The sequence below is a fragment of the Neovison vison genome, chromosome 13 (genome assembly GCF_020171115.1).
Source record: "Neovison vison isolate M4711 chromosome 13, ASM_NN_V1, whole genome shotgun sequence".
NCBI classification, from domain to species: domain Eukaryota; kingdom Metazoa; phylum Chordata; class Mammalia; order Carnivora; family Mustelidae; genus Neogale; species Neogale vison.
The window spans coordinates 13,803,105-13,940,257 of NC_058103.1; the positions used below are offsets into that span (position 1 = coordinate 13,803,105).

Consider the following 137,153-nt stretch of genomic DNA (forward strand, 5'->3'; position numbering starts at 1 on the left):
TATGGTGGGTTTGTCGGGACATAACCCCACCATAAGTGTAGGGAGATCTGTATACTATATTACAGCACAGTTTTAAATTCACTTGTGGGGTGCCTGGGTGGCTCAGTGGGTTAAAGCCTCTGCCTTCAGCTCGGGTCATGATCCCAGGGTCCTGGGATCGAGCTCCACATCGGGCTTTCTGCTCATCAAGGAGCCTGCTTTCCCTTCCTCTCTCTCTGCCTGCCTCTCTGCCTACTTGTGATCTCTGTCTGTCAAATAAATAAATAAAATCTTAAAAAAAAAAAAAAAGAAAGAAATGTTTAAATTCACTTGTGTCGTTTGGCTAAGGCTGTTTGCACTCCAGTGGCTACGGCACGAGAAAGCCATGTCCCACATGGAGGCTGCTCCCTCCTTCCTGAATCCCAGAATAAAAAGATACAGAAAAGAGACCTGAAACTAGCCTACGGCTTGGAGCAGAGCAGCAAAAGAGACAACAGGAACATGAAAGAGAAATAAATGTGCTGTGAGTCAAGGAGGGATGGAGGTTGTTTGCACGATAACCTAACTAAAGCTGACTAACACAATTTGGAGATGTAAGGGGATTTGTTTTCTATTATCTCTTTGTTATTGATTTCTGGTGTAATTGCATGGTGGTCACAAAGCACACACCCTATTATTCCAATCATTTGAAGTTTGTCAAGAATTCCTTTATAGCCAAATACATATCCAGGTTTTAAAAAATATTATCTGGCCCTAAAAAGAATACATATTCTGCAGTCATTGGATATACTTTTATCTACTAATATGTCCGTTAAATCAAGTTTGCTCATCACATTGTTCAAATCTTCCATGTGCTTACCAGTGTATGTCCTCTTATCCTATCACTTATCAAGAGCCATAGGCTAAACCAGCTTGTTATTAAGATTTTGTCCATTTCTCTTTGTAGTTTCATCAATTTTTGTTCTATACATTGTAAGCCTTCATTATCAGATGATTCAAAGGTAGATCCTCGAGGTGCCTGGGTGGCTCAGTTGGTTAAGTGCCCAGTTCTTGATTCTGGCTCAGGTCATAATCTCAGGGTTGTGGGATCAAGTCCTGTGTCGGGCACCATGCTCAGCAAGGAATCTGCTCGAGATTCTTTCCCTCACCCTCTGCCCTTCTCCTTGCTCACATCCACACTCTCTGTCTCAAATAAATAAATAAAACCTTTTAAACAAAAAGAGCAAAGGTAGATTCTTCGCATGACTCCAGGAAACTGAACACGTAATCATTATGAAGTGACTATTTTATTTCTAGTTATGGTTTTGCCTTAAAATCCATGCTGTTTAATACAAACACAGCCACACAACTGTCTCTCCTAGCTCACATAAGGTTTTATTCTCCTTTGACCCTCAAAATTTTTATATCCTTATGTTTTTAGATGTGTCTATTAGAAGTAACTGATAGTTGGGTTTTGTTTTGTTTTTTTATACAGTCTAATAATCATTGTCTTTAACTGAAGCATTTAATCCAGATACCGTTAATGTAAATTCTGATATATTTGGATTAAAATCAATTGTATTAATATTATGGGCTTTGTTCTTTTTTATTTTAACTCCAGTCTAATTAACATACAGGGTTATATTAATTTTAGGTGTCAAATATAGTGATTTAGCAATTCTATACTTTAGTCAGTGCTCATCATAATATGTGTACTTCTAATTCCCACATCTATTTCACCCATTTCCCTACCCACCTCCCCTCTGTTAACCACCGGTTCGCTATAATTAAAAGTCTGTTTTGGGGGTTTTCTTTTTATTCTTTGCTTGTTTGTTTTGTTTCTTAAATTCCACGTATGAGTGAAATCATATGGTATCTTTCTCTAACTTATTTCACTTAGCATTATAGTCCCTAGATCCATCCATGTTGTTGCAAATGACAAGAGGTCATTCTTTATCATGGCTGAATAATATTCCATTATTTCTGTACACCACATCTTCTGTATCCATTCATCTATCCATGGACACTTGGGCGCCTTCTATAATTTGGCTATTGTAAATAATACTGCAGTAAACATAGGGGTGGGGTACCTGGGGGGCTCAGTTGGTTAAGCGTCTGCCTTCAGTTCAGGTCATCGTCTGGAGTCCTGGGATGGAGACCCTTATCAAGCTCCCTGCTCAGCAGTGAGCCTGCTTCTCCCTCTCCTTTTGCCCCTCCCCCAGTCGTGCACTCCCTCACTCTCGCTCACTCTTGCTCTCCAATAAACAAACAAAATCTTTTAAAAAATAATAAGTAAATAAACATAGCGGTGCATGTATCCCTTTCAATTAGTGTTTTTGTATATTTTTAGTAAATCCCCAGTAGTACAATTCCTGGATTGTAGGGTAATTTTATTTTTAATTTGTTGAGGAACCTCTATATTGTTTTCCACAATGGCTGCACCAGTTTGCATTTTCCCCAACAGTTACGTGCTTTACTCTTGCTCCATGTGTTTTATGCTCCTTTTTCTCTCCTTTTTGCCTTCTTCTGGATTGACTGAGCATTTTTTATCATTTTATTTTCTTACATTCTTTAGAGTGATATTATCTTATTCTTTTAGCATGTTGCACATTAAAAATTACAACATGCATCTTTTCAATCAGTACATCTAATTCAATCAGTACATCTACATTCTTCCCAGAAAATTATATATATCCCCCTCCCAACTTACATGTCATTATAGACATGTATTTTATTGTAAGACTCTAGAGTTTCTAATCTTCTAGATTACCAATTTATTTGCCCCTTTCTTTATTCCTTCCTTTATATCTAACCTTTCATGTGAGATCATTTTCATTTTGCCTGGAAAAAAACGCACTTTAAAATTTCCTTTAGTGAGTCTACTGATAGTAAACTCTCTCCATTTTTGACTGTCAAATATATATATATATATGTTTTAATTTTATCCCCATTTTTTGTCTAGATAATTCTGTAACTTAGAAATAATTTTAGGGGCCCCTGGGTGGGTGGCTCAGTTAGTTAAGCTCTGACTTTGGCTCAGGTCATGATCTCAGGGTCCTGGGTCAAGTCCCACAGGTGGCTCTCCACTCAGCAAGGAGTCTGCTTGTCCCGCTGCCTCTCCCCCTGCTCATATTCTGTCTCTCTCTGGCTCTCTCTCAAATAAATAAATAAAACCTTTTTAAAAAAAGAAAGAAAGAAAGAAAGATTTATAAACATAACCTCTTTTTTGCCTGAATCATTTGGAGATAAGTAGCCAATGTGATGCCCCATCACATTTAAACACTTTAATGTGTAATCCCTACCCAACAAGGACATTCTCCTACATAATCAAAATACAAACATCAAAATCAGAAAATTAACATTATACACTACCACTATCAAATCTAGAAACCCACTCAAGTTTTGCCAATTGTTCCAATAATACCCTCTGGAAAACTAGTAGATTCCAATCGGATAACATGTTGCATTAAATTGTCATGTCTCTCTAAACTTCTTCAATCTGGAAGAGTTCTTCAGACCTTCCTTGTCTTTCATGACCCTGAAATTTTTGAAGATTACAGGACAGTTATTTTGGAGATACGGGTTTGCCTGATTTCCCTCATGGTTAGAGTCACATTCTGTGTTTTTGGCAAGAATACGACAAAAGTGATGGTGGGTTCTTCTCGTTGCATCTATCAGATGGTGTCCAATCAAGATCTGTATCATTACTGGTGATATTAATTTTGGTTCCTTGATCAATCTGATGTCTTCCAGACCTCTCCACTGTGTAATTACTCTTTCCCTCCTTGTCATTAATAAGCATTTTTAGGAGTTTTTTGAAATTGCATCTATCTCCATACCTCATCAAACACTTGCCCCCTGTTTCATCATCCATTGACGTTTCTTTACTGAGTTAACTATGACGGTGATGGTTGCCAAATCATGACTTTCTAACTCCATCATCTCTATTCATTGGCATTCTTCGAGAAGAAAAGTTTTTCTTCATTTCCTCATTCATTTAGTTTGTTGCATCAGTATGGACACAACAACTCCTACTTATTCGGTGGGCTAGAATCCATTAATATTGTCATTCATTTAGGTGCTTAGATAGTCCCAGATTGGGCCAACTTTCTCTGTCCTACCCTAGAGTCAGCCATTTCTCAAAAAATAAAAAAAAATAAAAAATTTAAATTAAAAAAAAATTTGGTTCCTTTTACTAGAAAATAGTATTTAGCATCCAAGATGTGAACATTAGGTAAGCTTATCGTCATTACAGTGTTGCTGCTCCCGGGCCCTCTCAGGGGCCCAAGGGAGAGAATTAGGTGGACATATACACATTTATGTCTGTATTTGTTTTCTTTCTATTGAAAATCATGGTTCATTTTAGTACCTCAATTCCAATCTGGCTTTTTTTTTTTTTAATATTTATTTATTTATTTATTTATTTGACAGAGAGAGATCACAAGTGGGCAGAGAGTCAGGCAGAGAGAGAGGAGGAAGCAGGCTCCCCACAGAGCAGAGATCCCAATGTAGGTCTCGATCCCAGGACCCTGAGACCATTACCTGAGGGCAGAGGCTTAACCCACTGAGCCACCCAGGCACCCCTCCAATCTAGCTTTCTCTCTTCCTGTATTGCTAGCTCCCTTCTTTGACAGTCTCAATATATTTATTTACTGGATCATGTTATGGACTGAACTGTCTCCCCAGAATCCATATGTTAAAGCCCTAAGCACCCCCCTCCCCACTACCACCATAGCTCAGAATGTGGCTGTATTTGGAGACAGAGAGTCTTTAAAGAGGTGATTAATTTAAAATGAGGCCATTAGATTGGGCCCCAATCCAGTCTGACTGGGGTCCCCATAAGAAGAGGAGAAACTCCAGGAATGCGCACACAGAGGAAAGACCTAGGAGCACACCATTGAGCTGGCAGCAATCTGCAAGCTAAGGAGAGAGGCCTCAGGAGAAATTAACCTAGCCAACACTTGACCTTGGACTTCCAGACTCTGGAACTGTGAGAAATAAATTTCTGTTGTTTAAAGCCACCCTATATGGGGTGCCTGGATGGCTCAGTGGGTTAAGCCTCTGCCTTCAGCTCGGGTCATAATCTCAGCATCCTGGGATCAAGGCCTGCATCGGCCTCTCTGCTCAGCTGGGATCCTGCTTCCTCCTTCTCTCTGCCTGCCTCTCTGCCTACTTGTGATCTCTCTCTGTCAAATAGATAAACAAAATCTTCATAAAAATAAGGAAAAAGAAAAAAATACACTGGGTGTGGTGAAAAAATAATGAATACTGTTTTTCTGAAAATAAATAAATTGGAAAAAAAGAAAAAAATAAAGCCACCCTGTCTATAGCATTTTGTTTCAGCAGTCGTAGTAAACTAATACAAATCAATCTCCCTTCCTCCCTCCCTCCGTCCATCACCCAATATGGAACGAGTCTCCCATCATGGCTCCTCACATCCTCCCAGCCCGCCCCTTAGCTGAGTGGGTACCCTCCTTACCCCACTAGGCTCCAACCCTGCCGCTACTAACATCACTAACATCACTCCCCTGTGTACTTGCCCACCTCACCCAACCCCTGCTCCGATTCCCCATAACAGACCCCCACAGCCCTTGATGTACTCCCTCCCCTGTGCCACCAACCCCCCTTGCTCGACTCAGCCCTTGACATCTGGTGCCAGGCCACAGACGTCATCGCATGGATGTTTGCCCTGCTTAGCCTTACTCACTGAGTATTAGGCTAAATCTCACCTTCATTCTTCTAACATATTTTCACCTTTTCCAGGCCAGCTTTCTCTGGGCATCGATGCCAACTAAAAGAACCAATGAGGGTGCACGGATGTGTCCCATTTATTACACATGTTGCTTAGACCTGAGTCAGCAGGACTGACCTGTAGAAATCAAGTTCTCGAGCACACAAATCTGGTTTGATACTTTTATGATATAAAAGCCTCTCTCCTTTTCTGTCTCGTGACTCAACCCAGGTTCCTACCTGGTACCTCACTCAGGGTCCTGACAGTCCTGGTCCCCTCCATTGTGGTGCCAGATGTTTCCTCTCTATCAGGTGCTGGTGATGCCAACTGATGTTGAAGACATCTGAACCTTTTTTCATTTTCCTTAAACTCTGGGATTTACTATTTTGGGGCAAAGGGCTCTTTTCCTTGGATTTTTTTTAAATGACATCTATTCATTTCTAAAATGTTATTTCACCTTTTCTATTTTATCTTACAGCTCATCAGAGTGGGCATGAGGCTACAGAGATCTGTGTCAAGAGCAAAGAGATTGCAGGGGCATGTGCGTGGCTCAGTGCTTTGGGAGATCAACTTTCGTTTTGGCTGGAGTCATCTCGGGGTCATGGGATCAAGCCCCGCATTGGGCCCCACTCTCAGCAGGGAGTCTGCTTGAGATTCTCTCTCTCTCCACCTGGCTCTCCCCACTTACTCCCCCTGCACACTCTCTCTCTCTCTCTCAATAAGATAAATAAATCAATTTTAGGAGATGAAAAAAGAACAAGAACAATCAGATTGCAGAGAGTAGCAGAGCTAAGAGATGACGTAACTCTCGGGGGGGGGGGGTGGGCAGAGAAAAAAATCACCTGGGTTCCTGACATTCTAGTTTCTAATTCCAGTGCCTCCTCCTCAGAGATACAACATACCCCCAGAATCCTTCCACGAAACTCTACTTCAGCTTGTGCGAGCCTGATCGGGATTCCGAGGCTTTGCATAGAGAGGTGTGTCTTGGACATTCATTCTTGTGCAAATCTCAGTCCATCCAGCCAAAAACCTCGTCATCTAAAACCAGCGCCTACAAATGCTTCGTCATCTAAAACCAGTGCCTACAAATGCTTTGTGCTGAATGGTCTGGCCTGCTTTCAGTGAATTCTGAGCAGCACCTATTTCCGTCGCGATCTCTCATTCATGTAAGTTCCGTATTCTCTGCCAACCAACAAGCCGTGCAGTCTCAATGTAGAAGCTGGTTTAGTGAAGGAGCCAGTGGATTTTGTCACAACATGTATTCTGTGCATATCGCAGTGCGATGGACCCTATTCATTCCAAAGACCTCCCTGATGATGGCTCAGCCAATCACCCACCATGCATATTTACAGAGCACGGGCAAGTGCATCCTCTGACAAGGAAACCAACTCGGAGCTTGTACTTAATAGGGCACAGCTCAGACTGCTACCCCCTTAGGCACTGTCCTTTCCCTTGCACTACCATATTACCTTAACTGACTCAAAATTTCAGAAACCTGAAAGATGACTCTAAATCACAGACCCCAGTTCCCTTATCTCACTCATTTTTACTCCTCTTGGAATTTATGTCCTGACTTCACAAGTCTAAGAATGATCACTCTGGCTGCCCGCGCTGCACGACCTGCTGGGGACTGGGACCCCCAGCTGTGCTTTCTGACTGCCTCGCACACTTCCCCTGGCAATAAACAGAACTCTATTAGGGCTTCCCTAATGGCTCTGGAAGCAATGGGCAACACTGCCGCTCATTAATAGTGGCACTATCACCGTGGGACTAGAAGGAACAAATGTTTATTTGGCTCCAGAAAATGAGCCAACCCCACCATTAGACAATGCCCATGGAGGTGAGGTGGGAAGAAGCCATTTATAGACACAGAAACTTATTTTGCGGAAACCTCCACTGTTAGATAAAGCCCTTGCAGCAAAAGCCCACTGTGGCGAACACTGAGCCTTGCAGGAAGGAGCGATCTCTCCAGGGGGAGGTAGGAAATCACATCCATGCCTCAGATTGGGAAGAAAGAGGCCTGGAAAACCTCCCTCTGCAATTCTCCCGTGCCTTCCCAGTTCTTCCTCAAGAAGGTCCAGCAAAGCAGTTGGGGCTCCCACTATTCAGAAGGGTTTGTTTTTTGGTTCAGGGGTGGCAGGGGGCGGGGGGTAGAGGTTTGCATTCAGTTTCCCTGAGTTCTCAAGTGCTCACAGGGGGTCAGGCCCTGTTCTAAGTGCTTTGTAGAATCCAAGCACATTTAACCCTTATGTTGAAGTAGATATCCTTGGTAGCCCCATTTTTTTCCATTGGGGAAACTGAGGCTCAGAGAGGCCAATTAACATGGCCAGGGGCCCACAGCTAAACTGTATAGGAACAGAGTATGATGGGTTCCAGAGCACACACTCTAACTAACTCTAGCTTGTATTTCAAGTGATAATCAACAATAACGGGCAATACTAGGTGTCTTCCTTCCAATACACAAAACACCTTCAAATATGTCGTCACAGTTGTCCATAATGAAATACTTTCCTGATCTGGAAAAGTAGAGTCTAGGTAATGAAATTTGGGACAGAACAAGGAAGAAATTTATTTTGTGAAAGTATCTGGCTTTCAGTATGGATTCATCTGAGAAATGAGGGCTAAAGAGGTCCCTTACATTAGCCTTCTTGAGTTATCTGATTTTCTACATACGTGATCCCAGAAAAGCGTATTAATCCAGTCTCTTATGTCCTCTCCTGAGGTCAGGAACAACACGCCCATCTGATTTTTTAAAAGCCTCCCCAGACACGTGCTTCCACTGCTATCTGGATAAAGCAGGTTCTGCTTGAAGTCTTTCACTGTCTCTTAAGGCTAAGCTGAAGCCAGTGCTTCCCTGCTCTCTTCTGCATGTTCCCTAAAGACCATCCCCTCCCCCATCAGTGTTAAATACAAAACCAAGTACAGAAGAAATCAGGGAGGCAGTAAGATTTGGAACAATTATATGCCTCAATTTTTTCTTTCCCCTGCTCTTAATTTGCAGGATTTTTCCACCTTCTCTCAATCTATCCCTTCTCTCAATCTATACCTTCTTATGTCTATAAGGCTGTTGTCACTGATAAAGCCAGTCTCCAGGAACAAGCACATCCTTTTAAATTCTTCTAGCTTGCCGAGAAAGTGAGTGATGCTCCCTGAAGCTATGAAAAAGTACTCTTCCTTCTCATTCTCAAATCCAGGCCACCCTGGGAAGACCTCAGTCTTGCAAATGCTTAGCAGAGGGGAAGAAAAGTTTTAGAAATTATTTGAAGAATTCCCCAAATGGAAGCACAATTCTTGGCACCAAGTAGACAGGGTAATATATAAGAAGGTGGGAAAAGTAGGCTCCTGCAGTGACCTGTGTTTCCAAGAGAGGCCTCCACTGACTCCTAATGACAGAGATCCCTCTCTAGGGGGGCAGAGAATAGAGAAATGCATAGCTGAGGATGAAGCCTCATGAAGGAATTACAGTCTGTAGCATAAAGAAGCCCAAAATGGAATTATCTGGAGAAACTGGATACCTAGAATCAAGACAGCATGCATTACTCCCCCAATAAAGCACAGTGTAAACCACTCAGCCCTCGGGTCAGGGCCAGGACAAGAAGGCAATCCATTACGCACTCAATTCCAGAAAGACAAACCTGGCTAATGTTTTCCTTTTTTAACTGATCAGACTGGGTTTTTGAAAATCATATTGTGTAAGAATATATATTGACCTAAAAAAAAAATGGTTCACAAAGATTGTTTAAACAAAACAATGGTGGCAGAGACTCTTATAGGTATGGCTACACCCAGAAGGAATGATCAAATAAGTAAATACATTAAAGATAATTCACTGTTGGGGCGCCGGGTGACTCAATTAGGCGGCTGGCTTTGGCTCAAGTCGTGAACTCGGGGTCCTGGGATTGAGCCCCATGTCGGGCTCCCTACTTAGTGGGAAGTCTGCTTCTCTCTCTCCCTCTGATCCTCCCCCTCCCTATGCTCTCTCTGTCTCTCTCTCTCTCAAATAAATAAATAAAATCTTTTTTTTTTAAGTATAATTCACTGTTAGAGAAGATACAAATATGGAAAGAGAGAAAACTTGAATGAGCCCTATGGTGATGGACTGGAATTAGAGGTATTGGTACAAAGTCATAGTTTTCAAGATAATAGAAAATCGCTTCTTGGACTTTTGGCTAAGATCAAGTGAAGATAGATAGATGTAGATGTACAAGTAAATATAGATGTAAATGTGTGTGTGTGTGTGTGTTTACACTGTGTGTGGAAATGTATGGGTGTATATTAGCAACTGTGACCTGAGTGGGCCTTGCAAGAGGGACACCCTAATAGCAATGAGTATGCTTAGCACTCAGATCTTGGTTTCAAAATACCACTGTCCACTAAATGATACTAGGACTCCTTAGAGAACTAATTCATTCACACCTGGGGCTGGGGAAGTAAAAGATGAGCCTACAACGTCTTTTGCTAGAAAAGAATGACCAGAGAATAATGAGGACATGTCAAAACGACACAGAAGTCAGTTTGAAAAGCTTCTACTAGCCAAAATGGGACCATTTTAGCATAAAAAGAAAGAATGATGAGACTGGATTTAACCTACCAAATAAGGTAGGAAACTCTGAGCATATTAATAAATTGATTAAATGAAAGCTTGTAAAGAATAGGATATTTACATAGACTCACAAATACCAATTACCAAAAAAAGTAATGTTGTACTATGGTTATGTAAAATGTTACCATGGGGGAAATAATATGAAGGGTACAGGGACTTCTTTATATTATTTTTACAACTTCCTGTGAGTCTACAATTATTTCAAAATTTAAAATAAATTTTAATTTTTTAAAAAGAGTAACTTTACATTAGAGAAGGCTGTCTGACCATTACCTTAATCAAGAAATGAAAGTTGGGATGCTTGGGTGGCTCAGTCGTTAAGTGTCTGTCTTCAACTCAGGTCATGATCCCAGGGTCCTGGGATCAAGGCCCACATTGGGCTCCCTGCTAGGCAGGAAGCCTGTTTCTCCCTCTCCCACTCCCCCTGCTTGTGTTCCCTCTCTCGCTGTGTCTCTCTCTGTCAAATAAATAAATAAAATCTTAAATTTTTTTTTTAAATGAAACATCATCCATAATGGGACAAATCCAAATTCTGTGCTGCCTAATAGGATGTGATGAGAAGAATGCAATGTCTTCTCTGTGACTTCCTTGTTGAAGACAGTCTGAATCTAATCCTGGAAAACAGCAGACAAATCTAAAACGAGGGCCCCAACTGAGGGACATTCTACAGATTAACTGGCTTGTAATCTTCAGAAGTGTTAAGGCCATGAAAATTTTAAAAAGATTGAGGAACTGTTTTATAGTGAAGGAGATTTGAGACATAACTAAACACAGCATGTGACTCTGATTCTTTTGCCATAAAGAAAATTATTGGGACAATGGGTGATTCTTGAGATGGGCCAAGGATTGGATTGTAGAAAAATGCTGATTTCCTGATTCTGATGGTTATATCGTGGAGATAGATAGATAGATAGATAGACAGTTATACTGTAGAAAATACAGAGTATTCCAGTGGGAAATTCTTCTGTATTACAGTTGAAAGTTTCTATTAGTTTGTGATTATTTCAAAAAGAAGTTTTTTAATTACTAAAAAAAACTATACAACTAATCTCCAGTAGGTAGAGCAGGCATGGCAATCCAATTGCTCAATAAATAACTGAACAAATTAATGAACTATATAAACAACAAACATGTGCTTAGAAATAAAGACATCCAAACATGAACAGTGGTTTTTTTCAAGGCATGGATTCATCATAGGTAATTTGGATTTTTTTTTTTAATTTGTGCTTTTCTGTTTCATACATTTTTGCATCAAGCATGAATTATTAATTGTTGAATTGGTCAAGCTGCTCCCTAGCTAAGGTTCAGAAGTACCCCAAGTCTTGTCCTTGAGTTTGGGGGTTCCAACATTTAATGTTATCATTTACTTGGACTAGATCCTTAGAAAGTGCTCCAGTCCAGGGGCACTTGGGTGGCTCAGTCGGTTAAGTGTCAGACTCTTGACCTCAGCTGAGGTCTTGATCTCAGGATTGTCACTTCAAGACCTGTGTTGGACTGGAGTCCATGCTAGGCATGGAGCCTACTTGAAAGGAAAAAAGAGAGAGGGAGAGAGGGAGGGAGGGAGGAAGAAACTGCTTCAGTCCATCTAAGTGCATAGAATACTAATTATTTATTACTAGAATATCTAAATTCCTAGTATCTAGAATATTCTTGCCCATCACCCAAAGCTCCCTTCTTTCTAGATTCATGTTTCCTGGATAGTAGAGTTTGGCGAACATGTAATCACACAAAGCGGGTCAGAGAGTCTTGTATGATATGAAAAAGGATTGAAGAATTATTCTGGATGCAGAGTTCCAGTGACCAAGACACTGGACACTACTGAATAAACACTGATAAATTCTGATTAAAAGGATACTTTTTCTGGGTTTGGAGCAGACTATTAACTATCAGTTAATAGACATGTTAATTTCTATTTCTCTTTTGTAACGATTATATTTTGCATTAGTGTCTCCAAGATGGGATTTGACAGGCATTCTAGTTCCTTTAGCAACACATTTATATGTCACCTCTTAAAATGAGTAACTTCTGTTGTTGCTTGCTGTACATGGTGTTCATTTGCTTTAATTAACTCTTAAACTTTCTATTTTATAAGCAATATATTCACATGGCCAAAATTCAAAAGGCACAATAAGACATAAAATCATCCCTGCCTCCTAATCATCCAGATCCCCTCCCTAGAGGTAACTGATATTATCAGTTTCCTGTGTAATTCCAGGGACATGTACATGCGTGCATACACACACACACACACACACACACAGACACTTTTCACCCTATGTAATACTTTCCATACTGTTCTTCACCTTTTTTCAGCAAGAATCTAACTTTGTATCAGTATACAAAGAGCCTCCTCGTTCTCCCTCTTTTTCCTTCTTTTTTAGTGCACAGTATTCCACTGAATGAATGTACCATCATTTTTTTAATAGTCTCCTACTAATGGACATTAAGATGGCTTCAAAACTTTCACTATTACACAATGTTCCATTTACCCAAGTCATTTTGCAAACATATTTCTTTGATCAATTCATAGCAGGGCAATTGCTGGGTCAAAGGTATAGGCATTTTTTATTTGGTAATACTATTCTGCAGCCAAACTGTCTCCTGTAGAGGTTGTATGAGAGCCTCACTGAGCATTAACAAATTTCTGGAGTTTGCCGATCTGGTTATGAAAAAGCATACATCAGGGTCACCTGAGTGGCTCAGTGGGTTAAGCCTCTGCCTTTGGCTCAGGTCATGACCTCAGGGTCCTGGGATCGAGCCCCTCATCGGGCTCTCTGCTCTGCAGGGAGCCTGCTTCCCCAGCTCTCACTGCCTGCCTCTCTGCCTACTTGTGATCTATCTCTCTCTCTCTCTCTCTGTGTCAAATAAATAAATAAATAAATCTTTAAATAAAAGAAAAAGCATACATCAGAGGAGTTGTTTTGTTTTGTTTTTAAAATTTTATCTATTTATTATTTATTGTTTATTTATTTGAGAGAGGGGGCACCTGGGTGGCTCAGTCAGTAATGCAACTGCTTTCTGCTCAGGTCATGATCCTGGAATCCCAGGATCGAGTCCCACATTGGGTTCCCTGCTCTGCGGGGAGTCTGCTTCTCCCTCTGACCCTCCCCCATCTTGTGCTCTCCCCCCCAATAAATAAAATCTTGTTTATTATTTCTATTATCTATTTTATGTATAACGTATATATGTTATACATATTATATATTTATTTCTTACATATTTTATTATTGCTTATTACTTATTATTAAATAAATAAAAACTTATTTATTTGAGAGAGGGAGAACAGGGGAGGAACAGAACAGGGGAGAAGCAGAGGGAGAGGGACAAACAGACTCTGCACTGAGCATAAAGCCCAGTGTAGGGCTCACTCTCTCGACCGAGACCCTGATCTGAGGCAGAATCAAGACTGAGCCACCCAGGCAACTCCTCAGAGGAGTTTTAAACTACATTTTCCTTATATTGAGGGACAGTGAGGATCCTTTCATGTTTATTTCTTTTTCTGTCTAGTTGGTAGAGACACTTCATTTTTGTTTTAAGATTTTTATTTATGTATTTGACAGACAGAGATCACAAGTGGGCAGAGAGGCAGGCGGTGGGGGGGGAGCGGGGAAGCAGGCTCCCTGCTGAGCAGAGAGCCCCATGCGGGGCTGGATCCCAGGACCCTGAGATCATGACCTGAGCCAAAGGCAGAGGCTTAACCCACTGAGCCACACAGACGCCCTGAGACACTTCATTTTTCTACTGTGTTTACTTGCAGTACTTTATATATTAAGAAAATCGCTTTTCTGTGATAGGAGTTAAAGGTATTTTATACCAAACTGAGTGTCTTTTAACTTTCAATTGTTCTTGCCTTGAGAGTACAAACTCTGGAACCAGACTGCCTGAGTTTAAATCCTGGCTCTGCCAATCACCAGCTGTGTGACTCTGCACAAGTTACTTAACCTATGACTCAACTGACCCGTGAAGTAGTGATAGGAGAAGCACCTACTTCACACAGTTGTTGTAATTAAAAGAATGAACATATGGAAAGAGGTTAGAAAATATGTGGCACATGATAAGAACCATATATCTTTTTCTTTTTAATGTAGCCAAATTTAATGTTATTCATTTTAGATGCCATTTCAGAGGAAAAGTTTTATTTGCCTTGGCTTCAAATTCTGAAGATTTTTTTTTAAAGGAAATTATTTTTTTGTTAAAGAATTATTTATGTTAAAGAGAGAGCATGAGTGAGGAGAGGAACAGAGGGAAAGGAAGAGAGAGAATCGGAAGCAGACTCCACGCTAAGTGTGGAGCCCAGGGGGGACTTGATCTCACAACCTTGAGATCATGACCTGAGCTGAAATCAAGAGACCTTCCACCAACTGAACCACGTAGTTTTTCTTTTCTTTTTTTTTTTTTTAAGATTTCATTTATTTATTTTTCAGAGGGAAAAGAAAAAGAGCACAAGTGGGGGAGGGGGTGACAGGCAGAGGGAGAAGTAGGCTCCCCTCTGAGCAGGGAGCCCAATGTGGGACTTGATCCCAGGACCCTAGGATCATGACCTGAGCTGAAGGCAGCTGCTTAACCAACTGAGCCACCCAGGCATCACCCTACTTTTACTTTTGTTGGTAACTACACTGTCCAGATATCCAGTCTTCCTCATAACGGCAGGTGCTCAATCCACAGGCACGCAGACGCAGCAGTGAGGGCTCTAGAGCCGCCACATCAACTCCTCACAATAACCCTCTTCAGTACATCTCATCATCCTCATCTTATCTATGAGGAAACCGAGGCTCACAGACAGCAAATGACTCTCGCCTGAGACCAAGCTGCCTTTGTGCCTTGATTTGCAAATGTTCTTTCATCTTTTTTCTCTGGTGTGCCTACTGCAGACCACCAAGGCCTAACCTGCATCTGAGCCCTCTGCCTGGCTGGTGGCCATCCTTCCTGACTTCCTCCAGCGGCCCAAGCTCTCCAGCTTGGCAATCCCCTTCACTCCTCCCATAGGGTTCACCAAAACTTGCAGATCCTCCATCCTCTCGAGCGTGTCCCCCATCTGCCCTCTCTTCCATCCCAGCGACCACCACTCGGCTTCAGCCCTCACTACCTTTCACAGGGGCTGTGGCTTCAATAAAGCTCCTGAGGAGGCTCCCCAATTGCAGATTTCCACAGTCTGTCCTCTCCAGTCTCTCCTACTGTGCCGCCTGGCTGATCTCTCTTCAAGAGCTCTAGTCCTGCATTCCCCAACTCTCGAACCTTCCAGGTCCCCTCTGCCTGCTCCTTTCCCTGACATCTGACCCAACCTACCCTGCCAGTTTTGCTTCCAACACTCCCCTCCCATGCAGCCAAAATGAACGTCTCACTATTCCTCAACCAGGCTTCCAGTGTTTGTTCGGCTTAGAATGTCTGTCTCTGCCTTCTCTTCTGGGCCACTCAAGCTTCACAAAGCGTCCTTTATTCTGATTCTACTCACTTCTCATTCCCCTTACCACCTCTCCGTGCTGCACACCCTGCATTTGTGTGTAAACTCTTTGAGAGCGGAAATTCTACCTTATTATTGATTGAAATGCTTTCCCACTGAGATACAACTGATAAACTATATGACCTACTTTCTAACTGGTCCAGTCACTCACAAGGATCCGGGTCAAAAGGCACATGGTGTGCCAGGTCTGCTAGTGGCAACAACCAAGCTTGGCATATTTGTTTAATTTTCTTTTTTTTCTTTCTTCCCTCTCCCCTCCACCCCACCCCCACCCCGGCCAAGTCTGGTCTATTTGAACCCAGATCTTCTCGCAAACTGTCACTTGTGCCAAGTGCCCATCACAGGCTTCTAGAAGTTCTGATAGCTGATATATGGAACACCCACAGCACAAAGAGAACATTCGGGAAATATCAGTCGTACAAACAATCTTCGAACTGGAGAGAATATCAGATTAACTTCATTGATCAACAGAAGAAATGAAAGCACAAAAGAGAGAAAAAACTCGGCCTAGGTCACACTGCAAGGCAGGAAAACAGAACTAAACCTAGAAGACCCTCCGTGACAGCCCTTCAGGCCACGCTCCTCTGCACCTTGGAGCTATACAGACCTAGGGTCAGCAGACCGGCCACCTGAGGTCACTGCCCAAGACGTCACCAGCTGTTTTCTCTCTCTTATCTCAGAGACTCCGTTGTCCTGCCCAGAGTACAATCTTTCCTCCTCCTAAGTCTCAGGTTTAAAAGCATAGTAGCCCAGGGCGGCGAGAGGACGACACCGGGGTGGATCAGTTGGCTGCCGACTGAAAAGGGACCCGTTGCTGGGTGAGGTGCCCACTTCTTCAAACGAGCCCGCACACGTCCTGGAGCTTCCGGGATCGGAACTCAGCCTCCGACCCAGCCCGGCCCCGCCTCCAATGCGCCGGGCCCCGCCCCCAACGCTCTTAGCCCCACCCCAAACGTGCTCGGCCCCGCCCCAGACTCCCTAGCCGACACGCGGCCTCCTAGCCTGGCCTGGGCGGAGCCGCGCTCCAATCTCCGCCCTCCTCCTAAGATCCATCCTATTGGCGTAGACAGTCAGACGCCACATCCAATGAGAAGGAACGGGCGGACGTCTGGTCCTATCCGCGGCGACTACACAAAAAACGGACGTAACTAACTGGCAGATGTTACACCGTGGTCTTTCCGGGTCCTTCCACTCTCAGCTCGTACTCCTGCGGGTCCCGGCCCTGAGGGGAGCCGGAGAGGACACTCTCCTAAGTAAGTGTCTGCTGACGGCGGTGGCCGTTGGCATCGGTCCGGGGACTGCTGCCGCTCCCCGCTCAGAGCTCGGCGTGGGATGGGCCGTGAGGGGAAGGCCCGAAAAAGGGGCGGGGAGCGGCGAAGCACGTGGAACGCCGGCCTGACCGCGGCGTGGGTGGGGGGCTGGGCGGGCGAGCTGCGGGTGCGCCGGCTGCGTGGGCGTGGGCAGCCGGGCTCGTCCTGTCGGGTCGGTTGTGCGGCCGTGAACGGTGGAACGTGGGGGGACCCCGAGTGTCGCCGCTCTGTGTCGGACCCGAAAGAGTGTGGTTTTTTTTAAGCCCTGTTGCAGAAGGTGGCACCCGACACCTGCCTCTGGCTGGACGGCGGACCCTTGGTGGCCGTTTCCCGGAACTGCTAACGCACCCTGGGCGCGTGCTGAGTGCCCCGCGCCGTGCTCACTGCTTTACGAGCCTTAACTCGGTTCCCCCCGCCAGCAGCCCCGTGAGGGAGGGGGGAGGAGTACCTCTGTCAGACGCCGGAAGAGGCCGGGTGAGGTTTCGCTTGCCCAGGTAACTGCTGAACTGGTCCGTGGCAGAGCCCCGGTTTGAACCCAGGCGTTCGGGTTGACCTCCACACCGAGGTGTGCCTTAGCGAGAAGGCCCCTTTCCGTCCTCGGGCGCTGAGAGTCCTGGAAGCCTCGTCGCGCCCCGCCCCCGCTGACCTCGGAAACCCTGATACCACCCCCACCCCCCGCAGTGGGCATGGGGTAGTCTGCTGGCCTTGCCTTGTGGCTGGAACAGCAAGGAGGAAGGAAACAAATGAAAATTCCCAAACCTCAAAGTCTGGTTTTAAATAACAATGGATATTACAGTGGAGGTGGTGGTCTGTGGGTAAACAACCCCCCACCCCCCATGGGGCCTGACCAGCAGGGGTGAAATTCCTTTTCCACCACTCTGTGTGTCCTGCTGGGTAGGATACTGAGTCTTGGAAGCCTCAGTTTCCTCATTTGTTAAAATAGAAAAACCAACTCAAGGTGGATATGGGAAGCTCCATGTAGAGGCATTTTGTATTCGGCTTTACAGATCATTCAGCGTTGGCATTTTCCATAATACAATCCACTGGTCTCTGTAATCGGAATTACCCTGTTGAATTTTTAGGATGTTCTCACTTTTTTTTTTTTTTTAAGATTTTGTTTATTTATTTGACAGCAAGATCACAAGTGGGGGGAGGGGCCGCAGGCTCCCCGTGGAGCAGAGAGTCTGGTGTGGGGCTCAGCTAGATCCCAGGACCCCTGAGACCATGACCTGAGCTGAAGGCAGAGGCTTTAACCCATTGGGCCACCCAGGTGCCCCATGTTCTCACTTTTAAATATTATAGTTCTGCCGTAATAGATCTTTTTTTGTTTTTGAGATATAATACACACACCGTAATATCCACCATTTTAAAGGGTGGAGTTTGGTGGAGTTTGTAATGTATTCACAAGGCTATGTGACAGTCACCACGATTTTATTCCAAAACATTTCATCACCCCAAAAAGAAACCTTATGGCCCAGGCCACTCAGAGGAGCTTTGTTGGGCTCAAGCCCAGATGTTGAGGCCCAGCTAACAGGGCCTCCCAACCTGAGGTCTTGGGTGGGAGAGATGGAGCCTCCTCCCACCCTGAATTTCAGCCCTGGGCTGAAGGGAGGAGAGCCCAAGGCCATTAGGCTCCCATCGCACCTGCTGAGCAGAGGCCCAGGTGGAGGCTGCCCCACAGTCCCCTGACCTAGGGTACCAGGGGAGGTGTCTTGGGGGAGAGGGAGGGCCAGTTATTCAAAAAACTGTGGGATGTTCTAACCACAAGCCTTTGGGAGAACTGTGCCAAATCTTGGCTGTTCCCATGGGGACAACTGCCCAACTTCCAGGCCACGCCGACTTCCAGGTGACATCGCACAACTGGGCCTTCACAGAGACTGTAGATTTGAAGCAGGGCCTGAAAAACACAGGAATTTGCCAAACTTCAGGATTATGCATAAGCGGAGGTTCAGACTTAGAGCCAAAGGAAGTGAACCTTTGAAAGCTTTTGCAACCAAGGTAAAAATGAAACGGAATGACTTCACAGCCACCATAACAGCAAGGAATGGAGAAGCTAAACTGAATTAGGAAGGGCAAGTCTGCAAACCCATCTGATGGGCATGTTATTTCACTGGCAGAACCCAATTACAGGCAGCTACAGTGGATGCTGTCCAGCTTGTATCAGGAGAAAGATGTTGACGGTTCTGAAATGCAAAAAGTAAAAGATACCAATACTGTATTTCAGTTTTATCACTATTGAAATTCTATTTCACAGCACAGCATTAGAGGTATACACTTGCCTACCAAAATGCACCAAAGATTGATAAGGAAAATTTATAGGTTTTTCAGAAGCTCTAGGTATCCACCAGATTATCCACCTCATTTAGATAATATAAAAATGATACCCAATGATCAATCTCAGCCAGTAACTCCAGAAACTGACAGGAAAACTTTCGTGCACCGTAAGGCCAAGTGTTCCATCCCCAGGAATACCAAGGGAGCTGGACGAAGCAAAACACAACTCCTGGTTAGGTTTGCCAACACTGTTGCCGAACAAACTTGGATAAACTTGTCCCAAGAGAAGCCAGTCTCAAAAGACGCAGGCTTTGGAAAAGAGAGAAATTTATTTCAGGTGGCAGACTCAAGCCTTAACTGACCTCTCAGCCCGCAAGTTGGACACCTGGAGTTTTATAGGGAGAGGTTCAGAGGGGTGTGAGCCAAAGAACAGACAGTGTTCGATCACAGGCTGGGGGGCGGGTGGTATGTGCGCATCATGTGCTCATGGGCAGGGAGGGGATGTGTGGGATGTGGTCTTTCTAGGCATTCTGTTGCTTTTGGGGCTTTTCTGGCCTGGCAGTTACAATGTTCTGGTCATTGCAAAGCCTCTTCATCAGTGCCTCAAAAAAGTATGATAAGAAATAAGAACAATAGGTTTCAGTTAGGAGCTTGAGTTAGGCAGTCTTCCTATTTCTGGTTTTAACTGTTGGGATCTGTAGTTAAGCAAGAGGGCTCACTGACAAGGACAAATTCAAAGTCAGAGTTTTCCAGAGATCACTGTCAGCTAAGTGTGTTTCTGCAACAGGACGGGTAGCCACCTGTCTACTAAAAAAGAGTCAACGAGCAGATGATTGAGATGTTAGAAAGAAAATTAATTTTCTTGTACTTTTTTCTTTAAAGATTTCATTTATTTATTTGACAGAGAGAGATTACATGTAGGCAGAGAGGCAGGCAGAGAGAGAGAAGAGGAAGCAGGTTCCCCGCCAAGCAGAGAGCCCGATGTGGGACTCGATCCCAGGACTCTGGGATCATGACCTGAGCCGAAGGCAGCGGCTTAACCCACTGAGCCACCCAGGCGCCCCTTCTTGTACTTTTTTCTATTTTCATCTTAAAATGACTTTAAAAATGACTCAGAATCCAGGATTACAGTGGTACCCCTTTTTCAGGGGGACACATTCCAGAACCCCCCACTGGATGCCTAAAATCACGGATAGTATTGAAACGTGTATTTTCTGGTTTTTTTCCTATACAGACATACCTGTGATAAAGTTTTATTTATAAATTAGGCACAGTAAGAGATGAACAACAGTAACTGATAATAAAATAGGGCAATTACAACAATATACTGTGATAAAAGTTATGTGAATGTGTCCGTCTCAAAATCACTGTACTGTCCTCACCCTTTTTGCAACAATGTGAGATGATAAAATGCCTGTGCGATGAGACAACCTGTAGACGTGACACAGCATTAGGCTCTTACTGATCTCCTGAGGATACATCTGGAGGAGGATAACTGAACCCAGGGAAAGTGAAACTGTGGGTCAAGGGATCTGCTGGACTGAACTGTAAACCTTTATACTGGCTTGCTATGTTAAACCTCAAAATGAAATGCTACTAAAAATAGGGGGAAAATATGAAGTTTGTGCTGACCTAAAATGAAGGCTTTAAAAAGTATTACATACTCAGTCATTTTAACCTCTTGTGATACGTGATCTTTTGTATAATCCTGTTTTCCAAAGTGGCTGCAGCATTTTCCCTTCACCAGCAAGAAGTTGAAGTTTCCCCACATCCTTACCAATATTGTTGTTACCTGCTTTTTTTTTTTTATTGTAGCCACCCTAGTAGGTATGAAGTATCTTATTGTGGTTTTGATTTGCAGCTGCTCAGTGACTAATGGCATTGAGCATCTTTGTACATTCTAAGTGGCCACTTGTAGGTCTTTGAAAAAATGTCTTTAAGTTTTATTATTATTACTGGGTTAAAATTTTTTCTGTAGTCTGGATACTTAATCCTTATCAAATACATGGTTTAAAAATAATTTTCTTGGGGCGCTTGGGTGGCTCAGTGGGTTAAGCCGCTGCCTTCGGCTCAGGTCATGATCTCAGGGTCCTGGGATCAAGCCCCACATCGGGCTCTCTGCTCAGCGGGGAGCATGCTTCCTCCTCTCTCTCTCTCTCTCTCTCTCTCTCTCTCTCTCCCTGCCTCTCTGCCTGCTTGTGTTCTCTCTCTGTCAAATAAATAATAAAATCTTAAAAAAAAAAAAATTTTTTTTCTTGTGGTGCCAGGGTGGCTCAGTCAGTTAAGAGCCTGACTCTTAATTTCGGCTCAGGTCATAATCTTGGTATCATAAGATCAAACCCTTTGTTGGGCTCTGCACTCAGCAGTGAGTCTTCTGGAGATTCTTTTTCTCCCTCACCTCTCCCCCGACTTGTACACATGCTGTCTCTCTCTCAAATAAATCCTTAAAACATATATAAATAACTTTCTTTGATTTTGTGAGTTGTCTTTCTTTTTTTTGTTTGTTTTTGTTTTTCCCTTTTTTATTAGAGCCCTTTGATGCACACAAGTTTTTAATTTTGATGAAGTCCCAATTTATTTTTTTCTTGTGCTTCAGGTGTCCTATCTAAGGAACCATTACTTAATCTGTGATCATGATTTATATCTTTATTTTCTTCTAAGAGTTTTATAGTTTTAGGGGCTCCTGGGTGGCACAGTCAGTTAAGCGTCCAGCTCTTGGTTTCAGCTCGGGTTGTGATCTCAGGGTTGTGGGATCGAGCCCCATGTGGAGCTCTGCACTCAGTGTGGAGTCTCTGAGATACTCTCTTCCTCTCCCTCTATCCCTCCTGCTTGTGCTCACTGTTGCTCTTTCTCTCTACAATAAATCTTCTTTTTAAGATTATAGTTTTAGATACAAGATCCATTAGAGTTCCATTTTTATGTATGATGTAAAGTAGGGATCCAAATTCGTTCTTTTGCAGGTGGATAGCCAATTGTCCTGGCAGTTGAAAATATTCTTCTTTCCCCCACTGAACAGTTTTGGCACCTTTTTCAAAAATCAGCTGGGGGGCACCTGGCTGGCTTAGTCAGTAGAGCATGTGACTCTTAATCTCAGGGATTCGAGTTCAAGCCCCATATTTGGTATAGAGCCCACTTAACGTAAAATTTTTTAAAACAGTTGGCCAGTGATATTGTTGGTTTATTTCAGGACTCTCAGTTCGACTCCAGTGCTCTGTATTTCTGTCCTTGTGCCACTACCATGTTGTCTTGATTACTGTAGCTTTGTAATAAGTTTTGAAATTGGGAAGTGTGAGTCCTCCAACTTTGCTCTTTCCCAAGACTTTTTTTTTTTTAACTATTCTGGGCCCCTGGGCTCCTTGCCATTTCCATATGAATTTTAGGATCAGCTTGCCCATTTCTCGAAAAATAGCGGTTAGAATTGGAATGGGGGAGGAGAATTAGAATTTTGGTAAGGATTGCATTAAATCTGTAGATCAATTTAGAGGACATCTTAAGTCTTCTAGCATGTTTTTCATTTATTTAGGTCCTCTTTAATTTCTCTCATATGTTTTATAATTTATTTTATAGCTTCAATCTATAAGTTACCCATTTACCTTATTATATGTATTCCTGAGTAATTTATTATTTTTGATGTTACTGTAAAATAGAATTTTTTTCTTTAATTTCATTTTCAGATTATATCCTGCAACTTTGTTTAACGCACATATCACTCTAATAGTTATACTGGGGATTCTTTAGGATTTTCCGTATATAAGATCATGCCATCTACAAACAGAAGTAGTTTAAAAAAAAAAAATAGTTTTACTTTTTCTTTTTCTGTTTGTCTTTTATTTCTTTTTCTTGACTAATCACCTCTGGCTTGTACAATGTTGAACAGAAGTGGTGAGAACAGATATCCTTGGCTTGTTCCTGGCCTTGTGCAGGGGAGGCGAGGGAGGGATATACTTATACTTTTTCATCATTAAGTATGATGTTAGCTTTGGGTTTCTTGTAGATGCCCTTTATCAAGTTGAGAAAGTTACCTTCTATTCCTAATTTTTAATCATGAGAGGCCATTGGATTTTACCCAGTGCTTTTTCTGTATCTATTGAGATAAGCACATGGGGTTTTCGCCTACATTTATTCTATTCATGTGCCGTATTACATTGATCTTCCTATGTTGAATCAGCCTTATATTCCTGGGATAAATCCTGCTTGCTCCTCATGTATAATCCTTTTATATGCTTCTGGATTTGGTTTACTAGCACTTTGTGTGTTTGTGTCATAGGTATATTGAGAAATAGTTTTCTTGTGATGTCTTTGCTTTTGGTAACAGGGTGATACTAGCCTCATAAAGTGATTGGAAAGTTGTAGTGATTTTTATAATCCTTTGGATTACTTTTTTTAACATCAATTCCCAAAAGAAGGCTTGTACATTTTTAAGTTACTTGATAAGTAGTATTACCCATTCATTTTCCAAAAAGTTAAATCATGTTTATTTGTTTGAGATTAACATGTCTTTTCAGAATAATGGTCTCTTATTTTTCTTTGTCCTTCAAGTACTTAAAAAGGTTCTCTGAAAGGCAAAGCCAATCTCAGCCTTTCACAGCACATCTTACTTAATACCTCCCTTAATACCTGCCTGGCAGAGCAGCTCCAAAGGAGCTGGGATTCAGCATATCATCCAGCAAATTGTTAGCACTTCTATCAAGAATAGAGTTTCTCAGGCGCCTGGGTAGTTCCATGGGTTAAGCACTGCCTTCAGCTCAGGTTCCTGGAATTAAGCTCCCCCCACTCTGTGGGGCGCCTGCTTCTCCCTCTCCTCTGCCTGCTACTCCCCCTGCTTATGCTCTCTCTGAGTGTGTCAAATAAATAAATAAAATATTTTTTAAAAGTTAAAAAATAAATAAAAATTAAAAGAATAGAGTTTATCCACCTCACCACTATTTGGGGCTGGATTAATTCATTTTACAGGACTATCCTGTGTATTGTACGATGGTTAACATCAGTGGCTTCTTACTCAATGGCAATAGCAGCCACCACCAGCTTCACACACCCCCCATGTTATGACAAACAAAAATGTCTCCAGACATTGCCAAACTGTCCCCATTAAGAAACACTGATCTAGTCATGATCCCAGGGTCCTGGGATGGAGCCCCGTGTTGGACTCTCTGCTCAGCAGGGAGCCTGCTCCCCCCCCCCCGCCCTCTGCCTGCCTCTCTGCCTACTTGTGATCTCCGTCTGTCAAATAAATAAAATCTTTTATTTAAAAAAAAAAAAAAACTTTAAAAAAAATAAGAAACACTCATCTAAAAACTGACACATACTGGATTTCCTATTACTATCCAGGAAAATCCTCTCCAATTCTGGATTCAAAGCCTCATTAATATATTTGGCTTTGGATCTACATTTGTCTGAGTCTTTGTCACCATGTGTTGATGACTTTCTTGTGTGTGTGTGTGTGTGTGTGTGTGTGTTTTGATGACTTTCTAGATCTATATCCTGTTTCCTCCCCGGATTCCCAGAGCTTGTTTACAGTTGCCTGCCTTGGTGTTCTACAGGCATCTTGAGATTGGTTTGTTCAAAACGAGACTGATTCTCTTCTCTCCCCCAATTGCTCTTCATCCTTAATCTTGGTCTCCCAGGTCAGGACCCTACCAGTCAGTCATGTACTGGTTCTTCACTTTTGTTGTCTCCACCTCTCCCATGAAATTCACCTCCTGACTCTTTCTGAATTCAAGATCCTCACTTCCACAGTGGGCAGCCTCATCTCCTTAACTTCAGAGATCCTTAACTTCTAGCTTAATTTCTCTGCTGCCTGTAAAGTTTCCAACATGCATGTCTGATCTTGTCAGAGCCCTCATGGGCTGGCCCTGCCTGCCTTTCCAGCTTCATCCCCCAACGCCTTGTACTTAAGGCTCTGGCCACACAGAACTGCTTGCCAGGCCCCTCACTCTTCCAGCTGCTATTCAAACTCTGTCTCTCCTCCAGCCCCTCCACTCAAAGAATGACTCTCCTCTTTTGCTACACCTGGAGAGACCTGGGTCTTCACTCATGAGCCACTGTAGGAATTGGTTCATTCACGTCTGTGTTCCTGGTGATTGGCAAGTGTCTTGAGAATGGGGACAACAGTTTATCTCTGCCTAGGGCTCCCTAGGGCCCAATGGGCCCTCTGTAAATCTGTGTTGAATAGCAAATGAAAATGCCTAGAGCAGAAAGGGGCTATTTGGGATTTTATTTTATTTTATTTTATTAAAGGTTTTATTTATTTATTTGACAGAGAGAGGGAACACAAGCAGGGGAGTGGGAGAGGGAGAAGCAGGCTTCCCTCGGAGCAGGGAGCCTGATGCAGGGATTGATCCCAGGATCCCGAGATCATGACCTGAGCCAAAGGTAGACGTTTAACAACTGAGCCACCCAGGTGCCCCTACCTGGGATTTTAAAGCAGCTGCAGGGTTGTTTTGGTTTGTTTTTTTGTTTAGTTCAGGGAACATTTACTGAGAACCAACTAGGCCACGGGTGCTAGGAACAGGAAGAACAGGGCAAGATCTTAGCTTAGAAAATTCACATTACATCTAATACGAGGTGGGAGTACACAGTTTAGTACAGAGTGATAAGGGCAAGCATAATGCATACAGTGGATACTGAGAGTGAACTATGCTGCATTCGAGGAAGATACTCTCTGCACCCCTGAAATAGGCTTCTTGAAAGTATGAAAAGATATCATTTCATCCCACTGTAACCCTTTCTGTGTTCAGCCAACTTCTCTTTATCATGACTTTTTTAAATGACTTTGGCTTGATCATGCTCATTAAATCAGTTAATGTTGTCAGCCTCTCCTTGTGCTACAGTACCTGACCCAGTGCTTGTGTGAGTTAGTGGTTTAGAAATGTTCCACAATCAGTGCTCACCACTTATTTCATGGTTTACTATGTCCTTGATTTTGCGCCCTCTCTGGAGGATAATGGTGCAGACGTGCCATGCTCCTGCCTCCTCTCCTGAAGCCTTTGACTTCCCGTTACATGTGTTCTTCACTGTAGTCCTGCATTATCTCATAGTTAAAGCAAACTGCAGTCGTATGTACAGAATGTGCAATTTAGAGGAATTTTTATCTTTTGATAGAGTTGCTATTGGTAATCCTTAGGTCAGTATGACTTCTTTTTCTTACCAGTTTTCTTTTTTTTTTTTTTTAAAGATTTTATTTATTTATTTGACAGAGAGAAATCACAAGTAGACAGGCAGGCAGGGAGAGAGAGAGGGAAGCAGGCCCCCCGCTGAGCAGAGAGCCCGATGCGGGGCTCAATCCCAGGACCCTGAGATCATGACCTGAGCCGAAGGCAGCGGCTTAACCCACTGAGCCATCCAGGCGCCCCTCTTACCAGTTTTCTTAACACTGGGCCTATTTCCCTTCCTCTGCATAGTGCCTCTTAGCTTGTAACTTAACTAGTTAGTAAATACAGTTTTATTCTTTAAAATAAAGGTTAAGGTAATTGATCCTTAGGGAGACCCATGCATGTGGTGTCCAGGAGCTATGAACATGGGTTGCTTAGGAAAATGAATAAAGCTACTATACGATTGGACAGGGGTGAGGGCGGCAGTGGTATTTATAGAAGAGGGAAATATGGACAGGTAAAAGAGCAGACAGGGAACTAGGGAGAAATGGGCTCTGAACGTGCTAAGTCTGTTGTCACTGTGGAAGTAAGAGGTGGCAGTAGAAGTCGATACCCAGGAGAGATTCTAGGGGTTGGAGATAAACTTGTGTTGGCAGGTGAGACGGAATAAGTATAAAAAGAAGAGGATCTAGGACAGAACAAAAGGGCAGGTGACCCAAGAGAAGCCAGAAAAGGATGAGTTTGACAAGTAAGAGGAAAACCAAGAGAAAGATATTCCAGAAGCCAAAGGAAGAATGAAGCTTGGTGGCATCACTTGATTTAGGAATAAGGGCTAAATAAAGAGAGACCACTGACTTTGGCAGGCAGGGGGATCATTAGTTAAATATGTCACGAGGCTTTTAGCAGACAGGCAAGGAAGGAGGCGGGATGCAGTGGGTTGAGGAGTGACTGGGAAACAAGCTGTGGGATGTGTGCACACTGACCACGTGCGCAGGATATCCTCCTTTTGGGTCAGAGCTGGAATCATACAAATGATAAGGCTGGGGAAATTGGTTAAACGATTGTCTGAACAAGTGTTTGCACTTGAACAAGTGTCTGCAGGGTCTGAGAAGGAATGAGAGGTGGGATGGGTTTGCCAGGAAAAGGCAAGGACACCTGTTTCTCCAAGACAAGAGGGCAGACCCCCTTGGAAATATTAAAGGCAGATGTTTGTGGGAGGGAGGGGAGAGAAGCTGGGAGTGTTCATACCTGGCAGCCTCTCTGTTCTCTGTGCGGTCGGGAGCTATGCTAGCAAGAAAGGAGGACTGGAAGAAAGTGGGAAGGGATGTTAGGACAGAGATGACAGCCTGAGCTGTCAGGAGTGACTCAGACTAGGAATAATTAAAGTAGTTTAAGACATCAGAGGATGAAAATAAGACCTTTATCATGGCTCCCCCCTGAGCGCAGCTACACGCTCTGCTTCAGCAGCACTTGCTCCTTCTGGCGCAGGACTGGAGAGCATCAGGAGCCGGCAGTCCGGGCTGTGGAGCCGCCCCATGGGGGAGGCCGACTGACCGAAGCAAGCACACTGAGGACTCCGTTACAGAATTCGCAGAATGTTTGGGTAAGCACCGACCAGCAGTCCAGACCTGTCGTGCTCTGCTGCGAGCAGGCATTCCGCACTCCGATGGAGAAGCTGGGAAATAAAAGCAAATAGTTTTCTAATCTGTTCTTTGGTTTCATTCAGCCCTAAAGACTTTTTTTTTTCTGATTCTGTTATGGGATTTGAATGTGGTTTTAAAGTATATTCAGTAAAAAATAAATAGAAGCACATTCAGTAAAATGGCCTCAACTCTCTCCTGTGAGTTGGGGGGAAAATCAGGTGTTGGGAAGGCGTGGAGCTCACAGCAGCTGGGCCAGGTACCACAGTCTGCTCTTGTTAAGAACTCTTCATGTGACCCCAATGTTGAAACTTGGCAGTTAAGTGACAGATTCAGGCTCCACAAGATAAGACTTGAAAAAGCCTCCTGAAAATTATGGCAATATCAGTAAGAAGTGTTTTTACCTCATTCCTTCTTCAAAAAAAAAAAAAAAATGCATGTTCACATCCGTCCCTTTGACAGCTTGCATACAGGAAGCTAAAACCTTTATAAAGCATGTCGAGAAGTCCTACACACTGGCCCTTGTTTAACCGTGTTCACAGTTTTCCTTGCTCAGTGCTGGAATTGTGTAGGAGAAAGTGTTCACTGTCAACTGTTCTCTGTGAATAGGGATGTGTGTGGATTGAAAGAAAAATTATATGCTCTGGTGTCATCTGGTAAAGAAAAGAAAGAAGAATAACCTGCATGCTCGTGCCAGCCTCAACCGCCACCTAAAGTAATTGCAAGACCCTGTCATCACCTCACACAGTGACCAAAAGAACCAGAGGTCGGCAGGTTGGCAGGCCAGGTGTCAGCTGTGAGGTAAGAACCGCAGCTGGAGAAGTGGCTCCCGAAGCGTGGTGCTTCATCGCTGTCTCTGCCTGGAGGCAGCTCTTACAGGCGAGGCTTGGTGTGGCGGCTCTGGTGAGAAGCCAGGTTGGGCCATTGCCTTGCCTAGCTCCCAGCATGAAGGAGCTGTCGAGAAGCAAACAGGAAAACGTGCATGCGCGTGCCATGCGTTTGTATGCAGACTTGACATGTTTGTATGTGGACTTTTTCTCTTTCAGGAGTAGAAATGCATAAAAACAGCTTGCAGAATAGAAGACGTAGGAGAAGGAGTCACCAGCAGAACCCTTGGTTCAGACAACAGGGTTCTGATGAGAGGCAAGTGCTGCTGCTTGGGGCCACTTGAGCTCTGTGGTGGCCTCAGATGCTTGGGAGTCACCAGGGTTGTCACCGCAATGCAGGGTCTGGGGGGGGGCCACTGCTGCAAGTCAGCCTGCCTGTCGCTCTTGGAGGAGTAAGGAGATAGGGCCTCACTTTTCCTTCTTTTCAGAGCAACGACCTCTGGCCAGAGCGTTAGCTAGAGGCTTAGAAGCAGACAGTATCAGATAGGACTGGAGAGCTGTTTTTCTACTTTGCAGAGTAGAAATACTTTCTCTCTCTCTTCCTTTTTTCCCAGCCAATGAAAATACCTTTCTGGAGACCTAATTTCATTAATTCAGCCTAATCCTTACAAAGGCTAAATATATATAATGAGTTTAATAAATACAAAAGGTATACAGAATAGTACAGTGAACATCACATACCCAGTACCAGCTTAGAAAGTAAAACCTAGTCTATGCTGAGTTGAAGTCCCCAGTGCAAACATTTTCCACTCTCAATTTACTGTTCTTATGGCCAGAAGTCCTGCTGGCCCTAAACTGTGAAGAGGTGTCCTCGCCTGGTGTGGGCGGGTTGTCCTGTGCTGGGACTAGATTGTATTTCCTTAGTGCAGAAGTCTCTGCACCAGAAGAGGCCTGCATGCCAATTTTAAAACTTTTCCACACTTCAGACCTCCTCCGAAAATGGACAGATTTCTAGCAACAGGGTCAGATGGTGACAAAGACCAAGATGCTTCTCTAGAACAGATGAACCTGAACAGTAACAAAAACCATCCAAATGTCATGGAAAGAATCAGGGCCAAGGAATCAGGAGGTCCAGATTTCACATTCTGCCTTCTCCTGTGTGAATTTGGGCAAGTTACTTAGTCACTTTGAGTCACTTTTGAACAAAAGAGACGTAATACTTCCAAGGTTTGCAGTGCTGAATGGAAAGCCTCAGATGGGCTGCTTGGCTCTGAGTAGCCCCTTCGTACATGGTGGGCCTCATTAGGTGCAGGATAAAATCTATTATTCTAAGCCAGAGTCACAGGTTTGACCCATATTGTAGAACAATCAGGACGGTGCCCAGTGTTTGTATGTTTTGTAAAGAGAACCATGGATATTTTTGGGGCCTTCCCACAAGAGTACAACGTGTAGCAAAATGTGACCTGGGCAAGAAGAGAGTCTCAACTCAGCCTTGGCAGAGTCATGTGGAAACACGCTGGGCAGTCGCCTTCCCGGCTCTGTGTGGGAAGAATGGAGGAGTCGTCCTTGGACTAGAAATGTAGACCTTTGTCGTGAGGAAGCTTAGTCCTTCCTCCTCTTGCTGCCTGGTCACTCATGAGCTGCCTCAGAAAGCTCCAAGCTATAAAAAAGGGAAAACAAATAATTTTCTCTGAAACTGCATAGTTAGTATTTACAGACAAAAGAGAAAGTTCTTTCATTCCTTCAGCCTGGATATTCAATTTGTACTCCTTTGGGGGATGGGGAGGAAGTTCTTGATTTTAAAACAGATTTTGTCAGGATTCTAAAATTAGGTGTTTTTCTCTGTCATTATATCCTTCAGCCTGTAATTGCCACAGAAACTGCTTGTAGCTTTGCAAATCAAGTGCTTAAGCCATAGCTGTATCTGAGTATTACCTGAGCAAATCACCTCCGTGCCTTGAACCCCAGTTTCTCCATCTATAAGGTGATATGGCCAAGTAAAATTTGAACCCTTTGTACTACTGAATCCAGTAAAGAATAAACTGCACCTGGCCTTGTAGCTGCTGTTGAATTGACAAATGAGCCCAGCTGGTAATATTCTGATTGGCAAAGATTATTCCTCTTTCATCTGGAAATTTCTGAAAGACTTCAGAAAATGCTCAAGTGAGGAGATAAGGAAAGGGACTTTAATGTGACATACATCCTCTTAAGGGTGAGGAACCAAAACTTTGCTTGTCCTAACTTTAGTGTATTTGTGGTAGGTAAATTCCTTTAAGGAGAAGGGAGAGGTGAGGGCTCTCCAGGTAATCAGAAGGGTCAGAGGGCTGGAGTGAGGGCCATGGAACTGCCTGAACTGACCCCTTCAGGACCCCCCAGTCAGAGAATGACAGACTCAAGCCCTTCACTGTGAGTCACTATGACTGTGTGTCAACAGGGGCAGCTTAGTGGCACAGCAAAGTTCACAGGATTCTGGCCACGTCGGCGATGACGAGGCCCCATCGACCTCATCTGGCGCAGCGGGGAGTTCTTCCGTGCCAGGTGAGGCCGTCTGTGGGACGGTGGACCTGCTGTGGCCCTGCCTGTGGGGAAAGATGAAACCTTGTCCTGCTCCATCATCTGGTCACGTCTGCTTGGGCTGCCCTTCTTAGCCCTGTGTGTCTTTGCTTGCGTGTGGGGACACTTCATGGGTGTCACCAGCCCTTTCCTGGCTTGGGGGAAATTCTGGAGCACATTGAAACGCTAACTAAACATCCTGGCTGCGTCAGGAACAGGGCTGGAAGGGAGGTGAGGCCGATGTCTCCCTGCATGGGCACAGGAGGGCTGCGTTAGCCTACCTGCTGCCCCTCCGGACAGATGGACATCTGTGAGGGGTGGTGTGGACAGGTCCCTGGGTTCTTTCGTAGGTGGGTCCGTGCCGTGTTCTAAGTTGAAGTGGATTTTCCTCTCTTTTGACTTAAGATCTGCCGGGGTATTACTTTGACCCTGAAAAGAAACGCTATTTCCGCTTGCTCCCTGGCCATAATAACTGCAACCCCCTCACAAAGGAGGGCATCCGGCAGAAGGAGATGGAAAGCAAAAGGCTGCAGCTGCTGGAGGAAGAAGACAAGCAGAAAAAGGTGGGCTCTGCCCTCCTGCTGGCTGCCCTGTCCCCTCCACTGCTGATAGGAGGTGCCATTGAGACGCCCCTGTAACACAGCATGGGGCACTTTGTGGCATTAAGCTCCCCCCATAGGAATCTGATGAAGAGAGTGAGAATAGGCAGGAAATCTCCCGCTGCCCCTTTTCTTATCTGCGAAGTTCCATCCGTGAGCCTCCCATCTTGTCCTTCCCCGGAGGAATCGGGAAATGGCATGACACAGTTCCAGTAACTGTGTATCTTTAATAGAAAGCCCAGGTGTGTGGTTTGGATACGAGGATTTCCTGCATCCCTTCTGGGGATTAGATGCCAAGACCTTTCTGTGGTTTATGGGAGCCCCGGGGTCACCAGGTTGAACGGAAAGCAGGGTGAAGACCTGAGCGAGCAGGACCATTCTTCTGCTCCCTAGCGGGGTGGCCTCGTGTCCTCACCTGGCTCCGCAGGTAAATTGATGGAGAGCTTAGACGTGGGCACCAGGCCAGCTTTCCAGCTCAACGTGTGCTTTCTTGTGACGGACTTTTCCTCTTGCCCAGGAGAGGAGTCTGTCAGATCTCTGTACATATAATTTCTGCCAACTTAGTACACCAGCTTCTTCGTTAGATCCTATGAAACTAAAAGCATTCTCCAGTATCCCATAACCTAAAACTTCATTGAATCTGGTTTTGTTTTTTGTTTTTTGTTTTTTTTAGAAAATAGCCAGGATGGGTTTTAATGCGTCGTCATTGCTACAGAAAAGCAAGCTGGGTTTTCTCAATGTCACCAGTTACTGCCGGTAAGACAACGCCTCATTAAGCTTTTTACCTCTTCCTGTTTCTTATATCCGTGGTCCAAGAAGCCAATGGGGATAGAACCACTCTGAGGAGTCCTCACAGTTGGGGGCGAAGTGGGGGTGGGGAGGAGCACAGCCTGCCTTCTGCCAAAACCAGCCCTGAGAAAATCATTTTCCCTATAGAACAAGGGGAGAAGCTTCTGCAGGAGGCCAAGGAGAGAGAAGGGATCTAGGCAGAGAAACTCAGCAGAAATTTCTCAAAACGTTTCTTCTGTGTTACTTGAAATCATTTTCAGTGCAGTGAAGCTCCTAGAACTTCATTCCCATGAGATTTCTGCCTCCTCCCCTTCCATGAGTTGTCATCTAAAATAGAGCAATTAAAGGGATGTATGTGTACTAAACCTCATATACTTGTGATGTCTGATATTCTGACTAAAACCCTGGGAGCTGGGTTGGTACTTGCCCATTTTCAGAAGAGACTGAGGCTCAGAGCGGAACGACTGGCTCAAGGTAAGGCTAGAGAGGACGGGGTCCGTCTGATCTGGTGCCTGAGCTCCTCGGCCCTGTGTTCTGCTGCCTCCTGAGCACGGGCCAGTAACGGAACATCGGAGGGGGGCCCCCTTCAGGGAAGGCCAGCCCCGCCAGGGTAGATGGGGCAGGCCACTCCCCTATCATCTTCCTGAGAAGGAAAAGTGTTAAGGTCTAGTTAGATCTCTCTTCACCTTAAAACCTGCTTTGTTCTCAGTGGGGTACGGCCTTGATGTGGAGAGGGAGCTGGGCGCCCTAGTCTAGTTTTTTCTTCGACCCTATAGAGGAGCCACCCATTTCTTGGCCTTAGTTTTCCTCCGAGTTCTGTAACTGAGATGATTTGGGATCCTGCTCAGCTCCGTGGCTGACACTTACTTGGGAGAGGCGGCTGACGGGGGCGGGGTGCGGGGAGGTCTCCAGGGTGGGCGCCAGGGCGGAGCCTCTGAGTCGGCTTCACAGGTGTCTGGGTCCAGTGGCCATGCCCTCCCCGTCCCTCTTTCCCTCTGCAGTTTAGCTCATGAGCTGCGAGTGAGCTGCATGCAGAGGAAAAAGGTCCAGATTCAGAGCTCGGATCCCTCCGCTTTGGCAAGCGACCGATTTAACCTCATACTGGTGAGTGGGAGGGAGCTCCCTGTGGGTGCCAGGGGTACAGCTTTAAACCCTGACCCTGCGTGGCTTAACCTTGGCTTTCATGAGGCCTAGTTGTGAGACGGCCTGTGCCACGAGAGCAGGGGGCGTCCCCTTGGCGTCACTGTTCTGACGTGTGCCCGCTGGCAGGTGCTGAGCCGGCAGGGCCGGCGGTGCTGACCAGGCTCGCCCTGACTCCAGCTCTGTCATTCGGTCTGACAGCCGGGGCCCAGCACACATCTAGAACGATCACAGAGTAGTTTTCCCTTGGGTGTGTTGGGTACAGACAAAAAGGCATGCAGCGGGCCAGGGGCTTCTAATTCCTCCTGTACTGAGGCGTCCTCCCGCCGCCCTGAAGCTCCCGCACCCTTCGGTAGCAGCCGTGCGCCGCTCCCTTGCTCGTGGACTCCTACCTGGGTGGCACCGCTGGGCCTGCGCGTCCGACACACCTTTATCACATCATTTACACGGAGCAGAGTCTTCTCTGCGTTAGGTTAGACTGGGGCTAATCTAGCCAAAGCTAAATAAAGCCAGAGCCAACTGCCTGAAACCAGCGTTCAGAGAAATGTCGGCAGAGGACCCCGGGGTCCCCGGAATTAGACTAGAAGCTTGAGGCTACCGGAGATCATGGCCTCCCGGCAAGCCCTGTCCTTCCTGGAGGCCGGGGGAAGACTGAGGAGAATGAAAGAAGGATGGGAAAATGGAGAGCCTCAGCCTGCTGGACAGGACTGGAATCTGAAGCCACAGAGCTGACCCTTGAGGACTCCCATTCTCTCCTGTGGCTTTACTCCCCCAAGGGCCTAGGGGTACGATTTGACCTGAATCAGTAGAAAACTTGCGGTACATACTCGGGAGCCGCTTCCCGGGGTCTCCTCGGTAAAACTGGGTGAGTATGCATATGCTGCTTAGTATGGCCCCCGTCCCCAGGCCTCATGCTCCGTCTCACAACAACTCCCATGGACGTGGAGATCTCCCCAGTCATCCGGAGTTAGAGGTGGTTGGCTAGCTGTGTGGACTAGAATTGCCACCCAGAGATCAGTTCTTCCATTTTGATTCTAGTCACTGTAATGATTCTTCAGGAAATGTGGTTTCTGAGTAAACTTGCAAAGTGAATACATTTTCACCAGCATCCAAACCCATGTTATGTGTGTATGTCATATTTATAAATATATATAAAACACATAACTATATAAGGTTTTTGTTTTGAAGTAATTATTAACCACATTTTTTAAAATTGTATTTGTTTATTTGACAGAGAGAGGACACAGTGAGGGAGGGAGCACAAGCAGGGGGAGTGGGAGAGGGAGAAGCAGGCTTCCCGCTGAGCAGGGATCCTGATGCCGGGCTCGAACCCAGGACTCTGGGATCATGACCTGAGGTGAAGGCAGATGCTTAACAACTGAGCCACCAGGCACCCCAACCACATTTTTTTTTTAAGATTTTATTTATTTGACAGACAAAGATCACAAGTAGGCGGGGCCGGGGGGGAGTAGGCTCCCTGCTGAGCAGAGAGCCCAATGCGGGGCTCGAACCCAGGACCCTGAGATCATGACCCGAGCAGAAGGCAGAGGCTTTAACTACTAAGCCACCCAGGTGCCCCATCCAGCCACATTTTTTACACACTTGATCTTAGCCACATTTTTTAAATGGGAAAAAAACATATCCCAATGTAGTGTTTTTTATTGTAATTTTTTTTTTCAGTGCAGTAGGCTTGCTTCCTTTTTTGTTGTTGTTTTTTCTTTTACTCAGTGGGGAGAAAAGTGCCTGTGTAATAGGAATCCAATTTTGTATTCTCCTTTCACCCCCTTCACAGGGGTGTAACTAGCATTTTCCACATTGTGTGTGGCCTTTGCGATAGCTGCATGTCACCATGTGGCCCATCTAAACAGCTTACCTGGGTGGACACTGGGACTCTTCGAAATACAGTTCTGAGTGGAGCTGCTGTACGGACCTCAGACTCCCTGACTCCGCCCCCCTCACTGCCCTTATCCGTGTTCCTGACTGTGAGACCACATAGCTGTTCGCCTTGCCCGTGGACGGCTGGGCTGAGTAGGGACAAGGTGGGTTACCCCCATGCTCCACACTCCCTCGTGGGTTGGAGCGCTCACCAGGTGAAAATGCACAGAGCATGGGATCCTAGAAAGAGGGGCAGATAGATCGCCTTGGGCAGCTCGCCTGGGCTCAGCCAGGGAGGTGACCTGTAGTCTCTTTTCCCTCCAGGCGGATACCAACAGTGACCGGCTCTTCACAGTGAATGATGTCAAAGTCGGAGGCTCCAAGTATGGCATCATCAGCCTGCGAGGTCTGAAGACCCCCTCGCTCAAGGTGCATATGCACGAAAACCTGTACTTCACCAACCGGAAGGTACGTGGCCTTTCCCATCAATTAGCCTTGCAGCTCCCTGTGCACTTTGGATCGAAGGGCCCTGCTTTAGTTGGCCCAATTCAGAGGAGAGGAGAGAACTTTAAGAAGAAGGTGGGGCTTGAGTACCTATTTTCCCAAGGGAAAGGGGAGTCAGAGATCTTGAGAACCCATAGGGGAAGAAAGTGGCCTCAGGAGTTTCTTTTCTTGGAAGAGAAGTAACTGTCAGTACTTGGGAAAAGGTGTGAAACTTCTTTAGGCTTGGAAAGGCTTCGTTAGCTGGTGGTGCAGACCTTCCCTCTGGGAGGATCGCAGTAGCCCGAAGGAGCCCTTGCCCAGCACAGAGTTCCTGGGCTGTGGGCGGAGGGGGCCTGAGTGGACAGTCTAGGGTGCATCCGTCACTCAGTCAGTCTGTGGCCTACACAGAGGTTATGGAAATAAAAAGAGATTACATAAATACAATACAGCACAGCTTGCCATTGAGGGAGCAACCTTTAAATTCCACTGGGGCGATGAGTGCATGTGTAAGAAGCGGTGACATTTTGTCCATTTGGGACCTGAGCCACAGCATGGACACGGGTCGAACCTGGTCTCTGGGGAAAGGGAAGATGCAGTTCGCCTCTCGGCTAGGTTGGTCCCCTCCTATTGCAGGGACTCCGTCCCCAGACCACAGGGTATGCCACAGGTCTCACTGTGAGGTCCATGCTGATGACAAAGGACCAAAGTCTGGGGGTAACTTCCTCCCTGTTACCCTCAAGGCCCTACATGGTGGAGCAGGGGACTTGCCTGTCCTGGTGACTGTTCCAGCCCCCTTAAAAGAAGTGAGACCTGAAGAAAGCAGTCCCGTGTCGGTCTCCCCAGTAGTTACTCAGTAGGAAAGCATCTGTCTGTCTCCGCAGTTGGCAGTCAGACCAGCCTTGCTGTGTGCTTCCTCCCCAGGTGAACTCTGTGTGCTGGGCCTCGCTGAATCACTTGGATTCCCACATTCTGTATCTTTTGGCAGACGAAGAGGTTTGGTGGACAGCCCATGCTGCTGTGTAGAGCCGGGCGTCTGTGGGGTGTGTGAGGTGGCATCATCGTGGCCAGGTCTACTCCGTTTTGTATGCACATCTCACCCGTCAGGAAAGAAGAGTGCAGCTCGGTAGAGAACAAGGCTTGCCGTGCGTGGAGCGCAGAAAAGTAGCAGAGTTCCCAGGGTGACACTGATGTCACTGTGTGCCAGACACTGTTAGGAACAGTAAAGCCTTAGACAGGAACCCCACATGCTCCTGAGGTGAAGGAGGACCAGCTCAGAGCTATAGCAGTCTGAGGGTGGGCCGGGACTCTTGTTGGGGGAAGGAGAGGGCAGGCATCAGTAAAGGGGAAAGGGGAATTCTTCAGCATTGGACGGAAGTGTGTGGGCTCAGTGCCTAGGGTTCCTACCAGAGACCACCTTTTTTCTTTTTTTTTTTATTTTATGTATTTATTTTTGGGGTGTGGGGGGGCTCATGAGCGGGGGATGGGGAGACAAAGGCAGAAGGAGAAGCGACTCCTAGCTAAGCAGGGAGCCCAATGCAGGGCTTGATCCCAGGACCCCAGGATCACAACCTGAGCTGAAGGGAGACACTTAACTGACTGGGCCCCCCTGGTGCCTCCAGAGAAGCCGCCTTTAGAGCACTCTTCACTCTGGTCTGCCCTCTCAGGGAACAGTCAGGGCTCTTTTACTAAGAGCACAGGAGCACAGTGTCAGGTTGGCTAGACCCTTCCTCTGGTGTCCCTGGGGGCTGTTGATGATGGACAGAACAGCGTCTGTCCCGTGCTTCTGGGAGTAATTCAGTTTGAGCCATGAGTCTTGTCCTTGGTCCAGTTTTATAACCAGTGAATTCTTAAAACTCTGACCACTCACTGTACCTAACACGTACTTCAAGAGTTGTAACGGGGCTAACATCAGTTAACATCGGTGAATGCACTTAGCACAGTGCTTGGCATATCTTGGTCCTCCTTACATAATGCCTGAATCGGAACCTGTTGGGGTTATAACTTTTACATAAGATAAACACAAAACTGTGTGTTCTGTAAATTGAAAACTTTATGTGGCTTTCATTTGGTAGGATTTTGTGGGGGATAGGACCACCTGTCACTGATGCTCTTACCAGATGACAGAAGAGACCAGATCTTAAAGGAGAGAAAACAACCTCGCTCTCATTTCTGATCTTAAAACAGGATGACGTTTTCCCAGGTTTCTCTCCTTACACTAAGGAGAGATTAAAAGCCCGTAGAATTGAGTTTAAAGAGCATGGTCTGTGGTAGCTTCGTTAGCCGCTTGCCCTCTGGTGGTCACTTCAGGTAATCTTTTCTTTGTACCTGCTGCCTCCGCTGAAGGCCATGGAACTTTCTCCCTTTACCAAAACGGCACGTTGTTGAGCCTGGTCCTCTGCATTTCCCCCCTAAGAATGGGGAGCAGTTAGACGGAGACTGCCCTCCCTGGGCTCTTGGATACCTGCGGCCTCTGAAAGGACCAGATCTGATACTGGCCCCGTGAGTACCACATGAAGTTTAAGAGTAAACTTCATCCTAGGAACTAAAAGCGCATCTAGGTAGGGACTCCCTCCCCACATGCTCGCCCTCTAAAGCCAGAAGCAAAAGAGGTTTCTTCAGGAAGGCCTTGGGCTGCCCAGCCGTGGGGTTATCGTTTTCAGCTTCGGCCTCTCTCTGACTAGAGATACGTAACACGGGGCCTGCCGCCCGAGGCAGCGTGATGTGCACACGTCACAGTTCAGACAGCCGGACTCGTTGCCCGATTGCTTTCAGATGCTGACAGTTCTCCGTGAAGGGTGCGTGTGTTCGTTCCACAGAGTCCATTGAGCGGATTCATCCCTGTGCGAGTGCTGGAAAGGGCAGTGGTGGGCTGCAGGCGCTCAGTCTCCGCAGTGACGTCGCTGGGGCAGTGGGATGCTAGCAGGATGGAGGGATCGGGTGGCCTTCCTGGAGGTGACTCCCACATGGGAAGGAGGGGACGGAGCTCCCAGTGGAAGGAAGAGGCAGGAGAGATCCCGGCTCCTGGGGCAGTGGTAAGGGGTCTAGTGTCTGTGAGGTATCTGGTGAGGTGGGGCCCCTGGTGCTAGGATGTTCTGGAGGACTGTGGCCCTGGAGGCATATCTTAGGAGAGGCTGGCAAGGGTGAGACCTCAGATTGGGGGTGTTGGGGGTTTGCTGCAAGACTGCGGGCAAGGGAGAGGGTGTGGTGGGTAAGCAGGGGTGGAGGAGAAGCACAAGTGGAAGAGGCTCAGGATCTAGGCCAGGCCATGGAGGTGACAGAAGGTCTGAGGGGGGCCTCCCAGAGGGTAGTCTGGAGGTCACCACCAAGCATGTCGTTGGAAACAGTGCTGCGTGGCCACAGGCAAGACTGGAAAGTGTCGCTCGGTGTGAAAGATGGAGTCCACTGGAGACCTTGGGGAGACTTGCCTGGGAGATGACTGGGTTTCAGTGGGCTGAGGAGTGAGAAGAAGGCAAGGGAGTGGGAGAAACAGACTCCTCTGAGAGAAGTTCGGCTGTGAAGGGAGCGGAAGTGGATCAGTGGGAAGGCCGCCCTGGAGACCCACAGATAAGGCCCAGACAGAGGTGGTTCAGAGAAAGGAAACGCAAGTGACTGTGGTATGATGCGGCAGCACACACAGCTAGTCGGGAGACTAAAGCTACAATGTGGACATGTCGGTTTATACGCGCTCAGATGAGCACAGATCAGGCTGTTTCTGGACTGCATAGCATGACTGCCATCCATGGGCCGTTACGTACGTTTGTGAGCGGCATTTTTTTTAATGAAGTAGACTAGAAAATAACGAGTATCCTATTTAGTAAGAGCAAGTGTTTTATGAACTTTTGTTGCAGTTCTTTGTGTGTATGTAGTGCGTGGTAGCAAAATTAAACTCGTACCATGGGTCTAAGAAAACACTGCCTTGGGGCGCCTGGGTGGCTCAGCCGTTAAATGTCTGCCTTCAGCTTAGGTCATGATCCCAGGGTCCTGGGATCGAGCCCCACATCGGGCTGTCTGCTCAGCGGGGAGCCTGCTTCCTCCTCTCTCTCTCTCTGCCTACCTGTGATCTCTATCTGTCAAACAAATAAAAAAAAAAAAAAAACTTTAAAAAAAAAAAAAACCTGCCTTAAAGCAGCCTCCCACGAGTGGAGTATAAGACAGGAGAACGGAAGGGGATGCTCCTTCCAGCAGCAGAGCAAAAAACCCCTGAAACAACGTTAAGTGCCCATCAGCAAGAGACGAGACAGGGGAGTTGTACATTCATACAAAGGTCTGCTCCACTGTGAATGTGAAGAGATGGGAGCTACAAAATCAAGCCAGATCAATCTAGAAGAGAGTGGAGGTGGAACAGTGGTACGAGATGCTCTGTGGAAAGAACAGAGCACGGCCCAGAAGCCTGACCAGTTTTAGAGTGTGATTTTGGGTGAGGGAGAGGGAAGACTTGGACTGGGGAGAGGTCAGAGAGGCCTTCAGCGTGTTTGTGACATTTTTTTCCTTTTAGAAAATCTGGAACTAAATATGGAATATGTAAACGTGTTAAATGTGGCTCGTGGTGGTATTTTCTGGAAGGATACTACCGCCCATTCTCTTCCCGGAGGAGCCCCTTGTACTTGACTGTCCTTAACAGCTTCTCCAGGCTCTGCCTCATGGGCATCGCAGAGACTCCCGGCTGCGCCACCCTGCTCCCAGCGTCCCTGTTCGTCAGTAGTCACCCAGGTACCAGGTCCTTTCCCTTCGGAGGAGGAGGTGCTCCGAAGGAGACAGTCTCAGTCCGTGCCTCCAGGAGCTGCAGCCTACAACGGTGTCAACTCCGTGGCGAGGGCTTGGACAGGAGGGGTGGGAGCCACAGGCTGCACAAGCCCATGTCAGCCTGCAGAAGCACTTGCAGGAGAGTTCCCGAAACCTGACCCAGGATTGGTACTAGAAGTGATGTATGGCCTTACATACTCCTCCTCTGGGGTCATTTCAGCAGCCAGAACAATTAGGAGTACAAGAGATCAAAATATTTCTTTGGGCCACCCATACAGATCCCGCAGCCTGGCACCCCTGTGGCCATGCTTCCAGTCTGTGCGCCTGAAGCAGTCGGGCTTCTTCCTGGCAGCATATTCTGGGCATTAAGTTTTCAGTCTGTCAGAGACTTAGGATCCATCAGACGATGGTCAAGCCTCTGGCATGAACCCCGGCTCTGCCCGTTACCAGCGTGAACAGCTTGCTTACCTTCTGTGAAGAGAAGCCCCGCCCCTTCAGGTTACAGGGTGGGTGAGGGGGGCGCCCACTCCGCCAGTGCCTGACTTGTCCTCGTGCAGCAGGCCCATGTGGCGGGAGTATGTGTTACCCCCATTGCCACAGATGAGGAAGCGGAGGCAAAGAGAGGTTCAGAACCCGCCTTACAAACTGACCCGGGTCGTGGTTCCCTCTCGGGAAGAGCAGGGAGGTCGTAATTGGGAGGGTATCGGGCTGCTGCAGTGTTTTGCTTCTTAACCTGAGTGGTGGGCACGTGACTACATCCCCTTTGTGATCACTCGTGGCCCTCTATTTGGGGTGTGTGCCCTTTATGTATTGTGAATTAAAAGGCTTATTTTAAAAATGTTTTGGGGACACCTGGGTGGCTCAGTCCGGTTAAGCTGCTGCCTTTGGCTTAGGTCATGATCCCAGGGTTTGGGGATCAAGTCCCACATTGGGCTCCCTGCTCACTGAGAAGCCTGCTGCTCTCTCTGCCTCTGCTTGCCACTCTGCCTGCTGGTGCGTGCACGCGCGCGCTCTCTCTCTGACAAAATCTTTCAAAAAAAAACGTTTTGCTTGGGATCCCACATCAGATAGTGTGATGTGGGATTGAAACCCTCTTATAAAGAACCACACCGTCTCCCTGACGGCAGTCAGTAGTTCTGGCACTCTTCCTGGGAAGGCAGGAGTCACGTGCTTGTTCCCGGAATAACCCCTTTTGAGCCAGATAGCCCAGCTGAGTGTCTCTTTTTTGTCACCATAAAGGCCAAAATGGGGCCAAGGTATAGACAGATCTCTGAGCAGCCATTCCTCCCAGATCAGGTGGTCACTGACCAGGCAGCATGGAGGGAAGGCCGCCCCCCCACCCCCCCCAAGCAGCCACCTTTCACCTTTCACTGTTGCCATCTGCAGGAGACCGGCCCGGCATGCTCTGCAGTTTCCGGATCCCCGGGGCCTGGTCCTGTGCGTGGTCCCTCAACATTCAGGCAAATAACTGCTTCAGCACAGGTGAGCCGCAGCTGCCCCCGCACGTGCCCAGAGGAAACTTTCACAGGCTCCAAACCCCCTGTCCAGACTGTGAGTGATGATTGTCCGTCTGCCCCTTCTGTCTCTCAGGCTTGTCTCGGCGGGTCCTCGTGACCAATGTGGTGACGGGACATCGGCAGTCCTTTGGGACCAACAGTGATGTCTTGGCCCAACAGTTTGCTCTCATGGTTGGTTGAACTGGGGGCGGGGAGCGATGTAAAGTGTCCCGAGGGTGGAAATTTTGCTGGACTGAAAACGGATTCCTGTGTGTGGCATCTGGTCGTCTCTCTTTTTCAGGGAAGAAAAGGAGGGCATCAGAAAGGTTTAGTGGGTTACTTGGTGATTATATCTGCACTGGATGAAAGCTGGCTGATTGAGAAAGACCTGGCTAACCTGACTTTCAACAACTTCCTATTTAAATGAGCCGTTAGCAGTTCTGGAGTACTTGGATTAGCCAGTAGGACAAATAATTTTTTTTTTTACGTATAAATTAAGTCCCAATTCATGATACTTACTAGGTCCATACACAGTTTTCAAACTACATATTTGAGAAAGTTAAAAAAATCATACTGCTAGGTAATACTGCATTTCAGAGACTTGTTCATTGAAAAGGCCATCTTTCTTTAAAAGTGTGGAGGAGAGAGTGAGCCGATCTGCTTTCGGCAGTAAGCCCAGTGTGTTTTACTCAGGGTTCTTCAGCCATCTGCCCTCCTGGACCTCTGATCTCTCCTACTCCATACTCCTCCCCCTCATTTCTCACCAAGGATCTTGGGGAGATAAGGCACCATCACTTGGGCTTCACAGAATGAAGCCTAAGGGGCCAATGCAGCCAGTTGGGGGGACACTGGAAGACCCCTGGGGTCCCGTTCTTTTATCCTTTCCTAAGGAACCCTTCCAGCTACACTGAGGCTCAAGTTCTGACCACGCCTTCACCCCCACCACTAACCCAGGGACTGGGAAAGGGGAGGCGAGGCAGGAGTTGTGTTCTGGAGGGAACACCCTTCCCAGCCTTAGAGGAGGTGGTGCCAACAACCATTCTGTCTCTCTTTCCATAGGCTCCTTTGCTATTTAACGGCTGCCGTTCTGGGGAGATCTTTGCCATAGATCTGCGTTGTCGAAACCAGGGCAAGGGCTGGAAGGCCACCCGCCTTTTCCATGACTCAGCAGTGACTTCTGTGCAGATCCTCCAAGAAGAGCAAAACCTGATGGCGTCTGACATGGCGGGAACGGTAGGGGTAGCACTGATGACTCGGGCCACTGGTGCCACTGGCCTACCACTCTGCCAGGTGATGGGCTCTTCAGAAAAGACCTTCGTGTTGGGGCGCCTGGCTAGCTTATTCAGATGAATGTGTGACTCTTGATCTCGGGATCGTATGTTTAGGCCCCATGTTAGGTGTAGAGATTAAATTCTTCTGAGAGAGACCCTGGTGCCAGACCATAGCAGGGAAAGGGCAGAAGGAGACCAGGCAAGTCGTTTTCTCCACCTGGGAGCCCAGTCTGGTCTAGACTGACATGAAACTGGTTTTGTTGCTTTAGAAATTTAGATTTTTCAAACCCTAAGAGGTGTTTGGCGACCACCTTGTCCTGCCTGGGTTCACTAGCGTACCTGCCGGACCCTCTCTAACGGCCCCTTGTGCTTTCCACAGATCAAGCTGTGGGACCTGAGGACCACTAAGTGTATAAGGCAGTATGAAGGTCATGTGAACGAGTACGCCTACCTGCCCCTGCATGTGCACGAGGAAGAAGGCATTGTGGTAGCAGGTACCTGGGGAAGGGAAGGTCTTTCCGTCCCATCAAATAAAATGGCAGAGGGAGAAATTACTCCAGATCAGAACCTCGTACGTGGGACTTGCTGGTAGGAGACACGAGGTGGGACATAGAGTAGGACAGTCCTACTGGTAAGCCGCAGTTAAGCAGCCGCCAGCTGGGACAGCCCTGTGCCCTCATGTTAGTGGGAGAACATCACCTCAGTAACAGGCAAGTTACGTGCAATAAAACAGAGACCTGGGTGTTCACCTGGTCAGCATTCAGGATGACCTTCACCCAACCCTGTTTAAAACCTTGGCCTCCCTTTTCTTTGTGCTCACTTTCCAGCCAAGGATGCTGCAAAAAGAAATTAAGGTCACTGTAAAGGAACTGGTTCTTGGGGATCCGTATCTGCAGAACAGGAGCAGAGGTGTTGAGCCACTGAACTCCCTTGAGAAGGGCTACAAAACTGTAGCCTCACAGATTTTGCTGTTTCTAGGGCAACAGAATATTGTGATAGCATGAAAGTTCAGTAGTTTGGCACATGAAATAGTAAGCCCTTGACATTCAGGAATATGTTCTTGGTCCTGACATGTCCTCAGATTTGCAGATGTGCCTACAGAATGTACTTGTTCTCTGTGAAATCTTTTTCTGTGCCACAGAAGCATCTCTGAGAACTTCCTCAGGCTGTTTACTACTCTCCACCCCCAGCAGCACTTAGCTTCCTGGTTAAGCCTAGTTTCCATCTCAGGAGAGCCGCTGTGCTCTGGGGAATAGGAGAGCGAGGAGCCCACTGCGCAGCAGACGTGGGGGGTGGCCTCGTGCAGTCCTCGGCGAGCCGGGCCGTGAGACCCTGAGGTCTGCCCTTCCTTTTCCTCTAATGAGCTCCAGGAGCGCATCTAGGCTGCTGCAGCCAGTGCCACATCCCTCACAGCTATGAGTCCCGAAGACTCACCCGGTCTTAGGAACTAAGCCATTAAACCGGAACCAGCTCTGGTGAGAGTTGTCACTCGTGTGTCCCAGGATGTACTGAAGGGAAGACATCTTCCCGGTTACTCTTCTCACAGAAATCCGCTGCATGTCCTCTAGACTGGGGGTGCTGGGCTCCCCCCTGAGCAGCCCTTGACACAAGGGAAGCAGAGTGGCCACCCGTTAGCCAGGATGCCTGGTGACCAGCCACTGTGTCACAGCCAGCCAGTGCGTCTTGTCACTTGGAGCACCTGCAACTGGTTGTGATTCTGGAACACCAGGGAGACCTTGACTTTGATTTTCCAGAAGTACATGTTACCAGCAGAAATAATTTCCATTGAGTTTGTGTTCTGGCTCCAGTGGGTTCCCTTCAGAGTCCTACGTGTCCTAACCTGGCACGTGTTTTCCCTCTTTCTTAGTGGGCCAGGACTGCTACACGAGAATCTGGAGCTTCCACGATGCCTGCCTGCTCAGAACCATACCCTCCCCACACCCTACCTCCAAGGCTGACATCCCCAGTGTGGCCTTCTCTTCTCGGCTTGGGGGTTTCCGGGGAGCCCCAGGGCTGCTCATGGCTGTCCAGCAGGACCTTTACTGTTTCTCCTACTCCTAATTCCACAGGGTGCGGCCGGGAGGGATGTGGATTTGACACAGGGAGTATGAAGCAGCCATACTTCTGCCACGACTGCTGTTTGCACTGAGGGCATTTTAATCGGATGCTCTGTGTACACAGATCCCATCCAGCCAGCTGCCAGGAAGCAGGTGCTGTTTTATGTGGAGACACTTCAGTAAAGTTATTTCAGTTTAAGTTGTGAGCTCAGAGAGCTCAAAAGTCCTTTTCATAAAAGGTACTTATTTCCTTATTGAACTCCTCAGACTGGTCTGTGGCCCCCCTCCCTCTTTTTTTTTTTTTTTTCTTTAAACAAGAAATACTTATTCTAAGGGCTGAAGATTGGCAGTAACTAAATTAAAGCTGTTGCTTCCACGAAAAGCCCTTTAAAGAAGCCTAATAAGGAGCCTGGACGAGGCTGTTAATGCAGTCGGTGCCTGGGTCCCAGAAAGCCATGCACATGGACTGGAGAAACCCAGCTGGGGAGACGGGGAAGGGGTCTGGGGTCATTTCTCTGAGTCTCCAGAGATAAATGATTGAAGCCTGGTTTCTGAAGTCATTAAAAAGCCTTCTCAGACTCAGTCAACATCAGTAGCAGACTTCCTTTCTCCTTTTATCACCATTCATAGGCACTGGGAGGAAAGGTGGATCTTCCTAGATGCTATAGGTTTTAAACAGGTCCTAGAATGCCTTTGTTGAGACGCCTTCCAGAATGTTACGTACAACAGCTTCTGTTGCTATTACGGTGACCTGAATGTCAGATTTAAGGGCCCCATCTCAAAGAAAATTGGCATTGACTTTCTGTAATCGACCAGAAGCACTTTGCGAGATGTTTATACAGCGTCCAAGAGCCTGTCTTTCTACCACACAATAAACTAGAAAGAACCATACGTGTTGCATTGCTTCTGTTAATGATTCAGAAGATCACGATTTGATCCTTGCCTGCTACAGCAACAAAACCAGCTGCAGTGACGTCTACTCAGATCCTGGGTGCGGGGTAACACAGACAGACCAGTTTTAATGGCTCTACTAGAGAGCTTCACCTGCCCTCCACCCTTTCCTGCCTGCTGCTCTATGCACGCCCCAAGCAGCTGACCTGTACGGACCACAGTGAACTCCCCGGCCCCCCTCCTGCTGGCTCCTCCACCCAAGGCCACAGACCCCACTGGACCAGCGTGCACTCTCTAGGTTCCAGAAGCTTCTTTAGTCCCTTCAGATCTCCTAGTAACTGCATCTCACTGTTGCTAGCCCAGGAACTTTGCCAGTTCAACTACTTGAGTTACCCCCTTGGGTGGCAGTTACTAGTTTTCCTGCTAGAACCCTAGTGACTTGATGTACAGAGAACCAAATTCAAAAAAATGATGAGACCATCAGACTGGTCATCTGATAGATGAGCTACACATTCTAGCAAATATTTTTAACACCTCACATTTTATAAAGAACTTCCCCCCATCTCACTGGATCTTTGTAACAACCCACAAAGGTGGCCCAGCAGGAGTAATGTAAAAATTAGCATCGCCTTACAGGGAAGGCTGGGCACATCGACTTGTGTCAGATCACAGACCTGTTCAGCATAGAGACCTGAGACCACGTTCCCAGGGGCTCCTGCTCCTCCGGTCCCTATCCGAGCAAGCTAGCCCATCGAGTGCTGTAGAGAAGTCAGGAAGTAGCTTGGTGGTGCGCAGTGCTAACGGCCACTGGTGGTGAATCACCAGGTTAAGTGCACTTTCTGGTCCTCAGTGATGCTAAGAAGCTTGCTTAACCAGGATCTGTAGGCGTTTAGTCCTTCGGATTCAGCTCCTGTTATCTCTGCAGCCCCAGCATCCTGGCCTGTGCAGAAGTCTCAGGAAATGCCCATATACTCAAAGGGGCAAGGGGACCACTGTCACTGCATGGTCTTTTGGATCAGTTCTGGTGGCATGCACCTGCTCAAGACACAAGCAGAACTGCTGATCCATGAACCTAATATCCACTCACTTTTGTCTCCACACGTTCTAGGTGATCACGATGTACAAGTTCATTACAGAATGTGCAATTTTAAATTGCCAGTCTTGACCACCTAATGCAGTTTCCCTCACGGTTCTGTATTGTTTCTATGAAGCTAAGCGCCCATGGGTGGCTTCCTCGTGCAATTCTGATCCCTCCCCAAACAGTGGAGGCAAAAGGACTACTCAGGAGAATAGTGGTGAGTTCTGCTGTGATGGCCCTGTCCCCACACACCCTCTAACCTCAACACCTCTGTCCTCACCCAAGCTCCTTGTTAGGCAGATACAATTTCCCCTAGGCTTTTTAAAAAGAGAGTGGTTCTTTAAAACCTCTAAACAGCAAAATTCTTGATCTCTGCTTAGCAGTCACTTCTAACATCTGGTCTAGGTTGTAAGAAAAGTCAAACTTAGAAGCTAAGTTTGCTTTTTAACACAGTGTCCCAAAGATGAGTATGTTACACAGTCTGGGTGAAGCCTTTTTCACCTGCCCATCTGTTAGGGCATTTCGCCCTGTTCACAGGTGACCACAAAATGCGAATCAGCAGGCGATGGGAAGCAGCGCTGACCTATGACGAAGTCCTCCCTAAGTGGCCTGGTGTTTGCTGGCTTGTAGCCTTGTAAACGGCTGAGAGGACAGCAGCACTGGTTATCACTGGTTATCACAGATGCCCACAAGATAAACACCCGCTTCACACCATCGCGCTGCGTAACCACCTTAGAAATCAGCCAGCCTGACCTACAGGGGCCTCCGGAAGTGTCGTCCCACCAAGTTAACCCCACTTATCTGTGAGCTCTAGATCTGTCCTGGTCAAAATTTCCCACAACCGTCTCTGAAAACACCTGCAGGCCAAATTCCATCTCTCCTTCCTTCTGTATCCGCTAATGCATCCGGGCCCATTCTTGTCTGTCTCTCGAGGCTGCCCATCGCATGGCCACTGCCAAGACAGAGATCTTCCTGGGTCCCTGTGTTCAGTGGATTGTGCATCAGGATAACATGTGTGGGCTCTTGAGATTGGATCATCTGTGCCTTGCCCCTTTGGGGCCATTTCCTCCTCCTGCCTAGTCTCAGGACACAAATGTTTCAAGAGCCTTCCTCACCCGGGCCTCAAAGCAAGCCAGACTCCCCTCCTTACCATCTCTCAAAGTCCCACTATTAAGTCTCAGAACACTCCCGAAAGCTTAGCTTTGCCAGCATCATTGCCTTTTCATTCTTACTACCCTGTGAAGTATGTGATGGTCACTCCAATATACTGAAGAAGAAAAAAGGGACGGGACTGGCCCAGGTCGGCTAGTAAGTGGAAAAGCCAGCAGACTCTCCTGTTCAACTCTGAGATGGTAGGCCTTTTGTGCTTGACAGAATGGGACTTATTTCACTCTGAAATAACTTGGGTTCGGTTCGACGTTAATTCTCCCTTCTGTCCTCTTGACACTAGCCAACTCTGTGTTCTACAAGTGACCTCCGGACTGGCTGGCCTGTCTTTGCCTCCACCTCCCGGCTTGTTCCTGCCACCCACCCACTTGCACTCTTGGCTTCACTTGAATTAAAAGCAGCTATAGCAAAAAGGACTTTCTCTGCAGAGCCTGTAATATGAGCAAAGGCACCCAGATATAAACACTGCCAAGAGTGCGGGGCTGCCTGAACCCAGGTGACAGGGCGTCTTGGAAATGGAAGCAGGATGTCCAGGGACGGAGGAGCCAGAGACTTAAGCGCGATTCAGGCTGGAGTTAAGGGTAAGATCGGGCGGCTGAACCCACAGCAGTGCATGAAGTCCCCCAGGACTGGCATTACAGACTGGTGGGCTCCATTAAAGTCCACCAGACCCAGAAAGATATGCTCGTGGTCTATAAATGGCAGCTTCAAAGATGACGTTGGTCATATGAGCAGATCCCTAAACTGCAGCTTCTCGAACCCCATGTACCCCCACACCATCTGTGCTTCAGTGCTCCTAAGTCTGAGTTTCCCAGGTATAAAAAAAGGAAAAGTTGCACTAGGTGTAATTTAACAGGCGGCCATATGGGTTCAGTCTTCTCCCCCCGTGATGGCAGTTCTGAAACTGAAAATGCAAACATGGTGGAAAACATTACCGTTTTTTAACAACCAGAAGGTGAGCTCCAGTGGTACAGGGGAAATCAGCTTGCTTCATCTGTAAGCAGTTCTGTTTGTGACGTTTTAATGAAAGGGAAGTAGTACTCTACAAGGAGGAGCAGGTATAAAAGCTAAGCCCTCCTGATGTAACAGAGCAGGTACCTTTTTCTCTTAGGGTAAGGTCAGTGCCATATCTGGAAATGCAGAATTCACAACCCACAGAAATTTATGAGAAGTGCTACCTTGCACTGTCTGGGCAGGGGACAGTGCGGCTTTCAGGCTCAGCTGGAGTCAAACCCCAGCTTCGAGTCTCACTGGCCAGGCAGCCCTGGGCTTCCAGAACTTCTCTGAGCCAGGATCTTCAGCTGTAAAACATGGACACCACTCTCTCCCTTCCAGCGTGACTGTGAGTATACCAAACATATTCGGTCCCAGCACTGTACCTGGCACCCATGTGTTGGAAGTCAATCCAGCAGAGCGAAATCCAACAGATACGGGAGGGTCCCTCTGGGTCCCATTACTCAGGAGACCACTTGGTTCTCAGCCAGCTGAAACCTTCTGTCCTAGCTCCCTGAGCACTTCACCACTGACCTCCACCACCTCCGCGTAAGTCTTTCAAACTGCAATTTTTTTTTTTTTTAAAGTAATCTCTGTGCCCAACATGGGGCTCAAACTCATGGCCCCAAGATCAAGAGTTGCACACTCTTCTGAGCCAGCCAGGCGACTTATTAAAGCCTTTATGCAGCCACCCCGTTAATTGGGGAGGGAATTAATCTGCACTATTAGATGTCAGGAGAGAGGGCTCTCCGGGTGGAGGCCTGCAGGGCGGGCAGTTTCTGGGGTTGCAATCATATTCTGTTTCTTCATCTGGGCACTGGTTGATTATACGTTCAATTTCAGAAGATCCATCAAATGGAAATGTGTATTATCACTGTTCAATAGCTTAAGCCATTGTTCTCATCCTGAGTTTAGCTGGTTTTTAGCCCTTGAGTTGAGGCTGGGATTGGATGTGTAGGGCAAGAAAAGCGAACTTTGTTACTTCCACCCTGGGTCTCTTCTCTTCCTTTACTCTCTTGGTCTGTGTAGGGTCAAGGAAGGGCGTGCAGAAGACTGTTCCGCACCATTCCTACGCGGCCCGGCCGACTCCTGCTCGGGGGTGCTGCCACACGACAATGGGACAGACGACCAGGTCTGACACAGGCCACCACCACGCATGCACCCCCCTGCTCCACTCACCCGAAGAGCAGTTGATAAAGATGAAAGGGAGGGGAGCAGGACAGGAAAAGTCAGGGGGAAAAACAGAGCAAAGAGGTAGGGAAAGGACGAAGACGAGTGTCTGTGCCCACGAGGAGGAGGAGACCCTGGAGGGCGGTCAAACAGAGAAGGGGGTCAAACAGAAGGCAGAGCAAGGGAATGAAGAGGGAACCAACAGATAAAAAAGTAGAGAACAGTTTTTCCAATGGTTCCTCTAGGTCAGTAGAAACACTTAACCCTTCTGTGAGGACTCCCCGTGGACTGAGGCACCACAGCTACCCCAGTGACACCCAAGCACCAAGTCCCCAGGCAGCGGCCGTCTGACACAAGGCAGCCCTACTCAGGGCCAGGCTGACACGGCTCCCCCGCCCCACAGCCAGTGGCCACACCTGCTGGGGAAAGCTCGGATGACGAGCCCAGGGGCAGGACCACAGCATGGCCAGGTCCCTCTCCACGCATGGAGCCCTCACCACCAGAAAGTTCTATGAGCATCTGTTAGTACCCTCTAAAGGAACAGCCTCCAAGTTCCCAGTTAGCAAACAGCTGGAATAGGCAATCTAAGAGCGGGGGAAACAGCCCAACATCGTGAGATGAAAACCCCATCACAGCTGCTTTTTTCCAAGCTCTTGTTAGGCTAACAGACTGAGGTATTAAAGGTCAAATATTACCACCCCAGAAACATCCCTCTTGCTTGGCTTCTGCTCTGAAAGCCACCAGCTACTTTCCTATTGACTAGAAAGAGGCAAGGTCTACTGGGGAAGTTAAAGGAAAGAGCACAGTCTGTATTCAGCAGGAAGATTCCTTTATAATGGCGAATTTGAGAATACACAGTACTGGAGTAGGGCCTGAGTCCCTGGGCCACAGGAGGCAATACGGACGCAGGTCTGCGAGGGACCAACGAGAGCCAGGGCTCCCGACGCACAGACTCTCATGCCGGGACTGACTGCCACACCCCTCCCTGAAGCTCAGCCCAGCCCCCAGTTCTGCCAAGACCTAGGTCGCATTGAATTCTTCGCGTTTGGCCACTGAAGATAAAATCCGCCCCGATGACAGGATCAGCACAACAGTCTTTCCAGTCACGAGAGATGGATGTCCCAGCTCTTGGTGAGAAACCCAAGTTCACTTGACTTCTCTTGCAAGAACCAGAGAGAATTTTTTCTTAATGATCCGTTGAAATATTTATACGCACTTGAAACAACTAACAGTCCATTCGATGCGCTGTTTCCCTGGAAGATTCTCATATTGCCCCTCCGACGGCCAGAGGGGGCGTGTATCAGGGAACAAAGAATTAAGACACTTCAAAATAAGCAATAAAAATCCTAGTGCAACACTCAGAAGCAGATGGTGGGCTCGCAAGGGCAGAGAGGAAGGAAGCAGGTGCTCTACTTGGGGGCAGGGGGCGGCCTCCGGGAAAGCCAAGCGGACACAGAAGCATCAAGAAATAGGAAACCCAGCTGGGGAAGGCTGGTTTCCTCCTGCGCGCTCCCCAGTACTCGGGGCCAAGGACCCTACCCCTCACCCTCCACCCACTCTGGTGACCTGCACGCTAAGTTGGGTAGTCTCTGACATCGGCCTAGGCCTAGGATAGGGACCCTGCCCCAGGGGGCCCCCGGAGGTTCCTTTCCGGCCCTTCCAAGCAAGAAGTACCTGGGAAAAGGCAAGGAAAGGAGAGGCTTCAAAGGCTCACAGAGAAGAAGCAAAAGGTGACTAGCAACACAGTGGCTCTGTGCCTGGCTCTGTTCTGTGGGGAAGACCTGCGGCCAAGGCCACCTTGTCCCTGTGCTAGGGATAGACTGTGCTAAGTCGTCGGAGCCAGCAGCAGCCTGAATATGCTCCACGTTCCCTTCAGATGTATCTACACATATATTTAGATCTTTATTATTTCTAACTGAAATAAATGCACGGATTCAGCTTCATTCCCCTTTACTAGAAGCTGCTCAGTTCCCCTGCCCTGAGGGGTTCACACCTCTGGCTGCCAGGCTCACACCCCAGCTCACCACCTGCCCCACCCCTCACGCCAGGAAGAGCAGAGGACACACGCCGTGACAGGTGCCCGAGAGGAGGGCCAACCTCAACGAGACTTCTGTTTCTAACCCTGAGAACCTAAGGAATTGTGAAGGACGCGGAGAGGGAGCTGGGGTTAAAGGTCACCGGGCTTTTTATTGCAGTTAAAGCAGACTCGGACAGGATGGTCCCAGCCTCGAGAAGGGACAGCCCGGCGGTCATGGGAGCACTCGTCACAGAAGCCCTGTCCGCAGGCCCGGCAGTGGTGCTTGGAAAGCTTGATGCTGAACTCCTTCCGGCAGCTGTGGCAGTGCAGGATCTCATGGTCAGGCACCCAGTACGCTGGCCTGGCTGCGTCCTTCACCAGCCCTGTGGTGGAGACAACACCAATGGGCACGCCGCAGGGAGCTGTGCGCCCTGAGCCCCCAACCCCCACTCCTCGGGCCAAGAAGACGCCCTCAGACTCTTCATGGGCTCGTGGTCCTACTGCACAAACGACTGCCTAAAGGGCTGGTTGGTTTGTGAAGATTCGAGAGCACGCGAGGGGGAGAGAGGCAAAGGGAGAGGGAGAAAAGTCTTAAGGAGACGGCATCACTCAGGCACCCCTCACCTACAGAACTTTTAAAACGTGCATACACCTGGCCTGCACCCCACGCCATGCAGGTCAGGAGATCTGGAGCCGGGGCCTATGCACTGAGATCTGCGTGTCTATCGAGTTCACAGGCGATCCCGCAGCCCAGCTGCATAAATACCACTGGAGTCGGGCCACCTGGCTGGCTCAGTCGGTGAAGCAGCTGCCTGTGGCTCAGGTCGAGATCCCAGGGGCCTGGGCTCCCAGCTCCACGGAGGATATGCTTCTCCCTCTCCCTCTGCCACTCCCCCTGCTTGTGCTCACATTCTCTCTCAAATAAACAAAATCTTAAATAAAAAAAAAAAAAAAAACACTAGAATAATGATAAAGCAGCCCAGACTCTGGGAGTCAGGACATCTCTTCACGCAAATCACAGTTCCACTGAGTACACGCTGATTAGTGGCTACAGGATCGAGAGAGGTTACCTAACTTCTCTGGGCCCAGGCTTCCTCCTCTTCAACAGCTCACGTTCAAGAGCAGTTACAGGGATTACAAGAAATAGCGTGACAAGTCTAACACACTGACCTGGGACCCAACAGAAGGGAGCGTGCAGCAGGTGAACCCTTGGTGAGCCCAGGAATTAGGCACCCCCGAGAGCAGATGCAACCTGCGCTTCAAGCCTGGCCAAATCTATTCCTGTGCCCTTGAGTCCAAAGTTCATCATCTGCTCACCCTTAAGCCACAAGGATGGTAAATCGGATCCAAGTGATTTTTACCACCAGCCACCCGGGAGCCTCTGGTTGCTCCCTTGTAATGGGCAGAAACACCCCAGGCCCAGCCAACAGTGCCCAAGCCTTCCACACACTGGTGGGTCTCCCCTCCCCCTTCACATCTAGAGGTGAGTAAGGGTCAGTGAGCCACAGATTCTGACACTCCCGGCCCCTCCTCCAAATGCCGTCTTTGTGTCTCCAGGAGGCTATAGCATTAGTGCCATTTCCAGGCCCAGATCTTCAAGACACTGGTGGCTTCTACTTCCTGTCTCCTGGGATATTAGCTTTTAAGAGCCCTGAGCCCCATGTAACAGGTCCAACGACCCCTGGAGAAACCATGTAGAGAGGCCTGGAGAACACACGGAAGGGTGCCCAGCATGTAAGCGAGGTTGGCTTGGCTCCTCGACACAGGTCAGGCTGCCATACCGGAGTATCAGGTGGTAACTCCAGCAAGGCCCCCTAGGCCGGAATAATTGCCCTTCCTGACTCGCAGTTGTGAGACATGATAAAATGGCGCTGTGTCAAGCCTTTCCATTTTTAGGAAGCTCCTTATGCAGCAATGGATAGTGTAACAGATGGCCTCCAGGATTAAACGTGAAACCGCTAAGGTTTCCAGCAAAAGCAAGCAAATATAAATTTCCGGTCAGCAAGGCTCTGACATAGGGGCAGCCCAGGGTACTGCGAAACCCCTCATCCCACATACGCTACACCCACCTAGCGGTATGTCAATGGCTGTCACCACGGCTCCCAGAGTGCTCTGTACGGCCTCGCCCACCTTCCGGGCGATCAGCGTCCCGCCTTCATCATCAGCCTGTGCCTCAGTCACATCTGCAGACAGTGCGAAAGGAAAAGCCGTCACCTCTTAGTCATTTCCCAAATGGAATACTGAGGCGCCGACAGCAGAGTGCTTCTGGATTCTTCTCCCAGGATAACCCGGTGCTTGCTTCCCTACAATGACGGCTAGGGTCTAGGCTGGAGTCAGGTCAGACCCTGACCCCGAGTAAGCTCTGTCAGTCCTTGACCTCAACCCTCTGGAGCTGTTTTATAATGTTCCTTTCAAGGTAAGCCAGAAAGGTTCTAGGAGCGTGACCAAGAACCTTCTCCAGAAAAAAGACCCAGTCTAAGCCATGTCTGCTAAGACAGGACAGGGTAAACCCCTGCCCACGACTCGCACACCCTAGGACTCTGTTAACAAAGAGCTTAGAGGATGCCAAGGACCAGGGTAGCAGCTGCCCTCATTAGAGTGACTGGTGAGGAACAGGGTGAGGCTTGTGGGAGTCCCACTTCCCAGGACCCCAGGCCAAGGAGAGAGCGTGCCCTCCACCCCTGCAGGCTCCTGGGCCCCACGTTACCTAACTGAACATTCCTGGCTTCGTAGCAGTTGTCACACACCCGCACGGGTGCAGGGCCCCAGCCCCGCTCGGGCACTGGCCGCGTCTTGGACGAGCAGCTGTCACAGAAGCCCTCCCCACAGGCCCGGCAGTGATGCTTGGTGTCGTTATCTTTAAAGGATGTGGCGCATTTGTTGCAGCTCTGTTCCAAGCCCAAAACAAACAGAAAGGCAGATGTTAATTCGTTTCTATGGACTGAGAAAGCCAGCAAGACCCAGGGGGAGGAACCCCCACCCCGGCCAATGCTACTGAGAACGGCAGGACCCCAACAGCAGTCATGGAGAGAACCTGAGGCCTGCCCTCATGAAGAGTACACCCACTGAAGCCCAGCTGTGACCCATTTCTTCCGAGAAGTCTCTGGAAAGCCCCCTCAAGTCTATCTGGCTAAGTCACAGTGTTCTCAGAGAAGACTACGCTAAGTCTAGCCAGAAGACCAATGAGAATTCACTTTTTTCCAAGGCTTCTCAAAAGAGCCTTTGGGAAGTTGGTGAGGTGCAAGCTTCCTGTCACAAAGCGTGTGGGCCCAAGCTGGGGGCTCCCTTGCTGTAGGTACTGCAGAGATTCATGTACCAAGACACATGCCCTCTAAATGCTCCTTTTCCTCCAGATTCTGTGAATCTACAACCTCAGACATCTGACCAATAAAGAACTAGCCTCGGAGGCAAGGGAACTATATAACCCACCAAAAAGAGATTAACCACAAAGTAACACAGAGACATCAATGGGCAAGAGAACACTGGCTGCCTCTCCGTGCCCCGCCCTTTCTAACGTGCTGGGAGCTAACCTGACTGAAAGAGAACTCCCGGCCTCCCTCACAGACCAAGCTTAAGACACAGCAAAATGGTACCAGCAGAATAGGCCATGCCAGGGAGGCAGCGGCATCCTGCTGCACCGTACCAGGATCTGGGAGTTGGGCCTCCAGTACGCAGGGGCAATCTGGTCGGTCAGCCAGGAAGTCACGGCCTTGGTGGGCCCAAGGCTAAGCTCAGACACCGACTGGGCCATGAAGTTCATCCCATCCAACAGGCGCTGGGCAGCATTGTTGTTGTCCTTCAGAAATCCATCAGTCTGAAAGGAGAATGCAGGCTCCCATCATGCTCTGAGCGAAGGGAGTAAAGGGGCGGGGAGAGGTGGTCTCATTCAGGTGAGTTGTACGCTCGTCAATGGCCAACTCAGAACCACAAACTCCCTGGCAGAGAAGAAGGGGTACAGACCAAGAATCCCTCTGGCTTCTAGACAGAATCACACCCAACCACACATTACTGACTCATTCCTTTTGAGGCAACCATAAGACCTGGTGCACAACTTTTCAATTCAGGCCTTACCTGTCCATAAATGAGATGTACAATCTAAGAGATACTCGAGTGAAATGGCAGCACCTTCAGGAAGATACCCCCCACCCCAAGCTGGGTTAGGAGCCCTCCCTCTTGGGTTCCTCTAATACCTATACGTTGTCAGGAATCCTGTTTCCATGTGTAAAGACAGTTCCTATTTATGTATTCGACTTGCTATTAGACCAAGCTCTCTAAATATAATAACCTACCTTTTTCGACCCTGTATTTTTAAAGCATCAGGTTCAATTCTGGGCACATAGTAATCAACCAATACTTGGGTTGACATAATGACTGAGTGAACGAGCAGAAGGAGAGGGGCCTGCATCCCCTAATCCCAAGGACCACAAGGAATGTGGCCTAAAAGGGGTCTAGGATATCACTGCTTTCTTAGACTACACGTATCTAACCACAGAGATAACAGCATTCACAAGAAAGAAAACAGACCCAAAATCAAATGACATAGTCAGAAAAAGTGTAAAGAGAAAATTACACTAGTCAAGGCCACATTAAGTCCTGGGGACAGGATGGCCTGGCCCACTGTGCCAGCAGGGTGGGCTCCAGAGTAAGACTATAGCACAGAAGCACATTTTGGTGGGACTGGAAACCGGAGAGAAGAACAAAACAATAAGGAATTCTTCAATTTATCCAATTTTTAGTTGAGAGAAAAACAAAGCATGAAAAGGGAAAAAGAGAGTCCCCGTGGCGCTGGGAGCCCAATGCAGTACTCGATCCCGGAACTCTGGGATCATGACCTGAGCAGAAGAGCCACCCACGTGCCCGAAACTCTTCAGTTTTATGGGAATTAGTAGCCCCAGAAAAGCCCAAGATGGTTCTGCAGGTAGGCCTGTTGGGCTGACTGCTACCTTTAGGAGTCACCCAGCAAGGGGAACAGCACCAAATAAGACAAGTCCCTTCAAGAAAATCCCTCCTCTTTTTTCTACAAAGAGAAAAGGTTTGGGGTGTGTTGGAATTACCAGTAAGAATGAGAGCACCACACTGTGCCTCCAAACAGATTTGTTTTTCCAGTATCTTGAATTCAAGAGTCAAATTAAAAAATTGTAAGGGTTGACAAAATCCCACTTCTTAAATATACGGCAAGAGAATTTTCTGGAACAGAGGATTTCTCACATAAAGAATGTCACTGTAGCATTTTGATAATAAAAAACTGAAGCAATGTGGAAACTGGAAAAATCTGCATGTGGAAATGAGAATATGAAAAAATCCTATTTGCTAAGGCAGTATAACAATAGGTCAACTTTTAGTTTTATTTAAAGTTGTGCTTCTATGGGGCGCCTGGGTGGTTCAGTGGGTTAAGCCTCTGCCTTCAGCTCAGGCTGTGATCTCAGGGGTCCTGGGATCCAGCCCTGCATAGGGCTCTCTGCTCAGCAGGGGGCCTGCTTCCTCCTCCCCCTTTGCCTGCCTCTCTGACTACTTGTGATTTCTCTGTTAAATAAATAAACAATCTTTAAAAAATAAAAAATTTTTTTAATTAAAAATAAATAAAGTTGTGCTTCTAGTATTTAGGCAAGAAGAATTAATTAAGAGTCTAGAACAAGAAAAGGCTCTCCAGATCCTGCCTCCCTAAATCACCAAGATATTTTAAAATTCAAGGTTAACCTGAATTCTACACAAGCTCCACTCCTCCACACACACGAATAACTGAATGATACAAGAAGAAAAATGGAGCAGCTCTTACTCCAGGCCACACGTGCACAATCTCCGTCCGGACCACTGTATCCACAGGATCCTGGTTCCCAAACCAGTACTGCCGGCTACGGTAGACCACGCCACAGTTGGGACACTCGATCACGTACCTACAAGGAAAGTAAACAGATAATGTTACCCGGCCAGGTGCCTGGCAGACCAACACACCAACAACCCTCAGCTACATCGACGCCATTGAAACTCACCCAGACCAGGCATATTTTGCGAGACCCATCCAGGGGGAGTCAGTGGAAGCGGATGTCTTGGGCACTACGCTGACCTCCTTGCCTCTCTCATAGCAGGCCTGAAACATGGAGCACTCTGCCAGCTTCTTCTCTGTGCACCAGACCCCCTGACCCCTTCATTACCCTGGCCAGCCCCCTCCCCACAAAGCATAGCAAGGTTTGCAGACCCTGAGTTCACATTAGAGGAAGGGTCATTTCCCTAAAAAAGCCAGTGCCCTAAAAGATCATGAATTGAATGTGGACCCATCCTGAGACTCAAAACAGAGCTGTAATTTACACCCGCCACCAAAAATCCGTTACACAGGGTTCCCGCAGAGCACTCCTGCTCTGGAGAAGAACGAACAGTCAGTGTACATGCCCCTGGCATACAGGCTCCACCGAATACAGGGAAAATAGGCTGGGAAATTAACAAATGAACCAAGGGGTCCCAGCAACGGAGGCATGGGAGTTCCTCTGGTTAGAGCTGGAGAGAAGTCCCAGACACACTCCATCTAAACTTCAAATACTTCGGGAAGCGGGAGAGGGTGGCAAAAGCAGAGCAGGGCAGCAAGCCAGCTGCCGGAGCCGAGCACTCACCTTGCAGGTATAAACGCGGTTGTCATACTGGTGGGAGTATCGGCAGCGGCTCTTGGCTTCGTGAGGGACTCCTTCTTTCCCATGATTCATGCTGTTCTTACATCCAGCCCTGAGTGAAGCCCAAAAGCTGACAGTGAGGTGGCTAAAGGAATCCCTGACACTGACACAGGGGACCGGGACCCTGAGCCAGACCCGGGGCCAACACCAGACCTTGGTTATAGTACTGGGTCCCAAATCCTGAGCACAGCAGGTGCCATGTGGGGCTCAGAAATCTACATGCCTCTCTTCTACGAGACCTGGCAGCACTACAGAGACGTGGCCACTGTTAACCCTTGTGTGAGGAGAAAGGAAACCCTTGTATGAGGAGAAGACAGCAAGGACTGTCTTCCTGGGAAAAACCACGTGGTCCCACGGCAGAAATGGAGGAGCCAGAAGGCACCACCCTCACAAGAGAAAACCTGAATGGCGCTCAGGAAACCCCCCAATCCAAAAAAGCACAAAATGGGAAGTTTAACCAGAACAGGCTGCCAAGATATAAAACAAAACCAGCCTCCAAAATTTGGCAGTGTATTAAGAGGAGGCTTAAGCTGAACAAGAAAACCTTCCAAATAAACAGTGCGCTCTGCCATCCTGACAATGCAAAAACAGAGAGCAGGACTTTAGAATTTCGCTATGATAGGAGGGAAAGTTCTGGAAACGCTGGTGAGGCTGTCAGAATGGGAAAGTAATGATCCAACAAAGCCTAAGCCCCTCGTGCTGGGCTGTGGGGTAAACAAAAAAGGAAGGTAGCAAGTCACACTGGCAACTAATATCCCACTTTTCTCTCCAACATAATCCTTAGCTCTCCTCAGACCAGACCGTAGAATCTAAAAGCCAAATCCTTTTTAGAAATCCAGAGCCGGGGCGCCTGGGTTGCTCAATGGGTTAAGCCTCTGCCTTCGGCTCGGGTCATGATCTCAGGGTCCTGGGATCGAGCCCCATGTCAGTCTCCCTGCTCAGCAGGGAGCCTGCTCCCTCCTCTCTCTCTCTCTCTGCTTGCCTCTCTGCCTACTTGTGATCTCTCTCTGTCAAATAAATAAATAAAATCTTTAAAAAAAGAAAAAAGAAATCCAGAGCCAAGGTGGTGGCGGTTCAGTGCCCAGCAGGCAGCCTGCATATAGGGTTCCATGCAGAAAGACCATTCACAGTCAAGGCTCTAGAAGGATACATGTGGACAATGTGGGGCAGTGGTCCTGATTGGAGTAAAGACAATTCAATGGGGAAGAGGGTTGCAGGGTGGGGAAGTGTCTAGAGGACCCGGAGGCTGCGTTCTCACCGACACACTGCATTTACGTCCCTTGAGCTCCATTAGACAAGCCACCAGATTGTGATTTAATACCGCCCACAGCTCGAATTAATCCAGCGATCCTCAAAGTGTGGCCCCAGTCAGCAACACCAGAATTACCCGGGAACATACCAGAAACGCAAACTCGCAGGCCCTACATCAGACCCACTGAATCGGAAACGGGGGGGCAAAGCCCAATGACATGTTTTAACATATCCATCAGGGTTTTCTGACACGTGCTCAACGGTGAGAATCGAATTGAGCACCAGCGTCCCCAGGTTTGTCAAAAATACACAATCACAGCCAGGCCCGCTGATGCAGAACCTGCATTTCACCAAAACCCCAAGGTCATGCACACACAGATTAGGGCTTGAGGAGCACGGCCCTAACTCCATGTCCTCAACACACGAGAATCATCTGAGGACCCTTTCAAGGGCACCAACACAAGGGCCCGACCCCAGCTCTGTTAAGTGAACATCCTTGAAACTGAGGTCCCGGCCTTCAGAGTTTTGAAAGCTCCTGGAGAGAATTCTAAAAGTGTTCTAAGAGGCTGACCCTCACAGTGAAAGGAATCACCCAGGACTGTCACCTACCACAGAGCTTTGTACACTCCAGGCTGGCAAATGTTGAGTTAAGCAAGCGGAATGACTACAATTCGAAGTCTTGGTAGGAGAAACGCAGAAAAACAAAGCAACCTAAGGTTTTCTGTAGTAAACACGGCCCAAGCCAGAAGCCAGCCGATTTCATATATAAACCAGGTCGGGATCTTCAGAGAACACTTCATAGCCATGTATCCCATCCCAGAATCCCTTGCAACCTCAAAGTGTGGTCCCCTGACCACCGGCATCACCTGGGAACTTGCTGGAAATGCACCTTCTCAGACCCCAGCCCATCCGTAATTCAGAATCTGTAACTCAGCCAGACCCTAGGGGATCTGCACACACACTGAAGTCTGAATTCTCCATCTCTGCCCGAGGTGGCCAGGCCTCACTTACCCACAGCTGAGGCACAAGGAGGAGCAGGTGAAGTATTCATCTGGGAAAAAGGAGCTGTGCGCCATCTGGTCATCGGGGATCTCACCGCTGAAGCGGTCACTCAGGGCCTGCCAAGAGGGAAGGCGACACATGAAGGTGCTTGGCAGAGAGCCCCGTGCTCTGCCCCTCCCGCTAATTGCCTTTCTAAGGTCCCCTCGTCGCTGGCTTCTTTCCTACAGGCTCCACCACTGGGGGGGGGGCACCCCAACGCTTCTGCTCCTTACCCGTGACCTTCTTGGCCCTACCTGCACCCATCCTGGCCACAGGAAACCTCAGGAAGAACCAGGCCATTCCCCCGGAGGTCAGAGGGAAGCCAGCAACATTACTGTGCTCTCTTAATTACCTCAGAGGTTATAAACACCTCACACACTCAGTCTTTCAAGCAAAACCACCACAGATAATGACTCATGCCCATTTCGTCCTTTGAAGCTGGAACCAAGAATCGGAGACCGGAGAAGCCTCGTCTTTAAGTCCAAGGGAGGCAGAGCTGAATGGTGAGCTGGGAGTTCCCTGGGCTTCTATCCCAGTGCTAACCACAGGCGCTCTCTGAGGGTTTACTAGGGCCACAGAACTAACTTGATGTAGAAAAAAGTCATCAGGGACGCCTGGGTGGCTCAGTTGGTTGGACGACTGCCTTCGGCTCAGGGCGTGATCCTGGAGTCCCGGGATCGAGTCCCACATCAGGCTCCCAGCTCCATGGGGAGTCTGCTTCGCTCTCTGACCTTCTCCTCGCTCATGCTCTCTCTCACTGTCTCTCTCTCTCAAATAAATAAATAAAATCTTTAAAAAAAAAAAAAAAAAAAAAAGAAAAAAGTCATCAGCCATAAAACAAGGAAGAATTATTGTAGTGTTTGGCAGTCTTTTATCAACAACAGTAACCTAAAAGACAGCAAACAGCCAAAATAAATGCCAAGAAGAAAGATAAAGTACTTGCAAAAGCAAACTGAAAATTTTGTTATGTTCAAAGAAAGCTTCCACTTCTAGACCTCTGTTTTCATTCACTAGTTTATACACTGAAAGTGTCCTTCAAGCCGATTTCTTCCCAGCAGGCCCTTACTCATATGCAGTGGGCAAAAATTACATAAATTAAAGGGAAATGGCCTTTTCAGGCTTTAAATATCAACATATGCATGCAAGTTTCAGTCTCCCATTCTGAGGCAGCCACGGGCTATTCAGGGGTAAGAGAAAGTAAAGTGGCCTATAACAGAAAGACAAGATGTTACTTCCTTTAGTAAAAAGGCAAAAGAAAATTTAAGAGGAGATTGGGAAAAGAGCAGACTAGGGGTTTTTGTGTTTTGGGTTTTTTTTTTTTTTCAAGATTTTATTTGACAGAAAGAGAGACAGTGAGAGCGGGAACACAAGCAAGGGGAGTGTGAGAGGGAGAAGCAGGGAGCCCGCATCGGGGCTCGATCCCAGGACCCTGGGATCATGACCTGAGCTGAAGGCAGACGCTTCACTGATTGAGCCACCCAGGCTCCCCCAGATTAGGTTTTAAACCTAGGCTCTCAGGCTCTGAAGGGAATTTCACTTAAGGAGAGAACCTGTTAAAGTTCCTTTTCCTTTTCTCAATGAAATCTTAATACCCCGAGGTGCAAACTCAAGTGTTGACAAAGGCACGTGGTTTCAATGATGAGTGTGAGCTCAGGCGTAAGACAGGAGGAATGGCAAATGACAGGAGTGTGTCAAAGTGAGGGTGCGTGACACCCAGGCACATTCCAACTCAGCTTCTGCGTGCATCACGCACAGGATCTGCCAGCCGTGGCCGAGCAGGTCGCAATCCTTGACTCAGACCAACAAAAAAGGTCTGGCAAATAAAACATGTAAGTCCTGTCCTCTTGGGGGTATTTTGTGAGGTCTAGCTTAGGGAAAACACTGAGGACATACATGAATATACATAGGAATATTAATAATAAATAAGAATGAAAAGCAAGGGGAGCCTGGGTGGCTCAGTGGATTAAAACTCTGCCTTCAGCTCAGATCATGATCTCAGGGTCCTGAGATCGAGCCCCACATCGGGCTCTCTGCTCAGCAGGGAGCCTGCTTCCCTTCCTCTCTCTCTGCCTGCCTCTCTGCCTACTTGTGATCTCCGTGTCAACTAAATAAATAAAATCTTTAAAAAAAAAAAAAAATGAAAAGCAGAAGCACTCACTAGCCTACACTGCCCTCCTCTGTCCTATTTTTTTTTTTTTTAAGATTTATTTATTTATTTGAAAGCCAGGGCACACATGCGAGGATGGGTGTGGAGGCACAGAGGGAAGGGGAGACAGACTCAAGCAGACTTGGCACAGAGCTCGATCGCATGACCCTGACAGCAGACCTGAGCAGAAATCAAGAGTAGGAACCTTCAACAAACTGTGCCACCCAGGTGTCCCTGTCCTACTTCTAAATGACCTATCCTTCCAGGATTTTTTTAGGCCTCACCTCTTCCATGAAGCCTTCCCAACCACTCTAGACATACCACACTTGGCCTTCTCTGAACACCGACTGCATTCAACACCTGAAGTACATAGTGAGTAACTGGGTAAGGATGCGACATCACGGCCCAGCTGTACGGGTACTACCTCCCAGACAGGATCGTGCAGCTGTGAAAGTAGTTTCCTCCCTCTGTATCCTCCACTGCTCCTAGCAAAGGTCCTAAAAGGTTCTCAACTAGGACCCCTGGAATGAGGTGGTCTAGCACCAGCCTCCACGTGCACACCAACCCCGCCCTCCCCTCCTCACCTTGGCTCTTGCCTCCGTGCCAAGCTTCACCCCATGCCCACAGACCCTCTCCAATATCGGGCTAGCTGCTCCCTGACTGACCAAATTACTGAGAACTCTTAAGGCTGTAGTTCTCAAACAGGTGGGTGCACAGCTGTCTGGCACGGGCTGGTGGGCAAAGAGAGCTCTATCTTCCTAATGCATCAATTTACTGAAAGACGGGACTACGTTTGACAGATACAGAGAGAGCAGACAGGGATACAGTACAAAACTGAATGGACAATTTGCATAAATAAAACGTAAGACCCCCACCCAAGTCATTTCAGCTTGTCGCTGGTGAGTCCGTACCCTCTGTACCTCGATCTCATCTGTAGCAAGAGGCTGCTAGGAGGGCCTTCCTCAGTAGGCATCTTCATGGCTTACACGGCCAAGATCAATGGAACTTACATATGAAGGCCATGTGGCATAAATTAAGAGCTCAGAAAACATTCACTGCCATTATTAACATCATTTTCATTGGATTTTTATCCTGGTGATTTTATTTTCTTCTTTAGATACCCTCCTACCTAACCAATGTAATACAGGGGATAGGATATTAAGAACCTCTCTCCTTTCTATCCCTTCCACAATAGCTCACTGGTCTTCATAGCTTCCTTCATTTGCTGGTGAACCTTTTTTTTTTTTTTTTTTTTTAGTAAGTTCTACCTTGGGGCTTGAACTTAGTGGGCAAATATTTAGCTGCAAAAAGATGCTCCCCTATCGGGATGGCTGGGTGGCACAGTCGGTTAAGCGTCCCACTCTTGGTTTTGGCTCAGGTCATAATCTCAAGATCATGAGACCAAGCCCCATGTGGGACTCCACACTCAGCAGAGTCTGCGTAAGATTCTCTCTCCCTCTCCCATCTGTGCACCAGTACGCTCACTCTCTAAAAATAAATCAATCTTGGGACACCTGGGTGGCTCAGTCAGTTAAGCCTCTGCCTTCAGCTCAGGTCATGATCCCAGCGTCCTGGGATCGAGAGTGACAAAGGGCTACTTGCTCACCGGGGAGCCTGCTTCTCCCTCTGCCTGCTACTCCGCCTTCACACACAGGTGCACACACACTCTCTCTGATCAACAAAAAAAAAATCTTTAAAAAAATAAAAATCTTAAGGAAAAAAAAAGATGCTTATGTATCTAATGGGGGAACAGAGAAAGGGGAAAAAAATCACTAAGGAACGCAGAAACTACTAAAAAGGTATAAGGGAAACAAACAAACAAAAACAAACAAAAAAAGAGTATTTTTAGCCCCAGGGTTTTTTCTTTTAAACAGGTAACTGAAAGGCTAACCTAAGTACTAGTCTCCCTTCGAAAACCAGCCCATGTGGCAGGAGATCACCAGGTGGGCTGAAGACAGGGGCGACGGTACTCCCCAGCGAATACACGACTGCAGCCCATGTACCTTGACGGCTCCAGGTTCTTTCTGCTCCAAGTGGCCTGCCTCAATTCTCTGAAAGTTCTCCAGAAAAACGGCAGCAAGGATTTCCAAGCTCGGCCCGGAACAATCTGCAGGCTGAGTCCCATGGCACACGTGCCCACAGAACCCCCGGGATCGCCCACCGTGGACACATAAGCTGCTGGCTTACACCGGCCAGGGCAGCCATAACCTCTTATGACATCAGCGAGAGAGGAACTCCCAGGCTAACTGGCCTCATCACTCGGCCACGGGCGCCCCAGCCTCTCCTCTGCTGGGGAACATAGCATCTCACTTCCCTCGCAAGCCAGTAAAAAGCTGGGGGCCGGTAATGACGCCGACCCTAACAGGCCTCAGGAGGACTGACATCAGTCAGAGCATGCGAATGAAACAGTACAACTCTTCACAAAGACTCTGATGTTAGTGTGTTTTAGATACAAGGGTAAAGAGAAATTATCCTCCTTCCTTTCCTTCCTTTCCAACTAATTCACAGTCTTTGTCTTTCCAAAAATTCCAAAGCTCAGGGGCATCTGGTTGGCTCAGTAGGTAGAGCATGGACTCTTGACCTCGGGGTAGAGGTTCAAGCCAATGTTATGTGTAGAGATCACTTAAAAATGAAATCTTTAAGAAAAAAAAATCCAAACCTCACATCATTCCAGGTTTTCTTGGGCTCTCCTCCTCCTGAGGTCCCCAAGCTGTTAGAGGCAGGCAGGGACACCCCCTCCACCCCACCAGAGAAAGCTAGGGAGAACATCTGAGGCAACTCTAGAAAAGGTTGCCTGGAGACCAGATGATCTTGAACTTCAGTTGCCCCGGCAACAGTATGGCCCCTTCTACCTGTAAGGTTTAGTCCCAGTCACCAAGGGCTAGCAGGGAATTTTCGGATTCAAAATGGAGACTCTTATGTAATCACTGATGCCACCTCTCCCCACAAAATAACGTTATAAATAGATACTTCCTGATGTGACAGAATTGGAAAGTCAGAGTTTCTACATTTAGAGATCAGAGCCTAAAAAAGGTATTATATAAAACCTATACAAATTCAACTATAAAATGGTTCTCTCATGTATTCAGAACTGTAAATACGGACAACAGATAAGTCTGTCTATATATATATATATATGTATATATATATATATAATATCAATATATAACCTGAGCAGCTCTTTAAACAGATTTACCTGCTCAGGGAGGGTATACTCTACTGGTAGGTGTCTGAGCTACTGCTCCCCTGGAACCTGAGCAAAGCAGTGAGTGGTCAAGAAGTGGGAGATAATCCTGCTAGCAGAGAGACTGGAGCCTGGACCACAACATGGCCGATTCCACAGCTGACTGGCAGGAAGCACGATGAGGTCAGCATGATCCATCAGGAAACAACTGAGCAGGCCACAGAGAAGAGGACGGCAGAACAAACTCTCACACACATTCTGCAAACTCTGCCCTCCTCCTCGTCATCACATTTCCTATTCAATAATGAACATGGAAAGTAGCACTTGGGCTCCCTCTGAATCCAACAGTGCTCTCTCAATCAGATGGAACCTCGTAAGTAAGATAACTGCTCAGAACTTTTTTAATGTATACTAATGACATTAAGAATGTAGTGTTTTTCTGAAGATTTTATTTATTTGAGAGAGAGAGAGGACAGAAGTAGAGGGAGAGGGAGAAGCAGACCCCCACTGAGCAGGGAGCCCAATGAGGGGCTCGATCCCAGGACCCTCAGATCATGACCTGAGCCCAAGGCAGACACTGAACTGAATAAGCTACCCAGGCGCCCCAAGAATGCGGTATGTTTTATGTACTACAATAGAAAGATTAACCAAAATGAATAAAACTTTTTTTATTAACATATAACCAAGATACATAATTAAGTGAAAAAAAGCAAGCTGTAGAATTGTAGGAATCATATGATCCCATTTAGGGAGAAAAATATATACATCACATACACACACTTATGTATGCACTTATGTAGGCCCAAAAATTCCTAGAAGCACACACAAGTATTAGCAATGTAGCAAAGTAGCTAATACCCAAGCATTAGCAATGGCTATGACCGGGGTGGGGAAGACCTTTTAACTTGAACCTTACACATTTCTGTACTACTGAATTGTTTATCATGAGCACATACTGCTTCTATATTTTAAAGAATGACTTTTTAAACATTAAAATAACCAAATACAATTTATGGGAATATCCTTTCAAGAGGCAACTGGCAAAATGTATGAGGAACCTTTAAAGATGGCTATGCCCTCGGGCCTTCTCAGAAGCAGAGTAACTACTGAGAAGAAATATATAGCACTGGGTTAAAAGCACAGACTTGGTAGCCAGACTAGCTGGTTCAAATTATCCGCCACTGACTAAGTGAGTTACAGTAGGCAAATTAATTAACTCCTCTGTGCCTCCACATCTTTTTTCCCACCAGTCTTGACCTCGTAGAGCGGACACGAGGATTAAGTGAATTCTTTGTATGTATGAGCCAAGCATATATGCAGAGCCGAGCACAGTACATGGCCTACGGTAAGCACTCCATACACATCAGTCCAAAATAGTACTAGGAGTTGTAACTGATCCTAAGGAAATAGGCAAAATGTGGACCATTCCTTTAAATACATGGAAAATATAAGCAGGAAAAAATGAAAACCACTACTAAAACAGGGCATAATTAACTAAATGTAAAAAACGATCCATCCATTTGTTGTAAACAAGAAGCATACAACTACTTTAAAGACATATTTTCATTAAATATTTAATGCCGTGAGAAAAAATGCTAGGCTTCAATATTCCATGAGAAAAGCGAAGTACGTAACTGCACATACATACACTATGACCCCAATTCTCTCTTTTTAAAATTGTAGAGGCCGAGAAAAATCAAGGCCATCCCACCTCAGGTTTAGCCTTAGCATAAGTACAGCCATCTCAGACCCCTGTGCCCAAGGGCTGAACTTTCCTTACTTTACTTTAGTTCCAGGAAGCCCCACCCTGCTTTGGTTCCGGAGACCCCCTCCCCAACCTGCTTTAGTAACAGGAACCCATAAATACCCCTGCCTTAAGTAAGCTTGGGGTCCAAGTCCCTATTCTGCTGCGTTGGGTATACCTGGGCCCAAGTTTAAGCGTGTTACCTCGGGGTCCAAGTCCCTACTCCACTGGTATACTTCGGCCCAAGCTTAAGCTTGTCGAATAAACCCTCGTGTGACTGCATTGGTGCTTGGCTCCTTGGTTGTCTCTCTAATGCGAAAACTCGGGCACAACAAAATAAGCAGCAGGGGCGCCTGGGTGGCTCAGCCAGTTAAGCATCTACCTTCGACTCAGATCATGATCCCAGGGTCCTGGGATCCAGCCCCACATCAGCCCGCTGGAGCCTGCTTCTCCCTCTCCCACTCCCCCTGCTTGTGCGCTGGCTGTGTCAAATAAATATATAAATATCTTTAAAAAAAAATAAAAATAAAGTAAGTAGCAAAGAATCACTTAACATCACCATTTATCTACCCATTTTTTACATACTTAATTTGCATTATTTTACCATTACAAAGAAAACTGCTTTGTAATAATTCCTACTTTATTTTTTTTTTTAAGATTTTATTTATTTATTTGACAGAGAGAGATCACAAGTAGGCAGAGAGGCAGGCAGAGAGAGTGGGAGAAGCAGGCTCCTTTGCCGAGAAGAGAGCCTGATGCGGGGCTCGATCCCACAATAATTCCTACTTTAAAAGTCATCACATCCTCATAAAGGTCCCCCTGTGTTCTGGTGGAAGAGTTTCTCTAAGGCTAATTCCCAGAAATGATACGGCTGGAATACAAATTATGCCTATCTTCACCTACACTAGATATTTCTGAATGGCATTTCAAAGTGGTTGTACTGATCTGAACTTCAACTGGCCGTCTGTAAGAGCTTACGATGCTTCACATCCTTTTTGACATTGTAGCACCAGACTTATCAACGTCTGCTCTCATACTGTTGGGGCTGTCATCTGCATTTCTTTGACTACCAGAGAGTTGAGATTTCTTCATTTGTGCATCACAGTTTTGATCAAGCCTCTTAAGTGATTTGTCTCTCTGTCTTCCCAAAAGTTTATATACTTTTTCCTGACTGTATTCCTGTATATATTATCTAAAATAAAAAGACAATCATATAGAAAAAAAAAAATCTCATTTATCATATTAGAACATAGCCCTGACCTTCACAAAGTGTTTTTACTCAGTGAGTTCGTGAGTAATTGGAAAAGGCTAAGAATACCAGAAAAAGGAAAAACTGGGAGAAGCAGGAAGTCAAACAAATCAGTTTGTCTCTGATAATTTATCTGTTTATGCCCATCCCAATTCTTCTGTTCCAAAAAGAATTCAAGACTTCTTATAGAAATAAATAAAACAAAGAAAAGCCAAATTTAAAAAAAATCACTGAAAAAAAAAAGAGAGCCATTCTATTCTACACTGCTGTGAACTATGAAAACTTCAGTTAGGGTGTCTGAACAGCTACAAAAACTCTAGTGGGTCAATCTGCCTAATGCAGACCTTACAAGTAGTTTTCTATTAAAACGATAACTGGGAAATTAACAAACTTCTGATTTAAAGAAGATATTAAAAGCCAAGTAACAGCCAAAAAGATAAAAACAAATTTTTCAAAGACGTCAGTAAGTTAGAGAACCCCACAATCCCCTGGGGAGAGCCAAAAACGTGCGTTTTGAAATGAGTAACTCCAGGGACAGAAGCAGCAGGTCCCGCACCCCAGTCTCCGCCCCAGAGGACAGAACTAAATATAGGGTCCAGGGGAAACTCTGGGGACACCAGTTACCAAGAATCATCACAACTCCAGCTGACCAGGCTCCGTGTATTTACAGAAAACTTCATGACTCATACCACCTCATTAGCGTAGTGTAACTATTTTTCTCAAAATTGCCTAACAAACTAGCCAGGAGAAGGACATCCAAGTCCCCTGAGGGTAAAATCCCTGAGCACTAATTACTGCCCACAGCACTCCGTGTCCCTGCCAATCTAATTTAAACATTAAGCTGCGTTAGCTTAGAGAAAACCTAAGGAACTCTAGAACCCAGCCATTGGCCTCTTCGTTAAAATTTATACTGATCAGATTCCCAGCCCTTGGTAAACCACGGTATGGCCTCAGCCTCTTTTGACGATGTCTGCCATACCGGAGTGTGATCTTCTACTGTGACTATCTTTGAGCCATTTCAAGGACATTTGCCAGAACATCTAAGTATACCTTCACCTCAAATCTAATCAGAAGTATGCATTTCATGAATTATTCAAATACAATCACTTTTCACAAATTTTTTTCTTAATATTCTCCACCCTATTTAATGCTTATGCAACATTTACTATATGCCACATCTTTGTTTCTTCAAGTGTGCCATTCTATTTGAACCTCAGCTCAACTTCATTAGGAACATTCTCTTATTATTCCTATTCTCCAGATGAGAAAGGTTTGAAAAAGGACTAAGAGGAAGACAAAGGTTATTGTCTGTCTTGTTCTCCACTGTACTTCCCCGCACCTCAAACTACCCGGCACATGGGTGTGCTCTTTTATTTGTTGAATGAATGAACACATGAAGGAAGTTGCCAAGACCAAGGAACTGGGATTCCAACACAAGTCTGTATTGATTTGATTGTCTGTACTGATTGATGGACTCCAGAACCCAAGATTTAACCACCATGTTCAGTCCTTTGAGGCTACTAAAACAAAAGAGCACAGACCGGATCGCTTCTAAACAGAAATGTGTTTCTCACACATCTGGAGGCCGGAAGCCCAAGATCTAGACGCCAACAAGGTCAGGTTCTGGTGAAGGACTGCTCCCTGGTTTACAGATGGTGCCTCTGCACTGTGTGCTCACTGAGTGGACAGGGAAAGGGAGCTCTCTGGGGCTTCTCTCCAAGGGCATTAATCTCACTCAAAAGGGCTCCATCCTCATGACCCATCACCTCCCAAAGGTCCACTGATACCATCACATTGGGCATTACAGTTTGAACATAGGAAATTTTGGGAGGACACAAACATCCAGCCTAAAGCAACCACAATGCAAAACCCACAAGCTCTGTTTAAAGGGTAACTTTTCATTTTGACAGAATTTCAGACTTGTAGAAGAATTGCAAGAATGGTACAAGGAACTCTCATATGCAATTTACCCAAATTCACTTACTGTGACGGGGTACCCCACTACAAACCTTCTAAAAACCCAATGCATTGAGCCAATCAGCATATGACCAAACTCTGTTCTTGCGTGCACCCGAGCCTGCCCCGTCTTATTCCAAATCCCCTTCTCCTCTGCTGTCCTTCCTATCCCTCCCCACCCCAAGTCTCTATCCCCCAGTCCTCAAGGCATCCTCATATCCCTAGATCCAATCTTGCCAACATTTCCCAGCCTCTCTCCAGATCCTACACGCCCAGCACTGCCCCAGAGGCTCTGCTCCCATCCTGCTCTTGGTCCTAAGCCTGCAGGCATGCTATCAGAGCACTGTCCACAAAGCAGACTGCAAGAAGGAATTCGAGGGGATCCCTTTGAGGAATTCATTATAAAGAATGCTAAAATAGGGGCACCTGGGTGGCTCAGTGGGTTAAAGCCTCTGCCTTCAGCTCAGGTCATGATCCCAAGGTCCTGGGATCGAGCCCCATGTCGGGCTCTCTGCTCAGCAGCGAGCCTACTTCCTCCTCTCTCTGCCTGCCTCTCTGCCTGCTTGTGATCTCTGTCAAATGGATAAATAAAGTCTTTAAAAAAAAAATGTTTTTTAATGCTAAAATAAATACATACACAGTAAAGATCAGAGACTGTGTCAAAGTAAAATCCCTGAAATACTAAAAATAGGCAAAACAGAAAAAAAAAAAGACACCAAATAAGCAAAGTACTTAAACAGGATTCCATGTCCAACTAGTGAAATGACAGAAATGCAATACATATTCGCTGTGTGTACAAACACATGCGTGCGCGCGCACACACACACACACACACACACTCTGACACAATCTACTACAAGAAAATATAAAACAGAAAAAAAATTCCAGGTATAGAAAGAGCTTTCATGATATTTATTTGTGGCATTTTTTTTTTTAAGATTTTATTTACTTATTTGACAGAGATCCCAAGTAGGCAGAGAGGCAGGCAGAGGGGGGGGGGGGAAGCAGGCTCCCTGCTGAGCAGAGAGCCTGATGTGGGGCTCGATCCCAGGACCCTGGGATCATGACCTGAGTTGAAGGCAGAGGCTTTAACCTACTGAGCCACCCAGGCGCCCCTGTGGCATTATTTTTAATAGAGAAATTGTACTTATAATCTCTTGTCCGACAACTGTTATTTGGGTATATTTAGACAATGAAATATTGTGCAGCTATTGAAACGGTTTATAAAAATCATATAATAATATAGTAAAACGCTGGGGCCACCAGGTGGCTCAGTCAGTTAAGCATCCGACCCTTGGTTTCAGCTCAGATTATGATCTCAGGGTCGTGAGCTCAGCCCTGCCCTGGGCTTCACTGGGTGTGGAGATTAAGATTCCCTCCCTCGCTCCCGCTCCCGCTCCCGCTCCCTCTCCCCCTCTCCGGCTCGCCTGCTCACCCACTCACTAAAAACAAAAATAACAATATAGTAAAATGTTTATGAAGTTTCATGGGGAAAGGATTACAAGTTTACATCTTTGATGTGATGACAAGCAACACGTTTTGTTTTGTTTTGTTTTTTTAACACTCAGAACACACACTATAAGAACACATACTAAAATGTTAACAATGACTATTCCTGGGTGGAAAGACTGTAGTTGGTCCTTGTTTTCATTTACTGTCACTCTACTGTAGTAGCCAACGTTTTCTACGCTTAACCTGTACTCCTAACGTAAGCCAGAGGATATGAATTCAGACAAACTGGATCACTGAACAACCTGCCCTAAACTTAGAATTCCTGTTCCCATAACGACAGCAACAACTTTGACATTTCTTTCGGGAACCCTCTTCCCAGCTTTTAATGGGCCCAGAGAATGCTTTGACCAATGCACTGTGAGAAGACATCAAGATTTCACTGAGAGTACCCAGTCAATTCTCAAAAGGCAATTTTCAGGGGCGCCTGGGTGGCTCAGTGGGTTAAAGCCTCTGCCTTCAGCTCAGGTCATGATCTCAGGGTCCTGGGATCGAGCCCCACATAGGGCTCACTGCTCAGCAGGGAGCCTGCTTCCCTTCCTCTCTCTCTGCCTGCTTCTCTGCCTACTCGTGATCTCTTTCTGTCAAATAAATAAATAAAATCTTAAAAAAATTTTTTCTTAAAAAAAAAAGGCAATTTTCAATAATCAGTAATACTTTTTAAGTTATACTTTTCTATTATCCATTCTGTGCCGCCCACCCACTGCTACTGTTTTAGTGATTTCTTGCCTGTTGATGGCTATCATGACACAGCAATGGCAGAGAAGCCATACTGCTATGGGAGGGAAGTGATACCTCCTAGCACAGTGATCCCACCTACCCAGATACCTGTGAGGCCTCAGACAAAGAAGGGGCAATGGTTTACCGCTTGAGGGCCCCAGACGGGTTATACAGCATCTACTGTGGTTGGAAGGCTCGCAGTCCACCCAGGTGGCGGGACCTCTGTTACACAGAACCCAGCACCAACCACCAGGACGGGGGAAGTGAAATCTGTGCAAAAGCAGGACGCTTTCTAACAGGATTTTACTAGATTATCAAAACAATATATTGACAGTACTGCTGAGATACACAACAAAAACAATTCACCTGATTTTAAAAGACAAAGATACAATGCTTGAGATGCTTCCCAAAAGAAGCATCACTAGTGTTACAACATGAATTTTAGGGGCGTGGGACGGGACTTTGGTGGTACAAGTGAAGAGCATCAAGTTCCACAGAAGAAATTACTCCTGTTTAAGTTCACTTTCAGAATTTCAGACTCTTTTAAAGAGAAAGTCCCAACTGGGTAATAGCATTATCTTATTATCTCCTAACACTTGCTCATCTCCCTTCTAAATAAAGAAAAAACAAGCTCCAGTCTCAGAACCTTCCAAGAACAACAGTCCCTAGAGAGGAAATAGTTTGTTATTACATTTGTTGCGAGGAGGAAGATTCTTGCTGGTTAGAAGAAGCTCTAGAGTAAACCAGCCAGGCTTTCCCAGCCAGAGCTGCTACTTAGTAACTGTGTGTAACCAATCACTTCACCTCCTCAGACACCTCGGTGTCCTCATCTGCAAAATGAGGCTGGGAAACAGCAATTAACACATGGAGGGAGTGAGAGAGGATTTTTTTCTTTTTAAGATTTTATTTTTAGGGGCGCCTGGGTGGCTCAGTGGGTTATGCATCTGCCTTGGGCTTAGGTCATGATCCTGGGTCCTGGGATCGAGCCCCGCATCAGGTTCCCTGCTAGGTGGGAAACCTGCTTCTCTCTCTCCCACTCCACCTGCTTATGTTCCCTCTCTCACTGTGTCTCTGTCAAATAAATAAATAAATAATCTTTTTTAAAAAATTTAAGCAATCTCTACACCCAACGTGGGGTTTGAACCTACAACCCCAAGATCAAGAGTTGAATGCTCTATTGACTGAGCCAGCCAGACATACTGCTGGTGTAAGGACTAAATGAACTAATTCATAGAGTCCTCTGATGGTATATAACAAACACCAATTACTATTATCATGTGTCTGTATTTTCTGTCTTGGGAAATTTCTACCTGTGATACTGATTCTCCATTTACAGTGATAACAAAAAGTTGTCCTCCTGAACAACCTAATTAATACAGATTAAAAAAAAAAAAAGTGAGTCCTGTTCAGGTAACTGAGCCTCAATGCAAGATCAGCTCACCAGGGCTGGGCAACACCACGTGGAAATGAACGCTTTTCCTACTGTCTGAAAGCCTGGTTTTTCTCCAACACCGGGACCTGTCACTTTTTAACAATAGCTCAAGATCCCTTTGTGCCCGTGCTCGTAGGAGGATGAGCTCTAACTCATTAGGTGTGAACTCCTCTCTGGTGCTTCCTTTCCCTACAACCTTGCTTTCCACCCCAGTTTCCAATCTCCAGCACCAACAAAAGGTGAGCTGAGTGTTCTTACCACCCACTGGTACCCCAGTGAAAAGCACTCAGGGCAGGAGCCCCACTGACCTTCAGGGCTTTGAAGATGACCCCCGGGTGCCGGGGAGAACGGGTGGTGTTGTTCTCTAGCTGCTGCTCCAAAGCCCGCCGCAGCCCAGAGAAGTCGGTGGGAGGGTTATAAGTCCTCGTTCCCTTGTAGTGAATGGAACTGAAGGCTTCAGGGAAGCGGCCCAGCTTCCGGAACCGGTCCTGGATGAGCTTTTCTGGCACCTCTGAGGGGTGATCTGGACAAGGAAACAGGTACAGGAACAATGACCTTTCTTTAAAAAAAAAAATCTGTCTTGCATTATAAAAATAATACACAGTCTGACTCTATATAATAAAGTACATAAACAGGCACCACTAATCTATGCTGTTAGAATCCAGGTTACCGTGAACTAGAAGGGAGCATGAGCAGGGCTTCCCCAGGAAGTGGGTGCTGGCATGTCATGTCATGTTCTGCTACTGCTTTCACAGACTATAAAATTCATCACATTAATAACACTTGTGATATGATGTGCACTCTTCTATATGTACACTGTACTTCAAGGGAAAGTCTTTTTTAATCTGCTCATTATAAAAAAATGCAAACAGGTCAAAGCATTAAAAAAAAAATAGACTTTCTCCACCCCACCCCCCACACTAAGGAACATTTCGAATAAACAACCACTTCAAACATGCTGGTCTTCCAATGGTGAAACTATATACAAGCTCCCAATGTATCTGAGGGTAGTTTCAACAATCTTTATGCAGAAATTTGTGGAGTGGTAGTACAGATGAATTCAATAAATATCCTGGAGAGAAATGTTAGAAGGGATTTTTCATTTCCTTTAGTATTGTAACAACAACCACAAAATCACTCCAAGTAATACTGGAGATATGGCCCTACTCAAATTTGAAAGTGCAGTCATCAAAAAGGTGTGCCCAAAATTCTGTAGTTCATCCCTAAATCCATCTCCTCCTGATCTTTTCCTGTGGCAGTGACTTTAGGTCCCAGGGTATCCCAAGATCAATCACCAAGGAAGTGACTCCTCCCAACACCACCCAGGTACCAGCTTGGCCACCCTCCATCCCTCCCCAACATCATCTCACAGCTGGTCTCTGGACATACAATCACTGCTCCCCAGTGATTATGGGTTCTATGTTTTCCTCATTTATGAAACAGAGAATTCATTTGCCTACTAACTCCCACCTGGAATCCTCTGTCCAGAAAAAGAACAGGATCAAATAAAATCAGAAAGCGGGACACCTGGATGACTAGGTCCACTGAACGTCGGACTCTTGATTTCAGCTCAGGTCATGATCTCATCAGGGTCATGAGATCCAGCCCCGCATGGAGCTCCGCCTGCTTAAGATTCTCTCTCTTCCTCTCTTTGCCCCTCCTCACTGCTCACTCACTCTCCTTCTCCCCCCAAAAAAGAAATTAAAATAAAATTAAACAGGAGCGCCTGAGTGGCTCAGTGGGTTAAAGCCTTTGGCTAAGGTCATGATCCCAGGGTCCTGGGATCGAGTCCCGCATTGGGCTCTCTGCTCAGCGGGGAGCCTGCTTCCTCCTCTCTGCCTGCCTCTCTGCCTACTTGTGATCTCTGTATGTCAAGTAAATAAACAAAATCTTTTTAATTAATTAATTAATTAATTTAAACAATATAAAATCAGAAAGTCTGAAACAGAAAACTCAAATTATCAATTTGTCCACAATTCTGGCACCTCTTCTCCTTCCCTGCGTAAACTGGCTGCTTGGTTCCATCTTCAAGTTTCAAGAAGCAGCAATAGTATTCCAGAAAGAGCTCTGAATTTAGGAGTTAGGAAACCTTATTTTGAGCCCCAATTTTGCAACTATCTGCAAAACTTCTGGTTACATAACTCAAGCTCTCTGAGTACAGGTTCTTCATCTGTAAAATGGGGCTGCTGTTAACTGGGCCGAATAACAAGGATACAGTAAGTTAGCATTTACTTTTTTAAAAACCACCTATCACAGTATATGGTATACAGCGCAAAAAAAAAAAAGAAGAAGAAAAGAAAAAAGTTATTTATGACGGGCTCGTTATTTCAAAATTCTGAACTAGAAATTAAACCTTCCCCTTACCAAGGTTGTAAAAATCCAAAGTGGCATAAAAATGCAGATCACAGGGAGCACCTAGGTGGCTCAGTTGGTTAAGCATCTGCCTTCAGCTCAAGTCATGATCCCAGGGATTGAGGATTGAGGGATTTTGTGGGATCAAGTCCCACAACAGACTCCCTGCTCCGGAGGGAATCTACTTCTCCCTTTCCCTCTGTCCCCCTCCTGTCTGTGGTCTCACATACACTCTCTGTCTCCCATTCTCTCACTCTGAAATAAATAAAATCTTGAAAAAAAAAAAAAGTAGATCACGGAAGGCATCCTCAAATCAGTACTTCCAACCTTCTCCCCTTACCTCAGAGTCACCTGCTAAGGAGACTCTGCTGGAACATTTAATTTCCCACAAGAGCCTGGTCCTTCCGATTCTAACTCTTTAATATGGCCCTGGTCCGTCCACTTCCCCCCTGTGTCAATGGCCCAACTCAGCTCCCATCACTTCTCGTCTAGTGCCATGGTGAATGTCCCACCTGGTCTCCCTGCCTCCAGGCATGCCTCTGTGGCTCAGCCTGCAACAGGCTGCCGTGCAATCTTTGGAAAATACAGATCCACTCGTGTAACTCCCTGCTTAAAATGCTTCAGGGGCTTCGGTCCTATGTGAGAACTGAGTCAAGGCAACCCACAATCTGACCCCCAAGTACCTCCAGCATTCCCTCCCTTACAATGCGTGCTTCAGATACAGTGAGAACCAACAAACCGGAGCGTCAAGCACTCATCCAGGCTCTTTAGACACAGCAGTGAGTAAGACGGGCAAGGTTCCCGCCTTCGTGAGTTCCGGTTGTAACTGAAGAGAAACAAACACAAGCAAGCGAGCGAGCACACACAGGAGGACCGCGGACAGTGACAGCGGTCCTGATGCAAATGAACAGAGCCATGCAGAAAGAGTGTAAACTCAGGGGCAGGAAGGACCACTCTACAGGGGATGATCAGCCAAGGCTCCAAGGGGGACAGAGCAGCATAGGCCAAGGTGGCAACACAGAAAAGGCTGGTGCGGCTACCGGACGGGAGTGTACGCAGAGGTGGTGGGCGCCGGTACGAGGTGGGGGCACGCGGGGCAACAGGAGGGGAGGAAGCGGGTAACAAGGGAAGGAGGTCAGAGACACAGACAGGACTCAGAGTGGGGACATCGTAGTGAGTTTGCGGGGAAAGGCACGGACAGCGTACAAGCAGGAGTCCAGCGTGATCTAAACGATAAAGCGAGCTTCTGAAAGGAGTACCTGGCTGCTGTGTGGGGCTCGCACGGAGGGGCTGGAAGCGAGTTCCAGAGGCTCTGGCAGGACCACCTGTGGGTTCCTGGACACAACCTGCCCCCCCCCGCCCCCCGCAAGCCTCCAGGGGTTTGCTCCTTCCAAAAGCATCCTTCCTCTCCGGCCCTATCAAGCCACATGTCTAGGTTCAAGCCCTACCTCCTCTTTCCCAGACCCCCTCAGGAGGTGTGGAGAGTCCCTCTTCTGCACTCCCACAGCTCCTGGACCCACATCTGCTCCAGAAGAGAACCCGTGCGGTCTCCCCAACGAGACAGGGAATATTCGAGGGTGAGAACTGCTTTTCTCAGCTCTGTGCCCCAGAGCTCAGCACATGGCATTGTGCCACTGAAGAAACCTGGTTGACTGGGAACCTGGGTGCCTTGGCCTGTTAAGCGACTGCCTTTGGCTCAGGTCATGATCCCAGAGTCCCGGGATCAAGGCCCCTGTCAGGCTTCCCAGCTTAGCAGGAAGTCGGCTTCTCTCTCTCCCTCTGCTCATGCTCTCTCTCTTGCCCACTCTCTCAAATAAATCTTAAAAAAGGTAAAATCTTAAAAAAGAAAAAAACTTTGTTAACAGATGGGATGCCCAGGTGGCTCAGTCAGTTAAGCATCTAACACTTGATTTCAGCTCAGGTCACAATCTCAGGGTTGTGAGATCGAGGCTCACGTGGGGCTCCACACTGAGTGTGGTGCCTGCTTCAGATTCTCTCTCTCTCTCTCTCTGTCCTCCCCCCATTAGCCTTAAAAAAAAAAAAAAAAAAAAAGGAAGAAACTACCTTGACTGAATGAACAGGTAAATGGGACCACTGCGTTAGGGGCTAACACTACTGTCCCCACCAGCGTCCAATCACTGTTGCTGCACTGTGCACTGCTCCCTCATCCTCCCTCAGGTCACGATTTTGCTTCCTACTTCTCTCAGGGAATAGAAACAGTAAGACAATTAATTACCAGCAACCGTGTCCACACACTCTGCTTTCCCCCCTGTGCTTTCGGAGAGACTGTCCATGCTTCTGAGGCCAACACACCCACATGGGCCTCACCCCGAAGGTTCTGCTCTCTTCTAGCCACACTGTTCCCTTCCCTTTGCAACAGCACACAACCATCTACAATACCTCACAGCTTCCATTTAAAGAAGAGGGGGAACCCCTTGAAATCCCTCATCAGCCTCTAGCCATTATTTCGTTTGTCTGCTTCCCTTTATAACACAACTCCTTCAAAGACTGGAATATACACACAACCTTCATTCTTCCCCTGTTCTCTCCCGAACCTATCCTGATCAGGCTTCCATGCCCACCACCCCTGGAAAACAGGTCCTCTCCGGATCACCAAGGCTCTCCATAGTGCCTAAACCAGTCATTAATCCTCAATCCTCAATCCCCATCTTGACCGGGTTCTGACACCGTTGCTCACCCCACCCTTCTTCAAACACTCCCTCAGGTCTTGCCCAGGCAGAAACCTTGCTGGGCCATCCCCCTTCTCCACCGAGCTACTACTGCAGCCCAAGGACTGCCTCCTTTTACCCAGAAAGGTCGGTCCGTGACAGGCCCCTGTCTACTCACCAGAGCCCAGCAGCTGAGTGTGCACAGTCTCATGGAAAATGATAACAGCAGGGCCCAGGGTGGACAAGGGGACATCCAGCCCACAGCGGGCAGTGGTAGCCTTGAGCTCCTTGGTGAAGTGCTTCAGGTAAGCTTCTGAGGCGTCCCCAAGGAACTTGAAGAGGTCATTATGCAGCCGGTCTGCGTGAGTTCGATAGATGACGAGGTCTGAGATGGCCAGGACCTTAAGCAGCAGCCGTGTTCTCTGGCTGAGATTCACTGTCGCCCCCAAGAGCCCTTCTGTGTCTATCACCGCTACTTTGTGGACCGGGTCATAGGCCGCCCACACCCCCACGGTGCAGGACTCCTGGGCAGGCGAAGTTTTAAAGACTTCACGGCCATAAAAGAAAGTGTGGTTGAGAGTATGAGACTTTCCATCACCAGTATTTCCAAAAATGGAAACCACCTTCAAATGCTGATCGGGTTTACAGTCCAATTTCCTAATAAAGTCCTCTTCATTCGTTACCTTCAAAAAAAAAAAGAAGAAGAAGAAGAAGAAGAAAAAGAAAAGAAAAGAAAGAAATATAAACTGCATAACAGTTAGAAAACTTACAAGAAAGCTTCCCAAGGTCAAGATCCTTGACTGAACTGTCAAGGCGGCAAAGGAAAGAAGCTCCGGGATATAGGCTCCCACCCAGCCTTATCCCCAGCAAACAGCTAAGAGGAACTTGCAAAGCTTTAGGCAGTACAATTTAGTGCTCATGAAAGAGCTACAACTATAAAACTCTTAGAATATGATATAGGAGGGGCGCCTGGGTGGCTCAGTTGGTTAAGCAACTGCCTTTGGCTCAGTCATTATCCCAGAGTCCCGGGATAAAGCCCCACACTGGGCTCCCTGCTTGGTAGGGAAGCTGCTTCTCCCTCTGCTGCTGCCCCCTCTCCCCCACCACTTGTGCACATGCCTGCGTGCGTGCGCTCGCTCTCTCTCTCTCTCTCTCTCTCATTCTTGCTCTATCTCAAATAAATAAATCTTTTTTTAAAAGTTGACAGAGGCATGGGGCACCTGGGTGGCTCAGTCAGTTAAGCATCTGCCTTCAGCTCAGGTCATGATCTCAGGGTCCTGGGATCAAGTCCCACATCAGGCTCTCTGCTCAGTGGGGAGTCTCCTTCTCTTCCTCCCTCTGGCCCTTCCCCCCATCATGTGCGCTCTCTCACTCTCAAATAAATGAATTAAAATCTTAAAAAAATAAATAAATAAATAAGAACACAGAAAAAAACAATAAAGGAGCAAATCTATGTGACCTTGGACTAGGCAATGGCTTCTCAGATGTGACAGCAAAAGCAATACAACAAAAGAAATAGACTAATAGACTTCACCAAAATTAAAAACTTGTATCCTGCAAAAGTTACCATCAGAACAGTGAAAAGAAAGCCCAAAGAATGGGAGAAAATATCTGCAAATCATTTATCTGATAAGGGACTAGTACTCCAGAGTATGTAAAGAACTCTTTCAACTCTACAAGGAAAAAAAAAAAATTTAAATATTTAGCCAAAAATTTGAATACACATTTCCCAAAGATTTACAAATGGTCAATTAGCACATGAAAAAACACTCACCACCATAATCATTAAGGAAATGTGAACGAAAACCACAAGGAGGTCTCACTTCACACCCACTAGAATAGCTAGGCCAAAAGGATCACAACAACAAAAATCTTCACATAGCTGTAGGGGCGGCGCCTGGATGGCTCAGTCCGTGAAGCATGCGACTCTTGACCTCAGGGTTGTGGGCTGGAGCCCTGAACTGGATGTAGAGATTACTTAAATAAGCTTTTTTAAAAAATAAAATAGTATGGGGCGCCTGGGTGGCTCAGTGGGTTCGGCTCAGGTCCTGGGATCGAACTCCACGTCGGCCTCTCTGCTCAGCAGGAAGGCTGCTTCCTCCTCTCTCTCTGCCTGCCTGTCTACTATGATCTCTGTCTGCCAAATAAATAAATAAATAAAATCTTCCAAAAAATAAAAAAAATAGGGGTGCCTGGGTGGCTCAGTGGGTTAAGCCTCTGCCTTTGGCTCAGGTCATGGTCTCGGGGTCCTGGGACTGAGCCCCACATTGGGCTCTCTGCTCGGCAGGGAGCCTGCTTCCTCCTCTCTCTCTGTTTGCCTCCCTGTCTACTTGTGCTCTCTCTCTGTCAAATAAATAGAATCTTAAAAAATAAAAATTTAAAAAAATAAAAATAAAAAATAAATAGTAGGAGCCCCTGGGTAAGTTCAGTCAGTCAGGCATCTGCCTATGGCTCAGGTCATCCCTGGGGCTGAGCCTGTGGCCGACTCCTTGCTCAGTGGGGACTCTGCTTCTCCCTCCCACCACGCGTGTGCTCTCACATGCTCCCTGGAGCTCTCTCTAAAAAATAAAATAATATTTTTTAAAAATAAATAAATAATAAAAAGACTAAAACCTGTTTTAAAATGATAATGACAGGGGCGCCTGGGTGGCTCAGTGGGTTGGGCCGCTGCCTTCGGCTCAGGTCGTGATCTCAGGGTCCTGGGATCGAGTCCCGCATCGGGCTCTCTGCTCAGCGGGGAGCCTGCTTCCCTCTCTCTCTCTCTGCCTGCCTCTCCATCTACTTGTGATTTCTCTCTGTCAAATAAATAAATAAAATATTAATAAATAAATAAATAAATAAAATGATAATGACAAATGTTAGCAGAGTATGGAGAAACTGCCATGATCACCCACTCCTGAGAATATACACAACGGCACAGCCAGTCTGGAAACACTCTGGTAGTTTCTCAGAAAGTTAAGCACAGAGTTACCATGTATCTCAGTAATTCCCCTCCTAGGTGTGTATCCAAGACAAATGAAAAAAAGGCCCACACAAAATGCGAACACAAATGTTCATGGCAGCGAGATCCCTAAGAGCCCAAAGGTGGAAACCGCCCACATGTCCTTCACTGATGACCAGATAAACAAAACGTGGGTCCATACAATGGAGTATTATTCAACCATAAAAAAGAATGAAGCACTGAGGGATGGATGCTACAAGACGAACGAACCTTGAAAACATCACACGAAGTGAAAGAAACCAGACACAAAATACGACATATTCTAGGATTCCATTTATGTGAAATATCTGTGACAGGAAGATTCACGGCGACAGAAAGTACATGAGGAGCTGCCAATGGCTGGAGGAATGACCAATCAGGGAGTGACTGCTAATGGGTATACGGTTTCTATCCGGGTTGATAAAAATGTTCTAGAATTAGTGCTATGGCTTGCACAACTTTATGAATATACTAAAAACACTGAATTATCCACTCTTAGAGGATAAAATATATGGTATATGAATTACATCTCAATAAAACTGTTATTAAAAAATGGGGGTCGGGGGGGGGAGGAACATGTGTGTCAGTTAAGTGTCTGCTCTTGGTCTGGGCTCAGGTCATAATCTCAGGGTCCTAAGACGAAGCCCTGCATCAGGCTCTGGGCTCTCTCCCTCTGCCTCTAACCCCTTCCCCGGCTTGCACGCACTCTCTCTGTGAATAAATAAAATCTTTTTTTTAAAAATGGCTCTCTTGGGTCTTCACTTCTAAGATGACCAAGGAGTAACAGTCATGCCAAAAAGGGCCACGGCCACAGGCAGCCTCCTTGCTGCACCAACTGTGCCTGTTGCGTGCCCAAGAACAGGGCCATTAGGAATTTTCATTATTTGGGGGTGCCTGGGTGGCTCAGTTGGTTAAGGGACTGCTTTCGGCTCAGGTCATGATCCTGGAGTCCTGGGATCAAGTCCCACATCGGGCTCCCAGCTCCACGGGGGAGTCTGCTTCTCTCTCTGGCCTTCTTCTAGCTCATACTCTCTCTCACTGTCTCTCTCTCAAATAAATAAAATATTTTTAAAAAATTAAAATTAAAAAAAAAAAAGAATTTCGTTATTTGGAACACAGTAGAGGCCACTACCGTCAGGACATTTCCAAAGCAAGTATCTTTGATGCCTTTGTGCTTCCCAAGCTGCGTGTGAAACACACATCCACAGCAAGGTAGTCCGGAATCGCTCTCATGAAGCATCGTAGGACCAAACACCCCACCCCGATTGAGAGTGCTGTCCCATTTCCTCCTACCAAAGCCCATGTAAGAAGCTAAGTCCCTAAGGACTGAAGAAAGACTGTTCTCTGGGAAAAAAATAAAATGGAGATTATACTAAAAAATGCACTGGTCAAACTTCATCCATCCATAATGCCTCTATTTACAGTTAAAGAATCCTGCAATTCTTTTAACAGTCAGGCCAGGCAGGAAGAGAACTGGTACCAGTGAGATCCCAGACTGGACCCCCAGAAAGATGCTCAGGGCCCCTAATCTCAGAATACAGAGCGCCAGAGCCAAAGCTCCTAATATACACAGGCAGTGGTACTACGCCAACAAGTAGTGATGAACCTTTATACCTAGTATCCTCCAGCCACAAGAAAAAACAAGAGCTTCCCGATTCTCAAGAGTCTGCAGGTTTGATGAGGAGCAATCAGGAAAATGCAGACAGACCATGAGTATGATAACATAAACCCTCATTTCCCAAAACCTCATCAAGATAGACTACTCGTGATCCTATTAATAACATCACTACTGTTGCATTATTAATGGCCTTAATATTAATGACAACGCTGATAATTCACTCAAAGCGCACATTTCGTAACAGTGCCTTTGCTAGATCGCTGAGGACAGAACCTTGTCTATCTTATCTTTTCATTCCTAGCATTTGGGACACAACCCGAACAGAGGAAAAGCTCAGTATCTAGTTACCAAATGAATAAATGAACCAACGAATGAATGTCATGCATGTTGCTAGATGCCTTAATCACTCTCTCCATCCTGTATCCTCCACAGGGTTTCAGATACAGCAGCATTCAAGAAAACCGGTGATGGGCTCACTGTCCCAGACCACTGAGAGGAACCAGAAGTTACATGCAACAGCCCATTTAGGACAGGTGTCACTCACTGGTCCCCAACAGCTAAGTTAGCCACCAGAGAAAGAAAAGCTCGTTAAAGCTCTCCAGGCAAGGAGTCAGATAAGGTGGGAGGGGCAGCGAGAGCCAGCCCCTTCTCACACAGTCCTGGGGAAGATGACAAGGCCTAGAGACTTCTTCCCTGGAAATCTCCTCTGCCGGGAATCTGTCGGCACACAGAGCTACAGCTGTTCTCCGGGCTACATCAGAAGTGGGCACCCGCTGGGGCACCTGGGAGGCTCAGTTGTTAAGCGTCTGCCTTCGGTTCAGGTCATGATCCCAGGGTCCTGGAATCGAGCCCCGCATCAGGCTCTTTGCTCCGCAGGAAGCCTGGTTCTCCCTCTCCCACTCTCCCTGCTGTGTTCCCTCTCTCGATGTGTCTCTATCAAACAAATAAAATAAAATAAAAATAAAAAATAAAAAGCGGTCACCCAGGACAGGGGCCCATGGAGGCCTTTCGGTACACAACTGTGTCAAGATCCATATGAAGTACCCACCAGGCGATGTACGTAACATGTATCAACAAACAACTCATTCGGGATAAAAATAAAACACTCCCTGTCGGCATGGGCGGGGGGGGTTCCAGCACCCAGTGTCCTGGGGTAGGTGGAACATACCTGTTCCCGTGCTGGACATCCACCTGTGAATCCAGGCGAAGAATTTTAGGTGGAGGGGCTCAAAGCCCTAGCCTGCTTTATCTCTGACAAGCCCCAGTAATCATTTAACACGCACTGATTATGTTGTCGTTCACATGTAAAGTAAGGACGGACCCTCCTTTGCCTCCCCTGACTGGGTGGGGGGTGCTAGTCAAGTACAGAGATAAACAAAAGAAAATGCCTCCTAACCGGATACCGTCGTTCACTTTTCCTTCTTCCACCTTCCACATTATTTTGCTCCCTGTTAACACTACTCGACCCATCAGCATCTGTGGGCCTTTTCCCCTGAGCCAGAAAGGAGACAGCGACCTAGGCAGAAAGGAGACTGATTTCCGGCCAGGGGAGGAGAAGGTAAAAGAAAAGAAGATTCCCTTTGATAAGGGAGGGAAGGAGCCAGAAAGGAACAAGGCTGCCGCTCTACCCGTTCTGCCAGTTCGCCACCAACGACCCCACTCTGCCCCATTCCTGGAGGGAAATCAGCTCCTTGACTCTGCGCCCAGCTCTGTGTCTGAAATGCTTCTGGGCCCTTACACAACAGCAAAGCCTCCCCTGCCCAGCTTCCTTCCACCTTCTGCTCTCCCCGAGCTCACCAGACCACCAGACATCAGACAAGCGGAAACACCCAAATTCCACTGCTGACTTTGCCACTGCCTGGCCTTGAAAAAGTGACATCACTACCTAGGTGTCAGGGAAACGGACAAGTAAGAGTCCGCAAGCTCTACTGATCCCGAGGAGTAGAGAGCAGGGAAAGGGCACAACACACTGCGTGACACCCAGTAAGCATTCACTAAATAGTACCCCTTCTTATCTGAAGACCAGTCCACTGCAAACACTTCCAGGGGCAAAACAGCAGCGGGCCTGGCTTGCCCCGCCCTGGGGCCCAGAAGTTGCTCGTGCAGGGACTAAATCACCCATGTGCTAAGGTCTAAACTGATTCCACCTGAAAATGTAAGAACTCGCTGAGCCGCACTGATATCTCCTTTCCTCTCCCTCTCATCACAACATGGTAATATTGGCTTTACAGCTGACTCTTAGTAAAGGGCGTCTAAACCTACAGCTTTTAAGAAACCAAACAGTACACCTCTCTATCTCACCCACAAAGCTTTTTCCCCTCATACAGAGTTCCAAGCAGAGTTTCTAAAATGAAATACTGACAGTCTTCTGTGATCTCCATTGTTCCAACTCAGAATTCAGAGCAGTTTATGGTCATGCAATGGGTCCATCCAGCAACCAATCTCTGACCCAAGCAAGCAATGGGAATGATGACAATCTCCATCAAGAAATTCCTTCTTGGGGCGCCTGGGTGGCTCAGTGGGTTAAAGCCTCTGCCTTTAGCTCAGGTCATGATCTCAGGGTCCTGGGATCGAGCCCCGCATCGGGCTCTGTGCTCGGCAGGAAGCCTGTTTCCCTTTCTCTCTCTCTGCTTGCTCTCTGCCTACTTGTGATCTCTATCTGTCAAATAAATAAATAAAATCTTAAAAAAAAAAAAAGAAAGAAATTCCTTCTTAGCCCTTAGAGAATCATTCCAGAAAGAATAACCATATAAGCTTTGTTCTGAGGGAAAACAGCTTTGTTCCCTGCAAAGGGAAAAGGCTGAGATGAGGAAGGAACTGAAGTAAAGAGGCTTGGAAGGAGGAAAGTGCAAGAGAGACCACAGAAGCGAAATCCCAACGGCTCCCGAAAAACACTACAGACAAAAAACAGCTCAGCACTGAGGTCCTTTCAGTTCTGGCCTCTAGAGACAAAAAGGATCTAATTTGTGCCAACTAAAATCACACAGTCCTTTAAATCTTTATAACGATGTTCCCTGTGGCTGAAGGCAAAAACCAGCTCCTTCCCTCAAGTCATAGAAAGAGCTAAGAAAAGCTTGGTTGCTCCCCCCAACCCACCACAACCCGATGCTTGTAACAGATCCCAGCCGTGAACCAAAGATGATTTTGTACCTCCCCACCAAGATTCTAAAACCTGCCTAGTTCAATAGTTACTGCCAAAGGGAACTTCCTACTAATTCCTTTAACATGTTGGTCTCTGATTGATCTTACTTTTACTCGATTTTTAGCTGGGTTCAGAGGAAGAGACAGAACCCAAAGAAACCAAACCAGATTCTCACTCTCACCAGAACTGGGACCACCATCCCCAAAGGAAGCTAGAACTTGATTGCTTCTTCTCATCAACAGACACGTACTGAGCGTCACTCAGTATCTCCCACTGACCTGATGATGTTAGACCAGGCCAGTTAAAGAACTCAGGTGTTATTTTCCTTCTCCTGGGAAGGTAAAGGAGAAGTGGAAGATGAGAGAACTCTTCCTAGAAAAAGTCAGAGCTGGGAGGCTTGAGTGGCTCAGTCCGTTAAGTCCCCAACTCTTGATTTTGGTTCAGGTTATATGATCTCAAGGTAGTGAGATCAAGCCTCGTGTAGGGCTCTGCGCTGGGAAAGGCGCCTATTTAAGATTCTTTCTTTCTCCCTCTCACTCTGCCCCCTCCCCACTCTTTCTCTGATAAAAACAAACAAACAAAAAACAAAAGCAGGGGAACATGTGTGGCTCAGATGGTTAAGCTCAGGTCATGACTCTGGGGTCCTGGGATAGTCAGGCTCCCTGCTCAGCAGGGAGTCTGCTTCTCCATCTCTCTGGCCCTGCTCATGTGTGCTTTCTAGCTCACTCTCCTAAATTTAATTTAGAAATTAAATTTTAAAGTAATTAAAATTAATTAATTTTAAATTTATTAGAGAAATTTAATAAATAAAAATTTTAAAATTTAAATTTTTAATTGATTTTAAATTTTTAATTTAAATTTTTTAAAAATTTAGTTTTTAAAATAATTTAAGTTTTTAAGTTTTTAATTTTTTAAATTTTAAAAATTTAAAAAAAAAAAAAAATCCAGAGCCACGTTCATCATGTTGAAAAAAACTCCAGGCAATGATTTCTTTTTTTGATTGAAGATTTTATTTATTTATTTTAAAGAGAGAGTGAGAGAGAGCATAAGATGGGAAAGACTGGGAGGTAGAAGCAGTCTCCCCACTGAGCAGGGAGCCCAGTGCAGGACTCCATCCCAGGACTCTGGGATAATGACCAGAGCCAAAGGCAGTTGCTTAACCAACTGAGCCAACCAGGTGCCCTCCAGGCAATGATTTAAATCCATGGTCTAATTTTCAGACAAGATTTTACTAAAACAGTATCAAACAGATCAGGAGCCAGTCTGTTTTTACAACCCAAATGGTAAGGAGGTTCCATTCCAAGAGCAAACCCTGATGTCAGAAAGTTCTAGTAAACCTGTTTCTCCAACCCAACAAGTCCAGAAAATCAACTTTCGTTCTATCCTAAAAGGAGTGTGTAACTTTGTGTTTATCCACGTTATGTGTCCACAGAATTTCATACAAAAACACAACTGTTTCTCAATCAGATGTTTTCTTAAGACCACTGAAGTCATGAGATTAGCTTCACAAACACATTGAGCACATTTGGTAAGGGCAAAGATCACTTTCTTCCACTCCACTGTCCCCAAAGTGTTCCATGACTTGAGAGGTCAGGAATTCTCCTCCCTTGTCTTAAAACCACCAGCCATGCTTCTGACACAGAGCCTCCCAGACTCGGCCTGTAGCTCCCCTCATACTCCAGCAAGAAAGAGAGTGTCTGTAGGGAGAAATGATCCACAAAATGAATTCTCTGAAGAGAATCATTTTTAGCTCCATGATCGGCTTTCTTTGACCTCACCCAACTCAACCTGTTCAGCTCTCCTTCTGTATATGTACAAAAAGCTTTCCAAAAGCAAAGCTGAAATCTGAGGGCATACTGGAAATACCGAGTCATCCTCAAGACCCACATCATCCTAAAGACTCTTTCGAGGAGCTTCCAGATGGGAGACCCAGCCCCCTCTTAAGTGCCATGGCATACCTATATTTGGCCAGCTACAAAACAGACATAAACTCTGGTAAAGGTTCTGGGACTCAGCAATAAAAGTACCACACCAGAAAGAAGACAAGAGAGCTAGGTTCGGGTCCACCTCTACCTGGACGAGACCACGGGCCATTTACTCAACCCTTCTCAAAGTCTCCGTTCCCCACCCACCATCTTTTTTTTTTTTACCATTGTCGTGTTCTTCTTCCTGGTTCTGAGCTTCCCAATTATAACATATTCCTTGCTGGCCAAGGTCTGTTCTGTGTTGTTCACCACTGTACTCCTAGCCCAGGGACTGAGACTTAACAGGAAATCAATATATATGTGTTAAATAAATGAATGAATATCAATGCTATATTCTCTCTGGTGAAGGGTTCAACCAACCTGCCTTGATACCACTCACTGTTTTTAGAATACCCTTAAAGAAATTATTTAACTTCCCTGGGCCTCAGTTTTCTCACCTGTAAAATGGGGATAACACGGTCTACTTCAGAGGATTGCTGAGGCTTAACCGAGATCACTGCACCTCCAGCACTCTGCACAGTGCCATCAGGCAGTAAATGCTAGAAGAGCTGGCTGACATCATCCCTGTAGATACACTGTTTGCCTCTAGGCCACAGTCATCACTGCCACCACAGACTTTCATTCCATTATCCCAAGTAAAAACCCTTCCCAGGGAAGGCTTCCAGTGCACTCTCATTAAAGAATTAGAGATACTGGAACAAGATCCTCACTCAGTACTTACTGTTCCCTCCCTCAAAAGGATCTGCCTTTTCAATTAAAGAAAAAGCTGTATGAGATCACATAAAACATGCATTATGCATAAGAAGGCATTGCATTCAGCCTTCCAAAGAAGGTGACGTGATTCCAAGAATTATTATGATACCACAGATTCACTAAAAATGCTTTTCTCATACTTTATCTCAAAGATCTTAACAGTTGACACAGACTTACAAGGAGATCTTTGGCATCTGGGGCGGAGACTGAACGGGGCCTGTTTTCTATGCTACACAGAACACAACAGTGGAGCCCTTAGTAAGTTAACAACATAGCTAGAATTCGTTAAAGTCAATAATAGGAATAATTAATACCTATTCTTCTGAAACGGTTTCAAAAATCAGAAACGGAGGGAAAACTTGCAAATTCTTTCAATGAGGCCAGCATTACCTTGATCCCAAAGCCAGGCAAAGGCCCCCAAAAAGGAGAATTACAGACCAATATCCATGATGAACCTGGGTGCCAAAACTCCCACCAAGACACCAGCCAACAGGATCCAACAGTATGTTAAAACGATTATTCACCACGACCAAGTGGGATTTATTCCTGGGCTGCAAGCGTGGTTCAAATCCGCAAATCAATCCATGTGACACACTATACTAATGACAGAAAGGACAAGAACCATAAGATCCTCTCAACAGATGCAGGAAAAGCCATTTGACAAAATACACCATCCTTTCTTGATTAAAACTCTTCACAATGTAGGAATAGAGGGAACATACTTCAGTACCATAAAACCCATATATGAAAAGCCCACAGCAAATATCATTTTTTTTTTTATTTATTTACTTGACAGAGAGAAAGACAGCAAGAGAGGGAACACAGACAAGGGGAGTGGGAGAGGGAGAAGCAGGCTTCCCGCTGAGCAGGGAGCCCGATGAGGGGCTCGATCCTAGGACTCGGGGACCATGACCTGAGCTGAAGGCAGACACTTAATGGCTGAGCCACCCAGGTGCCCCAAATATCATTCTCAACAGGGAAAAACTGACAGACCTTGCCCTAAGGTCAAGAACACAACAGGGATGTCCATCCACTCTGACCACTGTTGTTCAACACAGTACTAGAAGTCCTAGTCCCAGCAATCAGACAACAAAAATAAATAAAAGGCATCTGAAACAGCAAAGAAGTCAAACTCCCACTCTTCACAGATGACGTAATACTCTATGCAGAAAAAAACAAAATTGCTAGAACTCATACAGGAATTCAGCAAAGTGACAAGATATAAAATCAATGCACAGAAATCTGCTGCATTTCTATACACTAACAATGAGACAGAAGAAAAAGAAATTAAGGAGTGGATACCATATACAATTATATCAAAAACCACAAGATACCTAGGAATAAATCTAACCAAAAAGCAAAAGATCTGTACTCAGGGGGCGCCTAGGTGGCTCAGTGGGTTGAGCCTCTGCCTTCGGCTCAGGTCATGGTCCTAGGGTCTTGGGATCGAGCCCTGCATTGGGCTCTCTACTCTGCAGGAAGCCTGCTTCCCCCCGCCCCCGCCCCCTGCCTGACTCTCTGCCTACTTGTGATCTCTGTCTGTCAAATAAATAAATAAAATCTTTTAAAAGGATCCCGGGGTGCCTGGGTGGCTCAGTGGATTGGGCCACTGCCTTCGGCTCAGGTCGTGATCTCAGTGTCCTGGGATCGAGCCCCACATCAGGCTCTCTGCTCAGCGGGGAGCCTGCTTCCCCCGTTCTCTCTCTGCCAAACTCTCTGCCTACTTGTGATCTCTCTCTCTGTCAAATAAATAAATAAAATCTTTAAAAAAAAAAAAAAAGGGATCTGTACTCGGAAAACTATAGAATGCTCATGAAAGAAACTGAGAAAGACACAAAGAAGTGGATAAATGTTCCATGCTCCTGAACCGAAGAACAAATATTGTTAAAATATCTATGCCACCTAGAGTAATCTAGACATTCAATGCAATCCCTATCAAAATACCATCAACATTTTTCACAGAGCTGGAACAAATAATCCTAAAATTTGTATGGAAACATTAAAGACCTCAAATAGCCAAATAAATGTTAAAAAAGAAAACCAAAGCTGATGGCATCACAATTCTGGACTTCACACTCTATTACAAAGCTGTAATCATCAAGATAGTATGGTACCAGCACAAAAACAGAACAGAGATCAATGCAACAGAATAGAGAACCCACAAATGGACCCTCAACCCTATGGTCAGAACTAATCTTCAACAAAGCAGGAAAGACTAACCAATGGGAAAAATACAATCTCTTCAACAAATGATGTTGGGGAAAATTGGACAGCCACTTGCAGAAAAACAAAACTGGACCGTTTCCTTACACCATTCACAAAAGTAAACTCAAAATGGATGAAAGACCTCAATGTGAAACGGGAACCCATCAAAATCCTAAAGGAGAACACAGGCAGCAACCTCTGTGACCTCAGCCACAGTAACTTCTTGCTAGACGCATGCCAAGGGAAGGAAGGGCAAAAATGAACTATTGGGACTTCATCAAGATCAAAAGCTTTTGCACAGCAAAGGAAACAGTTGACAAAACCAAAGGACAGAAGGGCAAAGCTATGGGTGCCTGGGTGGCTCAGTGTCTTAACCCTCTGCCTTCCGCTCAGGCCCCGGTCTCAGGGTCCCCGGATCCAGCCCTGCATCAGGCTCTCTCCCCACTCCTCTCTGTCTCTCTGCCTGCCTCTCTGCCTACTTGTGATCTCTCCCTGTGTCAAATAAATAAATAAAAATCTTAAAAAAAAAAAAAAAGGAATGGGAGAAGATACTTGCAAATGTCTTATCAGATAAAGGCCTAGTTTCCAAAATCTATAACCAAACAACAAATAATTCAATCAAGAAAACACAAGATTAACAACCAACATATCTCTGAAGAAGACAGACAAATAACCCAGACACATGAAAAAACGCTCAACACCACTCAGCATCAGGGAAATACAAATCAAAACCACAATGAGATACCATTTCACACGAGTCAAAATGGCAATACATTAACAAGTCAGGACATGACAGATGTTGGCAAGAATGCAGAGACAGGGAACCCTCTTACACTACTGGTAAGAATGCAAGCTGGTGCAGCCACTCTGGAAAACAGTATGGAGGTTCCTCAAATTAAAAATAGAGCCACCCTACGACCCAGCAATTGCACTACTAGGCATTTACCCCAAAGATACAAGTCTGTGATCCGATGGGGCACCTGCACCCCAATGTTTTTATCAATGTCCACAATAGCTGAACTATGGAAAAAGACCAGATGCCCATCTATATAGACATAGAGTAGAACACTACAGAAAAAAAAAAAGAAAAGAAAAAAAAAATCTTGCCATTTACAACATGGTGGATGGAACTAGAGAGTATTATGCTAAGTGAAATAAGTCAATCAGAGAAAGACAATCATCATACGATTTTACTCATAGGTGGAATTTAAGAAACAAAACAGGACTGGCAGCTCTTTCTGCCCATGGGTCCTGTCCCAGGCTTTAATAAGATCACTTTTGGGGCGCCTGGGTGGCTCAGTGGGTTAAGCCGCTGCCTTCGGCTCAGGTCATGATCTAGGGTCCTGGGATCGAGTCCCGCATCGGGCTCTCTGCTTGGCAGGGAGCCTGCTTCCTCCTCTCTCTCTGCCTGCCTCTCTGCCTACTTGTGATCTCTCTCTGTCAAATAAATAAATAAAATCTTTAAAAAAAAAAAAAATCACTTTTTGCACCCAAAAAAACCAACCAAACAAACAAACAAAAACATGATCATAGGGGAAGAGAGAAAAAATAAAACAAGAAATCAGAGAGGGAGACAAACCATCAGAAATTCTTAATTATAGGAAACAAACTGAGAGTTGCTGAAGGGGAGGGGGCAGCAGGGATGGGGTAACTTGGTGACGGACATTAAGGAGGGCACGTCATGGAACCAGCACGGGGTGTTGTTATGTAAGACTGAGGGGGCACCTGGGTGGCTCAGTCAGCTAAGTGTCTTGTCTGTCCTCTACTCAGGTCATGATGTCCAGGTCCTGGGATGGAGCCCCCATCAATGGGGAGTCTGCTTCTCTCTCTCCCTCTGTGCTCTTCTCTCTCAAATAAATAAAGTCTTTAAAAAAAAAAAAAAAAAAAAAAGACTGATCACTGACCTCTACTTCTGAAATAATAATACATTATGTTAACTGAATTTAAATTAAAAAAGGAAAAATCACTCAAAGTTCTTAGTAAGTTTAGCAATATCACAAGATACAAAGTCAAAATACAAATAATAACTGTTCATTTTTCACACTAGAAGCAATGTATTAGGCGTGCCTGTGTGGCTGCCTTCTGCTCAGGTCATGATCCCGGGGTCCTGGTATTGAGCCCCACATCGGGCTCCCTGCTCAGCAGGAAGCCTGCTTCTCCCTCTCCCACTCCCTCTGCTTGTGTTCCTGCTTTCACTATGTCTCTATCAAATTAAAATAAAATGAGAAAATAAAAAAATTTAAAAAGCAATGTATTAGAAAACAAAATACAATGTAAAAAAAATTAAAAATAAAAACAAGGTCAATAATAGTAACCCCTCCAGCAGTAGCCCCCTTCTCTGAATTTCTAGAACATCCTCTCTCTACCACTCTGACATCATCCATCTTATTTCCACGTAATTGTCTTCTGTCACCAATGGACCATCCTCTCCCAGAGAACAAGCTCAGTATCTGAGTGTCACTTTCTACTGGCCTCAGTTGTTAGCACACAGGAGGCACTTATTAAATGTTTACTGAATTAATGATTAAACTGATTTATTCTCATGAGTTCCTTTCATTCGTCCACAAATATCAAGTACCTACTACGTGCCAAACACTGTTCTAAATGCTGATGAACAGAAGAGGCAAAAATCACTGCCTGACGAAAATGTGTATTTTTTTTTTAATTTTCTGAAGTGACTGTGGTGGTGGTTGTACATAACCATGAATATACTAAAAGACAATTAACTATATACTTTAAATGGGTAAATCATATAATATGCGAATCATATCAATAAAACTGTTTTGCTGTGGCTCAGTGGGTTAAAGCCTCTGCCTTTAGCTCAGGTCATGATCTCAGAGTCCTGGGATCAAGCCCCGCACTCGGCTCACTGCTCAGCAATAAACTCTTTTAAAAAAATACATTTTAAAAAAAGCTGTTTTGTTTTGGGTTTTTTTTTTTTTTAAGATTTTTATTTATTTATTTGACAGAGAGAAATCACAAGTAGACGGAGAGGCAGGCAGAGAGAGAGAGGGAAGCAGGCTCCCCGCTGAGCAGAGAGCCCGATGCAGAACTTGATCCCAGGACCCCGAGATCATGACCTGAGCCGAAGGCAGCGGCTTAACCCACTGAGCCACCCAGGCGCCCCTGTTTTGGTTTTTTTAAGTGGGCTCCAAGCCCTTCGTGGAGCCCAATGCAGGGTTTGAACTCATGACCCTGAGATCAAGAGTAGGATGCCTAACCGAATGAGCCACCCAGGCACCCCTTAATAGAACTGTTTTTTAAAAAGGTAAATGCAACATTAAAAAGAAGATAGCAATGACCTTCTTTTATTGTAAAATTAAGGTAAATTTCTATACTTTTCTGTAGTTCTGTATTTTCAGTATTTTATTGTACAGCCTACTACTTTTATAACTGGAAAATTTAAAAAGTTATTATTTAAAAAAGACCAAAAAAGTCATCTTCCTGGAACAAACTGCTTAACGTACAGAAGGTTTTCACTCGGGATGATGAAAACGTCTGAGAACTAGACAGAGTGATGGCACACAAAAAACTGTGAATATACTAAATGCCACCGACTCGTTCGCTTTCCCGTGGTTCATTTTGTGAGATGTGAATTACACTTCAATAAAAAATAAATAACTGCCCTCGTGGAGCCTGTATTCTTATGGGGAAGAAAGACCATATTCAAACAATTAAAAACTATATAGCACACCCACCAAAAATCAAACAACAGATGAACAAACTGGTAGATCCATGTAACAGAATACTACCCAGCAGTAAAAAGTGGTGGCCTAGGACATGCAAATGAATGGATCCCCAGCTCCAAAACACACCTATGAGTGAAAGCGGCCACACCCAAGACAGCATTCCTTGATTCTATTTATATGGGGAAAACCAAATCCACAGTGATAGAAAACAGATCAGCCACGGCTGAGGAAGCTTTCTGGAGGACAGATAGCAATGTTCTTTATCTTGACTATGGTGGTGGTTGTACATGTGGATTTACACTTTCTAAAACCCATAGAACCAGGAGCCTGGGGGGGCTCAGCTGGTTAAGCGACTGCCTTCAGCTCAGGTCATGATCCTGGAGTGCCGAGATGGAGTCCCACATCAGGCTCCCTGCTTGGCGGGGAGTCTGCTTCTCCCACTGACCCCCCCCTCCTCTCATACTCTCTCTCTCTCATTCTCTCTTTCTCTCAAAAAAATAAAATCTTAAACAAACAAACAAAAAAAACCCTATAGAACCTCACACTTAAAATGCCCATATTATACCATGTATGAACTGTATCACAATAGAGCTGCTCTTTAAAAGTACGTATCAGGGGAGCCCAGGTGGCTCAGTCAGCTAGGCAGCCAGCTCAAGGCTTCGGCTGGGGTCATGATCTCAGGGTCATGATATGGAGTCCCATATGGGGCTCCACACTCAGTTCCACACTCTCTCCCGCTCCCTCTGCCCCTCCTCCCACTCCCATGCACGTGGGCACTGTGCCTCTCTCTAAAATACATAAATCTCAAAAATAAAGAAATAAATAAAAGGACATGGTATGTCAAATGGTTGTAAGCGGTGTGAAAAGACAATCAGGAGAGAAGGTGAGAACTATGAGGCCAGGAAAGGGGTTGCTCTTTTAAATATGGTGCTCAAGGAGGGCTGCATTATGGAGCCAAAGCCTTTTTAGGTCAATTCTTTTAAAAACAGTGTAGCATGGGGCGCCTGGGTGGCTCAGTCATTAAGCATCTATCTTCGGCTCAGGTCCTGATCCTGGGATGGAGCCCTGCATTGGACTCCCTGCTCAGCGGGAAGCTTGCTTCTCTTTCTCCCACTCCCCCTGCTTGTGTTCCCTCTTTCTCGCTGTGTCTCTGTCTGTCAAATAAAAAAAATAAAATCTTTTAAAAAAAAGTGTGACAAATGCAATTTTCTGTGGTAATGAAAGTGGAAGAGGAATGTCATGAACAATCCAAAACAGAACATAAACCTAAAATCATTTCTATTTAGTTCTAGAAAGAAAACTTTTCTCCCCTGGCACTGGCAGATTTAACTTCTTAATTCATGAAGGGGGCGGGGGTGGGGGGTAGTAAGGGAAGAAGGAAAAGGGAGAGGGAGAGAATGATGAGGGAACGGAAGGAAGGAAGGAAAGGCAAGGGGGGAGGGGAGGAAAACGGGAGAGAGAAGGAAAGAAGAACAAGGAGAGGGAGGGAAGGGAGAGCTAGGGAGGAGACAGGGTAGGAGAGAAAGGAGAGAGAGAAGACAGAAGAAGAAAGGCAGGCAAGCAGGCTGTCTGCCTGTCCATCTGTCCAACGATCATAGTCCAGAACTGATCACCAGAGTTGACTGAAAGAGATGAGGGCAAAAAGCAACAGTGTCTATGCAGTCACCTAGACCTACGACTGCAAACTAAAGCCATGGTCCCCAGGCAGGACCAGAGAGGGTGTACAAAAAGAACTACGGGATCCTCAAACAGCCTCTACTCACAGACAAGTACAAAACGGAGCTAAGCTTCCGTGGGAATGTAGCCCTCTGCCATCTCCTCCCCTCATCCGCCAGACTCACTCAACCTCTGAATTTCCATTTTAAAACATTTTCCATAGAGATTACTCAAACTAATAAGGCACATAATTGACGTTCGATAAATGTTTGACTGTGGCTAAGTGATACAGATGAAATGAACTGAGCACTTTGAAAGAAAAGGTTATGAGAGATGACAGAAAACAAGTTTAGCCATCTGGATGACACTCACCAGGCAGAAAGGACTGGGCTAGAGAGCAGAGGAATTTCTAGAACACTCTATGACTGCTGAATTGCTCAGGTTTATGCTGTCTCTTAATTTTAGAATTTAGGATGTCTGTGACTACGTGCAAGAATCAGGCGGTCAGTTCTTTTCTAGCATTCTAACATCAAGACTCAAATTCCCTGGGAAAGAGAGCAATAATTCAGTCTCAAATGGAAGGAAACTGGGAAGCGAAAAAAAAATTCCAGAAGCTACCAGAAAAGTAGAATCATCCTCCAGTGAGGTCAAGCCAGAGGTTAGGTGCTTTTGCATGGCTGGTATACCTACTTCTCTAACCAGGAACTCCAGTCACCACCAAGCTGACCACACAAACCAGTCAAAGAGAGTCTCTTAACTGCTCGACAAAAGCCACTGGAAAAATGGGGAAATGAACAAAACGGCCTCCCAGGAAACATCCATGCTCTCCTGCCTCCAGAAGTCACTCTGTATCCCTTCTCATAGGTCCTCCCAATTCTTTCTTGCCTGGAACTTTCTATATCCTTGTGAGGTTTTTTGGTTTTTTTGTAAAGACATTATTTATTTATCCAAGATAAAGAGAACAAGAGTGAGGGGAGGGGCAGAGCAAGAGGGAAAGAGTCAAGCAGACTCACTGCTAAGCCAGGAGCCCAATGGGGGGCTCGATCCCAGGACACTGAGATCATAACCTGAGCCAAAGTCGGGCGCTCAATCGACTGAGCCACCCAGGCGCCCCCCTGTACCTTTGTTTCCTTTCTCTTCTACATCAATACATTGAGCAGTTCTAACCTCAGGAACAGTCTCACGGGAGCTCCTCCCCAAGCAGGTACCATCCCACCCCCCAGGGAAGTTGAACTAGCCGCCAGAAGCCGTCCTGCTACACCATCTCCAGGATAAACTCAAGGATGCTGTGGCGAGAGGAAATGCATCCACAGGAAAAACATAAAAGGTCAACTTAATAAGAAATCTGCCTGTTGTATTAACCCTGGCCCAAAAAGCCAAATATTTGCCCAATTCCAGAGAAATCAATCACTTCAAGGGAGTCACAGACCAGAAAAAAAGAGAATCACACTAACAGAAGATAACCTGAAATAGTTAAAGACAAGTTCCCTGAAAAGCTGACTCACAGTGGTTTTGATGGCTTATATGGGTCAAGTTTTAAAAAGCCCTGTATTAAACAAAATAGCCTCCCAAGTTAAAAGCCAGGGGCCTCTTAGAACTGAATGAGCCCAAGGCTGAGAAAGCTCAGAAGATGCTGAGCGGAAACTGGAGGCACATAATAGAGGCCCTTTCCTCCTTGTGTTTGCCTGAGTCATCCTCAACTCTGCATTTCCCAGTAATTCCATTCAATGCCTTCCCCCGACTACTATTACCAAGCGAAAGGGGCTTGTCGTTGGGTTTCTAGGAGTAAAAAGCAGCGATGGGAGTGGGAGCCTCTGCTACTCAGCCCATTATTACTTATGATTTTGACAGATCTGGTTTTTTGGTTCTATTTTCTTGTATGGCACCCAAGAATACTGCAGCAAATATATCCACGTACTGACCAGAACTTGCCAAAGGCTAGCCAGCCACACCACCAAAACTAGTCCTTACACTGTAATGGTTCGGTCATGGGCAGGGCAAAAATGGAGAAATTCCACAACGTAGACTGATTCCCCTGCCTCATGACCTATTGGCCAGAATTAAATCCTCAAGGGTTTCTGCCAGCCTGTCTGTAAGACCAAGCCCCAACAAGGTACCCTAGACCAGAAACCAGAGGATAAGGCCACAGGGGTCACTGGCAGATTAAGTCTAAGACACAAGGGGCACAAAAATGGGGCAGACCAGCAGAGCCAGTTTGTGGTCAAGGGTTCCCATAGAGTATGAAAACATGCTCTGCTGGTTTCCATTCCAGAATCTCACAAGAATAATGTCTCCTTTAGCCAATTAAAAAAAAAAAAAAAAAAAGCCAAGTCCCAGTATTTTGAGCCACACTATTCTGGGACTGTAAACAAGTGAGGCAGCCAAGCAACGTGATGGGTCTTCTTAAAGGAACGGTCTCCGTGAGAGGAAGTCCACCACTGTGCCGCAGAGGGAATGAAGACGACTCACTCTGGCCTCCCATTCCAGAGTGTGTCAAGACTGCAGATTTCTGAGTCAAGGAAGGCCTGCCCCGGTGGACACTTTCTTCGCTTCTCATGGACTCTTCCTGGGTCCCTGGGCCTTCTCATCACCTTGCAGGCTCAACGCGAGAGGACTCCACTTGGCATGAGAAGCTCCTAAGCTCTCATGTCCTAGAGTCAGGGGTCAGTGATCGTGAAGGGGAAACAGGTGAAATTTCTCATCGATTTGCTGCTCTACTTTCTGGAGAAGACGACAATCACAGAAGTTTGTAGAAAAGGGACAAAGAAGATAATGGGGTGGTTATGAAAAAGAGAAAAACTTACATGGGTTTTAAAGATATGCATACAAGGGCAGCTGGGTGGCTCCGCTGGGTGACTGCCTTTGGCTCAGGTCATGATCCTAGAAACCCAGGATCGAGTCCCACAACAGGCTCCCTGCTCGGCAGCTGGTCTGCTTCTCCCTCTGACAACACCCCTTCTCATTCTCATTTTCTCTCTCTCTCTCTCAAACAAATAAAATATTTTTAAAAAATAAGATATGCATATAAATAAAAAAAAAGACTTAATTGTTCACTTTTTTCTCGGACCAGTAAACATTCAGGTAAGACATGTCTGAATCCCCCACAAGACACAACAGATAGGAAAATACTATCCTCTTCCTCCACTGAGAAAACCAACTGTCAGAATTTTATTCTTCTAACCTTTGACTTATTTGCTAAGGGTGTTGTCTCTAAGTTCAAGAGCATATGAACTGTGGATCATTTACTTATTATGGACTCTAAATAATGGACCCTCGAGTCCTCTGGTTTTCCTAGCACAGTTCCACTGAGGCCTAGAAAAATCAATGAAAACTACACAGATGTCTAAGCATTTCACTGGAGAGGTTGCAAGTATGCCAAAAAGAGAATACTGATTTCAGCTACATTACTTCTGGAGAGCAAACAGAACCAAGAGAGGGAGGCAAAACTGGTGTATAGGTTAAATTTTTGTCCCTGGTCTGTCTGCCATGTCACCAGATTACAGATCTCCTATTAGATCAAACTTTCATCCGTTAGATCAATTTCTCAATCACAGCACAACTGACGTTCTGTACCGGATCATTCTTTTTGTGGGGGGCTGCCCTATGTGTTGTAACATATTTACCAACACCCTGGCCTCTACCCATTAGCCAGTAGCACATCCCCCAGTTTTGACAACCAAAGATGTCTCTCAACATTGCCAAATGCCCTCTGGGAGAACGAAATCACTCCTGGTTGAGAACCACCGCGTTAGATAATACCAAATGAGATTAATTTAACTCCTTATTGTACAAATCAGGTTCTTAAAAGACTTTTAGTGTCAGCAAATCAATAAAACACAGGGTATTAAGCCAGTGAGATCTGCACAAAGGAAATGCCACGGAGTCACCACTGCGAGTTCTCTCATTCCTCACCCTCCACTCTGTAAGAGCATTCCTCTTTTACATCCAAATTTTGGCCCAAATTCGTCAGTCTTTCTTTTATTTCTTTTTAATACTTACCAGTTTATTAAAGGATATGATAAAGGATACAAATCAACGGCCAGATGGAGAGATGCGTAGGGAGAGAGGTATGGGGAAAGGGTGAGGAGCTTCCGGGCACTCTCCAGAAACACCACTCTCCCCAGTGGCCATGTGCTCACCCGGAAGTGCCCATCAGAGTCTTTCCATCTCCCCAATGTCAATGGTAACCCCAAATAGAAGCCACCTCTCACTTCTCTTTTACAATGGCCTCCTAGGTGGTCTCCCTGCCTTTCTTCTTGCCCTGCCCCTACCAGTCACTACCATCTAGTCTTCACACTGCAGTCGTTTCTTGAAAACTACTGGATCACGTGACTTACTACCATAATGCTGTCTGTGCTTCCCATTACACCTAAAAGCCACACTTTTTTCTATGGCCTACAAGGCCCCACCTGCTCTGGAACCCATTTACATCTGTGCTTCTGCCCTTCCCACGCTCTGCCAGCTCCCTCCGGCAACACTGGCATTCCTCCTATACCCCGAACCGAACATGCCCACCACCTTCTATCTGTTCCCACTGCCCTCTGCCTGAAGATCTATTTCCCCAGGTAGTAGTATCCATCAGGTCTTTGCTTAAAAGTCATCTCTACAGTAAAACCTTCCCTGATCATCCTGCACAAGTAGCTTCCAAGACATTCCTGCATAATACTACACCTGAACCATCTTTTTATTTGTTTTACATGAGTGAACTCTGTTTTCCCTGCTTGAATGGTAAGTCTACGATGGCATGGACCGACCGATGGCATACCTACCACCCAAGTATCCCTGGAACCTCGAAAGAGCCCAGCACACAATGTGAGCTCAGTAATTGTGATCGATCAGTGAATGCTTTGGGTAACAGACTAAAGGTCCGTTTAAGAGCCACAAATGAATTCTTGCTTCTGAAACCAAAAGCCAGTCTCTCCTTAAATTTAGCACTATAGTGCACATGCAAATGACAAGGTAATGATAAAATTCACACTTCTAAAAGGAACTTGTTTGTTTCTAAAAGGAACTTTCAGGTTTTCCCAAAGAAACCGAGTAATACTCAAACCGTAAGCAACGAATCTTAGGGGATTCTAGGCCAAAGAAATTGAAAAAAACCACACACCAGTTATAGCCTACAAGCTTCTAAAATAATTCCTATGTACAAAACTGAAAATGGTCAAAACCCACAAATGCTAGAAACATAAAAGGAAAAACAAAGATGGGGCCTACCTCACAGAATCTTTACTATTGTAGTAAACAGTTCTTCAGTAACCCTGATATCCGGAACGTCAGGGTGGCTCAGTCGGTTAAGAGTCTGCCTTCAGCTCAGGTCATGATCCCAGGGTCCTGGGATCAAGTTCCCCACATCAGGCTCCTTGCTCAGCCCGGAGTCTGCTTCTCCTTCTGCCTACTCTGCCTGCCACTTCCCCTAAAGTGCGTGCGTGCGGGCACGCGCGTTCTCTCTCTCTCTCTCTCTCTGACAAATAAATAAATTGAATATTTTAAAATTTTTTCATTTTTAAAATTTAAAATAACTTTTAGTAACAATAATAACCCTGTCTTGCATTTATACAAAGCCATGCTTTATTTGCTCCGCACAGCAGCCCTGAGGAAGAACTGGTGGACTGATGCTACGGGACATAGAAAGCTTAATCAGAAAGCTTAACTGCCTTGGTCAGAGACAACTGGAGTGTCACGGTCACAGCAAGGATTTCAGAGCCAGACGCTTGTGTTCAAATCCTCTGCCACTTACTGTAACTTGACCCTGGTAAGTTACTTCATCTCTGTTCTTCAGTGTCCTCACTTACAAAACACAATGTTAGAAATGAAATGTTTGTGTCCCCCCATAATTCAGGTTCAAATCTAATCCCTAATATGATGGTACTGGGTGGGGGAGAGGGGGGCTGGGAGGTTGATTAGGTCATGAAGTGAGGTCTTCATGAGTAAGATTAATGCCCTTATAAAACAAGATTCCAGAACTCCCTTCCACCATCTGAGGACACAGGGAAAAGATAAGATGGCTGTCTATGAGTCGGGAAGTCAGGCATCTCCAGACACTGAATCAGCCAGCACCTTGACCTTGGGCCTCCTAGCCTCCAGAAAACTGCAAGAAATAAACTTCTGTTGTTCATATGCTACTGAATGGTATATAAGATAACAACACACGCAGCATTCTATCACACAGAGCAGCCCAAACTGACTACAACTTACTTCACAGGGTGTGGTAGGCTGAAACTGCACCCCCTACCACCACCTCCTTATCCCTGAGACCTGTCAATATCTCACTTTATGTAGCAAAAGGAACTTTACAGATGTGACTGCATTAAACACCTTGAGAGGAGACAGTGTTGGATTATCCAAGTTGGTCCAATGGAATCACAGTGTCCTTGTGAGGGGGGAGGCAGGAGGGCCAAGGAGATAGGACAACAGAAGCAGAGAGTCATAGAGAGGGATGGGAAGATGTTACAGCGCTGTCTTTAAAGCTGGATGATGGGGCCACGAGCCAAAGAATGTAGGCAGCCTCCTGAAGCTAGAAAAGACCAAGAAATCCTCCCCTAGAGTCCCACAAGAAACACAGCCACTCAGACCCATTTTAGGACTTCTGATCTCCAAACTGTAAGAAAATAAATTTGTGTTGTTTTAAGCCAGTAAATGTGTGGGAATTTGCAACAGCAGCAACAAGAAACTAATACATAGTTATCACCAGGATTAAATGAGCTTCTACATGCAAAGTGCTAAGTACAGTTCCTAACAACCACAGTAAGAACGCTTTAAATGTTAGCTATTATGAGTCAAGATCAGAACTCAGGGGATTCACTGAAGTACTTCAGAGGGTAAGAAAATGAGGTTTAGAAATCTGGTAATACCTATCCAAATTTAAAGATTTTTTATTTATTTATTTGAGAGAGAGACAGCGAGAGAGAGCATGAGCGAGGAGAAGGTCAGAGAGAAAAGCAGACTCCCCGTGGAGCTGGGAGCCCGATGCGGGACTCAAACCTGGTCCTGGGATCATGACCCAGGCCGAAGGCAGTCGTTCAACCAACTGAGCCACACAGGCGTCCTGCCTGTCCAAATTTAAAATGCACACATCAGAGGTAGCTCAGTCAGCTAAGCCTCTGCCTTTAGCTCACGTCATCATCTCCAGGTCCTGGAATCAAGCCCTGTATCATCATTAGGCTCCCTGCTCACTGGGGAGTCTGTTTCTCCCCTCCCTCTCCCTCTGTCTACCCCCTTGCTCAAGTGCATGTGTGCTCTCTGTAATACATAAAATCTCTTAAAAAATAAAAATAAAATATATAAAATAAAATGCATACATACATCATTTGACAAAGAGATTCCATTTCTAAATAGATTCACAGGATCTTCAACACATCCTGTTTGTAACTACTCAAATATCCACTAACAGGCTCAAATTATAGAAAATCCATTCAACAAAATAGTAGGCAGCCTTTAAATAATGAGGTAGACCTCAATGTACTGATAAGATGTATCCTTTAGTGAAAAAAAGCTCAGGGTCTGAAAAGATCTCTGTTTAAAAATAAAAAGGATACATACATATGTTAATAAGCACCTGTCAAAAAATTCTAAAAGGGCATTTTAGGTAGTTCATTGTTCATGGAGACTGTTCTAAAGGAGACCAGGGGGATGGAGTAGAAGGGAAACTCTTGCTATCATATACCCTTTGCTGTTATTTTAGGTTTTAACTAGAAATGTGCATGATCCCCAGTTTTTAAAAGGTGAAGTTGAGATGTGACATCACCGACCTATCAAAGATATTTATGCCCAATGTGCCCACCACTGCACATGACACAGGGCCTAAGACCCAGTCCTGCTCTCCAGGAGTTCACATGCTGGCTGAATTTATACTCTACGTTTGTCTTAGACAATCATCTAATTGTCTGGGACATTCACATCAGAAAACAGAACCAGACATTCTTGCAAAGTAGTTTTCCCACTGTGACTCTGAGAGAACAAGTCATCACCCAAAAAGAATACATTCTATGTCTAGTCCATTAGTCCCAACCAGTGCTGCTTAAGCTTCAGAAATTGTTACTTCCTGGAGGGTGGTCAGTGTTTAAGGAAAGCAAAGCAGGAGGAATCTTCAAAATCAACTCAGTCACATACATTACTACACACTGCAAGAAAAAAGATAAACAAGTTATCTATCTGTGGGTAGTGGATTTGTCTTCTTCATTACACTTCCATAAATTTTCCTAATTCTCTACTAAGGAACATGTATCAGTGGCACAAAAAGAAAAAATACACATCCTCCTCCCATCAGAAAATATTATTTTTGGTGCTAAAACTGATCTGTGAGATTACTGGTTCGTCCCAAATCTCCCTCTCGCTTTACAAAAGTGACAGCCATCCAAACTATGAACTATGACTCCAAACTATGAACTGATGGCAAAGCCAACAAGAAACACCCAAGCCCAAGTGTTCCATTTAGAAAATACTCACTCCACACTGTCACCCAATTAGAGCATAACCATGATGAAGACATTACTGCTAACAAGAGAGGCAGACTGGGATCTGGGTCACTCTTCCCATAACTCCATTAGTCCCTCTCAGCCAATAAAGAAGTCTGTGTTAGCAAAATATTTAGCTGACAATGGAATCATGATGTAATGCATTTCTATAACCTTAACAAGGAGGAAAGAGACAGAGCTGAAAAATTCCTAGTGGGCAACTGGAGAGTTGTGGAACAGCAATTTACAAAGGTTATTCCCCAACCTGGAGACCTGAGGAGTCATCACAGCTGAAAAGTACCAAGTCCATTTACCACAAATACCTCATGACACCCACAGAAACAAGGCGCTGGTACTGGACACTATGTGCCAGGCCCTGTGATAAGGGCCCTTCCACTGCCATTCCTTACTCTCTCTCTGAATCTTCTCAACTACTACTGGGCAGTACAAGAGATGAAGGCACGAAGCTCACATCACTCTCCACGGCTACACAGTCAGGAGCGGGGAAGTGAGCGTGGAATTCGAGCGGTCTTCACTCAAAAGCATGCACATTATACAACCTTCACTGGAAAGTATAAGCGTCACACCACCCCTTCCATAGTCCCCCGTTACATGCCGCCATCTCCCCAGTTGGCTCCCACCACATGCTACCCTTGCCCCAACTCGGAAGCGGGATCAGGTATTCTCCTTCTGTCCTGGCTTTTCCTGATCAGCCTGTACAGGAAAAGAAGAGGCCATCTGGGCAGAATGCTATCCTTCTCTAAAGCCACTTTCTGAGGACCACCCCCGTCTCTAAATTTAAGCTAGCAGGTTTTTGACTTGCTGCCTGGCACTCCCAGGGGACCCACTGTGTCTGCCACCCTGCACACACAGCCCATATCAGCCCCACTTATTTACCACTCGCCAAGCGCTCACTCCAAAAGCTTATCTAAGCCAGGTCTCCCTCGCAATAACCCCAATAACAATAATGACAACGGTGACCGTGTTGTGATCATCTGTTATGCAACAGGCTTTAGAAACACGGTACCCCTTCATCCTCACAACTGCCTGGTGAAGTAGGCACTGCCTCCAATTCACAGATGGCAAAACTAAGGCAGGGAGAGAAAGTAATTCAGCCCGAGGTCACACGACTGACCGGTAAGTGACCAGTAACTGACGAAATCTGACTCCGTGCAACTTAAGCTTTCCTGGGTCTCGCCCCTGAACCATCAAAACGTGAGCTCTTCTTGGACTTTTCCTTTCGAGAGCTCCCTTCCAACAAGAGCTCCCTCCCAACTAGAGCTCCGCGGCTCAACCACAGGACTCCCACTTCACCCACAGGCTCGCTCACCTGAATTTCTTCATTTTCATCTACTAGGAGGAAACTCACAACCTTCTCAGTCATCTTCTTCCTCCTGGTCTCCTCATCCAGCTCGTCCTCCTCCAGTAAGCCCTGGACCTTAGTGACATGGTACACAGTAACGGGGTGTCTCCTTTTGTTACCCCCGGAATGAGTCCGCTTCTGGCACTCCAGGCACAAGTTGATTTTACAGGTCTGGCACCTCACGGCTGCCCTCTGCCTAACACCCGGCGAGTGCCCGTTGGTGCCCTTGCAGGGATCGCAGTAAGGGACGTGGCCAGGTTTGAGTCTTATCCGCTCATGGTTTCTCAGGCGCTCCTGCCGGTGGAGCTCCTCCTCGCAGCGGAGGCACTGCAAACTGCAGCACTCATCACACTCAAAGACCGCTTCGTCAGTCCCGCTGCAGGCGTAACTCTCCTGGCACATCAGCCCCGGATTCAGGCCCTTCTCTGCTGGGGAAGTCTGAGCACTCATACTCAGGTTGGCAAGGAAATCACCCACCATAGAATGGTCCCTGGGCTTGCCCCAGGAGTGAAGACAGAGGCTCTGAGTCTGAGGACCGCAGAGAACTTTCAGAGGATTCTGAACACCTTCAGAAAAACAAAAAAAAAAACAAAAACAAAGTTTCGGGGTCCTATCAGAATTCTTCACCTGCTCACAAATGTTCAAATTTTTAATTTTCTGCCTCCAAGATTCCCGGATCAGCGGCAATGTTGATTTGGTTTGACGGTTTTCTCCTCCATAAAGTGCAACCAAAGTTGTGGTCAAAATTAACTTGAAAAGGTCTCTTATGGCTATCTGAGAGAGATCCGGTAGGTTCACCAAGGTGGGCACCTCGTGGGCTGGGCCTCAGCCACAAGGTTTTGGTAGGGAAGGAGAGTGGTCAGGAGCTTTGCAATTTAATCCAACCTCAAGTCAATATTTCAGGGGATACCTAGAATAGAGGAAGGAAAAGGATTTCACTAATCTAAAAACGGAAGTACACCTTAAAAAGAAAGGAAGGAAAAAAAAAGATTGTGATTAAATAAGACGCCAGAACTCCTGAGAGAAATCTCATTCTTGCTTGTAAAACTTACACAGGCTACTTCTGACCCCAGAAATTTCTTCTCAAAATCATGGGCAAGACTCCCTTTGAACACTGCCACGGTCTCTAGGCCCAAGGCATCTCAGAAACTGTGTATTCATTTCACAGACTGAAATTCTCTCTTCATCCAGTTATTAAATTCAGAATCAAAATCATTAAGCAAACAGTCCTTGGAAGGGCAATCCTCTGCATTCCCCTAACCCACAACACACACTTGTGAGGTGAATAAAGAGGCCTGTAAAAAACCTAAAGAAATGATAATAATGTAGACTTTAGCTTCACCAAAGTCTTTGGCAGGTCTAGTTAGGTTGTTTCAACTCTAGACAAATGTCTATTAAGGACCTTAAACCTGGAAACAAAAGCCACCATGTCATGTTTAAAAACAATAAAAGACAATTACTGTACTTCCTTTTGTCCCTTCTCTAACTGCAAAAAAAAAGGGGGGGGGGCAACAGGAGACAGAATTCCTCCTCTAAGGCCCATGGCAAAGCTAGGCCTGCATGAGTTAAAACAAATGATTTTTCTCTTTGTCACTCAAAAACTAACTTAAAAATAACTTCAAAAAAGAAAATAAAGGGGGGAAAAAGATAACTGGGGCAGGAAAGAGGCTTTTGTCACTTCCACAATTATATTCTTAACCCCTCTTAGCCTTGACCTCCATTCTAATACCCTAACGAAATGCAAAATCCTCCTTACAAATATTCACTCCTCCCTCTAGTAATCAATCTATCAATCTTATTTTTAGACAAACAGGAAGGCAAGGGAGTGACTAGGAAACCTTATTTACCCCCTAACCTCAGCCATGCCCACCCAGCTCCCGCAACAGAAACAAAAATCGAAATTAGCCACAATTTATAAAAATATAAAATCAACCTCCAAAAGAACACCCCACCGCCGGACCGGCCAAGCAAACAATCTGCCCCCTTGGGCCCCCACCTCGACACGTCTCTCCAGCCGGGGATTCCTCACCCTTCCTTTCTCCCGGGCAACACCACCACAACCCGAGGGGCACGAGCAGAGTCTAAACAAAGAAGGTCCCCCAAAATCCACCCCCACGCTAGCAGAGGCCAGAGCCCAATCCATTGTTTATACCACCCCACCCCCACCCCAGCCGCACCCGCCCCCCCCCGCCCCAGGGGGCAGCCGGAGCTCCACGACTATCGCTCGCCGGGCGCTGGGCCGTGCCCTTCCCTCCCCGCCCGCGGCGGCCCGGGTATCCCACTACCGAGCAGCTCCGCCGCGGCGAGGTGGCGTCGGGGGACCGCAGGGCGCCGGCGGGGGCGGGAGCTGTTCCTCAGGGCACCGGAGGATCCATCCTCATCTCCATCTCCGCCCCCCCTCCTCCTTCTCTGCCTCCGGGCTTCCTCCTCTCCTGTTGTCAGTTGGGATCAGCTGATCGGAGTGAACTTCTCCCAGCTCAGACTACCAGGAAGGCGTGAGCAGTGCAGTCCAGGGAGAGAGGAGAGGGAGGGGGTGGAGTCCTACGCCGGCGAGGGCGGAGAAGGGCGCGCACAGCTTCCTGGGAAATGTAGTCCCCTGGATGTGGGTCCCGCCCCACATCCCGGAAGTCAAGGCTTAAATGACTACAACTCCCAGGACGAAAAAGGCTGCTCCTGTGAGGAGGCGGTAAAGATGGGCGGGGGAGCATTTCGGGACTTGGAGTTTTTGCATTACTGCGGTGGTCGGAGGTTTCAGCGCGTTGTTTTGGGTAGTGGCCGGAAAGGGAATGGCGCTAAATTAGACGAGTGATGTAATGTGTAGTATAGTTGACGCAAATAACTCAATTTCCCGAACCCATATTGCACACCATTCCTTCAAAAATGTGTAAAAACAAGCCATCTTCTCTTCCCTGATTTCACCTTGCCCAAGTTACGAAATGACTAGAAAGAACTGATAAAAGAATAGAACTACTGTTGGAGTTTTGTTTTCCCTTTATGGGTATTCAAGCCGAATTTTTTTTTCCTTACCTTTTAGTTTTCGACTTTTTCTTACATAGTTTTAGAACTTTTGAATTTTAAATCGTCTTTAAGTTAGATGGGGTTCATTTTCAGACAAGCTTGCCGGCTACAGTACAGGCTAATGGTTAACATTGTTATCTGGCTTTTCTAAAAAGCCATATATTTGTTTTGGGTTTTGTTTGTTTGTTTCTTGGAACGACACTGAAAGAAAGCCTGCTGTGATATTAAAAAGAAAAGAAAAGAAAAGCAAAAACCACTAGTGTGAGATGCCAGACACTGAGTGCTCGTTCTAGAAAGCTCCTGGGGAAGTCACTCAACCCCTCCATGAAATAAAGGAATTATACTTTATCAATTCTGAAATCTCTGCCAATTCTAACGTTCTATGATTCGCCCTTGATAATTGTTAACCCAGTAGAGAAATCTAAGGTTAAAGGACTTGCCAAGTCACACAGCAAATTATTGACAAAGCTGGAACAAGAATCCATCTCCTCACTTAGTCACAGACTCTTTTATGTTTCAAAGTACTTAACTAGACCAATAGTAAAACCAAATCTATGTAATAATGAGTGAGCACATGTGAGGGTTATATTACTGAAAATTATGTTTTCAAGACTGAGCAGATCGCCTACAGTTGGGCTAACTAAACAAATGACTGAGAATTTTTTTTTCCTATGCTTATCACAAAACTTTAAGATGATTAAAAACTAAGCTCTATAGCACTTTAAAACGTCAAAGTTTTGGGGTGCCTGGGTGGCTCAGTGGGTTAAAGCCTCTGCCTTCGGCTCAGGTCATGGTCTCAGGGTCCCGAGATCGAGCCCCGCATCGGGCTCTCTGCTTGGCAGGGAGCCTGCTTCCCCCTCTCTCTCTCTGCCTGCCTCTCTGGCTATTTGTGATCTCTGTCTGTCAAATAAATAAACACAATCTTGAAAAAAAGAAAAATTCAGGGGCGCCTGGGTGGCTCAGTGTGTTAAGCCGCTGCCTTCGGCTCAGGTCATGATCTCAGGATCCTGGAATCAAGTCCCGCATTGGGCTCTCTGCTCAGCAGGGAGCCTGCTTCCCTCTCTCTCTGCCTGCCTCTCTGTCTACTGTGGTCTCTCTCTGTCAAATAAATAAATAAAATCTTTTAAAAAAAAAAATTCAAGGGACGCCTGGGTGGCTCAGTTGGTTAAGCAGCTGCCTTCGGCTCAGGCCATGATCCCAGCGTCCTGGGATCGAGTCCCACATCGGGCTCCTTGCTCGGCAGGGAGCCTGCTTCTCCCTCTGCCTCTGCCTGCCTCTCTGTCTGCCTGTGCTCGCTCTCTCTCCCTCTCTCTCTGACAAATAAATAAATAAAATCTTTAAAAAAAAAAATAAAATAAAATCTTTAAAAAATTCCCTAGAGGGGGTGCCTGGGTGGCTCTCAGATGAGCAGCTCAGGTCATGAACTTGGGGTCTTGAGATGGAGCCCCACGTAACGCTCTGTGCTCAGCACAAAGTTACCTTGAGATCCTTCTCCCTCTCCCTCTGCCCCTCCCCCTGCTCACACTATCTCTCTAAAATATAATAAAAATTTTAAAGTTGTAATATGCACCCTAAAACCATGGGAAATTATTATCTCCAAGGAATATAAGGTGAGGAAGAAAAGGGACTTTATTTAAATCCACTTGTAAGGGGCGCCTGGGTGGCTCAGTTGGTTAAGCATCTGCCTTTGGCTCAGGTCATGATCCCAGAGTCCTCGGATGGAGTCCTGGGATCAAGTCCTGCTGGCTGGTGCTCTCTCTCTCTCTCCCTTGTTCACTCTCTCTCTCTCTTAAATATATAAATAAAAAAAATCTTTAAAAAAAGTAAATCCATTTGTACTTCTTTTTTAAAGATTTTATTTATTTATTTGACAAACAGACAGCACAAGCAGGCAGAGGGGCAGAAGGATAGGCAGAAGCAGGCTCCCCGTGGAGCAGGCTCAATCCCGGGACCCCAGGATCATGACCTGAACCAAAGGCAGACGCTTAACCAACTGAGCCACCCAGGCACCACATTTGTACTTTTTTTTTTTAAGTTTTTTTGAGAAAGAGAGAAAGAGCAGGGGGAAAGGAGAAGGGACAGAAGGAGACGGAGAGAGAAAGTCTCCTCTAGCAGACTTCTACACTGATCATAAAGCCTGATCCAGGGCTCGATCCCACAACCCTAAAACTCTGAGATTGTGACCTGAGCCAAAACCAGGAGTCGGTCGTTCAATCAACTGAACCACCCAAGCACCCCTGTACTTTTTATTTTATTTTATTTTTAAGTAATCTCTATACCCAATGTGGGACTGGAACCCACAACCCCTAGATCAAGAGTCACATACTCCATAGACTGAGCCATCCCGGTGCCCCAAAACAAATTTTTACTCTTGAAGTTTTTTACTATGCAAGTGCAGTTATGTCAATAGTAATGAAAAAAAACTCTTTTTATTTAACAGATAATTGGAATTAGGAGACCCGTTTTTGTTGTTGCTTGGTTTTATTCATTTTCATTCTTCATGTGCTTATTTTTTACTATGAGCTACATCTTACTTGGAAAATTATTTGAGGCCTTGGATAAAGGTTCATTGCTCCAGAGAGAATTTGCTTTCCCTTCTGCCAGAAGGGGCCACGTTAGGATATAGTCACTATCTGGATTTTTTTTTTAATCACCAGGAGATGTGTATTGGGTTAAATATTCCTGGGAGGGCTGTCTTATGGGTCCAGTGCCCCCTCTGCCATTCTCCCCAACCTCTTTCTTCCAAGACAACGTTCTTTCCAATCTGTCGAATGGTCTATTTGTTGATAATTTAGCGTTACACTGAATTACATAGAATTACACTGAATTTAGTGTTACACTGAAACTGTAGCCCTCTGCGGTCCCAGCTTTAGACTTTCCGCTCCCTCCAAGCCCAGGACTTTGTCTTCAGTCCCATAAGGCCTAGAAAAACCAAGATTAAGTTGCCAATTAGGGAACATGCCCCAGGATAAATAAGTGACATCATTGCTCCACTTACCCTCTAAATCCTGCCTTCACCTAGATTTTAGTCTGATAATTACATATCTTCTTGTTGACTCTTCAGTATCTTACCAACCTTTTTGTTTTTTTCAGCAGGATGAACTGTTTTCCATATACTGAGTCATATAACAAAAAAGGAACAATCAAGCTAGTGGTTCTCTCAGAGAAGGAACCGATGATCAGGGCTCATGTTCAGATTCTGGACAGTTGGCAGTGTTCAACCCTTAACCTCCACGATGGCTGTGCTAATACTCACTTGATAATTTTGCTTTAGACAATGTATATGTCTTTCCTACTCTTCCATTTGTATATTTCACCATAAAAGATAAAATTTTTAAATTTTGATTAGGAAAAAAGTTAGTAAAGTAAAAGTTAAAATAAAAGTAAATTCTAGGGGCACCTGGGTGGCTCAGTCATTAAGCATCTGCCTTCTGCTCAGGTCATGATCCCAGGGTTCTGGGATTGAGCCCTGCCGCATTGGGCTCAGTGGGAAGTCTGCTTCTCCCTCTCCCACTCCCCCTGCTTGTATTCCCTCTCTGGCTCTGTCTCTCTCTGTCAAAAAAATAAATAAAATCTTAAAAAAAAAAAATAAATTCTACAAGGTAAAGCAAACCAAGGCCTTGGACTTAATAGAATCGTTTCCTAAAGCTGTTCAACATAACATTACAAAGATATTAACAAGGGCCCCTGGCTGGCTCCCTTGGTGGAACATGTGACTCTTGATCTCAGGGTTTTGAGTTTGAGCCCTACACTGAGGGTAGACATTATATTAAAAAAAGAAGAAGAGGAAGAAGAAAAAGATCTTAACAATATTTAGCCACAACGGAAAAATAAAACAAGTAGAAGACAGGTTTGCAAGCTTGTGCCCTTTAACTTTCCCTTTAAAGGGAGTCCTTAACGTAAACAGACACACACAATTGGTCTTCATCCACTAAAACACACATTTCTTTTATTTTTTTAAGATTTATTTATTTATTATTTGAGAGAGGGGGACAAGGGCAGAGGGAGAGGGAGAGAGAAAATCTCAAGCAGACTCCCTACTTAGTGCAGAGCCTGATGCAGGGCTCGATCTCATGGCTCTGAGATCATGAACTGAGCCGAAACCAAGAGTTGGATATTTCCCGTACTGAGCCTAAAATAAAGTGTCCTTAAAATAAACATTTCTAAGTGGCTACATCTGGGTATCCAGTATGGATTAAGATAAATCCATTTCCCAAATGGTGCTAGGAGATGACATTCATTTCCTTGTTAAATTTGCCAGAGCCCAGAATCCAACCTTCAGGCTTACACGTATAGTTTTGATTTTATAACCCACCTAGAGTGGATCTTTCTCTCTCTTAGCAATCTTACCGGATTGGGGATGCCAATCCAATAGTTCACAATGAAATGTTACTGTTACCTAGACGGGAATGATCAAAATTAACAGTTAACACACTGGTTCCCATAATAATAGTTCACATGACAATAGTCCTATGAAGAAGCCTGTTGAAAAGGTACTTGGTGCAGAGTGCCTGGGTGGCTCAGTCGTTAAGTAACTGCCTTCAGCCCAAGTCACAATCCCAGAGTCCTGGGATTGAGCCCCACATCGGGCTACCTGCTTGGCAGGAAGCCTGCTTTCCCGCTACTCCCCTGCTGGTGTTTCCTCTCTTGCTGTGTCTCTCTCTGTCAAATAAGTAAAAAAAACTTTTAGAATAAGGTTACTTGGTGAGTATAGAATCAGAACAAGAAAAAGGTAATCAGAACAATTGAATATTTAGGGTAAAAGACTAACATACATAGACCTCTCATTAGAGATGGTCTTTGCTCAGGGAACCAGAATCACTAAATTCTAAAGTTACGTTTCTCCTTGAAATGATGTGACTACCCATGAAGACAGAACTCAGGAGTCAATCTGTATTTAAAAAGAAAGTTAGGGACGCATGGGTGGCTCAGTTGGTTGGACGACTGCCTTCGGCTCGGGTCATGATCCCGGAGTCCCGGGATCGAGTCCTGCATCAGGCTCCCAGCTCCATGGGGAGTCTGCTTCTCCCTCTGACCTTCTCCTCGCTCATGCTCTTTCTCACTGTCTATCTCTCAAATAAATAAATAAAAATCTTTAAAAAAAATGTTATTAAAAAAAAAGAAGAAAGTTAATTGATTGGACAAACTATTAGGTATCTTAGACTTGTTGAGAAGTTTGGACCGTCAGGCTCAAAAACTTGTCAGGTACAAGGGAGGAAGTTAGCAGGAATCACAACCAAGCACTTACCATGGGAGGTCAGGGCAGGATGCCATCATTAGCATTGTCTCCAATGAATACCTTTTCCACTGCCCCCTCTAAGGTCCTGCCACTACTGTACTCTCAATGACGGCAAGGGTGATAAGCAGAATAATGGTCCCTAAAGATATCCCACACCTCAATTCTCAGAAACTGTAGATATGTTACCTACATGGTGAAAGGGACTTTGCCCATGTGACTATAGTTAAGGATCTTGAGATGGGAAGAGTTTCTTGGGTTATGCAAGTGGGCCTGATCTAATCACAGAGCAGACAGCCTTTCTCAGCCATAGTCATAGATAGATATGATGACAGAAAGAGTCAAAATTGCTGGCTTTAAAGATGGAGAAAAGGAACCAAGAGCCAAGGAAACCAGGGATGGGGGAAGGGGGAGGGAGCAGCTAGAAGCTGGAAAAACTCAAGGAAACAAATTATCCCCTACAGACTCAGGAAGGAACACAGTCTTGCCAACACCTTGATCTTACTCCAGTGAACTTGAATCCGACTTCTTCTTTTTTTTTTTTTAAGATTTTATTTATTTATTTGACAGAGAGAGATCACAAGCAGGCAGAGAGGCAGGCAGAGATGCAGGCAGAGAGGAGGAAGCAGGCTCCCCGCTGAGCAGAGAGCCCAACACGGGGCTCGATCCCAGTATTCTGAGATCATGACCTGAGCCGAAGGCAGCAGCTCAACCCACTGAGCCACCCAGGCGCCCCTTGAATCCAACTTCTGACATATAAAACTAGAAGGGCAGTTCTTCCTGCCCAGGGACAGGACCTTGCTTTGATAAGAATACCTTTAAAATTATACATATAAGATAATAAATCTATGTTGTTTTAACCCATTAAATGTGTGGTGATCTGTTATGGCAGCAACAGAAAATTAACACAGCAGTACTGCTATGAGTAATTTCTAAACTTTTCTGCATTTTTATATTTGTCTCTCAAGATTCAAAATCCTGCACAGGAGAATCTAATGTCTCACACACATCACATACCCACTAGCCTGGATATAGGCAAAGTGGAAATAAGGAGGATCTTTTCTCTTGAGCTCCAGAATGGGAGGCATGCCATGGGGAGGGATTACCCCCAGATCGAAAGAGACATTGGATGTTGGACCACAAAATAACAAATTAGAGGCAATCCTGGGTTTTGCCAAGAGCACCTTGCTTTATCTTTATCTATACTTAAATGGCTGACCTAACTCCACTTCTGGTTTTTCTTTAAATATGATAATGTATTTCATCAGGTTATATTTAAGTCCTGCCAATACATGAGCTGTATCTTTCTTCCATTAGTTAAGACAGAAACCACAAATCAAACTGCCTTAACCATTAAAAGAAATGTACTGGCTCATATAACTGAACAATCTGGCCAATTACAGTTTCAGCCAAAGCACAGTCTAGGATTCAGATAACATGCTCAGGACCTCATTTCCCTCTCTAGTTCTCAGCTTTGGACATGCACCCAAACAATTTTTCACAAAGGCGCAAAAGCAATTCAATACAGGTAGGATACCTGTCCCTCTTTCCTGGAGGAAGGATGGTGCTGGAGCAATTGAACAAAAAATAGACAAAAAAATTAAGCTGAACCTGAAACTCATATATAATTACAGAAATATTAGTTAAAAACTGGTGGCACCTGGCTGGCTCCATGGGCAGAGTATGTGACTCTTGATCTCAGGGTCATAAGTCCACGCTGCACACTGGGTACAGAAATTATTTAAAAATAAAAGCTTCAGGGCGCCTGGGTGGCTCAGTGGGTTAAGCCGCTGCCTTCGGCTCAGGTCATGATCTCAGGATCCTGGGATCCAGTCCCGCATCGGGCTCTCTGCTCAGCAGGGAGCCTGCTTCCTCCTCTCTCTCTGCCTACCTCTCTGTCTGCTTGTGATCTCGCTCTGTCAAATAAATAAATAAAATCTTTAAAAAAAAATAAATAAAAGCTTCAGGGGCGCCTGGGTGGCTCAGTGGGTTGGGCCGCTGCCTTCGGCTCGGGTCGTGGTCTCGGGGGTCCTGGGATCGAGCCCCGCATCGGGCTCTCGGCTTAGCGGGGAGCCTGCATCCTCCTCTCTCTCTGCCTGCCTCTCTGCCTGCTTGTTACCTCTCTCTGTCAAATAAATAAATAAAATAAAAAACTTTAAATAAATAAATAAATAAATGAAAATAAAAGCTTCAGGAAAAAAATTAATTCAAAACTGATCATAGATTTTTTTAAAGATTTTATTTATTTATGCATGAGAGACAGAGATTGAGAGAGAGAGAGGCAGAGGCAGAGGGAGAAGCAGGCTTCCTGCGGAGCAGAGAGCCAGATGTGGGGCTCAATCCCAGGACCCTGGGATCATGACATGAGCTGAAGGCAGAGGCTTAACTGACAGAGCCACTCAGGTGCCCCTGATTATAGATTTAAATGCAAGAGGCAAAACTGCTTTCAGAAGAAAACATGAGAAAATCTAAGATCTAGGCTGAGTGAAGAATTCTTAGATATGATACCAAAAACACAATTCATAAAAGACAAAATCAATCTAAAAGAGAAAGACCTCATAGAGGGTGCCTGGGTGACTCAGTCGGTTAAGCATCTGCTTTGGCTCAGGTCATGATTCTCAAGTCCCGGAGTCCCAGAATCAAGCCCCACATTAGGCTCCCTGCTTGGCAGGGAGTCTGCTTCTCCCTCTGCCTCTCCCACTGCTGGTGCTCGCTCGCTCTCTCTCTCTCTCTCTCTCAAATAAATAAATAAATAAAATCTTGAAAGAAAGGAAGAAAGGAAAAAAGGGAAAGGAAGAAAGGGAGAAAACGAAAGGTAGAAAGAAAGGAAGGAAGGAAAAAAGGAAGGAAGAAAGAGACTTCATCAAATGAAAGTTTTCCTCTTGAAAAGGCCCATGGTAACCACACCATGAGTTGAGAAAAGAAACCAAAATCACGGCCCAGAGTTGTATTCAACATGGGAATTCATAGGTTGCCTGGGTGGCTCAGTCCTTAGGCATCTGCCTTCGCTCGGGTCATGATCCTGAGGTCCTGGGATCAACCCCCGACACAGGGCTCCCTGCTCCGAGGGAAGCCTGCTTCTCCCTCTCCCACTCCCCCTACTTCTCTTCCCTCTCTCGCCGTGTCTCTCTCTGTCAAATGAATAAATAAATCTTTTTAATAAATTGTTTTAAATTAAAAAAAAAACATAGGAATTCAGGCAGAATTCAAACAGCACCCATTATACCCATTATTTTTACTCCTCAGGCTAAAACAGTTATGTCATTTGGAATGATTAACTCTTTGAAGCTCTATGGTAGGTGGAGAAGGCAAAATAGACACCTTCTAAAGTATCTTCTTAGTGAATAATTACTTTCTTTTTCTCTGAAAACGGCCGCATCAATCCTCAGAGGCAGGCCCTGACGGATCCCACGGGTGTTCTACCAGCCTGATCCCCGGCTGTGCGGGTCAGATGCTCTGTCCCAGGAATATGACATCCAAAAACAATGAATAGAGCGGACATTTGTTACTAAGACTGTGCTGTGGGGCACCTGGGTGGCTCAGTGGGTTAAAGCCTCTGTCTTTGGCTCAGCTCATGATCCCAGCTTCCTGGGATGGATCCCTGCATCAGGCTCTCTGCTCAGTGGGGAGCCTGCTTCCTCCTCTCTCTCTCTCTGCCTGCCTCTCTGCCTACTTGTGATCTGCCAAATAAATAAATAAAATCTTAAAAAAAAAAAAAAGACTGTGCTGTATAAGTAATCTCTTTCCTATGTTGAGAGATAGACCTGTGGTGTAAGTGTCGATGAAGCCTTTGTCCCGTGGACTGACCAAGGACCATGAGTCCAGAGCAATGGCAAAAAATAAATAAATAAAAGGAACAGTTTGGAATTCAGAATGAGACTTCCATTTAAGATTATGCCTGACTTCATATTCTTTTTTTTTTTTAAGATTTTATTTGTTTATTTGACAGAGATCACAAGTAGGCATTTAGGCGGGCAGATGGCGGGGGCAGGCTCCCCGCTGAGAGGAGAGCCCAATGTGGGGCTGGATCCCAGGACCCTGGGATCATGACCTGAGCCAAAGGCAGAGGCTTTAACCCACTGAGCCACCCAGGCATCCCTGACTTGATATTCTAAAAAGGCTTATGTGAGCAGAATACTCAGATGTTGAATAAACTACACAAATATACATGTATTGGGGCGCCTGGGTGGCTCAGTTGGTTAAGCATCTGCCTTCAGCTCAGGTCATGATCCTGGGGGGTCCTGGAATCGAGACCCACATCGGGCTCCCTGCCCAGTGGGGAGTGTGCTTCTCCCTCTCCTTCTGCCTCTTTCCCTGCTCGTTCTCTCTCTCTCTCTCTCTCTCTCTCAAATAAATAAATAAAGTCTTTTAAAATAAATTAAAATAAAATAAAACCTTCCTAGAAAAGAAAATTTAAAAAAATAATAAAACCTTCCTAGAAAGACAATTCCAAGCCCAGATGACTTTGGTGGTGAATTCTACTAAACATTTATTGAAAAAAAAGTAATACAATTCTACACAAATTCTTCCAGAAACAGAAGAGGAAGGAACACTTTCCAACTTACCTTATTTTATTGAGGCATAATGGCATGTGACATTATATTTATGTCAGGTATCCATATACATCATGAAATGATCGCTATAGTATGTTTAATTAACATCTATTCATCACCATACATAGTTTTAAAACTTTCTTTCTTATGATGAGAACTTCTAAGATTTACTCTCTTAGAAACTTTCAAATGTTTAATACACTATTATTAACTATAGTCATTATGTAGTACATTATATCCTCTTGATAAATATCAAGATAAATAAATATCAATTTATAACTGGAAATTTGTACTTTTTTCCTTCCTTCACCCATTTTACATGGCCCCCCCTTTCCCCTCAGGCAACCACCAATCTCTTCTCTCTATCTATCAGTTTTGCAGGGATTTTTTTGGTTCCACATAGAAGTGAGAATACACAGTATTTTTTATTTCACTAAGCATAATGCCCTCAAGGTCCATCCACATTGTGGTAATGGGAAGATTTCATTCTGTTTAATGGGTGAATAATACGTCATTGTGTGTATATGCCACCCTTTCTTTATCCATTCATCCATTAATGGTATGTAGGTTATTTCCATATCTTGGCTATTATAAATAACGTTACAGTGAACATAGGGGTACATATATCTTTTCAAGTTAGTTTTTTTCATTTTCTTCAGATAAATATCTGGAAGTAGAATTTTGGATTGTATGAGAGTTCTATGCTATGATTTATTTATTCATTCACTCATTTCTTTACTTACTTATTTAGAGAAAGAACATGAGCCAGGGGATAGGCAGAGGGAATTTCAACCCGACTCTGGGCCGAGCATGGAGCCCTACACGGGGCTGGATCTCATGACCCTGAGATCATGACCTGACCCAAAATCAAGAGTCAGACATTGAACTGACTGAGCCACCCAGGCCCGCCAGTAGTTACATTTTTAATTTTAGGGAGAAACTCCATACTGTTTGAACAGACAAAAATACCTTAAATTAGGCAACAGTTGTTTTGGTTTGTTTTTTACAGTTTCTTAAATATGACATCAAAATCACAAGCAAATAAAAAAAGTAAGTAGATTGGACTTCATCAAAATTAAGAACTTCTGTGAATCAAGACACTATAAAAAGAGGGAAAAAGCAACCCACAGGATGGAAAAAAATTTATAAAACATATATCTGATCAGAGGTAATAATCAGAATATATAAAATATTCTTAAAGCACAATAATGAAAATGAAATAATCCAATTAAAAACAGGAATTTGAATAGATATTTCTCCAAAGAGGATTTACAAATGGCCAGCAAACACATGAAAAGATGCTCAAAATCATTAGTCATTAGAGAAATATTAATCAAAACCCTAATGAGATATCACTTCACACCCACTCAGAAAGGTATAATTAGCAAAAAACCCCAAAGAATAACAAGTGTTGGCAATGATATGCACAAGTAGAATCCTTAGACTTTGCTGGTGGGAATGTAAAATGGTGCAGCTGCTATGGAAAACAGTTTGGCATTTCCTTAAAAAGTTAAACATAGAACTACCATATGATCCCACAGTTCTATTTCTAGTGATATAGGCAAGAGAATTGAGAACACGTTCGAACAAAAACTTGTACATGGGGGCGCCTGGGTGGCTCAGATGGCTAAGCGTCTGCCTTCAGCTCAGGTCATGACCCCAGGGCGCCTGCTTCTCCCTCTCCCTCTGGTCCTCTCCCCTCCCCTGGCTCATGGTCTCTCTCAAGCATGCTGTCTCTCTCTCTCTCCCCAATTAAATAAATAAAATCTAAAAGAAAACCTTATACAGGGGCACCTGGGTGGCTCAGTGGGTTAAAGCCTCTGCCTTCGGCTCAGGTCATGATCCCAGGGTCCTGGGATTGAGCCCCACATCAGGCTCTCTGCTTGGCAGGGAGCCTGCTTCCTCATCTCTCTCTCTCTGCCTGTCTCTCTGCCTACTTGTGATCTCTGTCTGTCAAATAAATAAATAAAATCTTAAAGAAAATCTTATTTACACATGTATGTAGTACCACTATTCATGGTAGACACAGCCCAAATGTCCCTCCATTGATTAATGGATCAAGAAAATGTAGCATATTCATACAACAGCATTTTATTCAGCTTAAAAAGGAATGAAGTACTGTTATGTGATATCAAATGGATGAATCTTGAAAATATGCTAAACAAAAGAACCAGACACCAATGACCACATATTCTGTGATTCCATGTATAAGAAGTGCCCTGAAGAAGCAAATCTATTGAGACAGAAAGCTATTTTGTGGTTGCCAGTGGGTCATAAGGATGACTGCCCAATGTGTATGAAATTTCCATCTGGGATGGTGAAAACGTCCTGGATAGTGGTGATTGTTGCACAATACTGTTCACATACTGACAGCCACCACACTGTACACTTTTATATTTAAAATGGTGACTTCTATGTGACTTTTACTTAAACAAATAAAAAATGGTTGACAGTAATAAGTGTAGTTTTGTCCATGTTGGATTTGAAGTGCCCAGGGAGGGGGCACGTGGGTGGCTCAGTTGTTAAGTGTCTGCCTTCAACTCGGGTCATGATCTCCAGGTCTTGAGATGGAGTTCCGCATCGGGCGCCTGGCTCAACGGGGAGCCTGCTTCTCCCTTTCCCGTTCCCCCTGCTTGTGTTCTTCTGTCACTGTCTCTCTCTCTGTCAAATAAATAAATAAATCTTAAAAAAAAAAAAAAGAAGAAGAAGAAGAAGTGCCAAGGGAATATCCCAGTGCAGGTACTTTGTAGAAAACTGGCCAATAATGGAAGAGAACTCAGGTGGTCTAGGCTACAGGTGTAGATCTGGGAATAGATGATTGTTGAAGCCCTAAGCGTAGATGAGCCAGCTGTGGAATCACTTAGAGTAAGGAGAAGAAGGTCTGTGGAAAACCAACATTTTAAGACATAAGTGTAAGAAAAGGATCCTCCTAAGGAGATTAAACAAGAGGAAGCAGAGTAGTAGGAGGAAGACTGTGGGACACAGAAACCAAGGAAAGATTTGTCAAAGTGCAGAGCTCAGAAGCATTAAATGCTAGAAGACTAAAATAAAATAAAGCCTAAGAAATGTCCAGTAGACTTAGCAAAACAGTAGATGTAGTGGGGCGCCTTGTGCTCAGTCAGTTGAGCAGCCCACTCTTGGTTTGGGCTCAGGTCATAATCTCAGGGTCATAATAGCAAGGCTTATGTCAGGGCTCTGGACTCAGTGGGGAGTCCACTTCTCTCCCTCTTCCTCTGCTCCTCCCCCCCCACCCTCACTCATGCTCTCTCTCTCTCTCTCTCTCAAATGAATAAATAAATATTTTTTTAAAAAGATTTTATTTTGGGGTGCCTGGGTGGCTCAGTGGGTTAAAGCCTCTGCCTTCAGCTCAGGTCATGATCCCAGGATCCTGGGATCAAGCCCCGCATTGGGCTCTCTGCTCATTGGGGAGCCTGCTTCCCTTCCTCTCTCTCTCTGCCTGCCTCTCTGCCTACTTGTGATCTCTGTCTGTCAAATAAATAAATAAAATATTTTTATAAAGGGAGAGAGATATTTTATTTTATTTATTTGCCACAGAGAGAGAGAAAGGGAGTGAGCTCAAGCAGGGGGAGGAGCAGACAGACAGAGAAGCAGACTCCTTGATGACCAGGGAGCCCAACACCGGCATCATGACCTGAGCCTAAGGCAGATGCCTAACTGACTGAGCCACCCAGGCATCCCAATAAATAAATCCTTAAAAAAAAAGAAGATAGGGCGCCTGGGTGGCTCAGTGGGTTAGGCCGCTGCCTTCGGCTCAGGTCATGATCTCAGGATCCTGGGATCGAGTCCCGCATCGGGCTCTCTGCTCAGCAGGGAGCCTGCTTTCCTCTCTCTCTGCCTGCCTCTCCATCTACTTGTGATTTCTCTCTGTCAAATAAATAAATAAAATCTTCAAAAAAAAAAAAGATAGACATAGTTTCATTGGCTTGGTGGAAACCAGCTTCAGATAACAGTTGTAGAAAAAAATACTTTTACTAGATCAAGGAAGAGAAATGATAGTTAAACTAAGTTAAATATCATTAGAATGATATTAGAATATCTCCCATTAGAATGTTATATGCAAAAAATAAAAAAAAGAATGTTATATACATATACATCTATTTATTGAGTTTAAGTTATTTGTAGAAATGTAATTTGTATAGTCTTTTTGAAGAGCTGTTTGGTAGTACCTGTTCAATTTTAGAAATTAGCATAGCCTTCTACCTTGCCTTGATACTAGTTCTAGAGAATTACAGACACATATTTCATGTATTTTGAAGAAAACATGTATGAAGATGGTGACTGTAAAATTGTTTAAATGTGAGGCTCCTGGGCGGCTTAGCTGCTAAGCATCTGCCTTCAGCTCAGGTCATGATCCCAGGGTCCTGGGATCGAGCCCTGCATGGGGCTCCCTGCTTGGTGGGGAGCCTGCTTCTCCTTCTCCCACTCCCCCTGCTTATGTTCTCTCTCTTGCTGTGTTTCTCTCGGTAAAATAAATTTTTAAAAAATCTTTTAAAATGATTGATTAAGTGCTCGCTTCGGCAGCACATATACTAAAATATCATAAAATAATTGTTTAAACATATATAAAATCAAGTGGCACCTGGGTGGCTCAGTTGGTTAAACATTGGACTTTTGATCTCAACTCAGGTCCTGATCTCAGGGTCCTGAGCTCAAGCCCCACACAGCTCCACCCTGGGCTCACATACTTAAAATAAATAAATACAAATTTAAAAATTTGTACAAAACATTTACGGACAAATGTCTGTAAATAAGGAAATTCATAAATAAACTGTACAGTGGACGATGGTTGCCTTCTCAGTATCTGTTTCCCTCTTCTTTTTCTCTAACAGAATTATAATTTTATTTCACCTTTACCCAGCACAAGACCTTGGGTTTCAGAGAAAGCTGACAAGGGGGTATAGCTCAGTGGTAGAGCATTTGACTGCAGAGAAAGCTGACATGACTCTCAACTCAAGGGAAAAGCCTGCTTTTCCAAGGGTAATTGCATCTATCTTACCAAAGATTGTTTCAGGCAAGAGCAGGAAACTCAGTTTAGGATATGATTTAATTCAGATTCCTGGAGCTTGTGGGAAATTCTTCCTTGATCTTCTGGGAGAGCTTCTGAAATCCACTCAGTCTTTCTCCTGAATCAAAAAGCATGTGGGCTCAATGTAGCCACCCTATGACCACGAGGGGAGCTGCCCTTAGAATGAAGCCCACATTGGGGTGTCTGGATGGATCAGTTAGAAGAGTGTATGACTCTTGACCTTGGGGTCATGGGTTTGAGCCCCACATTGGGTGTAGAAATTACTAAAAGAAAATAAAGATGAAAAAATAAATGAAGAAGGCCCATATTGGGGCGCCTGGTGGCTCAGTGGGTTAAAGCCTCTGCCTTCAGCTCAGGTCATGATCCCGGGGTCCTGGGATGGAGCCCCACATCGGACTCTCTGCTCAGCAGGGAGCCCGCTTCCCCCAACGCCACCCCCGCCTGCCTCTCTGCCTACTTGTGATCTCTGTCTGTCAAATAAATTAAAAAAAAAAAAAGAAGGCCCATATTGTAGATGGTAGAACAAAGAGGGAAAAAGCAAGGAAGGAAGAACCTTGTTCTTTTCTTTTCATTTATTTTACTTTATTTTATTTTATTTTATTATTTGACAGAGAGGGCAAGACCATAAGCAGAGAAAGTGGCAGTCAGAGGGAGAGGGAGAAGCAGGTCTTCTGCTACGCAGGGAGCCAAATATGGGGCTGGATCCCAGGACCCTGGGACCATGACTCAAGCCAAAGGCAGATGCTTAACTGAATGAGCCACTTAGCCGCCCCCCCCACCTCTTCTTCTTCTTCTTTTTCTTCTTTTTTTAGGATTTTATTTATTTATGTGTGTGTGAGAGAGAGAGAGAGAGAAGGAGAGCGCATATGAGCAGGGGGAGGGTCAGCGGGAGAGGGAGAGGGAGAGGGAGAAGCAGAAACCAACTCTTGCCTGAGTGCAGGCCCTGATGTGGGGCCGATCCCAGGACACTGAGCCGAAGTCCCACACTCAAGCACTGAGCCACCCAGGCGCCTCAGCAGGAACCTTGTTCTTGATAAAATTACTGAGCTTCTAGATCACCCAGCCCTGAAGAACCTCCTATCTAGTCTCCCCAAACATTCCCTTAGTGTTTAAGCCAGTTTGAGTTGGGTGCTCTGTTACCTGCTTCTGAAAACTTTCTGGTCCCATACACTATGACACAACCGGATTATGAAATACAATGTAGCAATTTAAAAAATGAGGCAGCTCGGGGACACCTGGCTGGCTCGGTGGGCTCTTCATCTCCCGGTTGTGAGTTTGAGCCCCTTGTTGGGTGTAGAGATGACTGAAAAAAATAATAATAATAAACTTAAAAAAAATGAGGTAGCTCAGTCTTTAAAATTAAGTACATTTCTACATACTTCTTTAATGTACCAAAAAAAAAAAAAAACACCCTCACCTTATTCATAAGTGAAAATTGAATAACTCTGGAGTGCCTGGGTGGCTCAGTTGGTTAAGCATCTGCTTTGGGTTCAGATCATGATCTCGGGATCCTGGGGTCAAGTGTTGCATCAGGGTCCCCTGACCCTGGGGAGTGGGGAGTGTGCTCCTCCCTCTCCCTCTGACCCTCCCCCTTTTGTGCTCTCTCTCAAATAAAGAAATAAAATCTTATTTTTTTAAAGGATTTTTGAAAATGTATTTTATTTATTTATTTGAGAGAGAGAAATCACAAGTAGGCAGAGAGGCAGGCAGAGAGAGAGAGGGAAGCAGGCTCCCTGCTGAGCAGAGAGCCCGATGCGGGACTCGATCCCAGGACTCTGAGATCATGACCTGAGCAGAAGGCAGCGGCTTAACCCACTGAGCCACCCAGGCGCCCATAAATTTCAAAAAATCTTAAAAAAAAAAAGGAATCATGTTCTTTAAAAAAAATCTTAAAAAAGAAAAAGAAAATTGAATAACTATGATTCCATTTACGTAAAGTTCTAAAAAGCAAATTAAAATGGTTCTATAAGTATATACAGATGTCATGCATAACTTATTTTTAATTTAAAATTTTGTAATATTTACTGCATTGAAAATATATGTAATGCATATGTAAATTATGAAGCATAGGGGCGCCTGGGTGGCTCAGATGGTTGGGCATCTGCTTTCTGCTCAGGTTATGACCTCCTGGTCCTGGGATCTAGCCCCATGGCTCCCAAATCAGCAGAGAATCTGCTTCTCTCTCTCCCTCTGCCTCTCCCCCGCTTATGCTCTCTTTCTCAAATGAATAAACAAAATCCTTTAAAAAAATTGTGAAACACGGGCGCCTGGGTGGCTCAGTGGGTTAAGCCGCTGCCTTCGGCTCAGGTCATGATCTCAGAGTCCTGGGATCGAGCCCCACGTCAGGCTCTCTGCTCAGCGGGGAGCCTGCTTCCTCCTCTTTCTCTACTTGCCTCTGCCTGCTTGTGATCTCCATCTGTCAAATAAATAAATAAAATCTTTAAAAAAAAATTGTGAAACACAATAACATGAAAACTAGTAAACCCACCACTGTGTTTGTGTACCAGAACATTACCAAAATGACTGAGGCTACATGTATGCTCTGTTTCTCATCACCATTCCTCCCTCCAAAGGGGTATGATAACTCTCAGGTGTAACTTGCTACCCTGAATTTTCAATTGATAATTCCTTTGTTTTTTTTTAATTAATTAATTTATTTTTTAGGAAGAGACAGAGAGAGTGCTGGCATGGGAGTGGGAGAGGAGCAGAGGGAGAAGGAGAGATCCACAAGCCAACTCACTGCTGAGCAGGGAATCTGCAAGAGGCAGATGCTTAACTGACTGAGCCACGAGGCTCCTCAATTCCTTTGTTTTTTGTTTTTTTAAAATTTTATTTATTTACTTGACAGACAGAGCTCACAAGTAGGCAGAGAGGCAGAGAGAGAGGAGGAAGCAGGCTCCCTGCTGAGCAGAGAGCCAGATGCGGGTCTCAATCCCCTGACCCTGGGATCATAGCCTGAGCCAAAGCCACTGAGCCACCCAGGCATCCCAATTCCTTTGGTTTTTTAAAAAATATGGTTTTACCACACATTTATTTCTTTATACAATAGATTATCACTTATGCCAGTTTTTTCTTTTTTTTACTTTATGCCAATTTTTAATCTTTACAACAATGATGTCATACATCATTCCGGCCTGTTTCTTTTTGCTGTTGTTCAGCATCTCATGTGTGTAATTGTAAAATTGAATTATTCATTCTATTTTTATATAATGCTTATTATGTGACTCATTGAAAATATGTTTATCATCTTGCCAGACTTTTGAATAATTTCCAATATTTTTTTCTTTTATGAACCACAGTGTTATAAACATTCTTTTTATTTTTTAAGAATTTATTTATTTATTTGACAGACAGAGATCACAAGTAGGCAGAGAGGCAGGCAGCGGGCGGTGGGGGGGCAAGCTCCCTGCTGAGCAGAGAGCCCGATGCGGGGCTCGATCCCAGGACTCTGAGATCATGACCTGAGCCCAAGGCAGAGGCTTAACCCACTGAGCCGCCCAAGTGCCCCTTATAAACATTCTTGAGGATAGTCCTGGTGCAGGCATGCAAGGGTTCTCAAACAATAGTAGGAGTGGGCTGCTGGGTCATAGGGAAAACACATGCTTTATTTTTCTAGGTTATGCCAAAGTAGTTGTCCCAATACACACTTCTGCCAGAAATTCCTACATGTTCCTCTTATTCTACATCCTTGTATTACCAGACTTCTTAAATTTTATTTTATTTTTTAAAGATTTTATTTATTTATTTGACAGAGAGAGAGTGAGAGAGCATAAGATGGGAGAGGGTCAGAGGGAGAAGCAGGGAGCCTGATATGGAACTCACTCCTTGGGACCCCGGGATTATACTCCAGCCGGAGGCAGTTGCCTAACCAGCTGAGTGACCCAGGTGCCCCCAAATGAAAGAACTTTAAAGTGGTTATCTCACTATGGTATTAGCATTTCTGTGATTACTAATAAAGGGGAGAATTTTTCATATCTTCTTCATCATTTGTCCTCCCTTTACAGGACTGGTTAAAACATGGCTAAGAATAATACTTTCTCCTGATTTTTGACCTGCTGGCTACAGAAAGTGCTGCTACTGATACTTTGCAAATTCCTATCATAACATTTTATTTTTTATAATTTTTTTTATTTTTTAAACATTTTTTATAAAGATTTTATTTGTTTATTTGACAGACAGAGATCACAGGGAGGCAGAGAGGCAGGCAGAGAGAAAGGCGGAAACAGGCTTCCTGCTGAGTAGAGAGCCCGATGCAGGGCTCGATCCCAGGACCCTGGGATCATAACCTGAGCTGAAGGCAGAGGCTTCAAACTATTGAGCCACCCCAGCGCCCCTACCATAACATTTTTTTTTTCTACCATAACATTTTAACAAGCCCTCATTTTTCAAGGATATGTGAGGATCTCTTCTTTACAGGCCAAAGCATAGTCCATGGAAAATTGCCCTTTACACCCATCTCTTTTTTGACCTGATATTATTACTTGTTTTCTGGTAACTTTAGAAGGTCTAACACAATGTATCTGTCTTCTGTAACTACACAAATGCTTTTTAAAAATATTGTATTTATTTATTTTAGAGAGAGAGAGTGACAGATGAGCAGGGTAGGGGCGGAGGGAGAGACTCTCAAGCGGGCTCCCCACTGAGCACGGAGCCTGATGCAAGGCTCCATCTCACGACCCTGAGATACTGACCTGAGTCGAAACCAAGAATTGGATGCTCAACTGAATGAACCACCAGGCGTCCCTACACAAATATTTTAATAATGCCAACTGGCAGCGGTTTTAATTAACATAAAGTATGAATCTTCATAACAAAGTAGCCTACTTTGGAGCTTTAGGCAGTGACGTAGAGAAAAGCTGATTCATATCTGGCTGTTTAAAATTATTTTGCTACGTTTTAAAGATATGCTGTGATTTAAAAAAAAAACACAACCAAACATTGTGAACACTATGTGTTCATAAATTTGCGCATTTAAAGGTGAATTAAGGGACGCCTGGGTGGCGCAGTTGGTTGGACGACTGCCTTCAGCTCAGGGCGTGATCCTGGAGTTCCGGGATCGAGTCCCACATCAGGCTCCCAGCTCCATGGGGAGTCTGCTTTGCTCTCTGACCTTCTCCTCGCTCGTGCTCTCTCTCACTGTCTCTCTCTCTCAAATAAATAAAATAAAATCTTTAAAGGTGAATTAAGGGGTCACCTGGGTGACTCAATTGGTTAAGGGTCTGTCTTCGGCTCACGTCATGATCCCAAGGTCTTGGGATCGAGTCCCGCATCTGGGTCCCTGTCCAGTGGGGAGCCTGCTTCTCCCTCTCCTTCTGCTACTCCTCTTGCTTGTGCACTCTCCCTCTCTGTCAAAATAAATAAATAAATAAATAAATGTGAATTAAAGAAATAAAAATAAAGGTGAATAAATATGTGCTCCCTTCCTTGAAATAACTCAATGTCTAGTAGGGAGACTATGTGAGAAAAAGACTATCATACAGTGGCATATGTCCTGGAATGATGAAGCAGGAACCGAGGCTACATGGCTGGGTCTCAGGTAGACTAGATATTCATCAGGATTTTGCCTTAAATCCAGCAGTTCTGATGACAGCTCAGGTGCTTGATAAGAATTTCAACAATTTCCTCCTCCCGATCTAGGGAACAAAGGTGCCTATTCTAGCGACCTTCTGTTTTTCAGATGACTCACCCACATTATCCCCCATCACTGCGTTTCTCTTTTGCTGTCTATTAACTGAATCCTCTACATCTCTGGTTTAAGTTCTTGACAGGATCTGCATAGGTCAACGGACCAATGTTTTTCACACAGGTCACATGCTGTGTTGCTGAACAAATTTGGCCATAGGAATAGGGTCAGAATCCACATAATGTGGTCACCAGTTTCAAAATTTATTATCAACAGTTGCTTTCCTCAGTAAGGGCCTGTGAGGAAAAACTCCTAAGAAGGGGGATGCCTGTTATTGCAGGGGAATGGCTTAACCTATCTCTCTACAAGTAACATACAGGTGTATCGTTCAGAACTCTTTTCTGTTGAACGGATAGAAAACTCGATTCATACTGATTTAGGAAAAAGAATATATTTGCTTACATCCTGAGAAGTCTAGAAACATGATGGCTTCAAGAATGGCAAACTGGGGCGCCTGGGTGGCTCAGTCATTGGGTGTCGGCCTTTGGCTCAGGGTGTGGTCCCAGGGTCCTGGAATTGAGCCCCGCATCTGGCTCCCGGCTCGGCAGGAAGCTCCTTCACTTCCTCTGCTTGTGTTCCCTCTCTCGTTGTGTCTTTCAAATAAATAAGTAAAATCTTAAGAAAAAAGAAAAAGAATGGCCAAATCTTAGGGTGCCTGGGTGGCTCAGTTGGTTAAGCCTCCAAATCTTGGTTTTGGCTTAGGTCATGATCTCCTGGATCAAGAGATAGTTCCCCTGGGGGGTGGATTTGGGCTATGCACTCAGCAGGGGGTCATCTGCTGGGAGATTCTGTCCCTCAGCCCCTCCCCCACTGATCATCCGACAGGCGCTTGTGCTCTCTCTGCAAATCTTTCTTTAATTCATTATTTTTTATTATTTCATTTTATTTTTATTTATTTCTTTTAAAAGTATTTTATTTATTTATGTGACAGAGAGCGAGTATAAGCAGGGGAAACAGTGTAGCGCAAGAGGGAGAAGTAGGCTTCCTGCCAAGCAGGGAGCCCCTCAATGAGGGGCTCCATCCCAGGGTCCTGGAATCAGGACCTGAGCCGAAAGCTGATGTCTAACCATCTGAGCCACCCAGACACCCCTGTAAATCTTAAAAATAAATAAATAAGTAGGAATGGCTGAATCTGTGTTCTCAAATGATATTGTCAAAAATCCCTCACCGTCTCTTAGCTCAGCTTTCTTCTGTGATTGTTTCATTCTTTTTTTTTTTTTTAAAGAAATGTTCTTTTTTTTTTTTTTTTTTTAGAGATTTTATTTATTTATTTGACAGAGAGAGATCACAAGCAGGCAGAGAGAGAGGAGGAAGCAGGCTCCCTGCTGAGCAGAGAGCCCGATGCGGGCCTCGATCCTAGGACCCTGAGATCTTGACCTGAGCCGAAGGCAGCGGCTTAACCCACTGAGCCACCCAGGCGCCGTGATTGTTTAATTCTTATCCCTACTACTAAGTTTAAATCCTTCCATTTTTAAGTTAAGTGAATAAGAGTCCCCTCCCTCAACCTCTTTTAGCATTATTCTTGCTAGATGAAGCAGCAGAGTGTAATGGTTGAGACCATGGAATCAGGAACTAGATTGGCTCCAACACTTACTGGTCTTATAACTTTGGGCAACTTATCCAACCTTCTTCTTCTTCTTATTATTATTATTAAAGATTTTTATTTATTTGTTGGACACAGGGAGAGAGCACAAGCAGAGGGAATGGCAGAGGGAACTCACTGCTAGCTGTAAGCCCAAATGCAGGAAAGCAGATGCTTAACCAACTGAGCCACCCAGGTGTCCCTTATTTAACCTTTCTAAGCCTTAGTTTCTAAACCACAATTGTTCCTACAACTGTTCCTACTTTGGTGGGTTGCTGTGAGGTTGTTTTTTTTTGTTTTTTTTTTTTTAGATTTTAACAGAGATTACAAGTAGGCAGAGAGGCAGGCAGAGAGAGAGGAGGAAGCAGGCTCCCTGCTGAGCAGAGAGCCGGATGCGGGACTCCATCCCACGACCCGGAGATCATGACCTGAGCCGAAGGCAGCAGCTTAACCCACTGAGCCACCCAGGCGCCCAAGGGTTGCTGTGAGGTTTAAAGTTGCTGATATTTGGGGCGCCTGGGTGGCTCGGTGGGTTAAAGCCTCTGCCTTTGGCTCAGGTCATGATCCCAGGGTCTTGGGATAGAGCCCTGTATCGAGCCCCGCATTGGGCTCTCTGCTCAGCAGGGAGCCTGCTTCCTCCTCTCTCTCTCTGCCTCTCTGCCTACTTGTGATCTCTGTCTGTCAGATAAATAAATAAAATTAAAAAAAAAAGTTGCTGATATTTATAAGATACTTAAAATAGTACCTGGTACAACATAAATACTCAATTACCAGGCTCTGATTAGATTCTAATTTTATCCCTGTGTTCTAAAGGGTCTGGCTAGGGTTAGGAGTTTACACCCAAACTACAAAGATCTAGAGTAGTGGAAGGATCATTCAGGAAATTTGGAGTACCATTACTAAAGGCAGGTGAATGGATGCAGGGTCAATGTAAGCAACAAATGGCTACTAAAAAAAGCTAGCAAACTTAAGACAACTCTTTTTGTTGTTGTTGTTGTTTTATAAAAGTAATACATGAATTTCTATACAATGTTTCTTTTTTTTTTTTTTAAAGATTTTATTTATTCATTTGACAGAGAGAGATCACAAGTAAGCAGAGAGGCAGGCAGAGAGAGAGGAAGGGAAGCAGGCTCCCTGCCGAGTAGAGAGCCCGATGCGGGACTCGATCCCAGGATCCTGAGATCATGACCTGAGCTGAAGGCAGAGGCTTTAACCCACTGAGCCACCCGGGCTCCCCCTATACAATGTTTCTAAAAAGGAAAGGGATACAGAGTAATTTGAAAAGATTTCTGTGTTCATGCTGGTAGTTGTAAAAAATAGGCATAATCTGTTTTTTTTTTTCCTAAAGATTTTATTTATTTATTTGACAGAGAGCAAGAGAGAGAACACAAGCAGGGGGAGTGGCAGAGGCAAAGGGAGAACCAGGCTCCCCACTGAGCAGGGAGTCCAATGTGGGGGCTCAACCCTAGGACCCTGGGATCATGACCTGAACAGAAGGCAGCTGCATAACCAACTGAGCCATCCAGATCCCCTCATAATCGGTTATTTGAAAAATGTAACTAGCATTTAACTAGCACTTTACTGAACAAAGTACTTTCACATGCATTAGTTAATTCATTTTTTTAATATATCACATCTTTTTTTTTTTTAATTTTATTTATTTATTTATTTGAGAGAGAGACAGTAAGAGAGAGCATGAGAGGGGAAAGGGTCAGAGGGAGCCGACTCCCCATGCAGCAGGGAGCACGATGTGGGACTCGATCTGGGACTCAAGGGTTAAGCTGAAGGCAGTCGCTTAACCAACTGAGCCACCCAGGCACCCAGTTAATTTAATTCTTGCAATAGCTCTGGGGAATAGCTATTATTAGCCCTACTTAATGGTAAGGAAACCTAATAAGAAATACAGGTAGATGTAAATTTTACAAATGATAGTAATGTTAGAGCCTTTCCCATTATTCTCCCACAGCATTTTGTGTTCTGTTGGTACTCACATATAATGATTTCTTTAATTCAACAATTATTCATTGAGCATTTGCTATGTACCAGGCCTTGTCCTAGGCACTACCATACAGCAGTGAACAAGAACGACAATCCCTAAAAATTTACATTCTAGTGGAGTAGGGAAAGACAAACCATAGAATAAGAAAAATACATAAGGGGTGCCTGGGTGGCTCAGCGGTTAAAGCCTCTGCCTTCTGCTCAGGTCATGATCTCAGGGTCCCGAAATCAAGTGCCGCATAGGGCTTTTTTGCTCAGCAGGGAACTCTTCCTCTCTCTGCCTGCCTCTCTGCCTACTTGTGATCTCTGTCAAATAAATAAATAAAAATCTTTTAAAAAAATAAAAAAATACATAGTACAGTAAGTAGTGATAAGTGTTATAGAGTAAAATTCGGTAAGAAAAGCAGATAAAGAAAGGGTGTATGTTTCAATTTTATACACGATGGTGTATTTGTCATCTGTTCCACGTTGTTTGCAGCTCTTCCCAAACAGTAAAATCTCACTTGCATTTACCTTCATACTCCCAGCACTTAGCTCAGCACCAGGCACTCAGGGAAACAGTATTTTATTATTATTATTTTTTAAAAAAGATTTTATTTATTTGACAGACAGAGATCACAAGTAGGCAGAGAGGCAGGCAGAGGGGAAGGGAAGCAGGCTCCCGGCTGAGCAGAGAGCCCGATGTGGGACTGGATCTCAGGACTCGATCTCAGGACTCGGAAATGGTGACCTGAGCCGAAGGCAGAGGCTTCAACCCACTGAGCCACCCAGGCACCCGGAAGCAATACATTTATATTGAAAAAGTGATAAGCCTTTCGAGAAGCAAGAGTTGGGAAACAAAGGCCTGGGAAAAGATAACACCCCTAAATGTTCATAAATTGAAGAACCATTTGTGATTAGTTTCCTTTATTTCCATTAATCTCGTTTTATTTCCGTTCATCTACTAAGTGACCTTTTCGGCACCTTTACATTACAGAATGAAATGTAATATGAGACGTTTTTAAGGCCGTTTTAGGTATTTCAAGCATCCTCAGCCACCTCTTCGGCCCTACCAGCGCGC

General features: G+C 45.6%; 2 protein-coding genes and 1 pseudogene across 3 annotated transcripts; 2 read left to right on the forward strand and 1 right to left on the reverse strand.

The window, feature by feature from the left end:
• The first annotated feature begins 16,901 nt into the window (after positions 1-16,901).
• Positions 16,902-46,792, forward strand: DCAF4 (DDB1 and CUL4 associated factor 4). Of its 2 annotated transcripts, none has more exons than XM_044232184.1 (16): positions 16,902-17,006; positions 27,893-28,031; positions 28,678-28,869; positions 29,115-29,211; positions 31,330-31,433; positions 31,854-32,011; positions 32,721-32,803; positions 33,838-33,940; positions 36,176-36,319; positions 37,256-37,305; positions 40,965-41,044; positions 42,464-42,559; positions 42,668-42,765; positions 43,633-43,806; positions 44,224-44,338; positions 45,712-46,792. In XM_044232184.1, the coding sequence occupies exons 4-16, from the start codon at positions 29,123-29,125 to the stop codon at positions 45,903-45,905; spliced, it is 1,488 nt and encodes a 495-aa protein (XP_044088119.1). In that variant the 5' UTR covers positions 16,902-17,006; positions 27,893-28,031; positions 28,678-28,869; positions 29,115-29,122; the 3' UTR covers positions 45,906-46,792. The 2 variants fall into 2 exon arrangements, with proteins under 2 accessions (XP_044088119.1, XP_044088118.1); XM_044232183.1 differs by having other exon boundaries at positions 27,917-28,031.
• LOC122894108 lies at positions 18,827-28,124 on the forward strand (annotated as a pseudogene).
• Positions 46,793-52,012: 5,220 nt separating the features above from the next.
• Positions 52,013-111,475, reverse strand: ZFYVE1 (zinc finger FYVE-type containing 1). The gene is made up of 12 exons (XM_044231625.1): positions 111,262-111,475; positions 108,944-109,886; positions 81,311-81,815; positions 76,420-76,634; positions 62,142-62,248; positions 59,823-59,931; positions 59,208-59,305; positions 58,994-59,111; positions 56,861-57,031; positions 55,925-56,105; positions 55,287-55,400; positions 52,013-53,600 (listed from the first exon to the last, which is right to left on the reverse strand). The coding sequence occupies exons 2-12, from the start codon at positions 109,454-109,456 to the stop codon at positions 53,368-53,370; spliced, it is 2,364 nt and encodes a 787-aa protein (XP_044087560.1). The 5' UTR covers positions 109,457-109,886; positions 111,262-111,475; the 3' UTR covers positions 52,013-53,367.
• Positions 111,476-137,153: the final 25,678 nt, after the last annotated feature.

Coding starts and splice junctions, on each gene's coding strand:
- DCAF4 (XM_044232184.1), top strand. CDS start 29,123: ATGCATAAAAACAGCTTGCAGAATAGAAGACGTAGGAGAAGGAGTCAC. Junction 32,012..32,720: donor AAGAAGACAAGCAGAAAAAG/GTGGGCTCTGCC, acceptor TGTTTTTTTTAG/AAAATAGCCAGGATGGGTTT. Junction 42,560..42,667: donor AAATAACTGCTTCAGCACAG/GTGAGCCGCAGC, acceptor TCTGTCTCTCAG/GCTTGTCTCGGCGGGTCCTC.
- ZFYVE1 (XM_044231625.1), bottom strand. CDS start 109,456: ATGGTGGGTGATTTCCTTGCCAACCTGAGTATGAGTGCTCAGACTTCC. Junction 59,112..59,207: donor GCAAAATATGCCTGGTCTGG/GTGAGTTTCAAT, acceptor CTTTCCTTGTAG/GTACGTGATCGAGTGTCCCA. Junction 55,401..55,924: donor AGCCAGGAATGTTCAGTTAG/GTAACGTGGGGC, acceptor CACTGTCTGCAG/ATGTGACTGAGGCACAGGCT.